We start from the raw sequence: 134,591 nt of genomic DNA on the forward strand, positions 1-134,591 counted from the left end.
ATGAAACACTCCGGACCCTGATGCCGAAATATTATCAACCACAGTTTTAGCTATTAGAATTTCTAGTCAAATGATTGCGACCATGATGAGGCAGGCTGGTTCCATGACTCATGCCTACATTTTTTGCCGCGCAATAATTTATATCATACCAAGTGAACCAAAATAAAGTTCAATAATTATAATTAAGGTAATCAAAGGTCTAAGTCAATGATCATAATTGACGTAAACCAAATAGGAATTAGTCCAAAGTAGGTATTATCAAAAAAAATGTCCAAAATAGGTTTCTTTGGTTGGAACTACACTAATTAAATAGAACCACAGTATCATCAGATGTCATAAAATGGCAGTTTAGCCTTTGATAGCTCTTGCATATCACAGAGTCAGTCATTGCTCGTAAAAGTGGGACCTGGCTCTCCTCCAATCGGGGGTTCACCTATGAAATGATCCAAACACCCCTTGTTTTGCTGGGCTGGATCCTCTAGCTCTCGCCATGACTGGAGGAGAGCCGAATTGATAAAAGTACGTGGCACTTTTTCTTTTCTGAAGTTTACATAAAAGTGGAATTTAAGTTCAACTCAGGTGGGTTGTTTTGGATTGGTTGGCAAGCGATGGTCCCAACTCCTATACATAAATATATATACCTTATTACCAACTACCAATAGCAACCTTCTCTTATAAGAATGTGATTCATCAAACACAAACTTGGTTAATTAAGTACATACATTAAGAAATTCATTAGGTACATGATGTTACAACAACAAAAAAAAAGTTTGTGATTCATTTCTCTTATAAAGAGTCAACGGAATAAAAATGGATTTCTTTGTTGATCATCTAGTGCTAATTTGTGATGGCTGCATTGATAGTGCTATTGGTCATGCTGGTTGGGTTGTCTGCTTCACTGATTCAAAATTTTGTTTTGTGTCTATGAGTTGTGGCTACGCAAGAGATGAGTTGACACAAAAAACAAGACCCATTCTACAAGCGTTGCAATTGTCGTTAGTAAAGGGATTCCAGAAAATAAGTATTTGGGTGGATAATGCCGAGGTTGTGAAGTGGATTTTGCTGGGAATGGAGGCTGGGTGGCCTTGGGATCTATTCCAAGTCTTACTATCTATATAATTTTTAACCCACAAGATGATTGTTGATGTAATCAGTAAAGATCCTAGTGCGGTTTATGTAGCTTGTGAAATTGCTTATAAAACTATTAAAACTAGGACTTTTACTATAGCGGATGCAAATGTTCATGAATTTATATGAGTTATATTATTATCATGTGTTCTTTGTGGGATGAGTTGGTTGCGGTAATCATATTAGAATTGATATTGGGACTATTTTTTTATATTTTTTTTTGTGGGTAGATTGGGACTAAATTTTTTACACTTTATATATACACTCCCTTCCTTTGCCACTGTCATAACTTTAGTCCCACATCTACTTGCAACTAAAGATTAAAAGAGACGGAAGTCTAAAAATAAGGATTCTTGGTTGTTTCAGTTATTTTTTGGTTGGAAAGCAGTGGTTTAATCATACAAAATTGAATACATTATAGATCGATTGGTATGATTCCCATTAATAACATTGCATATTGCGTATTTAGTATGAGACCGATTATAGATCAATAAGGCAATAACTGACCAACCAATTATAAGTATGTCAATGTCCAGCGCTTATGACGACCGATTAGTTGAACGGTATGGTCATGGTCATGGGGACCGAATAGTTGACACTCCTATTTAAAGATATCAATTTTAATCCCCAATGTCACAATCTCCCTAAATCTTGGTATGAGATCACATCTCATATCAAGAGTTCAATCCAATGTAGATGATTTCAAGATCACACAAAGAGTTTATTTTATTATTATTTTAGAAGAGGGCTGAAGGGAAAGGGGTTCTCCACCCAGTCGACATGCGCCAGTGTTGGCCAATAATTGCACAAGAGAGTATACACAAGGGCGAGAGTTTTAGCATTCATGTGGGCGGGGCGGATATTTTGTCTCTTTTTGTGTTTGGGTGTAGACTTCACGTTGCTAGGCAAGATTCTTTTTTTCTAAAATAAAATAGGAAGAAAGAATGCCATCCGGTCGTGCAGCACGGCGTGTGCTTGTGTCCAAACAAAGTCACTTGTGAAATGACTTATACATCCCTAGTCCATTTCACCTTTCCAAGGGGTATACTGGTCATTTTGCACACCATTGTATCTGGCGTAGGTACACGTTGCGCTGCGTGACCGGGTGGTGTTCCTTTTCCCAATAAAATTAGGAGAAAAGTTCTATGGGAGAGTACAGAAGCCATGCCCAAATACAATGAGGAGTGAAATGACTACCCTACCCCATGAAAAGCGAAAATCCCACCCCCAGATGCCACAACGTGCTCTCATTGGTTGTTGCGCTCCCCCAAAAAACGCTCCCCATAAAATAAAGGAAAATTTTCATCGACACCCCCTCTGTTGGACCGTGGAATTAATGCTACCCCACTAAGGGCCAATATATCAATTTGGGCCAAAAAAACAAACGGGGTTAACTGTGTGTAATAAAAATGATTAAACTACCCTCTACACTAAAATATTAAAAAACAAATGATAAAATAGAAAAGCGGTTGGGGTTTTCAAGGGTGTCTTTTGGACCATTGGATCTAAACACATAAATCTTAAGTGTTGATTTGGAATAAAACATAAATTTGGGAATCCACTCTTCCTCTCGAAATCTCATTCCCTCCCTGACCTGCATTTCGCTCCGGCAGCTTTCGTCCCCGACTCCATTCCCCCGTCGTATTTAGTATTTACCCTCCAATAAATCAGTAGCCATTTGTTTGTCTGAATATAAATAAAAAAATTCTACGAAGGCAGTCATGGCTGCCATTAAGGGACAGGGAGACTGGCAATGGTGGTCGCCGGGGTGAGGTCGTCCTCCCTCCTGTGACCTGTGATCGCTTTAATAAAAAAACAAAACCTGCAGAGGCAGCCAAGGCTGCCATTAACGGACAGCAGGGTGATTAGTTAAAGGCCAGCGACAGAGATGGTCGCCGGAGTGAAGTTACTCTCTCTGCGGTAACCTATAACTGTTTAGATTTAAAAATAAAATAAAATTCTGGGCAGCCGGGCTGCCATAACCGTGATGCTCTCATGGGCCAGCCCCAGCCGGGCTTCCCCTTTACCAGTGTTGTTGCGGTCGCCGGCCTCTCCGGTAACCTGCAGATTCAAAAAAAAAAAAAAATTCTGCAAGTCACAGGGTGGGTGAGATAACCGAATGAGGAAGAATGGGTATTTTTTTGGATTGTTTTTCTGGCAAATGGACACCCACCGAAGTTTCATTGTTTTTTGCCGTGGTTTTTGAAAACCGGAGCACCGTCGAGTGAAGCCGCAGTTGGCGGCGATTTAACTCCAAAGCATCCAGGCACAAGTGTTGATTCCCATTTTTCCGTTTCTTCCATGTTAATTCAAACCCTAAACGATTTTAAGATGAACGTTGAAAAAAAAAATAGAGAAATCAGAAGAGAGCAGGGGGTTTCAAAACCCTTCTTCTTAGTTCGATTCGATTTCTTCTTCCTACGATCAAAGGCGAGCATGAGTCCTTGGGAAGATCCATTTGAATATTTTTTTTCCTAAATCTGAATCCATTTGCAGGTTTGGGAAGATGAGTTGCAGGTTTTGGGGAAGATAGAGGGCATTTTGGTCAGATGATTTGGTTCAGTTGTTTTAAGAGGAGGGGCAAAATAGTCTTTTAAAAAATCTAATCTGCTGACATCACTAATTAACAGTTAAAGAACTTTTTCCGTTAATTTTTTGGTTCACATTGACATATTGGTCCTTAGTGGGTTGGCATTAATTCCACGGTCCAATGAAAATTTCCCTAAAATAAAAAGATACAACCAGTGTAACGTGATCAGTGATCACACGATGGTACGTATAGTATACATGTACACACACACATCAAGCAAATATCGTACGTGAAGAGTAATGTACGGAGAGAGGATCCGGACCCTATAAAATGGCCCAACTCTCACTGGAATACCTGAAAAGCACCGAGAGTCATAAGAGAGACAGAATGGTAGGACCGCAACGACCACTTTTCGTGCTGTTTGGGTCTTCCATCGTTCAGTTGAGCTACAGTGATGATGGCTGGGGCGCTACGCTTGCTGACATCTATTCTCGTAAAGTATACACACACTCTCTCTCTCTCTCCCACCCAGAATAAAAGAAAATGCTCCCTCCCTCTCTCTCTCTCTCTCAATCTTCAAAGCTGATGATCGACGGGATCTATGGCACCGCTATTTTGTTGCTTCATTTCTGTTTTTCTATGTCGAAATCATGATGTAAAAGACCAGGGGAGACACAGTTCACATCTTTTTTCGTTGTTGTGTTAAGCTATTATCTTTGAATGGTTCTCTTTTTAAAGCTAAGAATTTTTTGGATTTTTTTTTAATGGTTGATCGCTTATGACATTTGAGAACTCTTTGCTTTGGTTTGTAGTGGGTGGGTTCCACAGTCCGCACTACTTCCCACAATACATGGCCTTCTTAGAAAATTGCCAACTCTTTTGAAATTTGAAGTGCGCACCACAACCCCCTCCCCCCTCCTCCCAAAAAAAAATCTTCTGGGCGGGGAGGGAGGGTGATTCTTGGAATGAGGTAGTCAAGGCTCTCAGTTGAATCATGATAAGGTTAGGAGGATAAATTTTGAATGAAATATGGGTTTTCTGTTAACTGTTGTGATGTTTACTTACTAAAATTTCAGGAGGAAGAATGCTGTTCTGTTCACCGAGCGCCTGATTGAGTCTAGTCATGTTGGGTTGTTCATATTAGTAACATGTTGAAAACCCATCATTTTGATAGTGAACTTGTGTAGATTAATTGATTGACAGTAGTTTGTCTCTTTTTGCCATCATGTTGATATCCTCTGATGTTTTCAACTTTGATTGTTTGAATAGAAAACCCATATCCAGCAGGAGCTTTCCTACCACCATTGGACCTTACACTAATATATTGACGGTATTCTAACCCATGTTAGGTTAAAGGTAGAGGTTTTTTGACGTGTTCTGTTTGGGTTTTCTTTTGAGTGGAGGATGTTTAGAGATGTAAGATAGGGATTTCTCTCTAGAAGGTTTCTATGCTTGTTTTGTTCTCTGGCGGTTTGCATGATAGTAAACACAAATTAGGTATAAAACAGCATCAATCCCCTAATACAGAATTCAACTCCTCTCCAAAGGCATAGATGTCTGGGAATGATGTTGAACACTGATTTAGGCTAAGCTAAACCCCTTTCAATGTTTCAGATTGAAGGAAAGCCAAGCACTCATGCTGTGCTGTTAATCTGGCTTCTAATCTTAAGAAGGGTCATCTTGACTCTCCCAGCATATGCTGGAGACATGTTTGCACGTAGCATTTGATTTGAACATCTTATTATCTTTGGTATCAAAATAAGCTTGCTTTGCTGTCTCTTTTTGCACTGTTCTTGTTCTTGGAGGTGGCCTGAAATGAGCACTTATTTGCTATATAGTGGGGTATTTGGTTGACGCTTCAAAATCTCATTGAGTTGAACAATTAACATCAGATTCAAATCCTCCTGAAGATGTTGGGTCTTAGACACCTTGAAATCAAAGCAGTGTCTATTTTGTTGAGTTTTCTTTTTAGTTTTGTGGAAGATGGGTGCAATTGGCTGCCTGTAATTATCTGATCCCTCCTTAGTGTTGATCACGTTACTGATTCCATTGCAACTTATTTGTCTATTCGTTTCGTCTATATCTTTGACTCTTCTGATTTTGTATTTTGTTTATCTCTTTTACCTTTACTGAATTTTCAGCGTTCTTCATGTTTACACCCATTCCTTACTTAACTTATTGCCATAGAATCTCTATTAGTCAACTCAACCAAGTCTTGCCTCAGGATATTTAGGTTCAGCTACTCAAATCCTATCCCTTGATTCCAATCTATATAGCACCATATCTTCTATTAGAGCATAGGCCATCAGGCCTTCTCACATTATCTTGACCAACAATCTTTCTAGTCTTCCCTCTGTCCTTTTAGAGCCTTCAACTTGCATTCTATTGCTCTCATTGACTCAGTTTTTAGTTTTTGATATCAAACCATCTCAGTTTACTCTCTCAGATTGTTACCTAGTTGATGCTACTAGGCTACAGCAAAATGCATTTTTTTCTAATTTTATCCTTTCTGGTCTTGCAACTCATCGGCCTCTAAATCATCATTTCAGCGTGACTCATTCTTTGGACTTGTTTATTGATATTCTGTTCTAAAAATTATTACTAATTTGCTGTCTTTCTTAGATCATTCACTTAATTTTCATCATTTCTTACATTATCCTCAAACTCATGCCTTCTCCCCACCATTTTTTCCCACCAGTCAACATTCCTTCCTCATTGTAAATTTGCGTACCTTACTCAAATTAAACCCTTTTTACAGTTTCTATTATTTCACTTCTCTATGGATCCTAATAGGACAAGTTGTCTCATAACATACCACATATAAGCTCTAATGTCATATTATTCTTCATACAAATATCCTTATATTTTCATAATCCTATCTGTTACATTGACTTGTTAAAACTTCATCTATAATTTCCTTCTGCAAACTATTGTTTGTAGCATATTTTCATTTCCAACCCTCAGTTAGCTCACAACCAAAGAACAGCAAAGTGTGAACTGGTCAAGAGAATTACGTGGGAAAATACTTAAATGGAATGCATATAAGATGAAGAATGAATTAAGTAGCGCTGTGGTGTCAATTTGAACCTGTTCCTTTAGCAATGCTTAAAATTTAATTCCATGTAAGTGGGAAGAACATATCACATCAACGATTGACAGAATACTACCTTCATCATTGAAGCATAATAAACACAAGCACCTACTTCTTCTTTCCTACAATTGTATTTACGTTTAAAAGTGACGTGCTTTTACTTGTGCTGTGGTATAGGCAGACATATTGTTGCGAGGATATAGTGGTTGGAATTCGAGGCGTGCTCTCCAAGTTGTCAATCAAGTGTTTCCAAAGGTGTGTATGTATGTATAGTATGTCTTCTATGTATTTTATTATTTGGAGCAAACATTCATCTCTATCTCAAAGTTCACCAATGATGATGTATTGGGAATGTTTTGCTGCTAATACGATCATTTGAGAGTAATCTGGAAATAGACTTATTCTGAACAAATTAGCCCACCGATTTCTTTTAGTGGACTTATTTTACATATGAGATAGGCTTTACATGCACTTCATGTCAGTTGAAATGATTCAAAATGAGTTAAACATAGAACTTGGAGTATGTTTGCTAATATACTTACAACCAAACTTGTAATTTAAATCAACCCATGTTACTGATTATCATCAGCTATGGTGGTTGATGAGGAATGATAAGGTTTGTCTGCCTCAATAGCCTGCCATGAGTTGTATGCAAAGTGAAAATGGGTGTGATTGATGACAAAAAGATGTTGTAGCCCATTGAGTCTTCAGGAAGCTCCAACCACTTTGCTTCTATGGCAACCATTACTGTCAACCGGCTGGAGGCTGATTGCTGGTGGAAAATCTGGAATCTCAAACATGCTGAACATGCTAGGGTTTCACCCTCAAATCTCGAAGATCAACACTTTATAAATAGAAGATAGGATATAGGAAATACCCTTATTTGGTGGCAGTGCATTTGATTCTTATATTTACTATTTCTAATATGTATTTTGAGAATTTATATATATATATACATATAAACGTCTGAACCTATTTCGGATATCAACTGTTTTTTACATTTCCATTTTTTTAAAATGAAGATCATACCAAACAACCCATTTTGGAATTAAAAGCCATTATGGTTCAAAAAATAAAAAATGAAAAAGCAATAGCAAACGTTTCCTAAGTAGGCTTATCACCAGTTCAACATGCATGCTATAGTTTGATAATCCTCTCCTACACAAAAGTAAGAAGTATTGGATACACTCTTTAATTAACAAAATCTGTCTGAAGTTACTGAGGACTGATATCAATCTCTGAAATTTGGTAATAATCTTTTGTCTTATCCTATTTATATGGTGGTGCAAAATAAAACCAGTTTCTTTCACTTGACTTGATTCTGCAGCATATGGACCTGGCATTCTGACTCAGGCTTTCAGGTAGTTTTTTTTTACTAATTGCTTTGTTGTTGTCTTTGTTGTAGGATGCTTCTGTACAGCCTTCATTGGTGATAGTTTACTTTGGGGGAAATGATTCAGTGGGCCCTCACTCATCTGGCTTGGGACCGCATGTACCACTTCCAGAATATATTGAAAACATGAGAAAGATTGCAATTCATCTTAAGGTATGTTTTTTGCATTATAGCAATGTAGCCTGGTCGCACCTTTTCAAGTCTGATGGACTCACAAGGCAGTGTTATGGAAAGTCCATTAGGGGCTTAGTGACAGGGAGATTCTAGTATTATTCTCATAAAGAATTAACGTGTTTGGTAATTTTCTTATTAAATGTCTGGTCTTCTTCTCCACGCCACTTCTTTTTCTTCACCTGGATACCCAAGGATGCTTGTAACCATTTATTCTGATTTTGTCTGCACTAGTTCTGTTTCTGGACAGTCCTTAAGTTTGATCTAGAATAGAGCTTTTCTCCTTCCTGAATAAGGTTTTTATTTCCTTTCTGATAACCAGAGCCTCTCAGAGAAAACACGCATTATTTTTCTTAGTTGTCCTCCTGTCAATGAGGAGATGATCCATGAAAGCAATTCAAGGTATATTGATTCCCATTTTGCATTTCTTGTTTCATAGTCTTTCAAGAGCATTAATTTAAGTCCTTCCCTTTTCTGTTTGATCTGAAACCAGGTACAGTGGTGGTATATTTTGCCATCTAGATCGGACTAATGAAGCCTGCCAAAGATACTCAGAAGCTTGTTTAGAGCTTTGTAGGGAGATTGATGTGAAGGCTATTGATCTATGGTCTGCAATTCAAAAAAGGGATGATTGGATGACTACTTCCTTTACGTAAGTTTCTTGTCTTTATTTATACTAGAGCCTATATTCTATCTAACCAGTGGGTGGTTCATGTTTTATGAGCACCTACACATTGAAGATGATCTACTATCATATCATAATCAAGGTTAAATACATAGAAGATGGGAGTCCATCACCAAATCCTTCTTATGTGGTCTTACATTGCCAAAAATAGACTTTGATTTTGTACCATGTGCCTTGGTTAGATTTATCTGATGGGAGGTCTAGGCTGAATCCTGTGGTGAGTATAACCCACCAAAACATATACCTCTAAGCTACTCAGCTACTAAACCATTCATAAACCTTATGTTTACCTTAGATTTCCTATTGAACCTCTATTTTCAAAGCAATCATAATTGGAAAGCTTGTGCCATTGTGATAGAGTTCATTCTCTTTGTTGTTTCAAACCATTTATTGGTAGTCTATCCCTCATCTCCTGTTTCCTACTCTGCACATTGTTTTAAATAGGTTTTTCTTCTAATTCTTGATGCAGTTCAAAAATAAACAAAAAATAAGGAACCAGGTATAAGATAACAAGGGTAAGAGAGGACCACTTAACTCTGGGGTCTCTTGGGGAATCACTCACATTAGTGTGGGACTCGCTCACTACTAAAGGTTACATTGGAATCAAACTCTTCTTCTTTCAAACCAAAAGATATATATATATATATATATGCATTATAGGGAAAGAAAAGAAGAGTCGTTGAAATAGAGCTATTTGGAGGAGAGAAAGTGGAGTCGTGACTCGTGAGTAATAAATGCTCATGACATCATGTTGGCACCATCATTCTCCCCTGCTTGAAATAACTCATCCTCAAGTTTGAAGAGGTTATCTTCGTCCAAATGTCATGATCAAGCATCTTCAACTAATCCTTTACCTCTCAGCATTGTGCTCAAGAATCAGAACTTGCTTACACTGAGAAACAGAATTTGCTTTGATACCAAGTTGATGCAGCTCAAAAATAAACGAGAAATTACAGAGTAGTTCTCCAAAAATAAGGAACCAAGTACATGATAACAAGGGTCATAAAGGACCACTTAACTCAAGAGTCTCTTAGGGACTCATTCACCCAGGTGTGGGACTCATTGGAATCAAACTCTTCATCTTTCATATATAGGGAAAGGGAAAAAGATCCGTTGTAAAATAACCATTGCTCATGACTCCACTTTTCTCTCCCTCTCCAATGGCTATTTCCCAAGGGCTCTTCTAATGGCTCTATTCCAGGATATATATATTTTTATATGTGTGTGTGTGTGTGTGCGTGTGTGTATCTTTTGTCTTGTAAGATGAAGAGTTTGTTTCCAATGTAAAATCTTGTGGTGAGAGAATCCCACACTCTTGGGTGAGTGATTACCATTTGAGTTTGAGGTCCTCTTGTGGTGAGAGTCCCCAAGCAACCCCAAAGTTAAGTGGTCCTCTCTAACCCTCGAGTTAAGTGGTCTTCTTTGTCCGAGACTATGTCTTGGCTTCTATTGGGTCAGCGTCGAGGGAGAGTACACCAACTAGAAAGAATATCCTTAGAGGATGGCAGATGTTAGTATACTAAAAAGAATGCCCTTTTGAGCACCTTTATTACATACCTATACCCAGAAGAGAGTAGAGCCTCGGCTCAGCAACGGCCTTAGACAACCAAGCAACTCCATAGTGCCAAAAGGCACCCTTTGTGTTTTTGGAGAGCCGTTGTGCCCTTGTAATCTTGTGCTTGGTTCTTTGTTTTTGCAATGAAACTCTTCTTTATTTTCTAGTTCATTTTTGAGGTGCATCTATTCTTCCCCAGATGTATGCATTAGGACTTCTATTATTATATTCTGTAATGTCTATCTTTTCTACAGTGAAGACTCTTGAGCTTTCTCGTAAGTAGTTGGTTACGGATGTTCAATTCATAGAGTAAACAGATTTCTGTCGGTAGCTGCATAAAAAATTTGTCAATTAACATTCAAGTACACCATCACAGCAGCATTTTACTGAGAACAAAGTGGTTTGTGGATTAATGCTAAAACTAAGACGGGCAGTTTCATATTGTTGGTTTTCTTTCTATGGAGGCTCTTCAGTATTAGTTGTGAAAAGATGTGGCGAGTGTAGTTTTCAGTATAGCCAACTACTTGCAAACAAGGAGACATTAACAAAAAATTCAGTTCTGGATTGTTTTGCATAGACATTTCTATTAGTTAACAATATTCATATTATCAAAGAAAACCAAGGGGTAGGAAGGTGGTGTCAACCAAGTCTTTGGGACCATAAAACCAATAGTTGTCAAGGCACTGCCTAGGCGTCAAGGCGGATTGTTGGGGGTCTAGGCAGTTGTCGCCTTAGTGGTATTGAGCGCCTTGGCCCTTATTTATGCCAAATATCATTTAATTAACTGAAAGACTTAAGATATTATTCATAAGTAAGCAAATACCCTCTTATTTGAATCTAATAAAAATAGTAAAAAAATCAAATTCCAAAAGAATAAAAAGTTGACCCCCCCCCTCAGTTCAAGAACAAAAACTAGATTAATATTTTCATTGAGAGCGAATTTGGCAGCATTCGCACACACCAAATAAGGTTTGACCGGAACATAACTCCTTCAATATAAATCAGATTTAAGCAATCTTGGATTTGTTGGAAAGCTGGTTTTGTGATCTACTTAAGACAAAAAATCTCATGTAAAATTAAAATCATTTGACTATTCAAACTTCTTAGAGAACAAGAACATTTCTCTAAATCGAGAGCAGTTTAATTACTTATAGATAACATCATATTTTCTAAGAACAATATAAACCAAATGTGAAACTAGGTATACCATGACAATGACCAATTCCAAGAACAGTATAAACCAACTGTATGTTTTGATTGTTTCAAACTTCCAATAGCTTGCTTCTTCAGTTCTGTTGTCTTCTAGTTCTATATTGATTTTTGATGACTTGATGTGGCTTGATATTAATTTTTGATGACTTGATGTGACTTAATGTTGATTTGTAATGTCTTGACGTGGCTTAATGTTGATTTTTTATGACTTGATGTGGCTTAATGTTGATTTGTAATGTCTTGACGTGGCTTAATGTTGATTTTTTATGACTTGATGTGGCTTAATGTTGGTCTTTGATGATATAAAGTATATATTATAACATACTAAATAATGTTAGAAAAAAAGGGTAATAAAAATAACACTTGGGCACCTAGGCGGGCGCCTTGTCGCCTAAGCGCTTAGGCACGCCTTGGGTCACCTTGCTGCCTTGACAACTATGATAAAACCATCTACTGTAAAGTGGATTTCTAGCCATGGATTTAAGCATCTGTCTCGGAAGGGTATATTGATCCAATCTATGAAGGATAAGCTGATCCAGCTGGCCAAATGAAATAAAGAAGAAGAAAATCAGAGTCATTGACCTAAAAATGGTGAAAATTTTAACATTGTATGTAAATGTTGGAAAAAAAAATATGGTACAGTACTTTACAAAGTTATAGACAGATATACAATTATACAATAACACCATATCACAGAAAAAATCTGCAAGCCATACATAATTGTGGTGGATCGATCCAAAACAGAATATATATAGTTTTCCCACTGGTGGTAACCGTGCTTGCAGGTAGGCCAAGCTCTAACTCTTCTATCTAGTTCCCTTTCGCTGAGATAACTTGGGCTTGTTTGAAGGTTTAGTCAGCCTGGAAAATTGACCAGTAGGAAAGACACCCACATATAGCATGCGAGTATAGGAATAACTCTCAATTTCAAGTGCTCTGTGGCAGGTTGTTTGGACCCTTAGTTTTCCCAGGAAAATAGTGAAAACAAGGTGGCAATGAGCTAGGAAGTTTCTACACTTGAATTGGATGAATTACAGAGTTGAAGACACTGATCAGTGTACTAGATAGACTTAGTCAAGATTAGTTGAGCTGGACTCACTAGTGAATGTGGGGTATATGGTGATAATTAAATATGATTTCACTCAATGACAACATGAGGCCCTTAAAGGATCGCTAATAATCTACTGCATTTGGAAGCACATTTACTTGGAAATCTAAAAAGATGGAATTGTGATGCTGGGATGTTGGGTTGAAATGGATGACATTTTAGTTGGTAAGTTAGCCCCATGGTTAGAAAATCATGATGTTGATTAAGGATGTAGGAGATATCCTAGCTGGGACCATTATGCCAAGTTCCAATGGAGTTTGAATCATGGAGATCATATGCTTATTTTTCCATACAAATATGTTATTGGAATCAGCTCTTCAGGAAATTGACCAATTTTGTTGTAATGATTCCATTCAAATTAAAAAGATCTCTTTTTAGTTTTTTAGTTTCTGTTTTTTTTTTTTTTTTTTTTTTTTTGGGGTTGGGGGGTGTTTGTGGTTGGATCAAGCCACATATGCTGGATGATTTGTCAGGTTACTAGTGCATTCTCTTTTTTTTTATAGGTTACTATTGCATTCTCTAGTCGAATGTTTTGGAACCTTCATTGCGAAGGTTTATTCATCGTAAAGATGTCACAAACACTACCTTAATTCAGATTAACGTTTCTTTGTGGTCTGAAAATATTTTCCATTTGCCTCGTGTCTTTTTCAGAGATGGTATTCATCTTTCTTCTGAAGGAAGCAAAATAGTGGTGGAAGAGATATTAAAGGTCCTCAAGGAAGCCGAATGGGAACCATGTTTACACTGGAAGTCTTTGCCAACTGAATTTTCTGAGGATTCCCCATGTGATCCCGTTGCATCCGATGGCAAGAATACTATAAACCTCTCAGAACTGACTTTTCATACGAAGATTCAATGGGATTAAATCCAGGAAAGATATTTGCTTTTGTCTACAGGATGGTGGTGATTGTGCAGAGTGAAAACGGAAGAAAGGAAAAAAAAAGTTGTAATGTTCTGTTCTACCATTTAAGGCATACATCAAGAGGAAGTGTACCTTGGATTAGGGGATTACATTTAAAATTTATACACAAATCAAATCCATCCATAGACAGAAAAAAGCAAACGATGGCTCCCTTAAGTTATTGATCTGTTTTATTACCTCCTTTCTCTAAGTAGTGCACATTTGTTGGGTGCACTATTTTGTGATGACTCAAATCTAAATTTATATTCAAGTTACATGTATCTGTGATGCTTAGTTTAATAAGAAATTGACAGCTAAGAATAAATCAGGTCAGGTTGTGTTGCTAACTGAACAAGTATGCAACTCCTCACAATTGAAACCTTGATTGCAAATTTGCAACTGCACCTGAAAATTCACCCCCACCAATTTCATAGTAATTTACAAGTCACCTGTTGTTCTAGATGAAGACGAAATACAAACCCAGTTATATTTACCACACCACATAAGCAGAAAAAATTGCTAATTCTACCCAACCTCCGTATTGGATGGGAAGATCCTTACTGCAATTATAGCTATTTTACAAGTACAATTATACATACATAAGAACTTCAGATTAATTCACCATGACATGAATGATGTCCTGACCCCATGGAAATGCATGATGCCCTGGTGTCGTGTAAATTAACAAAAATTATAGAATCGGACTGAGTCTGATCTTAGTAGCCCCACACCATATTTCAAAACTTTTTCTAGATTTCCTAGGAAATGCAATACAATACATATCTCATGTGTACATATACATGAACAAACTGATCCGCTACTCACCAAAAAAGAATATTGCTCCTGAAGTCTAAATTACAGCAGTGAAAGTCAGTCCAACCCCAAGCCCGACATCCCTATCTAAAAGTACATATCACCATCACAAGCACTATTTCAATTTATAAAAATCAACCATGAAATAAAAATAAATAGAAAAAAGAGGATGAGAGAAGGAATAAATGCAGCACTGAGATAACCCCAGATGCTACCAGAAACAGTGGCACCAGCAGTAGAACTCGCCATGCTACTTAGAACTGCAAATATAGAATTGAACGTGAACAGGTCCAAGTCTTTGATAGTACCATATTGAAACAAAGTCAGGCCGTACACATCCAACTCCGAAAACCACTTCAAGATGGATTATGGATTTTGAGAATGTAGGAGTCACTCAGCCCAATGTTCTTCCAACCACTACTTAATTGGAAAGCTGGAATTTGCCAGTTGGTTTTCTCTTTCTCCAACCCTGAAAAGATTCCAAGATAATGAGTAGGTCCTAATTCCTGTTGGGCAGAGGATCTGAGGAGTATATACTTACAAAGGCAGCATAATATACAAATGTGAGGCCTGCTAGGACAATAAACGCTATTTGAAATACATTATACCTGTAAAACAAGGGGGGATTGAGGGGGAAGGTAACGTTAAATCCACTCATAAAAGCATAAATATCAAAGAGTCGAAACACAGGTCAGTTGTAACTGACTTGTACAGATATTTAATTCCACGCAGAGATTGCAATGTGTGACCAAAAATTTCTTGAGCAGCAGTTGCTTGGGCATAGTAACCAAAAGCCGTAGCACAGAACTGAATCACACTGCAATAGGAAAACGATAACAATGACATCAAAATTTGAACATGAGGCAAACCGCTAGAAACCTTCATACAATGGAAATTTATGAATAATCAAGCCATTGGCATATTGAGGGAAAACTGAAAAACATTTTCAAACAAACCCAAAAAGCAATAGAAAGGGGATTTATTGATGGTGTGGTTGCATCCAAACCCATCATATAAAATAGTCACTAATTGGGCCCTGATTTGTGAGTTCCCAAAGTTACCATATAAGTGGTAATGTAGCTCCAGTACCCCGGATCTCAGTCAAAGTTGTTCTCTTGACATAAATCCATACAAGGTAGCTCATGTCAACACAACTCAAACACAGGTTACAGCGGTACACAGTGCTGGAACCCACTATGGCATTAATCTTTTGGGCTTTCCAGCTGTATATTTCCTTTTAGAAACTTCAGTCCATGTTTTCTTTTTCTTCTTTCTTTCCAGCTCCTGTATATTTCCTTTTAGAAACTTCGGTCCATGTTTTCCATTTCTTCTCTCAGATTTGGTTACAACAGTTTGCTTCACAGACAAGTCCTAATCCAATTAAACAGGGCAATTTATTGTTTAGATTTCAATACCCAAATGAAGTTTTAGGATGCCAAACAAGAAGGCAGACCTGATGGAGCAAAGGAGAATGAGTCCCACATTGAACAGAAACGAATTCATTAGAGTAGCACCCCACCTGGAAGAAAGGGTCAAAGTGAGGATAATAAATAACTAAATATGTCAACTAGTGACAGCAATAAAATATCTGGAGAATGATTGAGAAAGGATTCCTTACTTCATGGGGTGAATAGTTATGAAAACTAATCTCAGACCAAGCATCATTGCCCCAGCAATAACTGCCACTAGAAGGTAGAAGCAGAAGAAGGCAAATGCAGCAGTACCTAGAAGGCCTGGTCAAGTGGCAAAAATCTATGTCAGACCAAGAATTCTCACTAAGGAATAGCCTGCCAGGTGAGGATGCAAAGGTTTCCTCACAACTTACCCCAGACATTGTCCAGCTTGATGAAAACCTCATTAAGGAAAGGGGAAAGAGGTGGATCAATCAAGAGATAGATAACAATATGTGCCACCCAAGCTACTGATACAATCAACCTGGAAAGCAACAAGTACATATTGGCCAAGGTTATACCAAACTTGAACAGTACTTCACCAGAAAACATAGATAAAATTAAATCAGCAGTGAAGAGGTGGAAGCAAAAAAAGTTTGAAAAATTTATGACTTTAGTTCAATAAAATTAAAAAAAATCAATCCTTGACCACCATTAGCTAAATAACTTGTTATCAGCGACCATGAAGATGGAAAATGAAACAAAGACCACTACTGCAGTGAGTGCATGATCCCAAGCCCCTGGTTTAACTTCCAAATAAAAAATGAGAATTTAAACATAAACTGGCACATATTATAGACACCTCATTGCTATCACCTATTACTGCCACCACAATATTCATCTAAGTTTAGGCTTCATATTGTTGAGATAAGGCTACGTTACCCACTAGGGGTAACCTAGTCCTAGTTGGCTTTCCTTTCTTATTTTAGTTTGATTAGTTTTTAATTGTTTTTTCCCTGTTTTTCTCCCCTATACGATTCCTATTTGGGATTCCTAGTTATAGTGGGAATTCCTAGTAGGAATAGGATTGGGGGGAATTCCTATCTTTGCTGTAATTTGTTTTTATTATAAATAAGAGGCTGGGATGATCGATCAGATCATCTAAGCATTAATGCCAAGGCTGTTTACATGGTATCAAAGCCTAATCTGATCTAGGAACAGCTACTCTCGATTTCTGGTTCTCTCCTCTCTTATTTCTCAGTTTTTTCTTTTTTCTTCCTCTCCACCACTCTCGGCCTCTTTCTCTCCATCAGGGCAGCAACTATGAGGTGATAGAATGCAAATTTAGTTGCTGCCCTCAATGTCACCTCATTGAAGATCAAAGAACAGAGGTGTGACCTATTTCTGCCGGCAAGTTCTTTCCATCCTTGGAGATCGAACTATTTTTCAACTAGAGTTTGATTTCTGCACTTATGGAGTTTGGTTCCTGCTATTATTGGTCTGCACCAGTCCTTGTTTGAAGACTGCAGCATTGGTTTAGATCCAATTCTGCATTTTTTTCTGCATCTTTTTCCTGCAATTAGATTTTATTCCTAAATTTGTCAAAAATTTAGGGCTTTTTATTGGCTTATTAGAAAGAGCTAATTTTTGGCAGATATCTTCCCTGCTATTAGAGGGAAACTCGACATCAGTTTCAGCCCATTCTGCAGGCTGAAAATTCTGCAACTTCAAAACCCATTATTCACACTCGAATCAGGTTTTTTTAAGATCTGATTTTTACTACTGCTTGGCTGAATCATGGGTGACTCGGAGATGACTACTACTACTTCTGGAGGAGATCAAACAAGGTCTGATTTTCTCCCTTATGCTGCTGTCATCAAGCTTGATGGTACAAACTACTTAATTTGGGCCAGATCATTATCCCTAACAGTGGCTGGAAGGACTCACTGGCTATCTTACTGGCACCACCAAACAACCTACTGAAGAAGGGGCTGCTCGTACTAAATGGGCTGCCAATGATGCAATGGTACTGTCCTTTATTCTAAACTCTATGACCACTGACCTCTCTAGTCAGTATCTTCTCCTTGACACTGCTACACAAATATGGACAGTTGTCAAGGGCACTTATGGTCGTTCAGGTAGTGGTGCTCAGGTTTATGAAATTAGGAAGACACTCCAAAACACTACTCAGAAGGAGATGTCTGTCACCAAATACTATGCTACCCTCAAGTGTTTATGGCAACAATTGGATCACTATGCTCGGTTTCAGTCTACTATGCTCGATATTACGCCTACCACACCTATGTAGACCAATTCCGTGTCTATGATTTCCTGGCTGGCCTCAATGATGACTATGACCCTATTCGGGTGCAAGTCCTTGGACGGGTTCCTTTCCCTACTCTAGAGGAGACATTTTCTTATGTTCACAGTGAAGAGACACGCAGGGCTGCCATGATGATTACTCCCAAAGTTGAGAGATCAGCCTTCCAGATCTGGTTCCACTCCTGTTGCTTCACGACAGTGTTGCTACTTCTACTACTACTACCAAAGAGCCTGTTAAGTGTGAGCATTGTCACAAACCATATCACACTAAGGCTCAGTGTTAGAAATTACATGGGAAGCCAGCTGATTTTGAGGCTAAACGTGGTCGTGCTAAGTCTAAAAACAAAGCCAATCACACTGAAAGTGTAGCTCCAACTCCCACTGCTGACATCGGGTTCTCCCAGGAAGAACTCCAGGCTCTACGTCGTATACTGAACACATCTGCTGCCTCTACTACGTCTGCTGCCAATTCAGGTTCCTTCTTTGCCCGTACAGGTATTTCCTTTGCTGGTCATTGTGCATCAGTAGCATCCACTCCATGGATCATAGACTCTGGTGCTATTGATCACATGACAGGTTCTTCCAGTCTTTTTAATACACATTCTCCTGCTTCTGGTAAGGATAAAGTTAAAATTGTTGATTGGTCCCTCTCCTCCATCTCAGGGAAAGGATACATTGGTTGTTCTCCTTCTCTTACACTGTCATCTGTGTTGCATATTCCCAAATTTACAACTAACCTTCTTTCCATTAGCAGTATCACTAAATCTCTGAATTGTAAAGTGACTTTTTTTCCCACTCACTGTGTCTTTCAAGAACTGGACTCGGGGCAGACGATTGGATTGGGTAAAGTGCATGGTGGATTGTACCTACTTGATGGCGATCCTAAACATACTCAGACTTTACCTTCGGCATCTTTCTCCTCTGACTTACATAAATGGCACTCTAGACTAGGCCATCCCCCCTTAGGTACTTTACCCAATTTATTTCCTGCATTAGTTAAAGACTGTAATAAGGAAGACTTTTGTTGTGAGCCTTGTGTCTTGGCTAAACAGACACGTTCAACTTACCCTAATTCTAATAAAAGATCCTTTTCCTTAATCCTTATTCCATATTGTTCATACTGATGTGTGGGGGCCTAGTAGGAAAGCTTCCCTGACTGGCCATCGGTGGTATGTCATTTTTATTGACTGCTATTCTAGGTTCACTTGGGTATACCTTATGCACACAAAAAGTGAAGTTTTTTTATGTTTTCAGCACTTTCATCAAATGATTAAGACCCAATTTAAAGCCACTCTTCAAATTTTAAGGAATGACAATGGAAAAGAGTATATGGAAGGTCAGTTCCAAAAATACCTAGCTGCACATGGAATCCTCCATCAAACCAGTTGTGTCGATACTCCAGCCCAAAATGGTGTGGCTGAGAGAAAAATCCGCCACCTCCAAGGGCTCTTATGTTTGCTCGCAATGTCCCTTCCCTTTATTGGGGGGATGTTATCCTTACTGCAGCCTATTTAATTAATAGGTTGCCCAGTCGGGTTCTTCTTTCGCAAGCCCCTATTGAGCTATTACTTGGCTCTTTTTCCTTTATAATCCCACCCAAAGTTTTTGGCTGCGTTTGTTATGCCAGGGATACAAGGTCCCCTGGTAAACTTAACCCATGTAGCCTCCACTGCATTTTCTTGGGATACTCTGCTACCCAAAAAGGGTACAAATGTTACTACCCTCCATCCCACAGGACTTTTGTCAGCATGGATGTTGTCTTTCATGAAAATGTTTCATTTATGTGTCCCCACCTCTTCAGGGGGAGAGTGTTAGTAAAGATGTGCTGACTATTGACTCTCCACCTCCACTTCAGTCTGTTTACCATGAGTCTGAACCAGTTCGGCCTGCCCCTGGTACTCCCCCTGAGTCAAGGGGAGAGGTTCCTATACAGGGGGAGACCATTTCTATTCAGGGGGAGCAAACTACCCCGGTCCAGACTCCTGTCCAGAGGACTATTAGTGAATTTCAGAGGAGGATTGATGCCAGTAATATGAAGACCTATGCAAGGAAACATAAGCAGGTCCAATCAACTGTTGCTCCAGTACCCATCCAAGTGCCGAACCCGGATCCAGAGCCTGCCTTTCCACCTGGTAATGTTCCTGATTTACCTATTTCTCTTAGCAAAGGTGTCAGATCTTGCACTCAGCATCCGATATCTCATGTTGTTTCTTATGATTCCCTTTCCCCATCCTTTCGTGCCTTTGTTTCCTCTCTTTCTTCTGTTCGTATTCCTAACAATTGGCAGGAAACTTTATCAGACGGAAAGTGGAAGGCAGCTATGATGGAAGAAATGGAAGCCCTGAAAAAAAATAACACATGGGAGCTTGTGGTTCTTCCACCTGGGAAGAAAACCGTTGGATGCAAATGGGTGTTTGTGGTGAAACAGAAGGTAGATGGCACTGTGGATAGGTATAAGGCACGATTCGTGGCCAAAGGGTTTACTCAGACATACGGCATTGATTACTAGGAAACTTTTGCACCTGTTGCCAAGTTAAATACTGTTCATGTGTTATTATCTTGTGCAGTCAACCTTGGATGGGATTTGCAGCAGCTAGATGTAAAAAATGTCTTCCTAAATGGAACATTGGATGAGGAGGTGTATATGGACATTCCACCAGGATTCTCTTGTGACAGAAACCAAGGAAAAGTATGTAAATTGAAGCGTGCACTTTATGGGCTGAAGCAGTCACCTCGAGCATGGTTTGGGCGGTTCCACAAGGCCATGATTTCTGTGCGCTATAAGCAGAGTAATGCTGATCACACACTCTTTATAAAGAGGGTTGGTGAAAAACTCATTGTTCTTATAGTCTATGTTGATGATATAGTGGTTATTGGCAATGATGGTGATGAGATCAGACGGTTGAAGACCTTCCTTGGACAAGAATTTGAGATTAAGGATCTAGGGAAACTACGATACTTTCTTTGGATTGAAGTAGCCAAATCTTCTAAAGGCATTTTTCTCTCCCAGAGGAAATATGTCCTAGATTTATTGGTTGAGACCGGGTTGCTTGGCTGTCATCCTTCAGATACTCCTATGGACCCTACTGTTCGACTCAAGGAGAAAGAGGGTGAGCCTGTTGATAAAGGCCGGTACCAAAGACTTGTAGGGAAGCTAATTTATCTTTCACACACTCGTCCTGACATTGTTGTCGCCGTGAGTACTGTGAGCCAGTTTATGCATGATCCCTACACTTCACATATGGAGACTGTTCTTCGTATCTTGCACTATTTGAAGTCATCTCCTGGAAAAGGAATTCTTTTGTCTACGCATGGTCATCTACGGATTGAAGCATACACTGATGCTGATTGGGCTGGTTCTGCAATCGCAAGTCTATTTCTGGGTATTGCTCCTTTGTAGGTGAAAATCTTATCACGGGGCGTAGTAAGAAGCAAAATGTTGTTGCTCGTTCTAGTGCTGAAGCTGAGTTTCGAGCTATGGCACAGGGGATTTGTGAGTTACTCTGGCTTAAAGGGCTGCTACAAGATGTTGGTGTTCCTATTCGTCTTCCTATGATGTTGTACTGTGACAATAAGGCTGCAATCAGCATCGCACACAACCCAATACAGCATAATCATACCAAGCATGTTGAGGTGGATAGGCATTTCATCAAAGAGAAGTTAGAAGAAGGGTTGATTTGCAGTCCCTTTGTGACGTCTACTGATCAACTTGCAGATATCTTCACTAAGGGATTGTTTGGGAAGCTGTTTCATCCCAATCTAGTCAAGTTGGGCATGATCAACATCTTTGCTCCAACTTGAGGGGGAGTGTTGAGATAAGGCTACGTTACCCACTAGGGGTAACCTAGTCCTAGTTGGCTTTCTTTTCTTATTTTAGTTCGATTAGTTTTTAATTATTTTTTCCCTGTTTTTCTCCCCTATACGATTCCTATTTGGGATTCCTAGTTATAGTGGGAATTCCTAGTAGGAATAGGATTGGGGGGAATTCATATCTTTGCTGTAATTTGTTTTTATTATAAATAAGAGGCTGGGATGATCGATCAGATCATCTAAGCATTAATTCCAAGGCTGTTTACACATATGAAACTCAGAACCCTTCAAAATAAAAAACATTGCCTTTTGTGCAGGAGGAAATCCAAACAGCCAGCCATAAAGATACACAGCCAATGAGATGAAACATGTTTAGGAGCTCTCTCTCTCTCTCTCTCTCTCTCTGCATTTCTGTTCTGTGATTTTCTAGGTAGAAACTGAATACACGGCATTAAGTATCTCGGGTTAGATTGGACCGAAGAGAAGGAAATTTTGGGGTGAAAGGAAAATTTATTTAGTGGGGAAGAAGACGATACAATAGAGAAAAGACATCTGAACCAAGGTGTTCTCTTTGGTTTCTCCCCACCCCCCCCCCCCTCTGTAATTTTGCTTTTTTTCCCTTCGATTGTGAGTTGTGACGAAGGGATTTAGAAGAAGCTAACCAGCAATATGGGATTAGCATCCAAGACTACAGTCAGGTTTTGAAATCGGGATTAGCATAAAAAAATTCTCTTGCGCTAAAGTGAAATTTCTTGTGCCTTTCATTAGGTATTCTAATTTCAGAGGCTGCCCTTTTGAGCGAACAATTGCTCAGCAAGTACACTGTTTGTGTTTGCAGTTTGTTCATGTTTTCCTTTGAGTTTTGATAGGCTAATTCACACGCTTGCATCAATCTCTAGTTGCAGCAAGGTTGTGCAACAATAATAATGCATTGGAGAATGGATGCCTTTACTAACAGAGAGAGAGTCTCATTTGGAGTATGAATGTTGGTTGGGAGCAATAGAGTACCTTAAATGAGTTGTATAACATGTGTTGTGACATGAATAAGCTCTATAATCTGTTTCCTGATGGGCTTGGAATAGATAGTCATAGTTGTATTCAATTCTAATATGGTTTCCAATTGTTTGCCTTCTGATGACTCTGTCAATGGATCTTATCTTCTGATCAATTTTCTTCAATTTCTCTCCCTCTCTGTGAGGTAAATACTCGGACAAGAAGCATTAGATTGCAATTTAATCTCTCCTTCACTAATTGAGTATGGTTCTGCCAGTACTCTTCAAATTTGATGCTTCTAGTTCACTGGTAACAGAGAGTTATTGCTAGAACTTTACCCCTTCTATTGTTTTCACTGAAATCATGTGGAACCAAACTCTCTGCTAATTCTGCAAATCATATGTGGTAATTCTTAGTTCTTGTGGTTTTGCTAAAAGTGAATTGCATTTTTAGGAGTACGATTTGCTTGGTAGTGAATGGTGTTCAACTAAAATTGTGGTGGATAAGTTGGGCTTGCTGTTAAGGTTATATCAGAGTTTATAGTGCTATTAAAATGAGTGATTAAGCAACGTGTTTGCATTTGCTTTCAGAACATTGGGCAGATGTAATGGTGTTTTTCTTTTGATTTCGAAGCCTTATAAGGGACTCTGTTTTGCCGTTAATTACATAATTCATACCCCCAATAGTGATCAATATTCAAATATTCCATGCACTGTTTAAACTAGTATTTTTTTATGGTACAAGGTTTGGAAGAAATGGCTACCAGGTCACACCCGACAATGAGAATGCAAAGTGATCACAATTGGTAGTTCACTCCCAGCAAACCAAGATTTCACCACTGCATTCTGATCTCTCAAGTTTTACACTTTTCTACTCTACAGGAACTGAAGAGCAAATATAGATACCACTACCATCTTGCAGATTACAATAGCACTCGATAAATTACCTACCAAAGCGCCCACTATTTCTTTATCTAAAACACAACAGAGGATATCAAGCACGGAGACCTTCCAAAAAGTCACCCATGACCATAGTTAATTAAAGTACATACACGCATAATACCAAAATGAAAATTTGAAAAATATCCCATGTCCTAATCCAAAGGCACAGAAAAACACTTGTATTCTACACGAAAACATCTAAAACAATAGATTTTTAATTTCATACACAGCTCATATATTTATACATTTCTATTAGGAAAAAAGTTTCCAGACTGCAGAGTCCACAATGGAACCAATGGAGTGCACCCTAGTTGTGCCACAACCCACGGGTGATATGTCTTCAGCCAAGTGTCAAATCTTAGACTCAAATATAACAATATATCTTTGCATGTTTTTACATGCACCCTATTAGTAGTCCAAGTATTGGCATGTACCCTCTCAGTACCAGACTACCAGTGATCCTGGAGTTTCAACACTTACTTTGCCACTTGGGCAACTCTGTTTGGGCTGAAACTTCACGAGTGAGAAGGGAACCTTACGGGTCTAACTGTCCAGAAAATCTCAGCTCCGTCCACTCAGTCTGTGCCACCAGGCCGAAAATTGAACTTGTCCAGAGATATCCTCTGGAACCAGGAAAATAATTTGTTATACATGTGCTGAATTACAACTGTACTTTACCACTTAAAAGAAATACCTGAACAAGCCCCACACTTCATTTTTTCCATCCCAAAAAAGTATTAACTATACCCTAGACTATGCAAAGAAACTGCATAAAAATAGCTAGAAATTTAACCAGGAAACAGGTGCCTGTCCCAGCTACATAACCAATAAGAAGTAGAACATAAACTTTTCTCTTTCGTCTATCCCTTTCTTGAAGTAAAAAATGGAAATAGTAGCTGAATAACCGTAAATTGTTTGCCCTTTAGTCCCAGTGGTACTAATAGAGTTTCATAAACAAAATATCGAACAGATAGGGAAGCAATGAAGTGAATGAACACAAAATCATTTTGAGAATCAAATTTCAAGTCATCAACATAGTAACAGAATCACATTTGTGGGCAGACCACTCACCCTAGAACTCCCAATACAAATTTTGCCAGGTAGCCCATAACGGTGAAAACCCAAGTAGTCTCTGCCTGGATAAAAGCAGGCAGTAAAATGAGATGCAGAAGAAATACTAACATAACAACATAGTCAGGTTAAAATATACAATATAGTCCTGACCTGCTCTCCTTGAGGATACATCTCATCTAAAGCTTTGACATCTTCTTCCAAAAGAAGCAACTCCTGCAAGGATAAGCAAGCATGGAATGAACTCTATAATCAAGAATACAAGGAACGCATGCCTCCACTTAAATTACTGATCCTCCAATTAAAATAAATATGTTCCAAGAAGCAGACCACTCAAACCAGGGAAGTAAAATTCACAAAGACCATCCGCTGACTAAACCAGAAACCAGGGAAACAGGATGAGAACAATGAGGATTATGAAGGATATTGTAGGAAGCACATGAGAGAGATGATTGAAATATGACATAAGTAACAAAGAGTAAATGGACAATATACATGTTCACATAATATTCAGGTACAGAAAACATGATGAAATCAAATTTAAATATTATCTAACAGGCTAACACAAAGGTAAATACCTTTTCAACCGCCTTCACATTTTTACGCCATTTCCTCCCTTTAGAACCACTTCTCTCTTCTTGATGAAGTGCATCAGCAGCTTTTTTCAATTCTCTAGCTTTTTTCCCCAGTTCAGTTGCTTCCTGCAGGATATTAATGCCACCGCCACAATAAGTACTCAATATCAACAAATATCCAAAAACAATTTCAGGGGAGCATGTAATTTCAAAGGATGCAATAAGCACCTTGATATACTGTGAACGAGTAATAACAGCCTTTGGACGCCGAATAAATGAAAATATAAGCCCCAAAGGTAGGCAAGCAATACCAACACCACCAAATAACTGCAATGAAGATTTTTATCAGTAATAGAGACTCTTCTAAGAGCCCAAACTCTATCTAAATTCGTCAAACAAAAAAACAAAAAAAAAAAGAAGAAAAGCAAAATCCCAGTAGGCCCCAATTAATAATAAATGAAATATGTATTTCAGATATTCCATAAGAAAAAAAAAAGGCAGAAAGATCCCCTAGTCAACAAACAACTAACATAACATCCATGTACATAACTTCAAAGATCAAACTGTTGGTGTTATTAGAAGGGGAAGTACAGTACACTTCCCCAACAGCGGGTTTTATATGAGGGAAAAAAAAAAAACCGCCGCTGTTGGGGAGAAGTGTACATCACTTCCCCTGCTAATTATACCGACACAAACAAGTTTCTACTGCGGCCCAAGGGGGTGAGAACCCTTCAAACATGACTCTAAAGACTGCAGATCCATATTTCCAAATGATAGAGAGGATGGAATGTACTTATGGAACCAATCTATACATGCATCTAACTTCCAAGGTGCAACAGAATTATACAAGACATGAAGCCTCGCTGTGATAAATTAAGTTCAGAAACATACAGAGAAAAGAACTGATCCAACAATGGTGGTGAGGGCAACAACGTATTCTGGAAAAGTAGTACGCATAGTCCAAGTTTTCTCTGACGAAGCACTAGCTGCGTATGCAGAGCACTGGGGGAAAAAAATAGGGGTTAGAACTTAGAGATCTTCAACATGTACAAGAACAATGCTAGACCACCAACTCAAACCTCCCATTCGCTCCCCACCCACCAAAAGCAAATAGTAAGCAGGAGAGAAACGCAATATGATAGAAATCATTTTTTTCTGCTTTTGTTTACCATCACCAATTAAACATTATCAACAGGCACAATCAGTGGTACACCCTCACAATATCGAAGTCAAAATGGAACTCATAATCAGAATGAAAATAGAACAAATGCAAAAGAACAGGGACCTGATGAAAGGATGCACCACCAATACATGGTTGGCTACTAGAAAAATCCCACGAAGTTGGGAAATCAGCTGTGGGTGAAGAAATATGTCTAACAGTGAAGTCCACCTTTCCAACTAGACCTATGCCATCGAACAGGGGAAAAAATGTCAGGTAAGTACAGAAAAAACTAAATGGAAACTCTAACATAAGATGTGCTACAAGAAACAATGTCCAATCAATTTGATAGGTTATAAAGTTACAATGACGCAAGAGTCCAAGTATTCAAGCCAGTGCTAATACCGAGACTCATAAATCTCGATTTACAGTATGATCTGTATTTATCAGCTGTTAGCCCCTACATTGAGCTTACCAGCAAGGGAGTATTACATAAACATTGGCTTGAGTAGTTGAGTTGATCGCATTGCTTTTAATTAAAACTTGGGGAGGTGGATCATATGTTCCATTTTTCTATTTTCTTATTGAATATATAGTTTTCGGGCCTAATCCAGTTGCCTATGTCAATTGAGTAGTTTGAGCTGGAGGACTGATTTTAAATGTCTAGTAAGGGTAAAAAGGAATATTTAAAAGTATTGTTGTTGTCTTTTCAACTCATAATGATTCTTTATATGTTGTTCCATACTTACATATTTGTTAATTAGGTTATTATTATTTTAAAAAAAATTATAAAAATTAGTTTTGGAGTATCGAACCAGCAAGAGTTGCCCTTTAGGATGTCACAGAGTGTGAGGGATCCCCACTCCCAGTAGACAGTAATGATGATTTTATCGACGTACTTGAGCAGAATCCTGCAATTTTCAAACCTCAGACTAGTGGGCAGCGAAAGCTGAAGCAAGCATGGTCTGATTGGAGGGGTAAGGTGGGAGGATGCAATCTCGCAGTTGTTCTTTTACCACTGTATCCCATTCCCAACACATGCCATTGAGTAATCCAGCTAACAGAACATGCTAGACATTGTAGATTAAAAGGGGAGTCCCTAAAGACATTTACGGATAATGTGGTCAAACAAGGAAGTTGGGATTTTGAGGGAGACACCAACGCGATGTGGAACGAGATGATGACTTGTATTAAGAGGGTTGCCAAAGATGTCCTAGGGGAAGCGAAGGGTAGAAGTCAGGATCATAGGGAGACTTGGTGGTGGAACATTGAGGTCCAAGCAGCCATTAAGAACAAGAAGTTCGTGTTAAGACATGGCAAAGGACTAAAGGAACCGAGGATAAAAAGAGGTATTATGATGCCAACGAAGCTAGGAAAATTGTGGGGATAGCTAGGGCGAAGAAGTATGAGGATCTTTATACCAACCTAAACACTAAAGAAGGGGAAAAGGCTATATATAAGATAGTTAAGATGAGAGAAAGGAAGAGTAGAGACTTCGATCAGATGAGGTGCATCAAGAGTGATGATGGAAGAGTGTTGGTAAGGGATAAGGACATCGTGAAGAGATGGGATGAGTATATTTGTGACCTACTAATTAGAGATAGATCGAGTAAAAATGAGCCAAACGATTACTTTAATCAACAAGGCACCACACGTCATAGATATATAAGAAAGGTTAGTGTAGCGGAAGTTAAAGAAGCCTTGAAAAAAACGAAAGCAGGCAAGACTCTAGGTCTAGATGAGATTCCGATAGAAGTGTGGAAAACCCTTAGAGGTTGTGGGGTTTATTGGTTAACAAATCTGTTTAACAGGATTATGAACACAAGGAAGATGCCAGATGAATGGAGGAGAAGTATTGTAGTCCCGATCTACAAAAATAAAGGTGATATCCAAAGCTGCAATAACTATAGATGCATAAAGCTTATAAGTCACACTACGAAACTTTGGGAGAAGGTAATTAAAGCTCATTTGAGAAGAGAGACCACCAATTTGGCTTTATGTCAGGTAGATCCACGACGGAAGCTATCTACTTATTGAGGAGGCTCATGGAAAGATATAGAGATAGCAAGAAGGATCTCCATATGGTCTTTATTGACTATTTGACCTAGAAAATTCCTATGACCAAGTCCCTAGAGATTTAATCTGGCATGTTCTAGTGAAGAGAGGGGTTTGGAGTAAATATGTGGATGTGGTGACTAGTGTAAGATCTGTGGGAGGTCAAGGCAAGGAATTCCCAATTACAATTGGGCTGCATCAGGGATCAACCTTAAGCCCTTATCTTTTTGCACTTATCATGGACGACTTAACCAAGAGCATTCAAGACGAGGTCCCGTGGTGTATGCTCTTCGCCGATGATATCGTTTTAGTAGATGAGACAAAAGCAGGGATTAATGCTAAGTTAGAGCTATGAAGATCAACCTTTGAAACAAGAGGTTTTAAAATTAGAAGAATGAAGACGGAGTATATGATGTGAAATTTTAATCACACTATGATGGATACAGACATTATACGAATTGAGGAAAGAGAGATACCGTAAAGTAACTATTTTCGATATTTGGGATCAATCATCAATAAAGAAGGTGACATAGAAGACGATGTTTCACAACGAATTAAAGTGGGATGGATGAAGTAGAGAGGTGCATTTAAAGTGCTATGTGACCGACGCATTCCTCTAAAACTTAAAGGAAAGTTCTATAGGACAGTTGTACGACCGACTCTAATGTATGGGACAGAATGTTGGGCAGTTAAGAAGTGTCATATCGAAAAGCTATGTGTGGCAAAGACGAGGATGTTAAGATGGATGTGTGGAAAAACAAGGAAGGATAAAGTAAGGAACGATCGTATCAGAGCTGACTTGGGAGTTGCTCCGATCAATGACAAGCTCTAAGAGAGTCGTTTGAGGTGCTATGGTCATCTTCAACGGAGGCCTGCCGCCCCAGTAAGGAGGAGTGATATGATTCCGATTGAAGGAGCTAAAAGAGCGAAGGGCAAGCCTAAAATGACCATAGGAGAAGTTGTGAGGAAGGATGGAGTAGCCTTGTGCCAAGGGTAGGATCGAGCAGGACCAAGAAGGAAGAAGAACACTCATTCACAAGATTCAAACTCGCAAGCTCCTCTAAAACTCTCTAATGGAGGTCAAACTCAATATTATTCAAAATCTGTCTTTCCTTATTACAGTAGATCCTTTTATAGGCCCAAAGCCCAATCTCAATCCCTAAGCCTAAGATTGAGTTTTACTAGAATAAGAACATACTAAATAAAAACATAGCATGTTAGGTAAAAACTAATTAAGGATAGGATTAGAAGGCAATCAACTGTACATCAGCCAACCAATCCTTGATTGCAATCAACACCAAATCAGCCAATCAATCCTTGATTCCAATCAATACCAAATCAGCCAATCAAGCCTTGATTGCAATCAACACCAAACCAGCCAATCAAGCCTTGATTGCAATCAATACCAAATCAGCCAAGCAAGGATCCTTGATTGCAGTCAGAATTTAATTAGCCATTTGCTCTTATTCTCTCAGATCTTCTAAGGATCTTTGGGTGGTTGAGCTGGACTTCCACGTCCTCCACTGCTGCCTCTATGCCTGCATCAAAGGACCGGCATATTCTAGGTCTTGTACCATGTATGACCTCGGATAGAGCCCTATTGGAGGGCAAGGATCCATGTAGCAGACCCTATCTAGCTGAGATTCTCCTGACTTGTTGGGTTGTGCCTCTTTCCTCTTACTTTATCTGTCACTTTTATCCTTCACTTTTCTTTTATTTCCCACCATTCATTTGTCACTGTCCATTGTCCATTTTTCACTTCTCATCTCATTTCCCAACCCTCCTTTTCCATCTTTTTTTTTTTTTTGTGATCTAGACCCCAGTTTTACCTACTTTGTTTGTTGGATCTATGTAGTCGACCCCATTAAGTTGGGATAAAGCTAAGTTTGTTGTTATTGTTTTTATAGTGCTAAATCATGTGTTACATAGGCAATCTTTAACATTTTAAGTGTGTTTTTCAACAATCTAAAGGTTCCATTGTGTTTATGGATGCTTAATTAGCGTCTCTGTCACGTTTCAACCCAAAAGATGGCCATTTAACCACCAAAATAGTTAAACGAAACCATCCCTTGAAACCTGCAAGATTTCGGCCAGGTTTCGGTCGAAATCCAAAATAATTCGGTTTTGATTCCGGTTCCAAAACTGACTTCTTAAACCTTTGGAGAAGCGATGAGAAAAGACATGCATGGCATAGGACTAAAAACAAGTATGATTTTGAATATAGCTGATTGTAGAAAAAAGATCCATGTAGCTGACCCCATTTAGTTAAAATAAGCTTGAGTTGAGTTGAGTTGAATTGAGGTGAATAATGTGTCAGTTTTGATGGTAGTGGAATTCAGGGTTTTAGTTCACAGTATCTGTACCAGTATCGGTCACCGCTGATACCAATACGATACCGATAAGTATCGGACTGTATCGGTCCAAATCAGCCGAAAATTCAAAAAAGCACCACATCTTTTACCAATACCAACGATACACATATCAGTATGTCACAGCCGATACGGCTGATCCCCTATTGATACCTTAACCCATGGTGGAAGTAAGTCAGACAATTGACATCTAATTCAACTTTGCACACGCATTCGGAACCATTGTCAACAATGTAGTTAAAAGGAGCTGATATACCAGTTCAAATTTCCCTTTACAGTCTCATCATCTTTTCTATACTTCCCCATAACTGGATTTTCTTTGTTACCATCAAATGAAACTAGCAGCCTTTGCGTTTCTGTCACTGTCAGTGTTTCCACAGGTCTTCAACTCAATGTTCCAAATGTTGTTAAGGTTGTCAACTACCCAGATCCAAGGTTTGCTAAACAGTATATGCACAAGAAGAGGGCTAATCCATGTACCCATCAGTCCAGCAGCCCAGCCAGTCCATCGAGCCAATGAGCCCAGCCTGGCCAGCCAGCATAGGCCCAAGTCTTTATAGGCCAGGTTTGGGGCCCATTACCATGGAACTAAATCTTGGTCGAAACTTCAAGATATATCGGTTTCGCAAGAAACCGAGACGAGATGTCATGCAACTTTAAATCCCATGTTTCGACCCAACTCGACTAGTTTTGACCAAATTAAACAAGTTTCAACCTAAACACCTATATGGCTATATAAGTGTCACTTATCCACATCGAAACTTGAGGAAACCTGGCTGGAAACTAGGACAAGCACTTATTTATGCCAAATATCATTTAAGTTCATTTACTTAAGATATCATTCATAAATAAGCAAATACCCCCTATTTCAATCCAATAAAAATTAGTTAAAAAATCAAATTCCAAAAGGATAAAAAGTCAACCCCCAGTTCAAGAACAAAAACTGGATTTTCAGCGGTAGATGCAATTTTCAACTTTCTAATGCTTGGGTTTTTCTAAAATTTAAGTTTCATAAATCTTAATATGGTAAAACATTGCTAAAAACCAAAAGTGCGATAAAATATTCATTTGTTTTGATGCCCAAAAAAACATTTTCATTCAGAGCAATTCTAAACAAGATTGTGCACACCAAATTAAGTTTGACCGGAACATAACTCCTTCAATATAGCTTTCCAACAAATCCAAGATTGCTTAAAGATTTCCCTCTCCATACAAGGGAGGATCTAGCTGTTGTTTATTGCAAGTATCAATTAAAGAAGGGGCCCCCAACAAACCCACACGATTTAGGCAAAGAATTATTCCATCGCTTGTTCTGTGTTCTTATGTGATGCAAAAATTCTAACAGAAACAGAAAACCCTAGTGGGAGACTAGTGGTGGTGGTGTGAAGCTAGCGAGGCTTGGGTGAGAGGCTCTTGCCATATCCTTTCTTTTGATTAGTTTTCTATTTAAAATACCAGTTCTGCGCATCCAACTAACTGCAGTGATCTTTGATCGGATTTTATTAAAGTTAGAAGACTGTTGATGATATATCCTGCTGTGTTACGTGCTTCCATTCCAGCTGTGTTTTCTGGTTTCAAGAAACAAACCTATGATTTCCTATTTTTGTCCTTTCTGGCCAGCGGCAGCAAGGTACTGTCATACCAACATCTGTCCATCAGATTGGGGTGAATGTTTGAAGTCTTTTGCTGACAGATCTACCTGCCCTTAGACTGAAGTATTGAAGTCTTCTGCCTTGCAGATTGGTGAATACTGCTGGTTTCTAAATCTGATTTTTAAGTTACTATTTTGATGTGCTCCTGATCTGAATAATTTAGCCATTGGATTGAATTGATTTTTATGCATGATGTTCTACCCATTGAATGGTGAATTAGTTTATATTCTTATGCTATTCTGTTGCATGGATGTCAAGTTACAACAATGTTTCTAATTCTCAAACTAGTTGCTATTTCTTTCTTCTGTCAATAACTTTAAATCCAGCCGTTGGATCTTCACCAAACTTTGAGGGTCGAAGTTCTAATAGTTACCTATACATTGTTGGAGTTTGGGGTTGATCAGGATTCTAGTATGGGAGATATTATAAATTTTGTGCTGCTGTCAGTGTGCTCCTACGATTCTGTTGTGGGCGGGATTTGAAACCTAACCAGTGCTGGGTCTCAATCCATCAGTACTATTCCTTAATGACACTGTCCCATGTCTTGGGTAGTACTTGATTTCAAAATGTTGATTAGTCATTGATCAAACAACATGACACACTAACAGTGTAGTTTGGACTGTTTGGGCGGTTAATCAGCCCCCAGGCAGAAAATTTCATAAAATGTTAACAAACTAAAAAATAAACAAGAGTTTTGTATGCTTGACTTCCATCCTAATGCAAGAAGGATTCCTTATGTTCAAAAACAACTATTATTATCACAAATAATAATATAATATTAGTTTTATTTCCTCTAGGGGTAATACAAACATTTTGTTGTGCTCAGTTGAAACACCGTTCAGTCCATCAACAGCGAGAGCTGTATGGTTCTTGAAGTGCCAAAGCTCACTACGGAGCTTGTTAAAATAATCAAAGTAATCTCTATAGGTACAATTTTAGAATAGCAGATCATTAACCTACCTTTTTTAAGTCAAGTTTGTCAGACCTCTAGGATTGATGATGTCCACTCTCGCGTGCTAACAAACATTTATAGCTTCCTTATGCATGTTCTGAATGTTTTGCTCTACTGGGAAAACTGTCTTTGTGTTTAACACAACATGACATGACAATAGTCATAATATCACAAATTACTGAAATTGATTTTGTTATCTTTTGAAAACTGTCTTGAGATTATTCGTACATTGACCCAGACTGGAACTAACTCGTTCTCTTCATATCCCCAATATAACTTCAAACATCATTGTTAGCCTCCAAACCAGCAGCTTTTTTTTCCCCCATTGTCCTAAACAAAGTTAGATTTTTTTAAGCGTTTCAGATGAAAAGTTAGTTTAAACACATGGAAACAATGAGAAAGTAAAAGAAATGAAGGCATCCAACTAACCGTATAAAATGCCAAGCGTTAGACCGCAAACAATGGCCGTCGTCACTACCCACATCAATGCACTTTTTATTCGTTTCCCTATGCTCCTGCACACCCACCACCATCACCGCCACCACCACCACCAACAACAACAACAACAACAATCCATCGTCACTATGTTCCCGGCGCTGAACAAGAAGGCTGAAAATATAAGCCAATGTCAAGAAACCTAAAAATTCTATAAATACCAACTTGTCCTGGTCGCCTTCGTAGTAGAACATTGCAAAGGGGATAATGAAGAAGACGAGGACGGCATCAACGATGTAAACAATAATCCACAGTGTCTTCATTGGCAATGTGAGATTACAGGCCCCATTGTAGATCGCGTGTTGACATGCCGCATGGTTAGCGACATCGGCTGGAAGCATGAGTATAGAAATGGCGGCAATGGAGAGCCCCACAACAACGACGAACTTGGGGAAATAAGCTTGATTTTTATCGTCAGGATGCTGGTAGTTGACGAGAAGATAGACATTGAAGATGAAAACAAGAACACAGACCACTATAGCGACGATGACTAGAGCAATATTAAAATCCCCCATCTTTCAAAGTTTTCCAATCGATCAGATCGATAAAAAAAAACAGCTCGACCGATAGATCGAGAGACGAGGGATTTGAAGTTCTTGTTGCCTTTCAGTGCGGAAGAAATCGAAAGAGAATCATCATCATCTGATTCCTCTTTTTCTTCTCTTTTTCTTTTTTCAGAATTTGAATACCAGAAGACAGAAAGAAAGGATACGGGTGAACTTTCGAGTGTTTTGCCATTAGTTCAATTACGGATTTGTCCTCATGTACTACCAAATGACTGCTACACTCATATGCGATGAGGAGTTCGGTATGGGTAGTTTACGTAATTGGGGTATTCACCTAACCGTGTTTCCGACAACCTGTAACCACGGCGATCTAGTGATTTCAGGGATTCAAAATACGGAACCGGTCCCGGCCGATTCCGATGTTGGCTCGATCGGGATCGGTATATTCTAGACATCCAGGGTTTTTTCATACAAGTATCTAATGAGCTAAAATCGGGATCGACGTCGTTGCGTAGATTGATTCCAATACAGATCGAACAATCCGGCCAATCAGATCCCTATTTTTGTAAACGTGAATGATGTGAACATCGGATTGAGAATTAGTTGAACAAGTAGAGGGAAAAAGAACGTTGCCTGATAGTGCCCCCTACGCCCTCCCAGATGAGGCAATGAAATGACCACCACGCCTCTCCCCTTGGATGCATGTGTGCATACTCCCATTTGCCCCGCATTGCAAGGCCACTCAGTCTCGCAACAAATCCCTTCCTAATAAAACATAATTTTCATTATTTAGAGTTGATGAGGGAAAGAGAAAGACAAGATAACACAATAATTTAGAGTGGTTCGGACCAAATTATCCTACATCCACTACCTTAATCATGTGCCATTGGTTTTTCCACTAAATGATTATTTTTCCAGATAAGAATCAAGCATTTACACAAACTCAATTATTCTTTCAAGTTAAGCACCCGACCCACCCTAGTCCAGGATTTCAACCAGGCCACATAGGCCAACCACGAAGGCTTGCTTTACAACAAATATGACTTCTTTATTCCAGCTTGGAACTGCAAACCACTTGAGCACACTTTTGATCGTTACAAGAGGATTTTGCTATTTTTTTTTTCTCTTTACATGTTGAAGCACGGGGTTGTAACCCTTTTCTGAAGTTGATGTAGCTTATTAAGCACAGTCATACACAGCAACATCTTTTCAAGATGATGTTCACAGTGAAGCATAGCTCTTCTCAAAATGATCACGATTTTAGCTCTAGATCTTCTTGTTATATTCTTGTTGATAGATTCATATCAAATGACTTCATCCTTCTATAAGCAAACAAACTAACCGTTAAAGTCAAGCTCAGCTTTTCCATTGAACATTTGAATTTCACTTTCATTTTCAAGAGAAACTAACCAATGAAGAATCATTTGAATTCAAAATAGTTGGAAGCATTAATCCATTTTAGTCTTTAATATTTAATATAAGATTTTCAAGAAAAAATAGTTGTTGGAGCTCATCAACATCTGTGAAAATGTTTAAGAATAGCACTCAAGTGGTTAGACTAGAGACCGGATCGTGTCCTTGTACAAGTACCGTCCAAGGCCCTCCCTAGGCATGCGCCAAGATGTGTGCGGCACAGCTCAGTCGTTGGATGCCCCCTGGCAGCACCCTAGGTGCTGGTCTCCTTGGAGACGATCCTGATCCTCCTTGTTGTCTGCTCTCTGTCTCCAACGATGATGTTGTGCTTGACAGTGTTGAAGGAGTTGATGGCGATGTTGCCGTTGAAGACGATTGAAATCCTCACCAACGAAGATGATGATGATGTAGTGCTTAACAACTGAGGAATTTAATCATAGCTTCGTCCCCAAACTAAACCCCGATCTTTATCTCCTCTAGTTTTCTGCCCGGCCCAGTTCCCCAGTTCTTCTAACAAGGGGGGGTGGAATGACCACCCTACCCCTATTCGAACACTCTGCCTGGGTGGGGTCCACCACCCCCTATTAGAGGAACTGGGGTACTGGGCCAGGTAGGGAACTGGAGGAGATAATTTTCTGACCCCCTCCCGTTACCCAAACGTGTGCAACCGACTCCATGGTGCCAAATAGAACCTCCCCGAACCCCTCCACCTCCCTGGCCTCGAACTTTTCCATGAAACAATGTGTCTAGTATCGCCCTCTCCACCGTCAGCTTCAACTCTCCCATAGTTGCGTATGGCTGAAGCACCACCGCCTAACCGGGTGGTAATGGCCAAGTCAAGAACGAGTCCATCTCGATCGGACTGAGAATCACTTTGCATTCGAACCTCAATAACTCATCCGCTCGAAATTGCAGTGCCACTCCTTCACAAAATGCTTGGAGTCCAAGACAACCTAAGTCGCCAACCTCTCCAGCTCCGTCTCAGGATAGCCTTCCAACACCATCTGAGACACATCTAGTGTCTCAAGAAGCCAGATGGAGCTGCGGTAGAGCATCTTCTTCATCTGCAGCGGCGGCATCATTTCAGATGGGTTCTCAAGGGCTTGCTGGAGAAGAAAATGAGACCAAACTCCTCTTGATTTGGAAATGGACGAAGCCATTTGTAGTCCATTTGAAGAGAGTAGAGGGAGCTTCCTACAGGGAACGCCATGAACAAGATGAATGAAAGCTCGAGAGCATACTTGAAAATTCGGACCATACAAACATGCCATACTCACAAACTTGTAAAGCTAAAACCCCAAAACCTTTTGGCCATTGCGCATTCTATTGATTCCAACAGGTTTGGTTCAGGGGGTTGAAGCGGAAAAACCTGGGGTCAAGGAATTTTCACTCTCAAGAAGCCAGATGAAGCAGGAGGTAGGGAGCGGAATTACTAGGGAGGATGGGACATGGTTGTCAGCCTTTGGATTACGACCGAATGAAACTCGACATTTTTACCTGAAAAAAAAAATAAAACTTGACATCTGAGCAAGACCACTATGGCCCTCTCGTCCACAAAATTACAGCTCGTCTAACATTTCACATGGCAGACCTAAGTCTCACCTTGAGAAATCCACAAAAATGGAGTATTCCTCTATTCATTCAAGAACTGCTGAAGTGTCGAAGTGATTCATACACAACCATATATTTCTCCCCAAAATAAAATGGTTATATGCTCTGAAGTTTTGGTCTCTAAAACTCATTTTGTAATGTTACATGACTACATGGCATAAAATTTGCGGTTAATAAAGGATTTATAGCAAAATCGTACAGCAAGAAAACATAAAAAGCCATTATATATAGATATTCAAGATGAGCGGTAATCACAACGGAAGCTCGCCACTGTCTACAATAACAACTTTGGTTTTGGGTGTGCCACTCTGTCTCCCCTCAGCTTCAATTTTGTACACCACATCCATCCCAGAAACCACCTTACCAAACACAACATGTCTGCCATCCAACCTGTTACAAATTTCAATTAACGTTTGAGATTAAAAAAAAAATGCAAAAAATCTTCAGGATTGCTGAAAAGACAGAACCCACCAGTGAAATTCAAATGGGCCACAACCATTTAATCACTTTAGAAGTTCAGAGTCACAAGGTAAGACACATAATCCTCCGAATAAAGGGGTGTGAGTGACACTTCATGAATCTGAAATATTTCCCCATATCTTGTTATATTTTGCCAATTTTTGTGAAATTACCACTTTCATTTAAACAGAAACATGTCACCAATTTCACTCAGGTGAAACCTTTGTGCTCGTGGGCAATACAGTGTGCATGTAGTGGCACATCATAGGATCTATCTATCGTGTTAACAATGATAACAGTAGTTTAAACACCTAATCCTTGGACTTTTGAGAAGTCGAGCAAAAAATAAAAGAGGGGGGGGGTATTAGCACTTTAAAACCATCCAAGTAATGCAGAAATTGAATCTTTAAAATCACCTAGTGAAGTAATTTGAGTGGAAACAATATTATAGGTCGATCAAGTCACAATGGATCCTACACAACATTTTTCACCTTTCAACTTTCATTTTTCTTTTTATTTTCTATCTTTCATTTGTCATTTTTCATTTCTCATCTCATTCCCCATCCCTTTTTTTCCATATCTTCATTCCCCTTTTTCTTTTTTTTAATTTAGACCTCAGTCTTCCCTACTTTGTTTTGTTTGGATCCATGTAGCCAACCCCTTTAAGTTGGGATAAGGCTGAGTTTGTTGTTGTTGTAATTATCTGAGCTGTACTTCAGACAGATGAAACACAGTGGAAACAGCACTGCCGGTGTTGGTCTACACCTCAGTTATACATGGGTTTGCAATCAATCAATTACTTTCACAAAACTTAGCACAGGAAAATATGCTTTGTTCGTTAATTTTGTTGATTTGAAACTCAACAAATAGCGAACACTAGTGTGAAGGTCTTGGTAAAATTCAAGAGCGAACCACATACCAGGAGATCCCACATCAACTTTATTTTCAAGGATATTTGAGAACTATTAAACCCCTTGCCCACATATCCTCAGCTAACCGGCCCAACCTTGAACTGGGAATTTGCAATTCGCAACCCTAGCCCACTGCAGCCCGAACAGATCATCCCAGAGAAGTAAGGATTTGGAATAGTAACCCACAAATTTTACCATCGCAATGCAGAAGCACATCATTTGCATTTGCAGTGTTATACTCCATGCAACTACAGTATACTTGCAGGTAATCAAGCTCAGTCTGAACTCAACCTGAACACAGCCCAGCCCAACCTTAGACTGTGATTTCTCAACTCTAGCCCAGTCCACGGGCTGAAAATTCCAGCCCAAGCCCCAGGAAAAATTGGGCAAGTTGGATGCAATTTGTGTGTGGTAGGATTTTTATCTATTACACCCCCACCTATTACATGTACCCAGTATGCATGTCATAAGATAGAGAATAATAATTAAAATAAAAAACTCAGGGTTCAGAAATGGCAAAGCTGCGATGGTGACAATTTGAGATTGGATAAGGAAATAAATCCCAAATAATAGAAGCATTTACTTACCAGTTAGTTGTGACTGTAGTGATGAAGAACTGTGAACCATTGGTATCTTGACCAGCATTTGCCATTGAAAGAAGCCCTGTGCCCAACCAACCATATTCTTTCAGTCACTTTTAGGAATAAACATCCACATTTATGTGCTATTTATTAGGGGGGGGGGGGGGGAGGAATTAGAAGTTGGCTACTCATGTTCCAAGTTTACCTGGTCCAGTGTGCTTCAGTTTGAAGTTCTCGTCAGCAAACTTTTCTCCATAGATTGACTCTCCACCTCTCCCATCTCCAAGGGTAAAATCACCCCCCTGAAGCATAAAGTTGGGAATAATCCTGTGGAATGTGCTCCCTTTGTAGTGAAGAGGTTTCCCACTCTTCCCAATACCATTCTCCCCTGCAACAACAAGAAAAAAAAATTAAGACAGGCTAAGGAGGTAAGGGTGATAGTCTGAGGGATGTACAATCAGTCAATCAATATGACAGAATCTATTATGCAACTTCTGCTCTACATCCCCTCCCTATCAACCAAAATTCAATCTTATGCTTACTCCTATTGAAAGAGAAAAAGAATTACCACCTCAAACTAAAAGATCTACGGCTAGCCATTTAGAAGGATCTAACTATGCTCTCTCTCTTTCTCTGACACACACACACACACGGAGGATTAAGGGATACCTGTGCAAAGCGCTCGAAAATTCTCTGCCCAGTATAGAAAGAATAATTAAAAAATTAGTTTCATTTCACACATTATATTGTAATAATAAGAAACTTAAAAGGATGTACTGTGTAATCAATTGTTCTCATATTTCACTTCAATATACATGATCACACAACTATACCTGTGGTTTTAGGAACTGTTTTCCCAAAGAGGCCCATGACAATACGACCTGAAACCAGAAAGACCATGATGGCATCCTATCAACAACCAATTCACCGAGCACATTTAACCAAATAGGGAAAGAGATTGAACATATTACTTGAAAACATATTAATGCCAACCAAATAAAGCACAATAGGAAAGCAACAATAAACAAGATGCACATAAGCAAAACAGTATCCCAAGAAAAAGCATCAAGGTGAAAAGATTTTAAAATGTATATCAAATGGCCCCATCAGCTGCACAGAAGGAGAATAGTGCTGCTGATGAATTTAAACACTCCGAATTTGTATCATCTATCCATCCAAAAGGATAAGGTTTTGATTGTTGATAGGTTCGCAATTTAAAATTTTTCTTGATTGTTCCGGAGGAAAGTTATTGCATACTGCACTCACAATCGCAATGAGAATTAAAACAGATTGCAGTCCAAATCGTGTGAAAGAATCCGGAAAAAAAATACAGATTAAAAGATTACCATTCAATTCACAAATCTTCAAAGTGGTCACGCATAATTTCATGAATCTGCAGAATAGACCAATACCACAAAAACCACCACTGCCCCAAAAGGATAGCAACACCATCCCAAATTCTCAAGTCTACACATGGGGGGAAGGACAAATGGAGAGGACCCTTCAGTAGCACAGACCATTTTCACAAACTTCACTAATAACGTAGCTAAGGAAAACACAAAGCCGACTGTGTATTCTGGGAACATGCTAGATCATGTTAAACGTATTACAAACCGTTCCTAAAGATCTGTTAACTACATATGATGGCTCCTGTTATCAACAAAAGAAAAACATACCAGCAGGTTTTCCATCGATCTCAACATCAAAGTATACATTGTGAGTAATTTCCTTCAAGCTTTCATCGTTTGCCTTCTTTGCCTGAAAAGTATAACAACAGTTAATGAACTTCTCTAAGGGAGAATACATTGCCTTTAGAGTTCAAGCTCCTACACCTGGTATAGCCAATCCAATAATGAAATTAACTGATAGAAAATAAATCCATTACAGCAGCTTAGTGGAAGCTAGTGAAAATGTCTGTCCAGGCCAAACCAGTCATGGTGCACTACATAGGGAAACAAAACAATGGCCAAAGTAGGAACAGGAACACCAGATTATCACCGTCTACATAGGAGTGTTTCCCAAGATTAAGCAGGAACAGATCATCAACCATGACAAAGTGTGGAGGACAGAAGAAAACGTGAAATCGATGGGACTTAAAATTCGATCAAAGAGTTACTAGAAAGAGAAGCAAAAGCGAGCCCGTAGACAACCATTTCCTCACCTCATCGAGCTCGCTATCGATCTCATTTCGATCGGACGGAACTCCAGCATCGCCTAATCGCCTCTGGGAAGAAAATCAATCCCAATAAAGAGGGAAAAAAAACAAAAGAAAACAAAAAAAGAACAATCTTGCAGAGGAAAGTGGGAGAAAGAATCAATTTTGTACACGGAACTACTCTTTCAAATTCCAACAGGAAGAGCTGTGAGGGTTCTTCGTGCGGGAGAGATGAATGGGGACTCTGTTAAGTCACAGATCTGCTGAAAGTTGAAACCTAATTACCTAACATGTGATAGAGCAGAAAAGAAGAAAGTAGAGAAGGGAATGGAAGGGGAGGAGGAGAACCTGAATTACAGCTAAAGCTCCGAAAAAGACCAGAGCCCATAGAAGCAAAATGGAGATCGACCGAGTAATGGTTGCCATCTTCTTCTCCTGTAGACTACTCTTACTCTATTTCCTCGCTTAAGAAGACGGACATTTCCCAACTATTTTAGGAATTGGTTTTTGGGTAATTTACACATACCCCCTGAGGTTTGACGAAAGGATATTTTTACCCTTCAGGTTTGGAAAATTCTACGTACCCCCCTGAGGTTTGCAAATGGTAACAGATAGGTCCATTCCGTCAGTTCATGACTAACATTGTTAAAAAGTAGACTTGAACTGACGAAATTGCCCTTACAAAAAAAAAAAAAAAAACACCTGCAACTCATCTTCCCCAATCGATTTTGGGGAAGGGAAGATGAGTTGCAGATATGGAACAATTAACAGAGTTTGATTTCGAACTCAGAAATCAAAGGTGAAAACCACGTTTACCTGAACTAGGACGACAACCTGCAAGGTTGTTCGCTGGGAAGAAGATCTGTGGAGCGGATACAATTGAGGATAAGCTTGATGGATGCTGTGGAGCTCCAAAAATTAAAGGCGGAAACCGGCCACTGAGGGGCAGAACTAGGGCGCCGGCCTTTCAAGGTTTTTCGATGGGAAGAGGAACCGTGTAGCAGCTACACTTGAGAATTACCCCCAATAGAATTTCTCCAATTAACTGAGTTCGATTTCGAACAATCAAGATGGGAGCCCCGGCAGGTCGAGATCCATTTCTTTCTCATTTTCCATTCTTTCTCTTTAACCCCTGTTGGAAGCCATCGCCCCTAGTTCTCTTTTCCTCCCAAGACCCAGATGAAGGAATGCCCTAATGCTTCAAGACCCAATTTAATCTCACCCAATTGAGCTGTAGGAAAGCAAGGGGCCACCGCTTAGGTTTGGGAAATTGAAGTTTGATTAGCAAAAGTCCTTGTAGAAACCCTAGGATTTTAGATACTGAAATCGATCCCACTGAGAACACGAGCTTCGATTCCTAATTGGACATGAGTTACAGGTATCCCCATTGATTGCTCCATCCATGGGTTCTAATGGAACATCTCTGGTGAGAAGAACAAAATATGAATTTTGTCAGTTTTAACAGAGAAGCAGAAGGAGGAAGAAGGAGGCCCCAAATAACTGAACTCTGCGATGCTCTGTTTTCTAAAAATTTTTGGCAGTTTTTTTATAGTGAAATTAATTCCAAAATTTGCCCAACAGATCAATCCCATATTATAGGGTTTGGAAGATCAATCAGCAAGGGTTCCTCAACATCAATATGGCCCTGATCCAAGAATTTGTTGCATAGTAATTTATACTTTCTTAACTGGTTGGCGGTCCTCACTTTTTTGGCATTTTTCTGGCAGAATCGATTCTGTCCTATTCTAAAGATCTAACCATCAGATATTCCTGCTCTTCTAGGGCAGAATCGGTTTTGAAACCTGCAACTCATCTTCCCCAATCGATTTGGGGAAGGGAAGATGAGTTGCAGGGAGGCCTTGGTGGTGTAAGTTCAAGACTAGTTTGAAAGTTCTTAAGTGGTTTTCTTTTAGAATAGATGACATACCAGAGAAGGGCTGATCTCTCGAAAGTGGGGCAAGAAGGGTTTGCTAAGATTGATGAAATCTACGACTGCAAGCGAAGGCTTTGCTCACCCCTCCCTCCAACCCTCATGCTTCTTCTTCTTCTTCAATAATCCAACCAATAAGCAGTAGTGAAACTGCAGTGGCTTCCTCTCTTTCTAGTTTCTCCCCGTGTATAGTTGTATGTACCTACAACTCATTTTCCCAATAGATGGAGAAGATGAGTTGCAGGTGATTTTTTTTTCTTTTTTTATAAGGGTAATTCCGTCAGTTCAAGTCTATTTTTTAACAGTGTTAGCCATGAACTGACGGAATGAACTTATCTGTTACCATTTGCAAACCTCAGGGGGGTACGTAAAATTTTTCAAACCTGGGGAGTAAAAATATCCTTTCGTCAAACCTCAGGGGGGTATGTGTAAATTTCCCTTGGTTTTTCTACACTTACATTAAAGGCTATGTTTGGATGTCAAGAAAAAAAAAAAAAATTTTGAATTTTAGGTTTTCTTTGGTATGCTTCTTATTTTTTTATTTTTATCTATTTAACAAAAATCATTTGTGAAAATCAATTTTTGTCAAAACATAAAAATCATTTGGTAACCACTACTTGTAAACAAAGAAATATGTTGGGTATACCTATGTACATAATAGTTTTCTGAAGTAGGTGGGTGGAGAGATGCCACTTTTGCCCATCTTTCTTCCCAAAGCATAAACTCACAACCGAGTTGTTGGGTATAAATCTCTTTGAATTTTTCTTTTTTTTTTTTGGAATTTTGGGTTTAGATCACCCATCCATATGCGATTTAATCCCCTAAGAGTCAAATCCGAAAATCTTTTCTTTGAATGACTCTCTCACGGTTTCTTCTTCTTAGTTTTCAAATCAGACGCATCTTGCAAGATAGAGATTCAACAACAGATCAAGTCATTGAGACTTTCCTTTTCTGTAGCTTCCAAAACCCTACTTCCCTGTACCAACCACACCACCGAAACCTCTTTAAAACCCATTATTTAGTAGGTAGAAGCCAATGACATTTCACCATGGCCTACTTCAAGTTCCTGAAGTTCAACATTAGAAAAATGGTCTTCACTCACGGTTTCCTTCAAGCTTTTTTTTTTTTTTGTAAGTAAAAACAATAGAGACTAAAAAATTTCGAGTACAATAGGCAATCAAACCTTGTTTTCCTCATAAATTTGTGGGTCCTCCATCCATTGCTATAAATCTATTGAGCATTGGTTATATTCATTCCAGAAAAAGAAATAACATAAAACCCCCAAACCATCCAGAGATAGAGAGACTTACGCAAATGGTGCAGGGTTGAAAGGAGGAGAAGAGAATAGAATAGGAGTGAGAGATGAGGGACAAGAGAGAGGAGGCGGACTGTGAATGTTTAGGGTTGGAACGAAAAGAAAAGATGAGTGAGAGATGGACGAGAGAGAGAAGGGTTTTGGGATGTAATCATGTAATCTTATAAAATCTATGGGCATTTACAATTTTGTCCTCAAAACATATCTATTGCAACCACGTGCATGTTACCTCAGCAAAAACAGTAGCGAAAAACAGTTTTTAGCCAAAAATCATAAATGACTTTCAACTTCTTTTTTGTTTTTTCAATCATTTTAAAATAGAAACAGACTTCATAAACGATACCAAACGCAATTAAAAACATTTTTTAAGATAAAAATAAAAAACAAAAACTATACCAAGACACCCTTATGAGAGGATATGATCATCTGTTTGCTTATTGGTGCAAGGGGTTGCCAAGAGAGCGCATGCCCCCAGGAGGTCAAGGAATCAACTCTCCAGTTTCACATTTGTGCATAGCACACCCCTCTACTCTATTGCGATGTAGCATAGATGTAAGATTTGAGCCAACCCTTACACATCATGTATGTGCATAGAAAAGAATTTGGTATAAATTTCACATGTGTTACTGCCTGTACTATAAGTACACCAAAAAATTGATGTCCATCGGACTACATATTGCTGTGTTAGATTTGTGGTGACGCATCGTGAACAAAAGAGATGCTCAACATGGAATCCACTACATTTGATTAGGAAATATTAATTAGAGAAAATGTCAATGATCAATTGGAATCTAGATCCAGTTGCACTTTTATAAATTGTTTGCTATATTATTTTCATATTATCGAATATATTACTATATTATTTAAACAATGTTTGATCGTGTTTTTTTGTGTTTGGTTATGATCACAGGATCTCTAATAAGGATATGTACAATGAATTAGGGTTTGACAGTATTAAATTATGTGCCTTATAGTTCATTGTGATATATTGTTTAATGAAAGGTCCTAATCAAATGTGGGCCATGAAAGGTTACCACAAGGGTTAGTCAAGCCTCTATCCAACAACTACTTAATTAAATTTGAGGTTTCTTCTATTAATCACTAGGTAACGGTGATCCTTTAAGGGTAATATCTTATAACCCAAAGGAATCAACCAACCCCAAAAGTTCTAAAGAGATAGGGCCATTGAGGTTTGGCACATTCCCCCCAAACTTCGCAAAAGTATGCAAAATTTGGTTAAAATCTCTGATAATAAGAAAAGGAAAAAGAATTTTGTTGGCCTACGCTAGCACTCCCATGAGTCTATCTCTCTCTTCCCCACATGAAAAGACATATCTGTCCCTTGGTTTGAGGAGGAGAGAGATAGACACATGGGAGTGCTGGCATAAACTACACAACCGGATTGAAAGCTGCTTCCCAAAGCACACTCATAGAAGAAGAAAAATGACAAGTTCTTTCCAAAAAGGAATCTTATCGGAGGAAGGAACATAGATTCCAACCAAACATCAAACATTGCCATTCCTTAAATCAATCATGGTAAGAACAATACAGTGGCTACCAACTTGAACAAAAATTAATTCAATTTCAAACTTGATCAAACACCAAGGCTATAGTTTCTAGTAGAAAAACAAAATCAGGTTTAATTAACAATATTAATGACATGGTATTAAGGGTGTCAATTGGGACGGTTCCCGGTACTTGGGACGGGATGGTACCGATACCGGTACCAAAAGTGTCAATCCCAGTACCATCCCATTTACTTAACCGGATCAAACCTAAATCCCAGTCCCGATTACTAGCGGGACAGGACGGTACCGGTTCCTAAACGGTTATAGGCACTGTAGAAAAAGGAAGAAGTTTAATTGTTCCTAATGGAAAAATCCGATTGTGTTTTCCTCTTTGATTTCCCAAACAAAACCTTATTATCACACATGTTACTGTCACATGGTACTACTGAGTGGAAAAAAGAAAAACCTGGTGCATGAAGTTGCTTGCAGGAAGAGAGAGTAGCACTGAACCAGGATTTTGAGAGGCGAGACTTCAAGAGCTGCGGCTGTCCCGTCCCTAATGCATCATAAATATAATTCTTATACCCTATTTTTTCTCCCAAAAAAAAAAAAGATCTTATATATATATATATATATATATATATTTTTAAACGGTACTAGTATGTCCGGTACCATTCCGGTACCTTATTGGTATTTCGGTACTAGTACCGTTGGAAATCCCATCCCAGAACCGTCCCGTCCCATTTATCATTCGGTACCAAAATCAGATACTAGTACTGTCCCATTTACTAATGGGACGGTACAATACCGGACTTTAGCGGGACGGTATTGGGACGGTTCCCGGTTCCGGTCCCAAATTGGCATCCTTACATGGTATAGGGGTGAATTTAAGATTGGTCCGATTCAATTGAAAATACAAAGGAATCGCTGTTCCGATTCAAGGCATTCGTGTCGGCCGTTTCATTCACGGATGCGATTCTCGAATTTTGAAACCCTGATTCTGTGAGAGAGAGATAGCGAGAGAGGTGCTGCAAAGTGTTGCTACACAGAACAGACGCAGTGGGCCAATAAACCATCGAGAAAAGGCCAATAAACCGTCGAGAAAAGACCAACTACCATTCCGAAGATGAAGAAGGGAGCCATGACTGCTTGGTACTGAGGAAGAAGAAGGGAGTCGAGAGTCGTGAATCGTGACTGCTTGGTGTACCTTACCCTGTCTCAATCCGCCAGAACCTTGCTCTTCAATGGCTACGCCACTTCAACTCCCAAATTCCCCTGGTGACCCAGGGTTTTGGTACCCCTTGTTTCATCTGCTCTGCTTAACCTCTTATATTTCTCTCTTTCCCGATTCTCGTTCTCCTCCTCGGTCATCTTTCTATCTGGGTTTTTCAGGATGGAAGAACAAGATGTTGCTCTACCTGTATCTTATTCTTCTTCTTCTATCCATGTCGACGACGATCCTTCTGGTTCTGCTCCCTCATCATCATCTTCTTCTTTGTCTGAGCCCGTGCAGGAAGAAGAGAATCATACCGGTCAAGAGCAGTCGCCGGAGCTGCAGCAGCAGCGGACTAGTGTTTCTTATCGAGTGAACATCTCAATATCCGACGTGGCATCGGCCGAAATGGGGGACGATGCTTGGTCCTTCCTAGTGGTGCTCCTCAGTTTCTGGTTCTTCTGTACGCCTCTCTCTCTCTCTGTTTCTTGGTTGTTTGGTTTCTTTTTTAAATATTTAATCTCTAATTTTTCTTGACCTTTTCTTTTTATGGGTTAATTGATTGTTCAATGGACTTAATATTGGGTTTGGAATTGGTTTGTATATTTATTTCCAATGTTCATCACCAGCAGCATCCATGACTGTGATTATGGGCTTTTACGGTTCTATGAATCTCCAATTCGGCCCAAGTTACTCCCGACTTGTGCAAGTTAACTCCATCTTTGTGCAGGATATCAAGGTGATTTGCTGCTTCTTCTTGTTCTTACATACTTGTTTTTGTTGTTGTTGTTCCAATTTTTGCCATGCTCTGTTGCAGGTGCGAGAAGTGGTTGATCAAAAATCTGGGCCAATCCTGTATGGGTTTTACAAACCTCCCCCTCTCGATGTCGAGACTACTTGGTCCGAAACTCGTAACATTTCTATTCCACCAAACGACCACAAGGCAAGACTTCTCCTTCTACTCTTCCATCTCTCTCTCTCTTGGTGTGCATAAACAGTAACAGGGAAAACTCCAAGACCTCATTACTGCAGTACAAAACATCAACCAAGCTACCGGCTTTGATTCCTTAACTCCTTACTGCTTCATATTCACATAAACTGTTTCTTGCTGAGTTTTAACTCTGAACTTAAGCTTTGAAATGCTCTAATCTGAAGTGAAAGTAATGTCTTCTTCCACTGCAGGAGTGGATATATTATCTGAATGAAGGGTCTGAAATTAATATTTCATACAGTGTGAAATCTCAAAGCTCCTCCCCCTTATCCCTTGTAATTGCTAAAGGTAAGTGTCAAGCAAATCTTGTCGTTTATTTTTCTGTTCTCTGCATAAACACATTATTTGGTTTTTCTGGGGAACTTTCTTCTGTTCTCTGTAATATATTTTTTGTGCAAAAGAAGCTACAAATTGGGGAATACACAATGAGACACAATGACTGGTCCATAGCTAGTACAGAAATTGTTGTTGTTTCTTTTTTTTTTATTTTTTAAATCTTGGTTGGAAGACATTACTTGGATATGTGTATTTCTACTGAGTAAGTGTCTGAGAGGACAAAGGAATATTGGCACTTCACCTTTTGGTGTATATTTTTGGAACTTCCATAATCTTCTCTGCAGAAAAAGTCCTCTCTACTAGTATGGTGTAGGATACTTGTCTCCTCCTATGGAATCATGCACATTCCCTTGCTTGGACTTCCAAAATTTTTGTTACATTCATTTAGTGGTTACCGTGTCCTCTATTACTTCAAAATCAACTTTACTGATGAACAACAAGCTTTTTCAAAGATGAAAGAGCATGAGAAAGGCATTGCATGAACCAAAAGTAAACTTTACTTGGGAAAAGGAAAGATGGAAAACAACTGCAAATAGGAATGGTCCAACAGAATAAAGCTAATACAGCACTAATTTTGGTTAATTCATCATCCAATGAGTTTGATAGATCTTGATTTCCAATGGAACAAGATCTTCATAGAAGAATAGAGGGATCTAGACTCCTTAAAAGATGAACAGGTCTCTATAGTACTCTATTTCCCAAGGAAATATGGCCAGTGACACAAGGAGTTATCCTAAACTTGTATTGGTCCATTTAATAGCAAAACACAAGCTGATGCAGGATAAAAGGGCCTCAACTTCTGTTGTAACGGCATCAGCCAATCATACGAGCCCCAAGAATACCTGAATACCCAAGGACTACCAGTCAAAATTATGTTTTTTTGGAGCAGGGGGGAAAGTGAGTCCATATGCTGATCTTCATGGGGAATGAGGAAGTGATCTAGTCTGGCAAGATTAGAGGGTACTTCTGGTCCAGCACCAAGTTTTGCCACATGGAAGGGTGATGTGGAAATTTTTACCGTATGAATATCTAGACAATGATATAGATTGGCTACATGTTAAATTTTAGACTCATATTCATCCTTATACCCTCCCATGTATTGGTGATTCCCTTGTATTTTTAGTTGTCCATTTCTTTTAGAGAAAAGTTTCATTTTATCTCTAAGTTTTCAAAGTTTTATTTTGTTAGTTGGCCAACTCTATTTTGGCTGAAACTTGACATGTGAACAAGGGACATTGGGGTCTACATGTCCACAAAATTTTAGCTCTCTCTCTCTCTCTCTCTGTATATATATATATATGTGTGTGTGTGTGTGTGTGATCATATGCCACGCCCAAGAAGGGGGGTGAATTGGGTGACAGCAAATTCTTCTTTTGATTGAAGAACTTTAACATAATGTTAGTGCAAGACAAGTAATAGAGATTATAATGCAAGTAATATAAAATGAGTGCAAAGAGAGATAAAGATAGAGACAGTGACACCAACGATTTAGAGTGGTTTGGATCTTTCTCGATCCTACGTCCACTACCTTGATCTCCTTAATCAAGGAGTTCCACTATCCACGATCCCTTTCAATCGGCAGGAATCAAGCCTTATACCTCTCAATCACAGTCCATCGGATTGAGCAACCTGAACACAATCCGTTGGCGCAAGGATTTCTACCTAGCTCACTGTTCTTTGGTCCTAGGATTTCCTCCATAAAAGTATACAAGGTACAACAGAGCTTCTACAAGCTTGAACACAGCGACAATGACTTCTTCTTTCAAGCATGAAAGTGTACCAATACAAACACTTTTTGAATCACACAAGATAAGCTTAGAGCCCTTACCTCAAGATGATATTTTCATTTAGATTGTTGTGATTTTGTATGATTAAATTCTAATTAACTTAGCCTATTATATAGGCAAACAACTAGTCGTGAATTAGCTGTTAGAGTCAATCTTGTTTTTCTCAACAAGTTTGAATAAATTAATTCCATACGGTTTCACCTTGTAACAAACTTCTATTTCCAAGAAATCTGGCTGTTGGAAGTGCTAACCATCAATGAAGATGTTTAGTATTCCCACATAACTTGTTAGAGTCCATTAGGTGCTTTAAATGATCAATTGCATTCAATGCAAGCATTATTGTGGAGTATTAATTACTCTGCGCATGGTCATTTGCACGACCATTAGGGAAGTCCATGAAACAGGGGACTCATGGACGAAGCTACTGTTAAGCACAGATTCATCTTGCGGCCGCATATCTTTTAAGCGCGGTCGTCCATCAGTTATGACTTATTTCCTTTTTGAAAGAGCTACTATTCAGGAAGCCAGAGTCTTTCAGTCCATCTTGGAAGCCTACTGTGCTTGTACTGGGCAGTCTCTCAATATTAATCAAACTCGGGCCCAGTTCAGTCCGGATGTGCCCTCCTCTCTCAAAAGACACGAGAGGTTTTAGATCATTCCCACTTCTAGATTGGACACTTATTTGGGTATTCCATTTTTGGCTGGTAAACTGAGCAAATCCCATTGCCAGGATCTCTTCCACCGAGTCAACTCCAAGTTGAGTGGATGGAAAGCCAAGTATCTCAGTTCCGCAGGCAAGCACACTTTGATTCAGTCCACCTTATCAGCCATGCCGCAAGATTTCATGTCTTTTTTCCAATTTTCTCATTAAGCTCGGATGTCAGTCACTAACTCACGGTCATCTTTGGACGGTAAACTTAGACATTTTCTAAGTCAAACCTCCTAGTTTCTTAGGTTTATCCATTTAGGTCTTTTAGGTGACTTTTACTTGGGCTTTTCTATCTTGTGATCATTTTACAATAGGATTACAAAGATACAATAATAAAACTAAAAATTCAAATCCTATTTCTTGAAAGATTCTTCAACTTGATGTAACTTTAAGTTCTTGATCTTCTCATCATAGAAGTTCGTTCTTGACTACAAAAGTCTGTCAGCAATAGTTCTTCTCAACTCAACATGCCACTTCTTCTGTTAGTGATTCCACCTCAATGGTTTGGGTTCAATCATTTTCATATCACATAAACATGTTAGAACACCAAAACATACATCACATAAGGTTTTCATCATTGAAACACATGATCATATATAGAACCTTGTAGGTTCAACAACATATATATATAATGGTAAAATTTTGCTGCAACAAAAGTTTCTGAAAACAAAGTTGTAACCTTGCTTTTTTGCCGTTCTAGTATAACACACTTCTTCTTTCAGTGAGGGTAAAATCTTGCCATTTCACATGTGTACTTGAAAAGTGTGCAAGACAATGACTGCTCTTTAGAGTGAGATGATGGTAAGTCGCTTTCAAACTAGTTTGAAGATCCTTTTTTACCCCCAACTTAAAGAAATTTTGTGAATAAGACAAAGGGTAATCATAATCAAAAGAAGGCTACAACTTTGCAGTTCACCACTTTTGTTACAACAAGATGCACCCTTTTAAAATCTAGTTTTGAGATATAAAATAGAACTTCAGATACATGAGTATATGGATTTATCTTCAAACAGTTCATTGGAACAATGCCAGAAGGAATCTGGAACGACTTGCTATGAAGGCCTTCAGATGGAATCTGGAACGACTTGCTATGAAGACCTTTAGAGGTGGGTCTAGTAAATTGTGGGGCATGGAAGGGGTGATGTGGCAACATCTACTGTTGGATAGATAGGGCATGATCTGGATTCCCATATATCAAATTTTAGAGCCAGATTCCTTTTCCTAGTGGATTTTAAAGCTTTATTTTAACGTAGCAAACTTCGTTTGGACTGACACATGAGTAGGAGACCTTGGGCCCCACCTGATCTGTCACTTGTTAGATGACAAGGCTGTTCAAAATGGTCTTCCTAGGTGGCCATCTACGATAGTCGTTGATTTGTAATATTTAACACAAGTGCTAGCCAAAAAAAAAAAAAAAATGTAGTCGTAATACTAGTAGTAGTTGTAGCACAAGCGCACCTCCTAGCTTTTCCGAGTTCCTTAATTTCTAAGAACTATTGTCCTCCTCCTTGCCTATACTCGGTGCAGGCTGGTGTTTGGTATTAGAATCCACTTCCTTCCATTCTCTGTACGACTGTACCTAAATTCTGATTAAGATAATGGTAGCTTTCTGTTAGCAGAACAATTAGAATGCAATTCTTGAATGATCAGAATAGATCAAACAAGCTCTCTATAATGAAGGAAAAATTACAAAAGGACAGAATTGCCCTACTCTAGCCAACTCTTACAAGGAGAGTCAGCAGTACATAATTAAAGCACCCAAAGGACCATAATGCCCCCACGGTATTCTGGTGTACATAATCCAACACTCCCCCTCAAGTTGGAGCTCATATGTCAGACATGGTCCAACTTGACCAGAATAGGATGAAACACTTTCCCTGATAATCCCTTGGTGAAAATATCAGCTAGCTGATCTGCAGACTTCACAAAAGGAACACAAATCACACCACCTTCCAGCTTCTCTTTGATGGAATGATTGTCAACCTCAACATGTTTAGTGTGATCATGCTGTACTGAATTATGTGCAATGCTAATAGCAGCATTATTGTCACAGTACAATCTCATAGGAAGATTAACAGGAATACCAAGATCTTGTAGTAGACCCTTGAGCCATAACAACTCACAAATACCTTGTGCCATAGCACGAAATTCTGCTTGAGCATTAGAACAATGATGCAGATTCATCACCAAATAGGGTTTGTTTCATTGGGAATAAGTCTAGGGTTGGGTTACATACATGTTGGGCTTTTGATCCTATGGGTTTCTAATGTAATAGGCCACTTTTATGGGCCTAAAATATGGGTAAATAGGTTGCATACGGGATTAGCCCAATACTTAGTTTATTTTTATGTTTTTTAATTGAACCGGTTCAAATTGGTTACATCCAATTGGTTCAATTTAAGTGATCATGTGACTTGGTTAAGTGGTCATGTGACAACTTAAGTGGTCATGTGATGTAAGTTGGGCTGGATTAGGACTCTATAAGTCCAGCCATGTTTTGAGTCTATTTCTTTTAGTATTTTAGTTTTCTAGTTGGTTTAAGTTACCTAATAGGTTAGGGATAGGGTTAGGCCATTCCTTTTTAGTGTCTAAGTCTATTTTTGAGTCTTCTATATAAGTTTGTAAGGGAGGCCAGCATTACATACGAATTTGATTAATAAAAATTAGCTTTATGCTTGCTGCCTTTGCTCCATCGTGAGTGTGCCTTGTGAGTAATACCAAGGTTGAAGGGATTGGTGGATCTCCAATTGACTCCTTGCATTGTGAAGACCGGGAGGGCTGCTACTTATCTCCTTGCATCGTGAAGATCGGGAGACCCCATTGTTCATCTTCAAAGCTGCTGCCATTGAAGACCTGCAACAAGTAAGAAATTCTGCAACTATTCTTCTTCCTTCTAGAAAGTCATGTACAAGGTGATTTTTGAGATCTACCAAACCAGCCATCCGATTGAACTCAGATTTTCACCATACCTCTATTAACCCTAATTTTGGGAAGTGATTCAAATTTGACCTAATTCCTGTGGCCTGATTTGAATATATTCTCATATTTCCCATTCTGCCCCTACCTCCATTATAGCATAGTTTCAGACCTTCAACCATACTCGATTCTGATTTCATGACATGATAATTCTGAAATTAGTAACCAAATCATATCTCTAAACCCTAGAATCCCCTTCTCCTACCTCCATGGCTCCATTAGGAATTGTCTCAAATAACCTTATCTTGCTGCCCAACTCACCTAACCTACTTCCATTCACTCAAACATCATAAAACCTATACCATTAGACTTCCCTACACCTGCCCATCATTACTATATAAGACAACCCTAACCTAAACCTAACTTTAACCCTAATTTTGACCTAAAACTCAAGTTTCACCCATTTGGATGACCTGTTCAGATTAGATCCTGGTTGAACTGGCTCCTAGTAGGTCTCCTACCTATCTAGGACTACATTAAACAATCAACCATATTCTGCTTCTTGCTGAGCCAAGTGACGAGATTACCACCAACAAAAGTGCAGTACCCAAAGATAGACTTGCGGTCAGGAGAACCAGCCCAATCAGCATCGGTATAGGCTTCTATCCATAGGTGATTATGAGGAGACAACAGAATGCCCTTTTCAGGGGCTGACTTCAAGTAATGAAGGATATGACGAACAACCTCCATATGAGAAGAGTGGGGATCATGTGTAACGACCCAGACCCAGATACAGGTAAAGGTACAACCCTCACGAGCATTGATCAACGATCGATAAAAATTCACAATATCATTCATAAAACAAACTCATCAAATTCAAGTCTCAACAAAAATAATAAAATCATAAATCTTAAATCCCAAAATGTACCTACTGGTGGCAATCTAAGATATATCCTTAATTTAAACTTCAAATCACTCTATCAGAGTATACATAAAGTAGCTCCCTACTACATCCATCTACTGAAATAAAACAAATTAAAAGAAAACTTGAGTTGCCCTCGAACTCCGCTGCAACCAGTACGTCCATTTTATTCCTCGGTGATGTCAAAATTAATGAGATGAGTTCAACAGCCCAATGAGGTAGAAAATAGTAGAGTACAACATAACAAAACCAAACAACCACACATTCTCGACAATTAAATCAAACACCTTTTAAATTTTCTCAAAATTTCGATAAAACACTTGCTTGATAACTCAACACACATAATAGAACTCTGTCATTTAAAATCCCCCTTTTTTATCATTTAGCCGGCACTGAGGGAAACAGGCTGCCACCGCCCATAATGTGAGAGGAACACGACCCCCTTACAAATTACAGTTACTTACGATCACTTACAGTTGCCACCCACTCTGTGACTAATTATACACCACTGACAATTCATTTGTGCATAGTGGGTATGCTATGACTCTCCACTGACACGGGGCAGTCTATTAACCCTCAAACTCTTACATCACTTACCACTCTTTAACAAACACTTACATCACGTACCACTTTTAACACCCACTTTTTTAAAACACTCTTTTTAACAATTATACCTTTAAAATTACACCAAGTGAAAAAAACCACTTTCACAATGTTATCACACATAGATTTCATCATCAATAGAATTTACTTACACAAGCACAAGGCACACTTTATCATTACTAAATCACCATACATCAACAAATACAATTAAATTACTATAATTCAGCATATATATCATCATTGACAAACATTCCATATGAAACACAAGTCATACATACTATACACATCCACACACGTGGTGTACACTCACTATATCCAATTACCTTAGTTTGCAAATGTGTTATCCCCACCCTCTGAGTTTCCAATTTCCAGTTTCCGAAAGGTCACTATCTGCAATTATAAGGTGTTCCTTATTAATCACCTTAATTCACAAATCAAACCAGTACCTTACTACCTCAAGAGTCAACATAAGGTCCACAAATCAAAATAGGTTGAAACCTTGGTCAAAAATTACACTAGGTAGTACTCACATACCCCCAAACTTTGTTTATAAACTTTGGACAGAAATAAGGTGATTGAGGAAGAACTCAAATCTGACATAGTAGACAAAAAATAAAAAATAGGGAAGTTTCTCAATCATAACAGCAAGCAACCTCAGAATGGGCCCAAATCAGAATTGATTTTCACCCCTAGTAGGCCAACAAAACCCCAAAACCTCATCCTAATCTGACCTACATTGGGTCCTGCAATTTGGGTCCCAAGTATAGTCCCTAAACTCTAAAACAGAATAGGTTTTCAACGTAGGAAAAAAAAAAGAATTTTAACCTTAAAACAGAAAGGTTTTCAATGTAGGGAAAAACCAGAATTTTAACTTTAAAACAGTATAGATTTAAATGCAGCAAAAATCAGAATTCAACCTTAAAATAGTGTAGGTTTTCAATGCAGCAAAAATGTCAGAATTTAATTTTAAAGCAGTATCGGTTTCAATGCAGCAAAAATCAGAATTTAATTTTAAAACAGTATATGTTTTGATGCAGCCAAAAAATCAAAATTGAACTCTAAAGCAGAGTAGGCTTTTGATGCAATGAAAATCAGAATTTATCTCTAAAACAGAGTAGGCTTTTGATGCAAAGAAAATCAGGATTTAATCCAAGTTTCTTTCCCATCAGATGCATTAGGTAAAAAAAAAAAAAAAAAACTGCGTATTTCACTTACCTGTCTTGGCAATGGAAAAAGTAAAACAGCAGCAGCTGTTCCTTGATGGCAGTTCTTCCCTCTCCCTTCTCCTTCCACGATTTCTTCTTCTACTTCTTCCCCCTTTCTCTTCTTACGATTCTCTCCTCTCTCGATCTCTTTCTTTTTCTTTCTCTCGGTAGTTCCTTCCCTCTCTCAATCCCTTTCTCTTTATGTCTTTGTCTCTCACTCTTTCCCTATCTCTCTCGGGTTTCTCTCTCTCCCTCTCTTTCTTGCGGGATTCTCTCATTCTCTCGCACACGATATTTCTGCCCCCCCTTTTTATTTATTTATTTTTATCCCACTCTCCTATTTTATCTCTACCCTCTAATCTTTCCACGATTCTGAAGTTTCCTCCCTTCTCACGTTTTGTTTGGAAGGGTGGGGTTCACCAGCGTAAAGCTGGAATAAAATAAAAGAAATTTAACTATATTGTGCATCCGCCCCTAAGACTTGAACCCAAGACCTCATAATTAATTAAAGTCTCAACTACTAAGCTAGACACTCACTTTTTATTTTTTTTTGGTTAGAAGATCATTTATATTACCAGAAAAAAAAGAAATTACAGAAGCCCGAAGAAAAAACGAGCCAGCTCAAACCAAAAAAAGCTCAAACCGGAATTTCCCACCTTCGGCCAAGCCATTAGCAGGAAGAAAATCCAAGAGCCGAAAGACAGAAACTGCAGAAAAAAAGGAGCCCAAAGAAAAAAAATCAAGGATAAAACAACCGAAACCTCGGCCTATCTTGCGCATCCATAGACAGGCCATCCTGAACCAAAAGAGGAAAAGAAACCATCGCGACGAAACTTGCAGAGAAGCCGCTGACTTTGCTAAAAAATCTACAACTGGGTTAGCTTCCCAGTAACAGTGGGAGATTTTCCACTCAATCGACTGTAGAAAAGGTTGTAGCACACTCCAACGTTGCCAAGCAAACCAAGGAATTTTATTCCAAGAGACAAGCAAGAAAACAGCTGCTGAATCACATTCAATCCAGATTTTAGGTAGGCTTTGTTCCCTAGCAAATTCCAGACCCAACACTAAAGCCTGGATTTTTGCTTCAAAATTTGTTGCCACTCCCAAAAAATCCCTAAAGGAAAAAATCACCTGAGCTTCCCTCTCTTTCCGCTGCTTGCTGCCTTAGTTGCTTATCTTCAAGATTATCAGTCAGAGATTCATCACTGGACAGCAATAGAAGATTGGTGAAAGCGGCTTTTTTTGGAAGACATTCCAATCCCGGTTTGTTGATCAATTCTGCCCAGGTTTTGAAGATCTATTTTTCAAGTTCTTGAAGGTTTATTTGGGAGCTGCATTCATCTGTTAAGCTGGACTCTGCTGCAACTTTGTTTCTTCCCATTTTGTTCAAGTTGGGCATTAGTGCCTTGTATGTGCCAACTTGAGGGGGAGTGTTAGCATTGTTATGGAGTTTTTTCTTATTAGTTCAAGCTGGATCCTCCTTTACTTATATGTATAATCCAGCTTGAGGGGGAGTGTTGGAATATGTAATCCAGAATACCGTGGGGGTATTCTGGTCCTTTTTGGGTTTGCTTAGTTGTTAAGTTATTAGGATTAGATTGCTGCTCTTATTGAGTCAGCTAGTTAGGGGTAATTATGTCTATTTCAGTCCCTTTGTAACTTTCTCCTCTATTATAAATAAAGGGGCTTACCTATCAATGAATCTAAGCCATTCTATTCTCTAATTCTATTTTTCTAACCCACGGTTTTCCTAACAGGACCTATATCTGTATTTGGATCCTGAATTTTACTTGTCAATAGCACAGTAATAATATCGCATTATGGGGTCAGCGCACTTGTGTACTTCCAGCAGTTCAACCCTTTTGTCTCTGTTCAACTAGATTGCTTTAGTATTTTAGAGGCCTCCTTTTTTCTTTTTCAATAACTATGTCCCATGTATATTCTATTGATTGCAGCCTTTCTCTTAACATTAATGTGAACATGCAGGTAAAGAAAACCTAGTTGAATGGATTGAGGATCCGTCATATCCTAATACGACCTTGTCATGGAACATAATTCATGGTAAGATATAAATGTAGAAATTTGAATTCCCTGACCCCATGCCCTTTCTGTTTCATGGTAAAGCTGTATTAATGTTGCCAAAATAACTTGTCAGGAAATGGTATGATCCAACAGAAGATTTTCAAGTCTTCTGATTACTATGTTGCAGTTGGAAACTTGAATTCTGAGGAGGCAGAGGTAATTGCGAAATATTTACTCAACGGTGTGGTTTTTTTGTTTGTTGGATCACTTTAGGTGCTTTTTAACAAGCATGCTGCTTGTTGCTTCAGTGAAATAAAAACCATGTATAACTAAATGAGACCCATGGACATGTAATTTCAACATTGTAAGCTTTGGAAACGTAGAAATGTATGTAAAGTGGGTACTAAACTTGTAGTCACATTAATTATTAATTGCAGATATAATATAACTCTCTCAACTTTACTAAGCCTTACCCAACTAAAAGGGGTCAGCTATCCGGATCATGGTTTGAGGAGTCGGTATCGAATCGTCTGGATCGGCCAATTTGTATTAGTATTGTTGCAGACCCATACCGATTCCTGACTGATCCCGTATTAGTGGATCAGTATGGACAAGGGTAAAAATGTAAATTAAAAAAAGAAAAGAAAATAGGGGTAAACCTGATCGATCCAGACCGATCTGGATCCGTATCGGTCTCGATTACTAAAACCCTGATCCAGATCTTGTTTTGCTATTACACTCAATTCAAAATTGCAAATAGAATGGTTAAATTGTAGTATGCCAGAATAATTTTGTATCATAATTCTCTCATGTGGAGCAACTTTATTGAGAACTTAAAAGACGCAAACTGTTACTTGGTGTGATGGTAAAAAAATTCAGGCTGCAGCATATGGAGAAATGTGTTCGAGTCCGAGGGCAGCCACTTTGTGCAAAAGCTCTGAAGGTTAGGACCAGCTCTGGTCCTCCCTGGACCATGTAATAGCGGTAGTTGTACAGAAGTATGAAATAAAAAATTAAAAGAAAAATGAAGAATATGCATAGAGAGTGTCATTTGAAGTGCCTTTTTATCATTCAGCTGTTGGTAGTATCAGTTTTTGTCTGATACTTCTGTCGATTGGAATTTGGGAAGGTTTTAGAGAAAAGTTGAGTACAAGGCACACCAACAAAAGCTACAATGAGCCAATGCCAAAAATCCCCATATACAACTATTGCGAAGGGCCAAAGCCAAAAACCCTTATATGGGACTAAAGTCGGTTGGTTAGGGACCCAAATACAAAATGTGTCTATTACACCCGGGGGTGCCAAGTCATTGGCTAGAGGGTTAGCTGACCTCATTATCCAAGAATAGAGATGTTCCCTTGGGAACTCAAAGGTTAGCAATTTGGGAAGGTATTATGCATTCTATGGCATTGTCAGCCTTACATCAAAGTTTTTAGTTTTAGCTATTAAAAGTTATATTTTGACACTTTGATTCATGGAATCAAGTATTGTATTGGTCTGTATCATCTGATACCTATTGGTAGTGGGAGGCACTGATATGATACTGACCCAATAGGCCAATACAACTCAACTCAACCAACTAAATGGGGTCGGCTTCATGGTCCTCTTTCTCTAATCAGCTCTATTCAAAGGCATACTTGCTACTAGTACTAAGTCATGTATGTTTTTCCTCACCACTTCTAGAGTCATTTTAGGTTTACCTCTGCCTCTTTTAGCTCCTTCAATCTGAATCAAATCACCCCTCCGTGGCATTCAAAGGCTTTTGTTGCAAATGTCCATGCCACCTCAAACAACTTTCTCACAACTTATCCTGTATCGGAGCCTACTCTTACATTAGCTCTAATTTGTTCATTCCTTATTTTATCTTTTATAGTTTTACCACTCATCCATCTCAACATCTTCATTTAGCTACATGCCTACATTAAGTCTGTTATACTTTATATATTGTTTCTTCATTGGTCAACATTCAGCTCTATCCATTATTTTTTGTCGTATAACTGTCCTATAAAATTTTCCTTTGAGTATTAAAGGAATACGTCGTTCATGCAACACTCCGGACACACCCCTCCACTTCATCCACCCTTTTCTAATTCTTTGTGCAATATCATCTTCTATTTCTCTTTCTTTATTTATGAGTAAACCTAGGTACCTAAAAAATCCACTTCACGGTATCGATGTATCTCTGTTTTTGTTCTACTTATCTTAAACCTTTTGATTTCAAAGTTGATCTCCATATTTCCAACTTTGCATTTATACCTACTTTTGTTTCGTCCACCAAAACAATATCGTCAGCGAAAAGCATACATCAAGGTATCTGATCTTGAATGTCTCTAGTCAGCTCGTCTATACTTAGCGCAAACAAATATGGGCTTAAAGCTGATCCTTGATGAATTCCATTTGTAATTGGGAATTCACTAGCCTGTCTCCCATGGTTCTTACACTGGTCACTACCCCATTATACTTGTCTTTAACCATGGCCACATATTTACGTGAAACACATTTCTTCTCTAATACTTGCCAAATTAACTATCTTGGGATTCTATCGTAAGTTTTTTTTAAGTCAATAAAGACCATATGTAGATCATTCTTACATTTGCTAAATCTTTCCATTAATCTCCTAAGCAATAAATAGCTTCTGTGATTGATCTTCCTGGCATACAACCAAATTGGTTACTGAAATATTAGTTTCTTATTTCATGCGGGTTTCAATTACTCTCTCCCATAATTTCATTATATGTCTCATAAGTTTTATTCCTCTATAGGTATTCCAGCTTTGAATATTAATTTTCTGTTTATAAATTGGAACCACAATTCTTCTCCTCCACGATACTGACCCAATACGATACTTAAAAATAAAAAATATTGTATCTTACCTGTATAGACTGATATGGGTCAATACAGAATCGATACACCTTGATACGTCTCCTTTAAACCTGCAAAACAGAAACAGTGAGTGAAAACCCAGAGCAACTGGAGGCCTGGGAAACTTGTTTTTCTCTTCCATTCAAGTTGGGGAACCTTATCTAGCATAAAGCGACCTAATCTTCACCATTTCAACAAGTTTTGAGGATTTACATTTGCTTAAATCTAGGAGCAAAATAGATTTGGGCAAAAAACGGTAAAGTTGCAGATCTCTCTCTCTCTCTCTCTCTCTCTTTTGGTTATGCATCACTAATTTAAATAAAAACAACTCAAATCCTTGCATCAAATTGAATTTTAGTTGCAAGGATATGAGTTTTAATTTGTGATTTTTCTCTGAAACTGAATTGAGATTTTTTTTAAAAAAAATTTGTGACTTTCTTTTGCAAAAGCTAATATTATGCTTTGATTGATTTATATATGATCATCCTCTTTGATTTGCAGTAATTTTCTATTTTTTTACAATAAATTTTTTGAGTAAGAGAACGATACCTGGTCGTGTGTGTTGTGTGGCCCTTGCACCCAGACACAGGGTTGCATGAAATGACTGTTGTGCCCCCAGGGATTTTTCCATGGGGGTGCGACGGTCATTTTGTGTGGCCCTGTGTCTGGGTGCAGGAGTCGTGTGACGCACACGACTAGGTAGCGTTCTTTCTCCCAATGTGTTATTTGTTTTGAAATTTGTCTATTTTTGACTCGTAGTACTTTGCTCTTTTTATATATGATATATCTTATATATTGTATAATAAGGTGTTTAATGCTTCAAAACTGTATTTTGCATGTATCCTAAGCATTTCCATGCAGTTTTTTGCACTTTTTGACCATTTCCATGGGTATCCTTAGCATATCTTGACTGTCTCCGATACAATACTATGTGTCTCTTAAAATCATCCTCCTGATATGCTGACTGATACTGATACGTTACATCTTGCCCGGATTCCCTATAGGCATGGTATTGAGTCAGGTTAAACCTGGCTTTCAATTAACCCTAACCTTGCCCAATTGACCCCTGACCCAAACTTGAACCCAGCCAAACCCCATGAATAGGGTGGCACAAGCAAGAGATTATTTGGAGAAATGATAAAACAGAGGAGTAGAGATAAAGGCTATAGATCCTCAAGACCCTTAATGAATTCATGTTTTGACATGGCCCAAAGTTGTCACTTGTTCTCAAAAGAGAATCTGAACCAACGAAAAATTCAATTAGGCCTCACCATATGTCCATATGAGACACAACAGTTCACTTATTTAACCCATTTATTGCCTTCCTAAACTCCTAAATTTCCATTGATCCGTGAAAGGAGTGGGATTGTGGTCCTGCTCTTTCCTGATTCAGGTGGCCCCACTTAGATGTAAGATCATCGCACTCAGGGAATTGAAAGGCATGATTCTAAATTCTCACCTCACCTCATCAACTTTCCTAGATCCTAATTTCCTCTTAACATTTTTGTTCAACCCTATGTCACATCTTGTCTTGTTTCAAGAGTTATTCGGTTTTCCCTATTTCTAGTTATTCCTGAACCCTAGATCGTTAGCTGAATCATTGTACCATCCTAATTGCAAACTGTAGGGCTTAACATACTACATCAGTTAAAGATTTCCAAATTAAGATACAAGGTTAAACAACCCATCGATCTTGGGGTCTAATAGACTGGAATTATGGAGTAGAACGACTCATTTATGAGAGGCCTGGATCATGATTTTGATGATGATGATGATGATGATGCCCATCCAACTTTCTGGCTTACTTCCAACTACATTTCACCCACCAAATGTGTCATTTTCAATTTGCTTCTGTTTAGTTGCTTTAGTTTTATTTTATTGTTGTCTAGGTGCATTACTACTATTCCATTCATTCCATGCATTAACTGTTTACAATATTTACTGATGCTGAGCTCTGCATTAAACAGATGCAGTTGAACCTCAGAGTACAAGCTGTCCTATACAATACAACGGAGGCATATTACAAGTGCTCTGTTTCTCGCAATCTTTGTAGTTTGAACCTTTTCCTTCTGGGTACAAATGTTGCTGTTTTAACTTCTCCTGATCCCGGACAGGTAACACTCATGTTTGTTTTTGTCAATTTATTTTGTTAACACACTTTGCTCTGTAAATATTGAGTTCGTTCTAATCAGTGTGCTTGAGATTCTAAACATTAGAAATCTCAAAACTTAGGTCCCCTTCCTGCAGTTCCCAAATGGCTGGGAGCATATTCTTCACACCTTGACCAGACATAAAACTAGAAAAGGATCAATCTCGGACTGTTCATTTTTTGACAGGTGGGTGAAACTGGTTAATATGATGAGTTACATTCAGTGGGGCTATAAGCAAGTATACACCTGGATAAGGTAAGATTACCTACACCACTGTGTTAGAATGCTTTGTCGCAGGAGTGCGCTTATAGGTTGCGGGCATGTTTCTTTTCTTTGCTCTTTTTATTCGGATACATTTCGCATGGTGCTAGAACCTTGTTCAGAGATGTTTTTGCTGGTATTGACCAAATTTGGATGCTTGAGTAGAATTTGGAGCATTCCAAAAACTTGGACAAGTTAAGGGTAAAAAGTATTTAGAAGAAGAAAAAGGTAGAGTCGAGCTGTTAGCCAGTCCACACTGATCCACGAGAAAGCTGGATTTGACAAGGGAGTGTTTCTAAGGTTTACTTCTTTTGCTGTCTGGTTGGGATTCAGTTTTATGGTTAGGAGTTGGGACATGTCTTGCTGATTATGATGATGAGATTCATGATAAAGCCAATGTATGTCTGCTCTTAAGCCTCTCATGTATCAGCATCCCTACCTCCCATAATGCCACGACTTGTGAAGTTACTGGGATGTCATTAATAGGATGAACAGCCAAAGAGCAAGCAAAATAAACATCGTCAACTCCTTTGAGTGCCTGAAAAAGTAAACGTACTCATAGCTGATAGTTTATTGTTTGATGGATGTAAAGTAGTAGCTGAGAGCTTATTGTTCGATGGATGTAAAGTAGAGTAGCAGAACATGATTCCTTTCGCTCAACTCAACTCAGCCTCTAAATAGGGTCGGGTACATGGATCTTCTTTTTCCAAACTACTCTATTAAAAGCCATACTTATTAATTTATTACTAGTCCTAAGCTATCTGTGTCTTGCCTCATCATTGCTCTTAGAGTCATTTTAGGCCTATCCTTTGATGGGATTCTAAGTCATCTAAGACACTGGTTCAGAGCACCAGGTAAATTCCAGAATCGCAGGATAAGGAAACAAACCAGATTTGAGCGCGGCAAATATTAGCAAGCAGACTAGCCTGATCTATATGATATTCTGGTCAAAAGTCAGATTTGGCAAGCAGATTATAATAGTAAGATTTGAAAACATTCTAAGGGCTGGATTCAGAATTATCAGGGTTTCCAATTTGGAGTACTAATGATCCACAGAATTCAGTTCTGAAAAGTCGGACTTCTAGACAGAAGTTGCAGCAGGCAATAATTAAGTCTGAACTCAGAACTGGCAGCAAGACATTACTCTAAAACTAGAATTTAGAAATTAAATTCAGAAATCAAGGTTTTGTCTAGAATTTAAGTAGGAAACTGAAATTCAATGAAAAGTTCAGATATTGAAACCAGCAACAAACTAGAACTTAAATCAACAACCCAAGACAGTAAACTGAATATGAGAAGACTAGAATAGCATTCAGCAGAAAAGAAACTAGTTAAGAATAAACTGAAACAGAAAACTGAAGAGAAAAGTATGTGCAGGACATAAGAATTTCAAATCTGGAATTTTAATCAGAAGAAAAAAAAAAGGATAAAAATAAGCACTGACCTAATAAATCGATAGAGATAAAGTACAGAAAATGAAAGATTAGGAATCCACCAGATTACCTGCTGAATCCACAGCAGAGGAACACCCGGAATCCACTTAGCCACACCTGAAATCCACAGATGCTTAGGGTCTCAAATCCAGATTTTGAGCTGAAAAGCTTCTTCTTCCATTAAACAAATTGTGGGAGAATGTTTAGCCTTGCAAATATTCGTAAAAATCTGTAAAGGTGGAAAAAATAAGAAGCAAAATATGATTGGGAAACAGCTCTCCAATCAGCTAGCCTAAGAGTGGTCCCTATCAGACACAAAACACTATTAATAATAAAAAGAAACAGAACCCAGATAGAAAAGGGAACCTTCTCCTAGCTGCAGGTTGTGATTGGGTGTCCCAATCTATCTAAACTGTTACGAATTTTTGTAATAAGGGTACTTCGGGTACTTTAGTCTTGTATTGTGTTTTCTCCTTTCTACCTCCCTAGGCTTACCTTAGGTTAGCATGCGGTTATGTACGCAATTTCCAATGACATAAGCAAGTAAGTGAATATGGGGGGAGAAATAGATTCTCTCCCCAAGGCATTGTACGTATCATCTCTCTTCTTGCTCTCTTCCTCTCCTCTCCTCTTCTTACCTCCTATCTCTTCATCTCTTCTCTCTTTTTGATCCTTGCTTTACTTCCAACGTTAACAACTCAACATACTAACCCACTAAGGCTGGACTTAGGGGTTTCAACCGGTCGGTCCTGGTCAGTCTCGGTCAGGCCTGATTAAGGCCAAGACATCTGAGACCTAATACCGAAACCAACCAGTTACGTAATCTGTCCTTAAAACCAAACCGAGACCGATTAATAATCAGTCAGTTGGTTTCTGTCTTTAATTACTTTTGACCAATCGGTATTATCCGAACGGTTTGGTTTGTTTTGTTTTGGTTCATTTAATTTATAAAAACCCAAAAGAAAAAATCAAGCAAAAAAATATCAAGTAGGTACTTATGCACTTACCTCCTCCCCTTTACGACTGATTAACGTGGGACTAAGCGTCGTGGTGTACTGGTGTATATGTGTTTTATCACTGAAACGGTAGGAAAAGCACAGAACCCCTATTTTCAGCGTTATCCATTTTCAAGAAACTGCACAATCAAACTCTATTTCTCTGTCCTTTGGAGCCTTATCAATTGCTTGATATTTTTCTGTAAGAGCTCAAAGCACTCTGTTGAGCAAGGTGTTGTTATTGTTGTCAACACCCTCAGTTGATCCATACCCTCACCAAGTCTTGGCAGTTTATGGATGCAATGTTTAAAGCAGGATAAGTTGCAGATTGCAGGTTTCATATCAGGGCAGTGACTTGTTTGCCTTATATCTTCACATCGGTTCATCTGGTCCTCAAATGGTAAACATGAAAAAAGGCGTACCCAGTGCACGAGGCTCCCGCTACTGCAGGGTCTGGGGAGGGGCATATGTTAGCAGCCTTACCCCCACTTTTGATGGAGAGGTTGTTTCCTTGTTCGAACCTATGACCACCAGGTTGCCATAGAGTAACCTTACCGTTATGCTGAGGCCTGCCCTCTCTTGAGTGGTAAACATGACATTTGTTGTAAATCAAGTTAGCTTTCATATGGAACTTGAATTAGGTGGATCCGATATCTGAGTTGGAAGTTATGACTCGGACTACAGATGGTCTGTGAGTCTCAAGACTCTGTTTTTGCACATCCAGCAGCTTTAAGCCTGATTTTGGACCTCTTGTACTCATTCTCGGCTGAAACTCAAAACATGAAAGTTGTAGCCCTTTAAGTTAGCTTTAATTTTTCTCAAGAATCCTATCATGGAACACAAAGAATTTGATCTGGGTGATGCTTCCCAGATCGGAAGAGAAATATGATAATTTTTGTGTATGTTGCTCGCTAGCCGGTCGAAGTCTGGTCAATTGGATTAGGTCTGGGCGATGCTTCCCGAATGCAATGAATTTGATCCATAGGCAAGGGGGTCGACTGACAACAAACTGAAAACTTCATTTCGTGTTTTAAAGTGGTTCCTGCTGTATGTTCGATATATGACCAATGGTTCCACGAAATACATGTTCTCAAAGGTTTTTGGGCTATCAAGAGTAGTGTGGAGTGGCTAGTAAGAATATAAAAGAACCCTTGAAGTCCAAGAACCCCTAGAACCAAAAGAGCTTTGAAAAGAAGAAAATCAATCAACCTTCACTGCTCAACATTCTTCATCAAAATCACCAAAAAATCAGACCTAGTTCTTCATATAATCACGAACTAGTCCCTAGACAAACATCAAAAACAGCATAGGGTGCTGCACCCCTTCAAACAAAAGCCTGAAAGATCTACAAACCAATCAAGTTGTTGAAGAAGATTTCAGCCACTGTAAAACCTCGAGCGAAAGAGAACGACTGATCCTTGGAAGCGTAAACCGGTCCCTATTGATCCAGCTCTGATACCATGTAATAAAATAAGGAGAAAGAAGAAGAGAGGAAGGAGAAGAGAATTGCTGCAACAGGTTGGGAGTCACCGCCGTAAGAGTGACAGCCCCCAAACGTTCACTATTATTAATTAAAACAATAGGGTAAAGGCCAAAAGACCAAAACACCCCCAAGATGGAAATCGTGAATTAGTAATAGCGCTAATTCACGATTTCCCTCCCCCTTACAACGATAACATCTAACACCATCCATCAAGCCTACAAGTATCATCTTGAGCGGGATTCTTTAAGCATCATTGTGAGAGCTTTTAAGGGTAGAGAAGACCAAGAAGGAAAGAAGGTTAAAAGCAAGCCTAGGGTTTTGAGGAAAGTCTCAAACAGTGCTCAAGCTTTCTTAAAGCTTTGATTGAAGCTTCAATGGTCAAAAAGAAAAGAGGACAAGTGTGTGTGAAGAAGGATAGCTATCTTCTTTAGAGGTACCTCACATGTTTTTCACTTTTTCTAGAACATGTATGCTCGACTGAAGGTAAGGTGTTTGATAAAATACCTCAATCACTGTTGTGCTTTAATTGGGAGCATTTTAATATGTCATATTGATTGTACTTTTGCTAGCTATCAAGCGGGTGCATATAGGGGGGTTGGTGCTCCTAGCCGTGGGTGCTGCTAAAACTTGTATTGTGCAATATGCTTCTGCTAGATTTGAATTGTAGTCCAAATAGCTATTTGCACCGTTGACATAACCATATTGGTGAACAATGTTACATCTTGTCTTGTAGATTGTTGCTTGTGTGTTTGTGTGATTAACTTGCTGACTAGTACCACTTGACCAGTTCATCCCTAAAGGTAAGAAATTTTTGAGAGCCACTGATTCAACCCCTCTTAGTGATGCGGTTAGTTCAGCATACTTAAATCTATGAGAAAAGGTGGGAAGAAGTATTGCTAGAATTTCATGAGGATATTTATAGAAGAAACTGAAATCAGGGTTTTGTAGAATCTGTGAAAAGTTCAGATTTTGAAACCAGCAACAAACTAAATGAGCAACTAGTTAAGAGCAAATAGAAACACATATAAAGAGAAACATAACCCAAATAGAAAAGGGAACCTTCTCCCGACTGCAGGCTGTGAGTAGGTGTCCTAATCTATCTTAACAACTCAACATGCTGACACACTAATGCTGGACTTATAAAGTCCTATTCTAGCCACGCTATTACATTATAATAATAAGATAAGAAGATGGAGCTAACCCACGATTTGGAGATACTTAAAGTGAACCAAAACTTGATCTATGGGTCACATTTGGACCAAAAACTGAACCAAACTGACCCAACCCAAAAACCGCAGGGCATCTTTCTCTTCTTTCTATAGTTGGAAATCTGCATCACCCCTTTCTCTTTAGTTCCTCCAATCTGAATCATATCACCCCTCCTTATTGGAGCATTCAAAGGCCTCCGTTGCACATGTCCATACCACCTCAAACGAATTCCTCTCTCTACTTATCATGTATCAGTGCTACTCCTAAATTAGTTCTAATTTGTCCATTCCTTTAGGACCCGTTTGTTTGGCAGGGTTTTGATGGGGTGGGAAAGTTGTTGAATTTTTCCCAGAAGCATGGTATTTGGGTTTTTTGGTTGTATGGGTTAGGAAGTTGAGTAGACAACCACAGATAAGTCAGACTTCAATGTCGCCTTACGTGGCTGACTGTTTCTCCCACCCCACCCCCTCACAACTTTGCAGAATTTACAGGGAGAGTTGCAACGGTAACACACTATTCTCTTTCTTCTTCCTTCCCTCTCTCTCTGTGGTTTTGCAGCAAAGAAGGTGCGAATCCAACCTCAAAATCAGACTCATGCACTCTGCTTCATCTGTTATTCAAAGTGGGTTGAAGCTTCAAAATCAGACTTACTCTCTTCTTCTTTTACTGCTGCAGAAGATGGATCTCCTCCATTGGGTTGTTGTTGAGTAGTTGACCCTTTTGCTTTTCCCTTTTTCTGTTGTTCTTCCTCCGCCCCTTCTCTGCCAGCTTTTCTGTCTGGTTAGGGCACCTTGTGAAGTTGAAAATCCGGTGGATAGTCGGGCAGAGGGAAGAGAAAGGCAATGGCAGGGATTGCTTGCTAATCCTCATCTATGGCTTTGATTTGATCTAAAAAGGGCAAAAGATGGGGAGAGATTCCCTCACCATCAACAGCCCAGCTGTTCCTCCGACGAGGGCACCTTATTGAAGTTGAAAATCTACTGGAATAGTCGGGCAGAGGGAAGACAAAGGCAATGACACGGATTGCTTCCTAATCCTCATCTATGGCATTGATTTGACCTAAAAAGAGCGAAAGATGGGGAGACATTTCCTCACCATCAATAGCCCAACAAAAGAACAGATCTATTCATTACCTATCCAACTTGCACAGTTGGTGGATATGAACTGGTTCCTGTCTTCATTAGCTCAACCATTATGCTAGATTCTAATCCATACCCAGTCGTATTTTCTCTGTCTTCACTGTTCAGTACCTATGCTCAGATAAAACCACTCTTGTTCCGCGATAATAATTCACATGTAACCACTCTTCCTCTTTCTTCATTATAAGAAAGGCTCAATGGATGAGAAGTGCAGATTTTGCAGACAAATTTCGGCAACTAATGAAGTGGTGCAGAAACTATTTGAGAGAGAGAGAGAGAGCTGCAGCCTCTCACATACACACACATTGTTGCTGTCGAAGCAGAGCTCGATGCCTATTGTTGCTGGAAACGTATTGTGCTGCTGAAGCAGACCTTGTTCGTTGTGGCTGTGGCTGGAGCTCTCGCTCTCTCTTCACTCTCCCTTCTCTCAGATTCCTATAAAAATCTATCCAAACGATTTAGGGGTGGGAATGAATAGTAATTATTCCGCATTTCACTGTTCTGGTTGCTCACCCCAGTAGCATGTGGGACCGACATGTCACACAATCCCACCCCATACTCCCCTCTAAACAAACGGGGCCTTAGCTAATCCCAAATAATATTACATTGGGTTGGTTCCATCTGGTAGATTTCCATGGTATGACCTATCTACTGGTGGTTTCCGATCCTTTTTAGGTCTCTGTCAGATGAATAGGAAACCTTCTACCCTTCTGTTCTAAATATTCTTCATAGGAAGATGGTACATAGAACACATTGTTGTCTGTGAATGAGCTCTAAATGATTAGATTATACCAGAGGGACTCCTGTCAATGTTCAATATAGTGTTCTCTATGGGTGTTATATGGATTTAAATCCAACAGTTTACATATTGTTGCACCTAAGAATATGCTTTGGGGAATCCGGATCACTTCACTTCACTTCATATCCTTGTCATAGATATTTTCATTGATATGCTTAACTTCTTTTGGTCACTTAGGCTACTGATGAGAACTGGTGCACCAAGCTGTCATATGGACCAAGATGGATCACATATTTTGTTGGCTCAGGTGTTTTCTCTAGTCTTTTATTTTCATTGTTCTCTTCTTTCCTGTTTTATTTTTGGGCAAGGCAGAAGTTTCCAGTCCTCATGATTCCCAAACTGTGGGGTAAGCTAGGAGCCTTCCAACTCTTTTCTATTTCCATCTAATTATGAAGCATATAAACATCCCTTCATATTTTACTGTTCTTGCGTATAGGTGGAATGACTATACTCATCTTATTGGCCTATAAGATCTGTAACAAGTTCCTATCCACTGCTGAAGAGGGAACTCAATTTCAAGCAGGGGATGTGCGATCTGAGAGAGCCCCATTGCTTTCACAGAAAGATGAGCTTTCAAGTTTGGGTTCTTCTTATGAATCTGTATCACATGATGAGGACGACGACCTTGAAGAGTGGCTTGTAGCAAGTTCCCTGGACTCCAAACCTCTAAAAGATGGGGACAACAGCAATAATCCACGTCGTTTTTGTGCAATTTGCTTTGATTCACCAAGGGATTGCTTCTTCCTTCCATGTGGCCATTGCGCAGCATGTTTCACATGCGGAACAAGGTGATTACAGTATAATGGACTCTTATCCTCATTCCTTTTGGAAGTTAATAGGTCAAGGATAAATAATATCTGATTAATAACCTTGCAGGATTGCAGAGGAAGCTGGCATGTGTCCCATTTGTCGCAGGAAAATGAAGAAGGTGAGGAAGATATTCACAATCTAACAGGTGTACATAGTTGCAGCTTTCTAATAATGACTTCCAACAATCGTTTGGTTACTTGGGAAAACCCGATCTTTCATTTCGTGTATATACTTGATGAACTTTCATTCGGAAGGTGATGACAATCAGTGGCTTTGATTGAAGATTCATTGGTCTTGTATCTGTGGGTTTCTCTCTCCTTTCTGATGAGTCGGTATGGTATTGAAGAAAGCATGCTCTGATTCAATATGGTCTACTTCAAAAGGGGAAGGGTTGAGCCAAAGAATTTTCACAGTTGGGCTGCCACCCATCTATTGTTGCAACTTGATTTAGGAATTTGATTTCATGCATTGAGCTGGCGATTGTTTATACTAAACTGTACCAGTAATGTATTTCACTTGTTTTCCCATAGTCTGGAATTCCATTCAATTCATGTTTGGTTGTGCAAGTTTAGACGCAACCCAGAATTCTCTGTGGGTTTTGGATAGATCACATTTCGACAAGTACTCCATAATTAAAAAGTTTACTTCTGTAGTCTGTACAGTTTCTTCTCATATAAATGGAATGGGGCTCTTAGCTTAGATGCAACTTTGTATTTTTAGACCCTCTCTATATCAATTTGCAATGACAAATCTCATTCTCGTAGCAATTTTATTTTCAAGATAAAAGGTTTTCTACCTGGGTTGTGTGGGAAACCATACCACATATTTAGGATAAAGGTGTGTTCTACACGGCTTGTGTGGGAAACCATGCCACAAGGACAAACTTTTCATCATGTGGATTGATGATCTGATCATTTCGAGCATTGAATTGATAAAAATTCTTTAGATACTGCATGTGAAATTCGGCGGGCTATCTTAATCATATAACACAAATTGTATCAGTTTTTTGCTTGATTTTTCAATGTCTCCTGTTCTTTAGACAATACCTTTCAAACAATTTTTGAAATGTTAGATTAAGCATACGATTTTTGAAATGTTAGATTAGATATGTGAATGGATGGATTGATATGAAAAATATTCGATAACCGGCGGAGAGCTCGAGTCAATTGGAAGATCTTTGGTCTAGCGGTCTAGCCCTCTATGGTTGATCTTCCCCACTAAACTCTCATTATTTCTATTATCAATTTCCACATGATTTATACCAACTGTTTCACCTATTCTGTCATTTCTTGCTCTCTCTGTCTCAAATTCTTTATCATTCAAATCCCAATCAGCATGTTTATCTTCTCTTCTATGGTGATTGGAAATTTTAGCATCAACTTCTTCTCTTCTAAGTATTCGTCACATTTATTTATTTACTCTCAAATTAGGATTTAGATTTTTTATTCTTGAAAAAGATTAATAAGATCATGAACTACAACTATGTACTTTAATTGATTTTGGGGTGGGGGTAGTCTTTTATCAATATTTGGAAGAACATTATTAGATTTTCCATCATTCATTGAAACTTGAATAAAGAGTATGAAAGAATATCAAAGTAGAGATTGAAGATGCAAAAAAAATTATGCAATAAAGTATCTTTGTTTTTTATCGCGTAAGGTGACATTGATGGGGATTTCATATTTATATATTTTTTTTATAAATATTTTTCCTTCAAAGATCTTATACATCAAATTTGTGGAGGGTGTTTTATTTTTTTTTAAAGATGGGGAGTGGAATATTTTTCTAATCTAAATAGGGGAGGTAAGTTAGCATCCAGTTGAGGTTGAACAAAATTTGAAATCCACTCTTTAATATTTTTTCCCAAATTTGTTTATTAGAATATGGAGGGTGAAAGGGTTTATTAGATATTTATTGACCTTCAAAGAAGAGTTTTGATATATCATCATCAAATCATCAACTGATTTTTTACCCAATTTGACATTCACTTTGTTCTTTAGTCATACAAGTTATTTAAAATACGGGAAAAAGAACGTTACTCGGTCGTGTGGTTAGCATGATTCCTGTGTCTAAAACACAAATCAATGCCTTTGTGTGCGAAAAGATCATTCAGCCTCCAGTAAAATCGAAAATTGCATCCAAATCAATGCCTCTGTGTGCACTTTTATTGGCTATCGTGCTAGTGCAGGGGTTACATGGTTGGTTGGTTGGCCTTCTCTTGCCCTTAAAATATTCAACTTTGTTTGAAAAATAGGGGTTACTAAAAAAGGAAAAGGAGGGGCTCAAACATCATAAGTCATTTAGTTGAGATAGGCCACTCGACAGGAAACCTATAAATGTGGACAACCCAAAAACATTTTGAAAAAGAATTTTAGAAGAAAGAACGCTAACTGGTGTTGTGCCTCGGTGTATACCTGCACCCAGACACAGCCCAACACGAAAAAACAGGCGCACTTCTGATCCTTTCCGCCTTTCCAGGGGGTTCGCTGGGCTGTGTCTACCGGTTTGTGTTCTTTTTCCCAAGAATTTTATTAGGGGGAGTTGAAGATTCTTGTACATAAGCCTTCAACCCAAGCCCGAATAGATGATGGATATTAATGTAATCGACTTGTGCCTAAGGTCTACAACTCACTTTGAAGATGGGTTACTCAAGCCCGAGGACTTGTGGATTTGGCTCCTTTGTAATGTGACAGGGAGTGTAGCACACATCCAAAGGCCCACAGTGCTTGGGCATGCAACCCAACACCTCGTCTGTGTGTTGGGCTGCGTGCCCAAACACTGTAGGCCGTCGGATGGTGCGCTATACTCCCTGTCGCATTATAGAGGACCCAAATCCGGGGACTTATGGACTCAAACCTCGTGGACCAAAAGTACAATTCAATTGGATCAAGTCTTTACCACCACCTAGATTGGGCCTAGGACCCATAAATTAGCCCAAATTTAGGTCAAAATCAGAAAATAGGTAATTCTTAGGATCTCGATGTTTCTTAAAACATCAATCTCCCTAAGTCTCTATTTGGTTGCAAGGGAAATTAAAGGGAAGGGAAGTGAAAATTTAAAACCTAAATAAGTAAGTATTTGTAATCATTACCCTACTTAATTATGTTACTAACTCCAAAACATTCCATATTTTTGTTATTAAATTCCATTTTACTTTGCATCCAATTCCTTTTGGATTGAAATGTAAAAATAAAAATTACATCAACAAAGTATAATTATTAAATAGGAGAAGAAAGTTAAGTACTTTATATAATCATGTTAGGTAATAGTAATAAAAGTTTCATTGTTTGATTGAAATATAGTTGTGTTAATTATTGGCCTTGATAGCCATTGGATTGGGCTGGGCCTACAATAAGAACATGGGTTGTTTACATTTGGGCCAGAAGTTTGTAGTGCCTTAGAGTAAAAGGGTAGGGAACCATGCTATGGAGTAACATAAGACAGGAGAAGGATAGGGATCTTCAAGAACTACCATGTTAATATTAAATCCTAATAGGTTAATGAGGTAGGGAATATGGTTTTCTATACAACCGTGCTTATGAATGCAAACAAAAGAAGAATATTGATAGAACATTACATGTAAATTTAGGTGGATGGGGAGAGGGGTGGAATTTAGCTGCTCCACTAGTAGCAGGAATGTTCCTGCTATAAGGTTGGGAGCCAAGGAAATGGGATCTTAAGGGGTATTTTAAAAAAATACTAAAACCTAGGAAGGTATTTATGAACCCAAAGGGGAAGTGAATTATTCCATTTCCTTAGCTGTTAGCCTTGTAGCGGAAACATTCCCAACACAGATCTTCTACGGTGCGGTGCCCTGTCCTGCTTGTGCTGTGCAGATACAGGGTTGCACCTAATGACCGCCTTACCCCTGCTCGGACAAGACGCTTGGGCAGGGGTAAGGCAATCAATGTGCACCACCTTGTGTTTACGCAGCACGACAGAACAGGCAGCCCGTGCTATAGAAGATCGAGATCCAAACATTCTTGCTACAAGTGTACTAGCAAAAAATTTTCCGGGAGAGTGGATCCACGTACATTTAATAATAGGTACAATCATCCAATCAAATTAAATGGAATAAAAGAGAAGAAATTCCAAAAGTTGGCATATGGTCGCTCTTCCAACTTATGGGCACCACCTGCAAAATTCTGTCTCCTATTGCTTTATCACACAATCCCCATCTCCCGTCTCCCGCAGCCCTTTCCCCCTCACCTCCTTGTGGCCCCACCTCTGTGACCCTCCGTCACCTTTGCCCTCTGCAACCATCCCTCCCAGGCCCACCCCTTGATTTTCTCAAGCTCTATTTGCAAAGGACTGAATCAGTTAAGGGTCTCAGCATAAAAACAAGATGGGCTGGAGAGAGAGAGAAGTGGTGGTGGAGACATTCTGAGAAGGGGGAGAAAGGAGAGGTGATGGTGGATGGGAGAGCCAGAGTCCAAGAAGGAGAGGGAGAGGGGAAGAGAGGAGAAGGAGAGTTGTGGCGGCAATGGCAGGCAGGTGCATGATGGAGTGACAACATTAATAAATGGTACTGAGATGTCTTCAATCTCATTCGACGGTCAATAAAATGCTGATATGTAAGATTCCATTATGTCCCACTGGTGTGTATTTCATTTTTTCTTAAAAAAAATTTGAAAAAAAGAACTCTATCTAGGAACTTGACCCCTATTCGAAGACATAAGATGAGGCGAATGAGCACCTCGCACCCTTGAAAGGCAGATATCCCACCCCCTATTGATGTTTCCACGTTCACTCCCCCTTGATTGAATTGGGGTCGTGTCAATGACCGACCCCTTGCTTTAGTGGCTGGAGACGTACATCACAATGTATCACAAAGGTCTCGGGTTCGGTACCATACGGCACTTAACAAACTACCCCTTGATTGAATTGGGCTTAAAATGACCCCATCGATTTTTCTCCCAACATGAGGACACTCAAGATCCTAAGGTCCTCTATTTACATGTCAAGTTAGTTACAATCCAATTTATGATTGGCCTTGTGGTAAAACAAACCATTAAAATGTTCAAAAGTATTGATTCCTTAAGAAAGGAATATGATTCGATGTAGAGAGAGAAAGCGGGAGGAGGGGAGAGATGCAGAGAGAGAGAGAGAGAGGGTAGGTAGAGATGTAGACAATGGGGGAAGGTGGTAGAGAGATATAGAGGGCAACAAGGAGACGGTAGATGCAGAGGGTAGGGGAGACAAAAACCATGGATGTAGGGTGTGCACAAGAGAGAGGGACGTAGAGGAGGACATGCGACAGAGCTCATGGTCGTGGGTTGCACTAGGTGGAACAACAGTAGATTGAACGGTTGAAATGCTTCTCGTCTTTTGCAAAGATCAATAATGTGCTTGCATGGAAGATTCCATTACACTTCATTGGTGTGTACATCATTTTTCGTAATAAATGCCTTTGTTCTATAACAAGATTGACCCCTCTTCGTCCATAATGAAGGGAGGGCTAGCTAAAAGATGTTTCTCCAAATGCATGAAACTAATTTCATCACTCACAAATAGTTGTCAAACCTTACCTACTAACTCCATTAAATTTTAATTAATCATACTTTAGGGAATGAAAGCTCATCATTAGATTATATTTACACCAACCCTGGGGCTTTGGCGGACGATTGACGTGGAAGTTGGGTTGTTTGTCACGCCTCTCACTTTTATTCTCCAAAGAATCCAGATAAACAAATAAAATCCAACACATATACTTAAGAAAGTGTCACTTTAACATTGTGATGGCGATGGAAGAGCTTGGTCATACTTGGCAACAAGTCACACATTTTCTTAATTTGAATAGAAAAAAGGAGGGAGTGGGTAATGAGAGGCACTTTTCAGGCTTTCATGTCCTGATTGAGACCTCGTGATATTCTTTTTTTTTATTTTATGAAAATGTAATCACACAAACCACACACCAATCCCAAAAGATGACCTCCTAATGTTCTTATATATATTTCTAGTAGTATTATTTGAAATGAGTAACATAGCTTACTTTCTTTTAAATTTAAATGAAGGTAGGATGTCTTCATCCATCACTTTTTGTGGTTGGATGAGATTCTTTAAACAGTACCAAGGGCATTTTGAATCTTCACATGGTAGGTAAAACTAATTATGAGATCGTTGATGAGATTCTCTTTTTTATTCACTTGTGAAGAGAAACTTTATCCTAAGAAGATTGTGAATATGCAACTATATGAAATAATGTACATTCTTAGTTTAAGTTGGATTTAGTTAGTGAAATGGGTTTGCATGGTTAGTAATAACAGGAACGACAAAAAAAAAAAACAAAAAAAAAACACACACGGATGGTACAAGTTTTAAACAGTAAAAAAATTGCAAATGGATAGTCAAAGAAAATATATATAAAAAAAAAAACATAGAATGGTAACAAATGGAAAACGAACATTACGCATTTTAAATATGTATATTCCAAAAAAACGGAACCAAAAAAACGATACTATTTTTATATAAATTGAGTATTTTTTTTTATATTTGAAATACATGCTTCTAATGTTCAACAACCCATTGTATGTTCCAAGACATGTCATCTAATATCAATTCCTAATTTATACACCATAATGCCCAAAGTCTTGTTGAGCAATGTGGCTTGGCTATGGTATTCCTCGTTGTTGTCAACACAGTCAACACACTCATGGAGTGATGCATGTTCAGTTGGAGTTGGGAATAATCGATTTAAAAACCATTTTCAGTAGATGCATCAGTTTTTTAGCTCAATTTCGAAATCCGTGCATTGGCTTTAAGTTGAAAGTGATATAATGATAAATCTAGCCCTTAATGCCATCTTTATGTCGATGAAAGAATTATGTTGATCGATGTTCGGGAGAGAGAGATATGGTCAATTAAGTGATTCAATTCAACTACAAGCAATTCTGATAAAAAGGGGCTGGTTGCCGTTTTCTACTATATGTTTGAGAAACAAACGAAAATACGTGTTTTTGCTAAATAGGGGTTTGAGCTCTTATATCACATGAATCCAGTTGGTAAGAAATTATGATTAGTGTAAAACTGATATTTCATATTGGGAATTATGAATTTTTTATCCTCACCTTCTCAGGTTTTTTCTTTTGGTAGAGCTCACTTTCTGAGGTTAAGAAAGTATTTAACCTTACCCTGTTTATCCTTACCCATATGGGTACAAGATTACAAGTAAGTAGTCCCACTTATCGAAAAAAAACAGAAGTAAGTAATCCCATTAAGCATTGGTTTTTCAACCATTTTCCAAATAAATAATTAAAATATTATTATCACATGTATTATATTGTATCATTCACTTACAAAATCTAATAAATAAACCAAAAAAAAGGGAATAGGATTCGTGCACAGGAGATTCCCCCCCCCCCCCACATCAATCCTATCTTAGAGGAGGAATCTCTCATGCACGAGTCCCATCGAGCCTGTCTCATATCATAATTTAATTTTGGTCCCATCCAATTTGCAACATGGCATAAAAATAATGAGTTATAGGATCCACACTAATACTCTCTCATCTCAGACACAATGTGGTTTCCTGCTGGTCGAATTTGTCTCCCGCCCTCTCATTGGTGCGGCTTTCCACTCTAGCGTCATTGCTAACATCTACTTTTTGTTTAATTGATCAAGATACCATTTCCTTTTTATTTTTTAAATTAGAAAGTTTTCAAAATTTTATATACTTATAGTAAAATAATATTCTTCTATGCTTTTTCTTTTAATTTTTAAGAATATTACTTTCCTTTGAAACAAAAGAAGTTGACAAGAAGTAAATAATTTAAGGGAAAAAGAATGCTAAGCCTAGTCACGTGGTCCTTGCGCCTAGGCACAGTACCCTGAAATAACCGCACTACCTCTTTCACAATGAAAAATCTTCCTAATCGATATCCCTGCGTGTACTTCCATTGGCTCCAATGTTGGTGCAAGAGCCATGCGATCGGACAATGTTCTTCTTCCCATAAGTCAGAGGTGGTGAGGTTGATCAATCTATATCAAGAATCCAAGAGGGGCCATCCTTTAGTTATTGTTGTAAACAAAAAGGAGTTGAAAAGAAGAAAATAATTATTTCAAAAGTGGTGAGGTTGATCAATCTATAGCAAGAATTTAGGAGGGCATTCTTATACCATACTTGAAAACAAAAGAGGTTGAAAAGAAGAAAATAATTCAAAGGTGCTGAGGTTGATCCATCTTTATCAAGAATCCAGGAGGACATTCCTTTTACAGCTGAATTGAGGGATCGGTGAGTACACTCGGATTGGTCCCAGCTGTTCTCGCGTTAATGCGGCTGATTCGGTTAATCCGATCCTAATCTCTGAATTTATGCACATCATCCTTCCATATGGCACAATTAGGTGGACCATGCATAGAACCCTTTGCCTTATTTGAGTCAATTCATTAACGGACCCAAGTGAGATGAGAACTAGAAGAAAACATGGGAATAGTCTAGTTTCTTAGGCCTCGTTTTTTAGAGGACACTTAGGTGGGGTGAGAGAATTGGCGTGGAAAAATACTGATGTGGCACTTTAAATGTCACTCAAATCTTGTTTGATTTTCCTAGGGTGGTGAACTTACTAAAATAGAGAACATCATTAATTGCTTTGTCTGCTGATATGGTACTTCAAAATCCCACCCCTAGCCTATTCATAGTCTCCGCAACACTTCCATCCCAATAAATATCCCCGCCAACATGTAGGTCCCATCTTCTCAACTATCTCACCTCACCTCCCGCTCTAAACGAATGGGCCTTAATGAAGCATGATTCCCCCCCCCCCCCGCGGTGTTTGGGTAACAACTTGATTTGAAAGCTGCCTAGAAAAAAGGTTGATTTGATTTGGAATAAGAAGGTTTTTTAATAGTTTGATTTCCCTAATTAATTACTCTTTTACTAAGGATAATTACATTCGAATGGTTTAAAAGCTTTCTTATCTTTTCCCCTTTTCTTTTTCTTTTGCTATTTCAGATACTTCAGCTCTTTAAAAATGGAAGGGTCTCCTCGTTCTCCATTCAACGGCTTTATGCATAGTCGTGAATCACGCATAACTGTGCATATAACCTTTTGTCTTGAAAATAATTAAAACTATATTAAAGAGAAATATTGAACAAGTAGTTGTAACTTGTAAGGATACTAAATCTTAAAAAAAGATACTAATTATCCTTAAATAACACTAAGCATAGATATGTTCTTATTTCCTATAGACATGAAGTCATGAAGATTCCCTCGAGGTTGACTTGTAGTCATCTAGCTGAATTCATAAGAGGCCATAGGCCCTTTTTTTTTTTTAAATCTATGTTACGGTAAGGTTTTAAAACATTGAAGGTAGGTGTGGATGTCAAGAAAAGAAATTTTAAATTTGAGGAGAGATAAGACACATAAAATAATCATTGTATTATCATGATTTTTATTTTATTATTTTTTTTTTTTTTTCAGGTTTCCGAATATAACCTGAATATGAGGCAAGTTTTTTTTTTTTTTTTTGGTAAAAAAATATGAGGCAAGTTCATTGGAAAGACAAACAAAGATACCATTTTTTTAAAAAATAAATTATAGAGATACCATAATGATTGAGGTTTTCCACATTTTCAATCCCTTGATCGAGGGGTTCAATACTTGGGGTTGAGAGGGAATTAGGAAACAATGGGAGGATATTATCGACCCTATACAATATGAGAATAATAATGACTCTAGATAAGTGAGTACAGATCAAGTAGGGCCATCATTAGGTCAACCCAGTCGGTTTTGTTAACACCAGTCCACATCAATTTAAGGCCTACCATTGTTTCCGCCTCTTTAGATGATTGGGCCTCATAGACTGAGGCATGGATATGTTTTTATTCGGTCGATCGATTATTAATTCATAATCAGGCTTTAAACGAACTAATTGACTAATTGGACTTTAAAAGGTCCTCAAACGTGCCACAAACAATCCTTAAAAATGAGGTATAAGTAGGCTATATGAGTTTAAAGGGACAAATCAAGACACCAGAACCGCTTGATTATTAATCGAATTCAAGATACAACAGTATAAAACATTTTCCTATCGTCTAACTTTGGACTCCATGGATTAAGGTATCATATCGAATCAACCAGATTGTATTGGTATCGATCAAAACCAATCCTGGATTGGATGTAGGTATCGAATCAAGGGTAAAATAATAAAAATAAACTCAATTTTTGATGAAAAATAGAGATACAATTGATCGATCCAGATCGATATTGGATGAGCATACAAAAAAGATTTTTGTATAGATAGACATAGACCTTGTGGAAATAATCTCTCCTTATCGTAATCGGTGGACCTAAACAAAAAGTTGATCTTTCATAATTACGAATCCAGTAAAATTGATTTCAAGAAATCTGACTCAAAATCAGATTCTAGAATCAGAATCGATACCAACAGATTTATCCAACCAAACGCTTCTTAAAAAAAGTCCATTAAAAACTACCGACCGTCCTTCTCGGAACGTATATTCTTTACCCTTTGACCACGAATGGACTTGCTGACCGCTGACGTAAGAAAATTTTTTTAATTCACTATTTTTTAACCGTGGCGGGAGCTGGACGATCCAGCCCCGTTAAACGAAAGGAAAAACAAGGTTGAGATGGTCATTTCATATGTGGGGCCCAGATGAGACCCACATGAAAAAGGACCATCCCACCCTTATTTTTGCTGTCGTTTACCGAGACTGTACGGTCCAGCTCCCGCCACGGATGGACAGAATCCTTTTCCAACTTGTCCAGCTGAAGCGTTCAATTTTTTCCGTATTTATTCCCCTATTATCCTTACCAAATCCCAAATCTCGCAACCCCAACTCCTTCTCTCTCTCATTTTCGGATTCGTCTCCCTCAATTAGGGTTTCTGAGGTATCATTTGTTTTCCATCTCTGTCTCTCTGAGAAGCTCCGTTCTTTCTCAACAAGTCCTCAGAAATGGCCGGAACCGCTGTGGTAACAGTGTACGGCAATGGAGCCATCACAGAGGCCAAGAAATCCCCTTTCTCTGTCAAGGTCGGCCTTGCCCAGATGCTCCGAGGCGGAGTAATCATGGACGTGGTGAACGCCGAGCAAGCCCGCATCGCCGAAGAGGCAGGGGCCTGTGCGGTCATGGCCCTGGAGCGTGTCCCTGCTGACATCCGAGCGCAGGGAGGCGTCGCCCGGATGAGCGACCCAGGTCTCATCAAGGAGATCAAGCAGGCCGTTACCATCCCCGTCATGGCCAAGGCTCGCATTGGGCACTTCGTTGAAGCCCAGATCCTCGAAGCCATTGGCATCGATTACGTCGACGAGAGCGAAGTCCTCACCGTCGCCGACGAAGATAATCACATCAATAAGCATAACTTCAGGATTCCCTTTGTCTGCGGATGTCGTAACCTCGGCGAAGCCCTACGTAGGATTCGCGAAGGCGCAGCCATGATTCGCACCAAGGGAGAGGCTGGTACAGGCAACATTATTGAAGCCGTGAGACATGTAAGGTCGGTGATGGGTGACATCAGGATCTTACGTAACATGGATGACGACGAGGTCTTCGCCTTCGCCAAGAAGATTTCTGCTCCCTACGATCTGGTGATGCAAACTAAGCAGTTGGGTAGGCTCCCTGTGGTCCACTTCGCCGCAGGTGGGGTAGCTACGCCGGCCGATGCTGCTCTGATGATGCAATTGGGTTGCGATGGTGTATTTGTTGGCTCTGGTGTATTCAAGAGTGGTGACCCGGCTCGCCGTGCTCGGGCGATTGTTCAGGCTGTGACCCATTACAGTGACCCTGATGTTCTTGCCGAGGTGAGCTGTGGATTGGGTGAGGCCATGGTTGGACTGAATCTCAAGGATGCGAAGGTTGAGAGGTTCGCCGAACGGTCGGAGTAGGCGTTGGAGGAGGATAAAATGTTTGGTTCGATTGGCTTGGAGTTGAGCTATGGACGTGTTGATCTTCAAGATATTTCTTTCCTTCGTCTGCTGTCCTGGTACCTTTGGGAACTATTGGTGGGGATTTACTTTTGGTTTTTTGCCCTTTTCGCATACAGTAGTGAGGTTATTAGATTGATTGCTATAAGATTGATTTGTTCCATGTTACTGAAGAATATTTATTGATTAGAAGTTAATTTCCTGTTTTGATTTGATAATCATAAATGGATGATTCAATTATAGAGAAATTTTTTTTATTGTAATTCCTTAATTATAATCTGAATCTTGGAGAATGGTGTATGGATGTGATAGAATAGAGTGGCTGGGTCTAATGGTAAACTTTTTCTCCCCCACCCCTCCCCCTTGGGTTACTCTATGTTTGAGGTTCTTTGATGTTAATCAATATATTTTCTATAAATTTAAATTTTATATGGCAGTTTCCAAAAGAGAGAGCAACCAAGTGAATTAGTTTTTACTCAGTGAAGAATTCAATTGTGTGAACAATATAGCATTCTCATTCTTTTTCTCATAGCACAAACTATGGTCCACTGGAGGATGAAACAGAGCATTGGGCAGCTATAGGACCTTGCTCTCATGGAGAGTAAGTTGTAGCATCCACTCGGAACAATCTATAAGGTTGATTGTGAGTGAATTGGTTGATATATTGTCCAAAGAGGGCATTTCCTCTGGAGCTGAGCAGGATGGGTGATCACTGACACAATTTCTATTCTTTGGGTATAGAAACAATACAATCCACCATCAATTGAAATGTTGTTCCCTCATCTTACTGATTTTATTGGTTGTGACTTTGAAAGCCGTCTTCATTTTTCTGATTACCAACCTGCCAGTCAGGCAATCTGCTTCTCTGTCCTGGCCAATGGAAGTCTCCAAAATGTGCAGAGCAGGAATGAAATGAGACTTCTCAAAATGCAAGATAACAGTCCTTGAGCTATTGTCGGTTGATTTTCTGAATACATTGCATTTATGTTTTCTGCCAAGGAGCTGGTCATTGTGTTTATTAGCCTTTTTCTATCATAATTCTCTATGCTTCACTTATTTCAGTCACTTTGAATATTATGTTTTATTTTTTTTTTTTCCTTTTTTGGGTCAGCTTGTTTTGATATTCTCAAGGGCCTTTCCTGTTTTCATGTGGCATGATTAGTGGTTAGTAGCTGAAAAAATCAATTCCCTTTCCTCTTTTCATAAACAAACTTAACAGTGGGATCATCGGGAAGCTTTTCCATTTACAGTGCTGGACAGTATTTCTTTCAGTTTTACTTTTGGTTTAAGAGTTAATTGCTAACTTGTTTATAGGTGGTAGCTTATTACTCTCTGAGCCTCTCTGTGTGAACCTGTTGAATTTAAAAAAAAAAAGGTGGTAGCTTACTGACCAATCCTTGTTCTAGGGTGTCACACTTGCTTTCATTCCCTGAATTCATTGCTTCTGAGAGGTGTGCTCTGCATTTACCATATCACAGATGATGACTCTGGGTTTAATTGTTTGTGAACTCCAAGTAGCTGTACCTCTGTAAGTAGGGTTAGGTGGATCCATACTAGGTCCAGTTAAAGTGACTTAATTCACCTTTTATTTAATGATGGAATTTTCTGTTTTTTTGGATCCATATCACACACCCACGATTTAGAGAGGAGTATGGATTATAATAAGTCGGCTAGGGGTATTTTTGACTCCTAGGCTGAATATGTTTTAGACTTTAGACCCTATTTAAATTAATGCAAATCATGGAGGAGCTCATTCCCCTTTTTTATGAAATTAAACCTGCTGTTAGCAAGGTGCTTCTTCTCTCTTGAGAGTTTTGCTTTGTGTTTGGTCAAAGCAATGTGGAATTGGTGTGTGATCCAATCGACACTTTGTGGTGCGAAGCCCGGGTGGTTCGAACAAGTTTTCTCCCAAGTATTCTGCTGCAAGGTTTGAACTTTCTTCAAGTTGCTGCTGCTGCCTCCCTTCTGAATTTTTTTCCTCTCAGGTTCGCTGCCCAGGTATGGTTGTCCGGTTCCTCTCATTATTTTGCTACTGTTGCATCTTCCACATGTGGAGCTCTCAGGCCTGAACTGCAAGGCACTGCAGAGGATTTTTTCCCCATCTTGGAGTGCCTGGTTCCTACCTTCGCAAGAAGTTGCAGAGCAATGGAAAATGCAGAAATGATAATTTGGGTACCTCTTGAGGGATCACTTCCGAAAAGGCTATTGCACCCAAAAAAAAAAGGTAGATAAAATCGTTTTCATCCATTCTAAGCACTGACAAACTTAAGTTTTTACTTGATTAAAGATGATCTCTAACTGTAGTTGGAAGAAATTATATTAGCAACCATGAAAGGAAATCACCAAGGACTTCGCTGAGGCTTGTGGATCAGGGTATTAGATTGTCTTACACTGCGTTTGGTTGCATAAATTTCTGGATGTCTGCCTTGATTCAGATGTAACATCCATAGATCAGAATATCTGTGGATGAACGAGTCTGATAGAATAACTGTTTGGTTACCCTGATTCTGAAACCTGAATCTACCAGAATAACTGTTTGGTTACCTTGATTCTAAAACCTGAATCTATCCAAAATGTGATAAAATGCAATATGAAATAAAATTAATTATACTAATTATTTTATTAAATATACTCACAATTAGAATAGAAGTATTTAACAAATTTAGTATTTTTAACTAGTGAATATCAATAACAAGAACTAAACCATTCTAAAATTACCTTAATTGACTATGTTTTGAATGGTTGAATAAAAGGGTCTTAGTGGATTTGAACCACTATCCCTTGGAACATGATTATGTCCAAGTGCTCTACCAACTTGAGCTAAAGACCCATCAAATAGAGTTTGATACTTACAATTTGACCATGGTGAATCTAATTTACAGCTAATTAGTATTATAAATAATGTTGGGTGCTTACATGGGTTAATAAGGTTTAATTAAAGTATGAGAGTGGGTTAGCTTTTGATTAAGTAGAGTTGAAGTGGGATGGTATAAAGGGGTAAATTAAATTTGAAGGTGGCTCAGTGTATTCAGCAAAACAAAAATGAATTTTGGAACTTAGGAGAGAAGAAGAATGGTCTTGCTGCTGTGTTCCTATAGAACTAAATGAAAATCTGTGAATTGGAATGCTGAATCAGTGAAAATTGAAGAATAAATGGAGCTGGAGACGGTATACTAGAGGGCAGGAGATCTCAATTGAAGAGAAGCAAAGGAGAATTGAAGAATAAGAAGAAAGGAAGGTAAAAGAGTTTCTTATTTAATTAGATGGTTAGATATTAAAGAGGAGAATAGGAAGTTGAATCACTTTCTTGTTTGATTGAAGGGACTACTCTATCAACTGGGTTCTTGAGGTGCTGCACTGTTGTTATTTGAAAGGAACTACAATCTGGACTTGCTGAAGCTTATGATTCCCAAGGGATTTATGTGTTAAAGAAAGATACTACTAGATTCAGCAAGAATTTCAGAAGAAAAGAAGAAAAAAGGAAGAAGAAGAGAAGCTGAATTCCTAGGAGTTGCTGTGTTCCAGCGAAATCAAATGAAAATCTATGATTTTGAATCAAGTCTCTCACTCAACCATACAGCAACAATGTACAAGGATGTATAAGGTTTTGGTTTCAGAATGTGTGTAATAGAAACAGGGGTTGGTGTATAGTTTATACAGCTCTGTTTATTTCTTCAATGAAAGTTCTTTTTTCTTCTCAATCTCATCCACCCACCCACACACATTTAACTTGGCCAAATCAAAGGGGGCACTCTTCAGCTGTCCAGCAACTATATGCCTATACCTACCTACCCATCCTTAGCCTTTCTCTCTGTTACATACCCATACCCTACATAGGCATGCCCAGCACTGTAACATCCCTTCAAGCTTCAAGAAGTGCCAAGTCTATAACTGCATCTAAACTTTACCAGGGTTCAGGTATTTTACATTAATTTTTAGTAGAGGAAAATGAAGATACTTTTATTTTATTCGTCAGGATTCAAGTGGCTTCATTTGGGGATCAATATTGGATTTCATACGATTAAGAGAATCCAGACCCAACCTTTGGCTTTAATCAAGAGTCAAATACAAGTTTAGATACAAATTGATACTTTAAATCCATTTTACGGTAGATATAGCAAGACACTAGGAAGAAGATGGTTGCAGCACATGGAATCTATATAAAACCAAGGATGCTGGCAATAACATGTTGAGATTAAGAATAAATAAATTGAATAAAAAAAAAATTCATGAGAGTTCTCTGAGTTTCATCTAATGACCCCCAAGCATGAGGTACCGAAAACCATTACAATGAGCATGTATAATCAACATAAAATCCAACATTAACTACCGAAAAACATTACAATCCGCAAAACCACAAAATACTCAACATAAAATTCAGAAAATCATTAAGAATAGATGAAATTTGTGAGATTTATGAAATCTAGGGTTCAACCATGAGAGAAGAATGAAGGGGAAAATGGATTTTTTGTGTAGATTTCGAGCCAATAATGGCAACAAAACTCAAAACCTTCTGCTCATCGTTGAACCCTAAAAATTTTGAGGACCAAGGAACAGGGTTAGGGAGAAGACGGGCGAAGAGACAATGAGGACCAAGGTTTCGAAGCAATACTTGGAGAGTTTAGCAAGTTGATCAAGTAGCAGAGAGTTCAAAAAGTCGATTGAGTAGCAGAGATTTGTCTGGGCTTTGAGTTGCAGATGACTTGAAAATATGCACCAAGAGCTTGTGAAGGGTTTGCAGAGGAGTTGAGACGCAGGGTTTGAGCTCCAACGATGGTCTTCCATTGAAGAAGATCTTCCCAGAGAGAGCGAGAGAGAGAGACGGACATAGAGAGATAGAGAGAGTGAGAGCGAGAGAGAGGAAGGAAGTACCTGCTCAGGTCTTGCTTGCAGATCTTCGAACGATTGCTCTTCAGGTCTCACTTGCAGAGATCTTCGAACGGTAGATTTTTAGGTCTCAAGAACAATCGATTTTTTCCTCGATAATTTCTACATCTTCAGATACATGACCTTTTATACCCTGCCCCTTTAAGTTGTGCATCTTTGGATTTCACCTATTGAGGTGGAATCTCAAGATTCCAATTTTTACACTAAAACGATGCATCTCAAGATTTCGTGTGTCTCCGGATGCAAATCCATTTTCCCAACCAAACAAGAAAAAAAATTTGAGATTCATACATCTGCGGATGTAACACCTACGGATTTACGCAACCAAACACACTCTTATGTAGCGGGTGCAACTTGGTTGGGCTGGGCTGGGTTGGGTTTTTGCAAATCCAGGCCCAGCGTGGGGTAACTCACGGCTCAATCCATACTTAGCCTTTTCGGGCTCATGTTGGGCCAAGCGTGGCCCTGTTTATATATATGTTAAAGGACCGAGTTTTTCTTCGGCCATTGTGAATGGGAATCCATTTGCCACGGGATGAAGGATGGGTGCGAGTGGGTATGGAGGTGAACATAAAAAAAACCCTATAGGGGTTTTGTGACACTAGGATGGTGGTTGAACTTTCACTGGGCAGTAAAGAAAAACTTTGGCCTATATTAAATGTAAATTATGATTTTTAATCCATGGTCCTGATCTTGTATGTCTATACATACGTATAGGGATGTAAATGGATCGGATGTGATCGGATCCGTATATTCCCTAGCCGAATGTAGATATCTCTAATCGGATATGGATTGAATTTGGGTTTTTGACTATCTGTTTATATCTCTGCCTTGTGTAACCCGGACCTTCCTCCCCTAGCGGATAATCCATATCTCTTAGATCATGATTCTCTTTTTGTTATGGGAAAGGAGTTCGTGCATCGTAGATTTCATGCATCATTCATTCAATAGGGGGGTGTGGGGGCTTTATGGTCAATTTGAATGGGCATAATGCCCATCTAACAATAATTAATGCAGGTCGTGTATAAAAACTTCTGCCTTTTGTTATATTCTAGATCCTGTGAATTTTTTTTTCGGATGGATTTTTATCGGAGTATTTGGATTTTTTTTCCCCGGATATCTCTAAACGAATATGGATGTCCCTAAATGGTTACGAATGTTGATCGGATTCGGATATAGTTGAACTGGGCTTAACCCAAGGCCACAACCCAAGCCCGGCCCAACTTGACACGTGCCTGGAAATTTCTATCTTAGCCCAATCTGTGGGCTAAAGAGCCTAGCCTAGGCCCTGAACTTTCATGTGGGTTCAGGTTTGCGGAGCCAAACTTGCACCATTAGACTTAGGTGTACTGACTGTTTACACCTTATTTTCGGTCTATTTCGGTCAATAGACAAATAGACCGAAATCCATTTATGTCAAGACTGACTTGTTCGTAAGTGACCGGAAAACAGCTTGATCAGGATGAAAAGCGATAAGTAGTCGGATCGAAACGGCCGATTCGGTCGAACGGTCAATGACCGAATACGGTCAAAAAAGCGGTCAATGATCGATAAACGATCAGCGACTGACGAACGGTAAGTGGTTGCAATCAACTCTCAAAGAAGTAGGTAGTTGTGAAACAACTAGTATGCCATGAAATGGGTTCCTTTGAATTTGTAAAAAAAGTGGGAAGGTGGTGTAGGAGGTTATGAACAATTATGTAACCACCTAAAGAGTTCAAATTCAAAATGAGAAATGGAAGTTGTTGGAACTACCCACAACTCAAGATTCTACAAGTTTAGTCTATATATAAGATTTTCATCTTTTACTTAGAGGGGGATCAACATTTGGAAGAGGTATCATGTTCTACACATCAGCAGGCTATTTGACATCATATTGACATCTGTAGGTCAGAAACGAAGATATCATGTTATAGCATCAGTAGGCCAAGGCAACCATGTGATCTACCAACATCTGTAGGTCAGGGGCATCATGTTATCAACATCAGTAGGTTTGAAACACTGGGCATCATGTTCAATATCAGCAGGTCATTAGCACCATGTTATCAACATCAACAGGCCAGGAATGGAATGTTGATCTACCATTTTCTTTTGTTTTTTTTTTTTTTTTTTTCTTTTTCTTTCCTAAATCAATATCAATATCTTTCTATCTTCCTCTTCTTGACATTGCAATCTTTGCATTTGTTTTGAAAAGTCCTTGGATTACCAAGGCATTGGTAGAACCCACTCTTTGATTCAATTCACTTTATGGAATAGTTTCCTCATCCAACAACGGTCTCCAGACCGAAGAAATTTGGGGGAAACATTTTGGCACACCCGGTGGGACACCAGCCAGAATTGAATCTTATTGCCAAGAAGAAGAATTGCCGATGAAGGGGATCCAATCCCGAATCAGGCACTAAAAGGTGCTCAACTGGGGGCAAATCCCATTGTAAAAACGATCAGATTGAAAACGGTTAGTTCGATCAGAAACGGTCAATGACCGAAAACGAGAGTCTTATGCAACCAAAAATGGACTTTATAGCATCGTTCACAGTGGTTGCAGGGGGCATTGTTTACACCCTATTTTCGATCTATTTCGGTCAATAGACAAATAGACCGAAATCTATTTATGTCAAGATTGACTTGTTCGTAAGTGTCCGAAAAATGGTCGCGTGATCAAAAAGCCGAAGGGCTGACCGAAACGGCCGGGCTGGTAAAAACGGTCGAAAACGATCAATGACCGATAAACGATCAGTGACTGACGAACAGTTTGTGACCGGCGAACAGTCAGCAAAATGGTTGCAACCAACTCTCAAAGAAGTGGGTAGTTGTGAAACTACCTAGTATGCCATGAAATGGGTTCCTTTGAATTTGAAAAAAAAGTGGGAAGGTGGTGTAGGAGGTTATGAACAGTTATGTAACCACCAAAAGAGTTCAAATTCAAATTTAAAATGAGAAATGGAAGTTGCTGGAACTACCCGCAACTCAAGATTCTGCAAGTTTAGTCTATATATAAGATTTTCATCTTTTACTTAGAGGGGGATCAACATTTGGAAGAGGCATCATGTTCTACACATCAGCAGGCTACTTGACATCATATTGACATCTGTAGCCCAAAAACGAAGACATCATGTTATAGCATCAGTAGGCAAAGGCAACCATGTGATCTACCAACATCTGTAGGCCAAGGGCATCATGTTATCAATATCAATAGGTTTGAAACACTGGGCATCATGTTCAATATCAGCAGGTCATTAGCACCATGTTATCAACATCAGCAGGTCAGGAATGGAATGTTGATCTACCATTTTCTTTCCTAAATCAATATCAATATCTTTCTATCTTCCTCTTCTTGGCATTGCAATCTTTGCATTTGTTTTGAAAAGTCATTGAATTACCAAGGCATTGGTAGTACCTACTCTTTGATTCAATTCACTTTATGGAATAGTTTTCTCATCCAACAACGGTCTCTAGACCAAGAAATTTGGGGGAAACACTGACCTAGTTGATTCACAATTGCATGGGACCAATTCAAAAGGAAATCTAGGTAATACTTCTTCCCCAAAAAATCTTCGCAAGGTTCCCTTTGTGTTCATTATTTTTGCAATATTTCGTCTCTAAGAGAGAGAGAGAGAGCGATTTTTATATGGGGATGGCAACCGGGTGGGTCTCAGGTTATATGCTGAACCTGAACCGGCCTGATTACCTCATGCTGTGTATGCATGTCTAAATGGATAGGGTAGGTATGTAAGTGCCCGATCCATTTATAAATGGGCCACTTTTGGGAGCCTTGTTGAATAGAAAACAAGGGAAAAAGAACATTATCTAGTCGTGGGGCCTGCGTGGCTCTTGCGTCTAGACACAGAAGCACCCGAAAGTATTATACTGCTCCCATGGAAGGACAAAAATTCCGTCCAAGGCATTGCTTGCGTGTGCGTTCCCTGTCACCAGAGCACGTGTGCAGGCTCTAGAGGCCCAGGCAACGATCTCTTTAATATAAAACAAATATGGGATTTTCTTATTGCTAGTTGACATTCCTTAAGGTGTCAAATAATTTATAATTATTTTTTTATCTTTTTAGAGTAATAAACAATTTTTTTTTTCAATGAGGGTAAATAATCTCACTTCATATGTGTACTCGAAAAAATATGAAAACTGTATATGAGAACTTTCAAGATATTCTTCAAAATACTGTTTATCTTTAACAAAAATAACTTGTAAATATTAAAACAAGGGGCAACACAAAATTTTAAATACACATTATAAAGGTCTCATTTAGATGGATGGGGCTCTTCTCCAGTGCACCCCCTAGTTGAAAGATGTTTGGCATGGCACTAGAGTTCAATACGTGACCAAGGTACCTTTCGAACGGTGAAGATAGATGGGCATATCTGAGCATGGTGCACATGTGATGGAAAAAAGGATTTCCAGCTCAGTGTGATGGATTTGAGCGTGTTACTAAATTCACACTCGAATTCAATTCAAGGAATTTTTCAATGCTTTATTACTAATTTATTAACTGTCCGTTTGAGTGGACATGAGACATTGTGGTCTACTCATCCACAAAAAATAGCTCCATTGAATATGCCATATAGTAGTCATGGTTCGTAATATCGGATCGGATAAGTCAAAATCGGTTGGATTGGATCGGTATTAGTTTAGATCAATCTCGATTAATAATCGATCCTGCCTGGTATTAGTGGATCACTCCTTGGATCAATCTACCTGGTCAAATCACCCAATTTTTTGACTGAATATTTAGTGGGATTTGATCGGGTTTTATATTTTTTCTTACTTTTTAAATGAGTTAATATTTTTTTACCAATACCAAAGCCAATCTTGCATAACCCAATTTTTTTTTGCTACTTTTGAGTGATCCTCTATAATTCCCTAAAAGTGTTGTGCGGTGCAGTTTGGGTTTGAGAACTTGACTCAGGAAAGATGCTAAATCCAATGATACCGAGTTCAATTGACCCAGTTTTTTTTTTTCCCTTCTCATGCTTAGAATCGTTGGATTTAACAACTTCCACATATCAAGCTCTCAACCCCAAATTGCATTACACTTTTAGGGAATTGGACATGATTTTTTTGCTGATCTGTCAGATTACGAACTATATTTTTTTTGGGTGAAAGATTACGAACTATGCTGGGCACCCATATTCCTATGGTTCTACACTTTTATTTATCCTTCAATCACTTTGATAATGACAACAATCAATGGTACTTTGACAAAAAAATTTATGTTTCCTAAACCTTGACTAAGTACACGTACCCCTTAGAATGCACCCAATATTCCTCGTACCCCCTCTAAGCAGTTCAATATTCCGCGTACCACCCCTCAATATTCCATGTACCACCCCTGCTTTACACCCCAAATGCCACATAGGTCCAATCCGTTAAATACCACTGCTAGATGACAATTTTTTGACCGTTTTACCCTTTACTTCAATTTCTTAAATCTATAAAGACTTAAATACCCTCACTTATTTGTTGCCTTAAACTAATTGAAAATGACCAATTTAACCTTTGTTTTATTTTCATAAATGAAAAGACCTAATTGCCCTCATTTATATATTAACTTAACCTAATTTAAAAAGACTATTTTACCCCTAAATAATTTGTTCCTAAAAACCCCAAAATGCCCCCTTCTTCCCCAAATCATCATCTTCTTTTACATATCCACCACCACCATGCTTCGATTTTCCCAACCGTAAAGCTTTGTACACTTCGGTGATGAAGAGGAAAATCTCCTCCACCTCCACCTAGAGACGGTTCTCTTCGTGGAGAAAACCCTTTTCTAACCCACATAAGAAAGTTAAAGAAAGTCTGCAAATGTAGGGATGTTTAAGGTAGAAATTCAAACCCTAACCATCTCAGCAAGAAGCAGTGTCATGAGGGAAAATGAGAAGGACATGAAAACGTTACGAAGAAAGAAAGCTTAACCTGCTATGCATATAGATTTTGCTTTTTCAAAGCGAATAGTGAAGTTGATTAGCAGAAATAGAATACAGAAATCAAATAAATAAGCGAACACTGGTGCGAAAAAATCAATAAAACCGATTCTCATAGACAGCAAACTGCGCGAGAGAGAGAGAGAGAGAGAGAGAGAGAGAAATCCGTACCTAATGGTAACTGTGGATGCAAGAAATCCGACCAATTTGTTTGCTCGACGTGAATTGTCTGCCCGACGTCAAGGGTTATCGTTCTCCTCTCTCTCTTGCGTTTTCTTCTCAAGTTGTACCTGAGAGGAGTAAGAGGGTTTTGGAAGATGGACGCTTTTCAAAAATTTCGGATTTGGACTAGGGTTTGGATTGAAGGGCCTCGAAGGCATTTTTTGTTTTGATCACATAAGCAAAAGGTGAAGGAAGAAAATTCTTAGTGGTAGTGGTGGTGGAGGTGGAGGAGATTTTCCTCCCCATCACCGAAGTGTACAAAGCTTTACGGTTGGGAAAATCGAAGCATGGTGATGGTGGTGGTGGTGGGTATGTAAAAGAAGATGATGATTTGGGGAAGATGAGAGCATTTTGGGGTTTTTAGGAACAAATTATTTAGGGGCAAAATAATCTTTTCAAATTAGGTTAAGGTAATATATAAGTGAGGGCAATTAAGTCTTTTCATTTATGAAAATAAAACAAATGTTAAATTGGTCATTTTCAATTAGTTTAGGGCAACAAATAAGTGATGGTATTTAAGTCTTTTCAGATTTAAGGAATTGAAGCAAAGGGTAAAACGGTCAAAAAATTGTCATCTAACGGTGGTATTTAACGGATTGGACCTATGTGGCATTTGGGGTGTAAAGTAGGGGTGGTACCTGGAATATTGAGGGGTGATACGCAGAATATTGAACCACTTAGGGGGGTACGAGGAATATTGGGTGCATTCTAGGGGGGTACATGTACTTTACCCATGTTTTAAAGTGTGGCTCTTTGTAAAGAGAATCTCGAATCATGTATGAGAATTTGCCAATAGTTTAAACAACATCCATCAACTCTATATGGTGAGATAGCATGACCTTAGAAAGCGAAGCTGGATCAGGTTCTTGTACGAAAAGTTCTGACATACCCATATCGGTGGATCAATATGAACAGGACTAAAAATGTAACAATATATATATATATATATTCCCCCAAAGGAAACAAAGGTAAATCTGTTCGATTCGAACCAATCTCGATTAATATCGACTGACATCAATACCAATACTGACAACTGAAACCCAGACGAGAACCATTCCTGGCGTACAAGAATGGTTTCATATGAGAACCTGAACCATTTTCTTAAAAAGCCAAAGAGGCCAATGGCATGTGTCTGTAAAATGGTGAGATGGTAAGATATTTCAGTGAAAATACATAAGAGAAAGACCCTACAATATTCTAGCAAAAGTAGTCGATGCAACTTCATCATCACAATGACTTTAGGAAGTTTTCGACATTAAATTCCGAATAATTAATAAAAATATGAATTTTTTTTCAAAATCTCAAAAAATAATTGTTATAGTATGGGCAAAATAAATTCAACATTCAAAATTATACTTTCAAATCTCTAAATGAACATTTTCACAAAATCCAGTCAGAAATATAGGATATGGGGGGAGCTTATTTCATTTATAAAGGATGTCCTATACAAAAACGGATGGTTCATTCCTAATTTCTGATTAGATCTTGTAGATATATAATTTATTACTTTTGAAATCAATAAGCCCGTCTAGCTCAGTTGGTAGAGCGCAAGGCTCTTAACCTTGTGGTCGTGGGTTCGAGCCCCACGGTGGGCGTTCTTATGTTGAGATGGCCGAGTTGGTCTAAGGCGCCAGATTAAGGTTCTGGTCCGAAAGGGCGTGGGTTCAAATCCCACTCTCAACATTAATTATATTTTGTTTTTTTTTTAATTAATTTTGTTGCTTATATTTACAATACCCCTAAAATCTTAATAATTCTCGCATTGTTAAGATGGCGAGATTGATTAGCAACCATAGTTCCAAATTTCACTAAAGTATTTTGGTTAATTTCAACAAAAATTGGGATGAAATGTTAATTGACTTATAAGGAGTACTAGATTTCGGCCAAATTTCGAACGTTGCTCATATATGTATATATTAGTAAGATTTCAAGAAAATTTGATTAATTTCCTAAAATTTTAATTTATGTTGAGATGGCCGAGTTGGTCTAAGGCGCCAGATTAAGGTTCTGGTCTGAAAGGGCGTGGGTTCAAATCCCACTCTCAACATTGAATTTTGTTTTTTACTTTTTTATATTTAGAATATATCTATTTCTACAAACAATTTATTTTTGGGGGAATTTCTTAGATCTACTAGATTAAAAAAGAATTACAAGATAAGTATATTTTAAATTTATTTTACATTTACAAATTTGGATTTTGAAAACATTTACCTAATCCTCAGATTAATTAGTGTTCGTCCCGCCCAACAAGAAAATATAATTAAACTTACTAAAATACCCTTTGACATCACCTTTTTCCTAAAAAAAGGGCTAATGATAATTAATGCTTAAAAATTTAACCGTTTGCACAACTCTCATTGAGTTCCCGGCTGGCAAAGTGGAAGATGCTTCATTGTATCTCATTATCCCTCTTCCACTGGTTAATCACCTTCATGAGTCCTTTGACTCCCTGTTTTAATCCTCTAGTGGTTATCACAGGCAGACCCAGTGAGTATTTGCTCTTTCTCTGCCCCTAGTGTAGTTGTTTCCCCCCCCCCCCCCTTCCGTGTAGAGGTTTGCTTGCTTAGAGGGGGAAATTCCGGCATCAACAGGATAACGGCATCCAGAAAACTCCATTAATGGCAGCATAACTAGTCAAATATCAATAGTTTGACAATGAAGCACTCTTGACAGCGCCTCCCTCTCTTTGTATTTTGCAACACGAGTCTGTTCCCTCTCTCTCTCTCCTCCCCCACTCTGCTTCCCCCGCTCTCTTCTGTTGTACAATTTCATCAACAGTAGCTTTTGATTTCTTACATAGCTATTATTATTATTTTTTTTTTTTGGGAAATCCCTTTGATTAAGCTGGGATTTTAGTCAATGTCGCTAAGGCAACAAGCCTTTCTGGAAGAAGAGTTGATTTCCACGATATTAGAATCCCTTGAAAATAGAAATTTTGGTGATCTCAAGATCTGACCTGGAACCAGCATTCCCCTAGGTTGTCCGTCCAAGTGTAAATCCTAAGTTTCTTGGTTCAAATGTGTCTTTTCTTCATGTATTTCATTTTAATCTGCCGAATTGGTTTTTGATAGAATTCTCGAGTGTGATCATGCTTCGTAGAATATAATGAGTCGGAGTGGGATTGTTCACCTGACTCGCAGTTTAAGGTGGAATTCTTTCCGTTGCAAATACAGAGCTCTGCAAGTGAAACCGCATGGTAGCTGGACAGAACGCTTGTACGCCACCTGGCACCGAGTACATCATGCGTATCCCATAACCACCATGACCAGACATCGCAAGGGTGCATGGTTATAGGTGCTGATATACCTCTCGCACTCAAACTTTGGTGAGGTTTATCACAGGGAAGGCCTCGAATGGGAGCAATGGGGAGGGGAAGCCCGAGACAGAGAAGAAGTGGAAAAAAAGAAAGCTAAAACAAGGGTAGACAAAGACACGGAGAGAGAGAGAAGAGGGAGAGCCAATACTTACTGGTTTTTCTGTGATAACCGGTAAAGAAACAAAATGATGTTAGAGGGTATTTTAGGAAGTTTAGTTATATTTTTTTGTTAAACGGGAAAAGAACTAATTAATTTGGGGATTAGGTAAATCTTTTCAAAATTTAAATTTGTAGATGTAAAACAAATTTAAATTATACTTATCTTGTAATTTTTTTTTTTAATCTCGTAGATCTAAGAAATTTCCCCTTTATTTTTTCAATAAAATTTGTACAAGCATTTAGAACCTTAGTATATTACTGAACATGCTGACATTTTCATACCCCCAAAATCCTAATTAATAATGCTCGCATTGTTAAGATGGGGAGGTAGAAGGTAGTAGCAACAATGCTTCTAAAATTTACTGAATATTTTGGTTAATTTCAACAAAAATCAGGATGAAACGTTAATTGACTTATAAAAATTACCAGATTTCGGCCAAATCTAGAACATCGCCCCTATATATAAGCAAGGTTTCAAGAAATTGCAACTCATTTCGTAGAAATTTTGATTCATTTTATCAAAATTTCAAAAATTTCACCCTTCCTTTTCGCTTGAGAGCTCCAGAACTACAAGAAAACCTCAATGTTTTGACTAAAATTCTTTACTTATTGGAATGAAATATTAGTTGACTTATAAAGAATACCAAATTTCGGCCAAATTTCAAACAACGCCCATATATTTATGCAAGATTTCAATAAAAATTGTGACTCATTTCATAGAAAATTTGATTCATTTTATCAAAATTAAAAAATTTCCACCCTCCTTTTTGCTTGAGGGCTCCAGAACTACTAGAAAACCTCAATGTTTTGATAAAATTCTATATGTTGCAGCTGATTAAGGCTTTTTTTGTTTCGACATAGATTTTACATGTTGACAAATTTTCCATTATTTATTTTCAAGAGAAAAAATATGATGTAAAAAATTATTATAAGATTTTTTAATATTTGTTTACATGGTAAAATCAGGGGGAGATTTTCATGCACAATCGATGGGAGGGGTGGAGATTGCAAAAAATAACTACATAAGATATCATTATAAATATTATTCAAATTTCTTGCGATGAAAATAAGAATGAGAGTAAAATTAAGATTATAGGGAAGTTGCAAAGTTAAAAGCATTGTTACAACCTATTATACCACCAACAATTAATTCACACTCTCCAAGATAAGAGGGGCATCACCCTCGTCATAGGATTATTATAGATCTTTAAAAAAAAAAAAAGATTATTGGGAAGTTACAAAGTTATGTTTAAAGTTGGATTCTATCAATGTGAGGTTCTGAAAGGGATGATCTTTTCCATGAGTTATCTTAGGGTGATGTGCCGTAATTGAAGGATATGGTTTGTTGGCAAGTTGGTAATGGGTGTAAGATTTGAATTTGGTGAGATCCATGGATTTCGTTGTTAGAGAATTTAAAATTCCAATTTCTATGTGGCCAAATCCTTTGTTTAATAATGTTAATGAGATAATTGTGAATGGGCCATGGAATATGAATGTTCTCCAATATGTTTTTCCTATTGATGTAGTAAATGTCATATGTCATATTCCTCTTAGCACTCATAATCTTTGTGATGCTTGGATCTGTCCCTTTAGTAAGTTGGGTAATTTAAATACTAATATTGCAGTTCGATTGTTATTGCATCAGTCTTTAAGTAGTGATTGCCTTGTTAGAAGTAGGAGGTTTTTGGAATTTTGTTTGGCATTTGAATATTTACCTTAATTTTCACATGTTTTTGTGGAAAGTTCTTGTTGATGCTATTTCTACCTAAGTGTCCACTTCATACTTTGTTTTTATCAATTGATCTTTGTTACAGTCTATGTAATAAGGAAGTCACAAGTATTTGACATTTTTTTTTTGTCCTGTGAGGTTTCCAAGAGAATCTTTGCAGCAGGACCATTGGGATAGAGGACGGAATTCTTTTCATCGCCTTCAATCTTTGATTTGGTTGATTCGCTTATAGTTGATCCTATAAATTTGATCCTTACCCCCCCCCCCCCCAAAAAAAATAAAAAATAAAAAAAAATCCTATAAATTTGATAAATATAAAAACAATGTGTTGTTTCTACCGTAGCATTGCCTTCTATTTCATATGGCTGCTTCGAAATGCTGTTCTTTTTAGGAATGAAAAGCCTAACCTTGTTCGCATTGTTCAACTAATTTATAAGTGAACCCATGAGTTAAATGTTTTCTCCCTTCCTAAAGAAAGCATAGTTCCCCAAGTTTCTGATGTCCTTTTATCCTTAGAAGATTACCAAAGATCGTCTGAAGGGATAGAGTCCTTGTCTATTTGTGATGGTAACTTTGAGCCAGGTTCAGGTATGGTCGGATGGTCTTCCGTCCTAATTCTTGATTCTCAATTTTGTATGGTTACAATGAATAATGGCTTTGTAGAGCCACCCCAAGAATCAGGGCTTCATGGAATGCTTCAAGGGTTACAATGAGCTAAGGAGCATGGGTGGACATCGTTAACAGCATGGATGGACTGTGAGCAGGTAGTAACGTGGCTTATCCAGGGAACAACACCAAGGTGGCCTTGGGAGTTGTTCAATCTTCTTCTAGATATTTCTTATTCAATGAGATCCGTTCAGTATGTGAATACTGTAAAGAAAAACAAGGATATTATATCCATTGCTCATAAATGGGCATATAATTGTGGTTGTAGACAATATATGTAAGTTTCTATTTTAATCGTATATTATGTTTTTATAAAAAAAATCATTTTAGTTACAAACCGATTTTTCAATTATTTAATTGCATTTGATAAGACCTATGTCTTGTATGCGTGAGACAACCTAGCCACTTTCCACTCCTTAGTTGTCTAGTCTTTGTAATTCGAACACCTTGTGTTGCTCACGTTTGAATAAATAAATTCATTTTCTACTTTAAAAAAAAAAGATTAGACCTAATACATGGGAGTCATATCTTTACTTTTTATTTTATGTAAATTCGATAATGGCGTAACCACATGGTCTTTTATGCATTTGACAATATAAAATTTCTAATTCAACCACTCTAATGATTTATTGGTTTCAAGTAAATAGTTGACCACATTGTTGGGGGAGGGCGATATTTTAGACGGCTCAAATCTACCACATGAAAAATTAGATAAAGAACCAAATTTTGTAGGCAAGTAGAACTCAAGGCCCTTTGTTGATAGTTGAGTTTTAGTTTAAGCAAAATTTGTCAAGTGATAAAATAAATGAAAAAATAAAATTTTCAAATCACATTGCTCTTGCTCCTAAACAGAAGAGCATGTGAAATTATCATACCACCATCCTGCAAAATAAAAAAAAAATCTCATCCATACTGTCCCTATACGTGTTCTCATTGGCCCCAGGTTGATGCAAGGACCACATGATCAAGGACCTATATCTCCCGAGATTTGTTGATCGGTACGATTGGGCAGTTCCTCTCATAGGAGGCTGAAATGACTATTCCACCCCCTGATTGAACACACTGCCTAAGTGCGATCCATCCCCCTTTTATTAGAGGCACTAGGGAACCATACCGAATAGAAGAACCACAGGTGATAAAAATTCCGTGAGACCAAGCATCAATCTCTTAACCTAAAATAATATATGTAAAAGAATTGGATTATAAAGATCGTTCATAAGAACAATTATAGGATATTTAAAGAAGTCGGTCGTGTAAAAGACATTTTAGATGGTTCGCATTCTTGATTCTTCCACAATCACAAAGAGGGTAGTGAAAAAGACACCCAACCAACCCGCGATCAACACACGCATTATAATAATAATAATTAAAAAAACAAAGTCGGTATACGGCTCGGTCCCACTGCGATAACTGACCAAACACTACTCCCCCCCCCCCCCCCCATTCGTCTCAATCTCTTCATTCAATTAAAGAAAGCTCTTAGTTCTGATTTTTTATCTTTGCTACGTAGGAACTTTCATGTGATTGGTTATATAAATAAACAAACAAAAACGTGCCAAACGTTCCATTTTATAGGTCCCAATTCTACGGTTGAGATCCATTCGTACATTGTGCCTCACCATATCCCACTCTATGTCTCTTTCTTAGCATATCTTTACCCAGAGACCACTGGGCAGATATCCCATATTTTCTTGTCCTAACGAGCAACGACTTCTTTACCCAAAAAAAGAATCGTCATTCTTTATTGATGCAGTTAAGTTATCGTGTGCTTCAGCAAATTGATTTTTTTTTGTCAAAATCATACAAAATCTGCTTGATCGGACGATTTATCTTGCTACTGACCCACAACATTCTCAGAAGATCAGTTTCCAATCATTTGATCAACTATGTAATCTGTTTCGGTGAAACACCATAGTATTACCCTGCATGCGGGAAAACGCTACCTTATGAACGACAAATAAAGCATTATTAGTCAGATGGATATGCTAACTCAGACGAAGATAGCGACTCAGAAGGATAGAAAATTAAAGCGACACCATTATTAATTGATTGCAGAGGAGAGCCGAGAAGCTGAGAGCAAATAGTTTTTGGTGTTTTTTCGTTTCTCTTTCGTTTGGAGAAACGGAAAAACATTTAAAAACTGCTTGAATAACGAAGTGTTTTTTTGAGTATTTTTGAAAACGTAAATCAAAATTTTTGCTTCTTATGATTCTCGAACGGATCCTCCGCGATTGATCAATTTATTGAAAAGATAGGAAGTGGAAGAGTAACAGAGAGATCGAAAGCGCGAAGAGTAGAATCGAAGCGATCTGTTACATTTTTCTTATTTATTAGTTTGAAATTTGAAGCAGTAGAATCAAAGGAGTTGAATTTGTTATTTTTGAAGAGTTTTGGAAAGGAATAGAGGGATATAGAGATCATTAGAGGAAAATGGGGACTTATAAGATGTTTTTCTGCTTTACGAGGAAGTTCACGATCGGCGAGTCTCAGCTTCCGGCTGACGTGAAAGACGCCTTCAATAGTTACACCGAACGGGGGAATTTCATGACAGCCGAGCTGCTACGTCGTTTCTTGGTTGAGGTTCAGGGCGAGGCCGATGCGACAATCGCCGATGCGGAGCATATTATTCATCAAGTTATTCAACAACGACACCATATTACTAGATACGCGAGGCATACGCTCAATATAGATGATTTCTTCGATTTCATCTTTTCTGTTGATCTCAATGCCCCCCTTAAAAATGAGGTATTGCTCTTTTTTTTTTTTTTCTTCCTTTTTTCCATTTTTTTTCTCTTTCATTGTTTTCTGGGATTGTTTGTTTTATCTCATTCCTCACTTCTTATGTGAAAAGCTCTTTAGTTATTAGACCATTGTAGTCATCTCAGAATAATTCATGTCAACAATAAAATAAGATTTGGAAAAGTTTCTCTTTTAGCAGATCGATTGGTAGATCTGCTAATCTGTTTCTGACGTAATGTGGGCATTGTGAGCTCTATGGACCCTTTTTATCAACTGAGGTTTTGGTTCTTCATAAGGAAATGTTAATAATCCCACAAATGCCAGTTAGCCCATTTAATTATCCTACGCTTTTGGTTCCGGGATTTTCCTCTTCCTATTATCTTTTTTTTATTTATTTTTCCTTTCGGGTAATGTTTTAATGTGTGTTAGTAATAACTGAGAGATTTGTTTGAACTGCGTGTAGTATGGAGCATTGTTGTTTTACTCTTGATGAAAATCTATCATTTCAGGTTCATCAAGATATGACTGCTCCATTGTCCCATTATTTCATATATACAGGCCACAATTCTTATCTGACTGGAAACCAACTTAGTAGTGATTGCAGCGACGTCCCAATCATAGCGGCACTGAAGAGAGGTGTGAGAGTGATTGAGCTGGATATATGGCCAAATTCTTCAAAAGATGATGTGCATGTTCTTCATGGAAGGTATTGAATTATGTCCAAAGGAATCTAAATAGAAAAAGAACAATGGTTCTCTTCTAAATTTGTTCCTTTTGTGTGGTTCTGGAATTATTTCCTCATAAGTTTATGCTTTACATATAGAAGCCCAAGAAAGAGGGTGGACCTTGGTGCAACGGTTAGGTTGCTCCACAGGTTCGAGTCTCTGGAAACAGTCTCTCTGTAAAGCAGGGGTAAGGCTGCGTACATTATGACCCTCCCCAGACCCAGTAGTGGCGGGAGCCTCGTGCACTGGGTACGCCCATATAGAAGCCCAAGAAACTTCCTTCTCCTTTGCTGTCATGGCTTTCCACAAAGTGGGGTCAGCATGATTACTAAAGCCCTACTGTTTCTTTTTATCTAAAGGAGCCAAATACTTGCAGCAGGCATGAGCTGAAACTCCTTAACTCTTCTTTGCGAAACTCTGACCCTTCCAGTTCCAAAGAAGAGCTTAGAGAGACCTATCATGATCTAACATCTATTTCTTCTAATAAGGTTGTCCAAACTTAAAAAGTCAATGAGCAATGTTTCAGAAGATAAACATCTTCTACAGTCCTAAATAAACCCCTTGAAATAAATTGTTTAATGGTAGAATACTATCTTTAACTGCTGTCCCAAGAAAAACTGGATTTTGGTGGAAAAACATTTCATCCAAATGGATTCTGATAGGCACTAGGAAACCCTAGGCATTCTTAAGCACTGAACATTGACTTGACTGAGAAAACTATTGGATAGTCCCAAAGTGTCCTTCCTAGCATGGGTGATTCTGCCTTCCAGATTTTCAGCAACTGAATCATCTGATTTAATCTCCCAATCGTTACAATTATGACAAAGCAAAGGGAGCCAGGTCCTATGTAGCGCATCTTCCTGAACATATTAAACAACAGGCGCTTCTTTGTTTAGGGGTATCTCAAAGATTTGAGGAAAGCAAATTCCAGAGGTATATCAAGACATCACTTGTTCTTCCAGAATTGCATTTTGCCTTGATCTCCCACCTCCACTACACTAACTTGTTTCAAGGCATTGTTAGCTGCTATGGTGCCTTTCTATAAACTAGTAATAAATGACTCCTGACGTCTCATGTTTCCGAAACATTAAAGCTTCCACACTTCGTTTCCATGACAATTCTCCAGATTATTGGGCTCTGTACAAAATGCCATGATTGTTTTGACAAGAGGATAGTATTAAGAGTGATATCTCTGTGTAAACCAATCCCTCCTTTCTCCTTAGCAGTGCGGAATTCTTCCAAAGATGGAACCTTTGATTCCCTTTCTAAATTGCAATCAAGAGAGAAAGGACATGGATAGGTATGTTGGCTAGTGTTGCTTTGATCAAAGTTATCTTGTCCCCTTTTGGACGGGTACCGTCTTTTCCATGCTGTTATCTTCTTTTTTATTCTCTTGATGATCAAGCCCAATATGCATTTCTTTTGTTGTGTTGCTTTAAAGAAACTCTGAAATACACTCATAAATGATAGGGAAAAGAGAGCCTCCCTTACGTTGGTGTCTCTTGGCTAGTAGGGCATCCCCACCTCAAGTAGAAGGCTATAATAGAAATTAACTTTGGCTAGGAAACCACTTCAACCGCCACCTCCAATCACAACTCAAATATCTGAGTTGACTGTGCGATGGCTCACAGATTGCTTAGTGTTGAACTATCCAGCCCAAAAGCTTAAGCTATTAAGTGGAGAAGCCCAAGTGGTATATGAAGTTGGCCTAGGGCCCACAGTCAATGTGCGATGTTGGTGCCTCATCATCTAGAGTGTGAAAACATTGAGCAATAGGATGTTTAGATGGAAAGCAGACTTTGTGTTTGTGTCCCTGTATGGGAACGAGAATTTGGTGTTGGGTTGTGCAAGGGAAGAAGGGGTGGGTCTTCATAGTCATCAATTGGAGGTTCAGAATGGTGGAGAGGAGCTGGTTGGGTAAGGGAGGATGGAGAGGAAAGAGCGGGTAAGGTGGCAGAAGGAGGGGGTGGTGTGGTTTTCTAGTGTAAACCCAAAGAGGTGGAGAGGATGGGGCCAGTTGTGGTGGAGGATAAGATGGGGCAGGCTGTGGTAAAGTGGAGGGTGGGGCTGATGGTGGACAACAGATAGATGGAACACTGTAGCAAAAGGAAAGAGGGTTTCATTGTACACAACATGATGACTTCAAAAAAATCTGCCCAGTTTAAGGGTTGAAACAATTATACACTTTGTGTTGAGAGCCATACCAAGGAATTCACAGGTTGAGATCGGTTTTCCAACTTCTTGTGATTATGGGGTCGTAGAAATGGGTACCCATGACCCCCAAAAGCCCTTAAAGCAGTATAATCAGGTTTTCTTTTAAAATTTTTTACATAGGGAGTGACATTGCCTGGAACTTTGGTGGGAAGGCAGTTGGTTGCATACATTTTATCATCCATAGAATGAATGTGAGGCAAAGGTTCTTGATTTTGGGAACTTAAAAGCCTTCAAACAGTTATACTCCATTAACAGTTATATGGATCGGTATTCAGAAAGCTGCTGCTTTCCACCTCCGCTTGGAAGAAATTTGGTGCTCATGTCGAGATATTCTCTCTTTTGTCCCTCAGCCTACCTAACAACCATGGCCGCTCATTTTGATCCCCCTAATTTTAAACATTTTGGACTCTGGTCAAATCTGTAATTTTGTGCATATGCCCAGGAATAGCTCTATTTTTTGTGGGCTAGCTAGGTAATTAGGTCTTCTATGCTACAATCTGAAGGTGTCCTACCCCCCACTGGGGTTAAAACAATTGTGAATTTTTGTTGATATTAATATTAGTAGTTTTGTTTTCATCAAAATTTTTTTTTTTCTTTTTCTTAGAGCCTCTATGACTAAGATGAAGAGGAAGGGGGACAATGGATAATTTTGCGTAGGCCCCTTCAGCTCTTGAAAAACTTTCCAGAACTCCATCAGCAAGGATAGAAAAACCAGCTGATGAGTAACGTATCTGCATTTTTCTTTCCTTCACTTGGGCCCTAATTCTCATACTCCTCATCATACACTGGAGGAAGTGCCAATTGACATGATTGTAAGCCTTCTATTATTAATGTACATATAACTCCAGGAATCCCCTCTTCTTGGCCTATACTCTCTGAGTTCATTTGTAATAAGAAAATCATCAGCTCCTTGGCAAGGAGACCTCCCTCCCCCCCAACACAACCCTCTGCTATGAATAAATGCTTCCAGGAGGGTCATGTACTATCATTGAAGCTGATAAATGATAGTCCTTCCATTTTCATCTATCTTCGGGATTGGAGAGATGATCATGATCATGCTCCAGAAGTCAGAGTACTCATCTTTGAAGAACTCTTTAAAGACATTCACCAGACCTTTACAATGTCTGCAACTTTGAATCACACGTGGCCCATTTTACAGAGGCAGAGTATACTCTTCAACATGGTGCTGTATTTTTATATTTTCATAATATCAAGCAACATAATCATCATATGATTGATCAGAAGAATATTTGTGTATGTAGCCCACACACTGCCTTGTGGTTAAGTTTTGTCATCTGAAGTCCTAAACATGGCTTGTTTTAGCTGGTTTATCTGTTAGCAGACCTGAATTAGAGAATAATTACAAGTACATGGACAGAATTGTCCCTAACACATAACCGACTCTATAATAGAGTCAATTCAAAGCATAAAATATAGATAATGACTAGAATAACTCCACGGTATTCTGTCCCATATATTCTAACATTGTCAATCAAATACTGTTAAGAATTGGACTCTGCAATCACCGCAGTTTCTTCCTGAATATTTTTGCCATTATTTCTGGATAAAAGGAAAGTTTGTAAAAGTGTTGAGAATAATCCCATCGGCACTGAGCCTCTGAAGGGCACCCCATAATTTACTTGGTAATGTATGAAGCATTGGTTTTTGTGGTGATTGCAAAAGTATACAGAAGCTTCTGTTGGTTGTTTTTTTTCAAGTCTGTTCCTTAGTTTTGTTGAGCAGTCTGGATTACTCATTAACTGCAGGACCCTGACTACTCCTGTGTCACTCATCCAATGCTTGAGCTCCATTAAAGAGCATGCCTTTTCTACATCACCATACCCTGTCATTATTACACTTGAAGACCACCTTACTCCAGATCTTCAGGCTAAAGTAGCTGAGGTGAGGGTTCATTTTTCTTTGTGAGTTTTAATTAAATCCTTGCATTTGAACAGCTTTCTCTTGACTGCAAATTTATTTGTCGTCTAGATGGTCACCCAGACATTTGGTGAAATGCTGTTCTTCCCTGAGTCAGAGTGTTTGGTGGGATTCCCCTCACCTGAAACACTAAAACATCGGATTATTCTTTCAACCAAGCCACCAAAAGAATACCTCGATTCTAAGGGTTTCCAGGACAGAGGTAGCAACTTACAAGATGTAAAAGATTTGCCAGATGAAGAAGACTCAGTGGGAAAAAAAGGCTCAGACCCGATGGCTGAATCTGAATCTGCTGATGATAAGGTGTGCAGGCACAGAAAATCTATCTTACATTACTTTTTACTTTATTTTCATGTAATAACTGCTGACACTTTTGGCCGTCATTCTCCGAATTTTGCACTTATTGACTAGCAGAGTGACTGTAATTCTCAAGATGATGAAGGTACGGATGACAGTTATCGTTATTCACGCCAGTTTGGAGTACCTCAATACAAGCATCTAATTACCATTCCTGCTGGGAAACCTAAGGGGGGCTTGAAACTGGCACTAAAAGTGGATCCTGATAAAGTTAGACGTCTTAGTTTGAGTGAACAAGCACTTGAAAAGGCTACACTATCTCATGGGACTGAGATTGTAAGGTATTTCTTATACTTCTTGTGTGGCTTCTTACTTGCCAAAAGTTATGATTCTTTTGTGCAATTTTATGTTTCTCCAACTCAATTTGTTCATAATGCTTGGCATTTATATTTATAGGTTCACTCAAGAAAATATTCTGAGGGTATACCCAAAGGGTACACGTGTTACCTCATCAAATTACAAGCCACTAATAGGATGGATGCATGGAGCTCAAATGGTCGCATTTAATATGCAGGTTAGAATCTAATTCTAGTATCCAAATTGAAACATATGCTTTTCATTGCGTTTTCATTTAGTTCAGGTTTGATGCTAACTGTACTTTATTTCGTCCAAATATGGATAAGTTATGCTGCATTTCATTGGAAATGGAGTTGAAAACTGGTCTCATGAGTTCCAATTTGCAGTTAGTGTTTCTAGTTGAATTTAAGTTGAAAATTACGAATTCATCTGTTAAAAGATCGTTTTTTTGTGGCTATTGAGTTGTTGAGATTGAAACTAGATAGATATGATGTTAATTATTCTATGATTATGGGAACTGATGGTACTGAAAAGTTCATTGGGGCTTCTTGATGTCCAAGCTTGTATTAGGAACTTTGGCATTTTAAAGATCTAATTTGTTAATTTTCTTTTAGAAGCTTACTCTTTTCTTTTTTCTACTGTGTTTCATATCGAAATAAAGCCAATGCTCCTCTCCCTACAACGGACATGTGGGGAGAGATCATAGAGGCTATGAAGGCGTACTGGAGGTTATGGTTTTGGGGAGAGGAATGAGGAGGGAATCTCAGTGTTAGATTTTGTTGTGGCTTCTGATTTATCCATTGTGAACACTTTGAAAAGCCTGACCACTCAACATAGATTGGTGGTCATGGATATGTGCCTCATTACACAGAATCGTAAGATAGGGGAGCCGACTTACCCTAAGATAATGTGGTGGAGCTTAAAAAGAGACTCCTTGAATTCATTTACTAACAAAGTTGTCAAACAAGGAAAATGGGACTTTGAGGGAGACATTAATACGATGAGGATTGAAATGACAACTTGTATTAAGAAGGTTTCTAAAGAGGTCCTAGGTGAATCAAAAGGAAACAGTGATGCCCCTAGGGAGACTTGGTTGTGGGATGATGAGGTTCAAGCAACCATTAAGTCTAAGAAAGCTAATTATAAGACATGGCAAAGAACTAAGGAGGTAGAGGATCAAAACAAGGTATAAAAAGGTATAAATTTGCCAGAAATGAAGTTAAAAAGATTGTGAGAAAAACAAGGGCGAAGAAATATGAAGTTCTTTATAACAATCTGAACACAAAGGGGAAAAAGCTATCTATAAGATAACTAGAATGAGAAAGAAGAGTAGAGATTTCGACCATGTTAGATGTATTAAAAATGAAGATGGTAAAATACTAATAAGAAATGAGGACATTAAGGAGAGATGGAAAGAGTATTTCCTTAGCCTACTGAATGAAAAACATTCCAAGTAATAGTGCCCCAGAAGACTGCATGACTCATCGTGACACCAAATGTCGTAGATATATACGCAAAATTAGGATGTCTGAATTAAAAGACGCTTTAAGAAAGATGAAAGTAGGCAAGGCACCAGGCCCAGATGGGGTCCCAATAGAAGTGTAGAAGAGCGTATGAATCTATGGTTTATCTTGGCTAATTAAGTTGTTTAATAAATTAAGAGCACAAGGAAAATGCCAGATGTATGGAGGAGAAGCATTGTGATCCCGGCTTACAAAAAGAAATGTGATATTTAGAGCTGCATTAACTGTAGAGGCATAAAACTAATGAGTCATATTATGAAGTTATGGGAGAGAGTTATTGAAACCCACTTGAGAAAAGAAACTACTATTTCGGAGAACCAATTTGGTTTTATACCAGGAAAATCCACGAAGAAAGTTTTTTTCTCACTTAGGAGGTTCATGGAAAGATTTAGAGAGAGCAAGAAGGATCTCCATATGGTTTTTATTGACCTAGAAAAAGCATACAATAGAGTTCCTAGAGAGTTAATCTGGCATATACTAAAGAAGAGATGGGTTTCAAGTAAATACATGGACATAATTACAGATATGTATGATGGTGTAGTCACTAGCATAAGAACTGTGGGGGGTCAATGTAGTGAATTCCCAATTACAATTGGGTTACATTAAGGATCAGTCTTAAGCCCTTATTTGTTTGCGTTTTTCATGGATGATTTAATCAAAGACATTCAAGATGAGGTTCCTAAGTTTATGCTTTTTGTTGATGATATTGTTTTGGTGGATAAGACAAAAGCATGGATTAATGCCCAAGTTGGAGTTATGGGGATCAACCTTGGAATCAAAAGGTTTTAAGATAAGTAGAACAAAGACAGAGTATATGGTGTATAACTTTAGTCACACTACAATGGTTAATGAGGTGGTGAAAATTGATGAGGGGGAGAGATTCCACAAAGTGATTATTTTAGGTATTTGGGCTCACTCATAAATAAAGAAAGTGATATAGAGGATGATGTTGCTCATAGAATTAAAATAGGATGGATGAAATGGAGGGAAGCGTTCGGAGTGTTGTGTAATCGGCGTATTCCTTTAAAGCGTAAAGGAAAATTTTATAGGACTGCCATATGACCGATTATGATGTATGGTACGGAATGTTGGGCAGTTAAAAATTGTTAAATAGATAAACTAAGTGTAGTGGAGATGAGGATGTTGAGATGGATGTGTGACAAAATTAGGAAGGATAAAGTAAGGAATGACCATATTAGAGCTGATTTGGGAGTAGCTCCGATACATGATAAGCTACGAGAAAATTGTTTGAGGTGGAATGACCATGTGCAACGGAGTCCTTGGGATGCTCCAGTACGGAGGAGTGATTTGATTCAGATTGAAGGAACTAAAAGAGCCAGGGGAGGCCTAATAACCATAGGAGAAGTGGTGAGGAAAGAGATGCATAGGTTAGACCTTGTATCATGTGTAACTTCGAATAGAGCTGACTGGAGAGCAAGGATCCATGTAGCTGACCCCAATTAGTTGGGATCAGGCTATGTTGTTGTTGTTGTTGTTGTTTCTGTTTCCAGGTAACAACAACACAGCCTTATCGGCTTATCCCAACATAAAAAGAAAATCTATATTATATTTTGGGTATTTTTTTTCCTAAATTAGATTTTACTCGAAAATTTTCCTTTTACGAGGTTTTACCTGGAAAGAAATGGAGCTCATAAGACATTAATGATTAAGCTGGTAAATCTTGTACGGGTTTGTTATTTTTTCAAGGCATTGATGGAAACTACAATTCAAGGCTGGCCATGGATGATTTATTTGAGGTTTTACTCTTAAACTGAACCAAACATGTTACAAGTCTCCCACAGTAATAAGTCAAAAGGTCTTTTGGTGGCCCACCTTGGTAAGCATACGGGTCACTTTGTTTTCTGTTTCCACATGTGGAAAAGTGATTTGGTAATTCTCACTGTTATAGATAGGATGCTTGGATTGGGCATGCGTCAAATTTCAGAGCCAAAAACCCAATTAGTTACAACTCCGATGTACATAATAATACTATTAGTTGTCATTGTTGGTGCTTTGATCAATTGTTGAACCACCCAAAACGTTATTCCTTCACCTATGTGCTGTTCTAGCTAGCTGTGGTTGCCTATGGTTTATACCACTCTGCATGATGACATGCCATCTTTTGAACCAGTCTGTACTCTCTCTCTCTCTCTCAATTCCATGGTGTAATTCTGCTTTCGCAAAAGAGATTTTCCTTTCATTGAAGTTAATTGTGCTACACTTCTATTTTATTTTTATCTTTTATGATTATGTGCCAAGGCCAACATATGAGGTTTCCTGTGACACAGGGACATGGAAAATCACTCTGGTTGATGCATGGTATGTTCAGATCCAATGGAGGGTGTGGTTATGTTAAAAAACCTGATTTTCTGACAAGATTTGACCCTCATATTGACATATTTGATCCTAAAGCAACACTGCCAGTCAAGAAAACTTTGAAGGTGAGTTAATTGTTTTGTGGTACTATTAATTTCACTCGTTGAATAGTCTATGGTTGGAGGATCTCTAATATCACTGAACAGGTTAGAGTCTACCTGGGGGATGGATGGCGTTTGGATTTCAGTCGTACACATTTCGATGCATACTCCCCTCCAGACTTCTACACAAGGGTAAGGGCTATTAATTTCAAAACAAACTGTATATTATAATTATTTCTCTGGTTAGTACCAGGATTGTTTCGTTTTGTTTAATTGGATATTATAAACAATAGCATAACTTAATGTTTTTTTTTTTTGTGGGTGAATAGCATAACTTAATGTTAGTCTCTGAATAGATTGGTAAGGCCCCACAGTAAGGTAGTAGAATGATTTGTTGTCTGCTCCTAAAGAGTTGTAATAGAGTCAAGATACTGCTCAAGTTCATATTCCAAATAAATAACCTTCGACCATTTTTTTTTTGGGGGGGGGGGGGGGTTAAGCAAGCCATGGCTGACCTCAAACCTGGCAGGCTGGGAGAAAGTCAACTCATCGACAGTCTAAAGTCTTCATTGTAATTAGGGACCAGAAAGGGGAGTAGGGGACTAGAGTAGTTGATTGTAATTGTATATTAATAAACACAATGCAGAGTGAATATTTAGCTGGATGTGGTTCCTTCTCTTGGGGACTCTGGTCAGCCAATTCTATAGCCTGAGGAGTTGGTTTGGAGGGGAGTGTGAATAGCCAATTATTTTAATTTTAGACTTTACCCTTGTAGATATTTTCTTTGTGCTTTGGTTAATGTAGTAGTAGTAGTTGTTGTTGTTGTGTGCTATGCGCCATACATTATTTGCCGCGTAATCACTTTGCAATGAAGTGCCCCTGTTATCTATCCAAAAAATTGGAAAAAAAGGAGAAATGTAACTGGACTTGGACATCATATGCATGGATATGCCTGTATCCTGTCTGCTTACAACCCTTACTGATCTTGATATAGTTTGCGAGTAATATTGCTGTGGAGGCTTTATGACTCACCATGTATCTTGTGATGACTGATGAGAGTATTGGGATCTATTGTTGGGTGGTTTAACTATAGGAGACTAATTGGAACAAATAGAGGCAAAATGTTTTCTTTTTCTCCCCCCCCCCCCCCCTTCATTTGTTTGAATGGTCACAAAAAATTCAGAGTTTCAAAATCTCTAATATCTAATATTGATGAAGTAGTTAAAGATCTTCAATTCCTGCTGATTTTTTACACGTCTTGATTCTAATGAGCTTGTGACATTTGGCGAGTTTTTGGGCCGTTTGTGTATGGTGCTGTTTAGGCTAGACTTATGTTCACCCATAGTTTTGTTCATTGATAAATATGCTCATGAAATGGTGGTTGGATGATGAGTTTCATCTATATCTGCCTCATAATTTATGAAGTACTCAAATTTTGTGTCGATAGCCCAAACCTGCTCTAGTTCATATGTTTAGTTTCAGCCTAAATGGATTCACTAACGAGTAGATGAAACATTGGAAAATTATTGAAAAAGCAACTCAACCCAGCCTTATCCCAACTAAATGCGGTCGAAAATCATTGAAAAAGCAATGTTTGGAAAACCGTGGGACAATTGAATCTGGTTGAGATGCCAATAAAATCTTAGAAATGACAAATCTTTTGGCCACAATATTCAGCCAAGGGTCCAGAATCCAGAAAGGCCTATGATCAATTTCCATCTAACTTAAGCCCACTAGTACTCAAAGCTGGCTTTCCAATATGGGCAGAGTTTACATTGACTTGATGGGTGGAAATATGAGATGATGACATTATGGTACTTCTGGATTTCATTGACCAATGTACTGATCTTCAACAAATCATAGGTTTTATTTTCAGCAAGTTTTTGTAGAGTTTGAATATAACCAATGAGAATCGTACAAACCAACTGAACTCTATGTTTGGCAGGTCGGCATTGCAGGAGTTCCTGCAGATTCCAAGATGGAGAAAACCAAGGTAATAGATGATGAATGGAATCCTGCTTGGAAAGAAGAATTTACTTTCCCACTGACAGTTCCAGAACTGGCTTTGCTTCGAATTGAAGTATACGAGCATGACAAGCACGAGAAGGATGACTTTGCTGGACAGACATGTTTGCCTGTTTCAGAGTTGAGGACAGGGATCCGTGCAGTCCCACTATTTGACCGCAAGGGTGAGAAGTTCAAGTCTGTAAAGCTTCTTATGAGGTTTGAATTTGTTTGAGACTCGTTATTTTTCTTCCTGTTGTGTATAGTTTGGTTGTGCTTCCTATGTATTGTACTTTTCTTCGTATATATGTTTGTCTTGTGTCGTCTTGGTACTGGAATTCTTCTTGTAATTTAAGTTCTGATAGTCTGGAAGTTGATGCAAACTATAAAATGAAAATTGGAAAAAAAAAATAAAATGAGTGAGCTTTCCAATGTAAATGGTCGCAATGCGTGCATATAAATTGCATTGCAGGACTTTGTTCAACGTTACAGTCCATTCAGGGGCAGCAAATCTCAACCGTTTAACATTTTTTATTTCAATTAATTAACTGAGACCAACGGTTACCAGAATGCCTTCTCTCGTGCTACCCTCTGCAAATCTATGAAATTCAGACCCAAGTAATTTTGTTGTAGTTTATCAGATCTTCTTGCTAAACCGAGATGGCCAAATTTCTGTTTTTGTTGACTGTGAATGACCCCCTGCAATTCTGATTTTCCCTTTTCATCTTCTTCTACTATTGTTTCTTCTTCTCACGGTTTCTCCTCTTTTCCCTCTTGCAATTCTGATTTGCTCCTGGATTCTCTTTCTTCCTTTCCCCTCCCCCCCAATATCTGGGTGAATCTCTCTTTTTCAGATTCTTCTCCCTTTCAATCTCTCTTCCCCTCTTATCTTTCTTCTCCTATCTAAGTTCTCTTATCTTGTTCCCTTCCCTGTTCTTGAAACCCCAAGCCAGAACTCCAAAATAGCCGGATCGAATTTCTCAAAGGAAAACTCTCAACTCCAAACGAATGTTGTGAGATCTTCAACAAGACGAATCAAGCATCGGAATCCATCGCTAACAATCTAATTGATGTTTTTTGATGATTTCTTTTACGCCTATGCTCTCAAATCACGTTGAAATGGTAGAAGATGATTTTTCTTCGATTTTCTTCTACACTAGGGATCCAGAGATGCGCTTTCGGTCATTTAACGAGAATATATATATAATTTCAAAAGATACCTTTCAGACCAATGAGAAAGAAGCAAGAAAACACAAACCCAAAAATTCACCTCGGGGCTACTGCCCCCGAACCCCACACCTATGGCGAGGATATACCCTGATAACCAATCGAATACTGCCTCCACAACCATTTACTGATGACCACTACCACCACTGCCAAATCTTTGTTGCCAACAATGATAACACTTCTAAGAGCAGTAACAATGACTTTCGTCCATCTTCCATTTTATGATGGTCAAATTGACATTGGCTTAAGAGTGTAAAGTGTCCGTAGGTAAACCGATGAAGACGACCAGACTGAGTGACCAAAGAGACGATACATAAGTCGTGAAGCTCTCACCGTAGTAGCCGGAACCGGTGATTAAATGAAAATTCAATCGACAGTGCAGATCAATTACATATAGGATCTATGGTTCTAATCGAAGAACGTGAAAATTAGGTGGCAGCCACCCTATTTTTTTATTGGTTGAATAAATACCAAATCGGAAGTGGGAAAGTAATAAAATAATTCTTAACCTCATAAAGTTGTGAGATCATACTTAACCAATGATTGTTTTATGAGTAAAATAATGTTACCTGGTTCCGTGCGGTGTGTGGCTCATGTACATAGATAGAAGGTCGTGCAAAATGACTGCCGCTCGCCATGGAAAGACGAAAATCTCTTATGATATGGCGGTCATTTTGCACGGCTCTGTGTCAATGCAGAATTGGACACAACCTCATTTGTAAGCAACTTATGGTTTGTCTGACACCCTCACATTACATATTTTGAATAATCTTAGGACTTCTCAACATTATTAACTTTGGCGAAACTCAATAATAATATCCATGCATTTATTTGGAAAAAAATCTAATGAAAAATGAGAGGACACATGTTCTTCACTACTGTATATCTAAGCAAGGATTTGTTCGAGTATGATTTTCTTTTTAAGAGGGATAAGCACACCGCCCGTGTGTGATAAGTTAACAGGTGACACTAATGAGGGTGCGGGCAAAGGGGTCATTTCAAAAGGGGGAAGAGAGATGGACATAGTGGGCTACGCAGCTGAATATGGAATTCAATCCCAATAAGGGGGAAAAAATGTTGTCTAGTCGAGTTCCCTTACACCTAAACACAAGGGGATGCGAATTGCGAAATAACCACCTACCCCTCTTGTTGGATGCCCCTGTGTGCCTCCTCATGGTCATTTCAAAAGGGGGAAGAGAGATGGACATAGTGGGCTACGCAGCTGAATATGGAATTCAATCCCAATAAGGGGGAAAAAATGTTGTCTAGTCGAGTTCCCTTACACCTAAACACAAGGGGATGCGAATTGCGAAATAACCACCTACCCCTCTTGTTGGATGCCCCTGTGTGCCTCCTCATTAGCCTCCGCGCTGGTGTAGGGACCACACGACCGGGCTGCAAACCCTTCCCCTTAAAATAAATGAAAAAAGCTAAAACAATGTCTTTGAAAAGTGGAATCGAGATTGAATCGGCTAGTGCCAATTTGCATGCGAATCAATCAGAATCAGCAAGCAATGGCTCAAATCAGAGTAGAGTCGGCATGAATCAATCATATTCTATTGATCCGATTTCAACTTTTGAAACTATGGGCCAACATTAAAAATAAAAATATTACCAACTCTAAAATAAGTTGCAGAAGCCAACTAGTTTCTCTCCAGATCTGAATGCTCGAGTGCAATTAGCATTTTCTTACTCTATTTTTATTTTAGGGAAAAAGTATTATGCATTAAAACGAGAAAAGCTTGTAGATGTCAGAGTACAAGATTCCTTTAACTACAGAGTGGAATTTGCACTGCAAGTCAAACCCCTATGATCATTGATCAGAAAACCAATACCTCCTTTCTGAATCTCTTTCATCCTTGTTGCATAAGAGTTCAGCTTAAGCACATGTAACGGGGGAGGAAGCCAATCATCCCAAACATAAATAAGTGTTCAAGAGTCATCAGGAGAACTTCTAATTTTCGGAGCTTGAGTTTGGAGACATTCTATGTGAGCTTGTTGAGCCGCCACAATAATCTCAGATAGAGTCCATTTATTGTTGGGAAATTGTAAATCATTCTTTGCCCTCCACATGTACCGTGCAATAAAACCACAGAGACTGGAATATTCATTACTAATCCATTTTCTTTTACGGTTGAAATGATCTCATCCTTAGATCTATGCCTAAATTGTAATATCCCCTGTTGAATGCACTCGATGAGATAAAGTGTTGTTGAACCAAACCGCTTGTGCGAAAGGGCAATTCAAAAGAATGTGAGCTGGATTTTCCCCACCTTCACCACAATGTTGACGCATGAGATCAACAGGTACACTTCACTGAACTAAACCTTCCCCTATGGCCAAACCGTCTACATAGTTCTTTATCTTTGGTAATGTAGGACACCTCCATATTCTCTTCGACACCTCTTCCACACTGGTGTCGAAGTACTACTCTAAGAACTAAGGCGGGATAAAGCTAGATAAGAATCCTCTCTCATTCTTTGTTGGTTGCATTGTAAATGGTAAGCTGACTTAATTGAAAAATGCTCATCTTTCGTCGCACCCATACCTTGCAATTATCACAAGGAAATAATGCTAAAGGAATTTGAAGAATGGCTTCGGCTTCAGTGGGGTGAAATAAATTGCCAATAAAATCTACTTTCCGGCTACGTGCATCCTCATGTATCTACTCCAAACCGAAGTTATCGAGTTTGTGGGCTGCCGAGTAAGCTGAATTTGAAGTTTGGTAAGGTGGGAATCCAATTGTCCTCCTAGATATGTATCCGATCTCCCCTAGCTCCCAACCTTTCAGAACAAACCTGCTTTGAGTATCTTCCATTCTTCTACTATATTGTATCATGCCCACGATGGCTGGGATCCTTGAGCTACCATCATAAAATCCCTTGTAGGAAAATTCACTGATTTTATGAATGTAGCCCAAGTTGAATCAGGTTCATGAAACAAGCACCAAGCTACCTTTGCCAACATGGCCTGATTATACAATCTTAGTTCCCGAGCCCTCCCACCTCCCCGGGTGGATATCCTTAGAATTGCACATCTTCTTCCATGATACGCAATGGATCTTATTCGGATTATTCTTATCCCCCAGATAAAGCGAGCCGCTTCTTTACTAATTCGATTATGATATGATGTTAGCAATTTAAAATGTGCATATGCATAATTTGACATGGAAAGTATAACAGATTTGAGAAGTACTTTTTTATCTGCCTAAAAAAAATATTGTTGCGTCCATCTTTGAAGTCTTTTAGAAGCTCTCTAATTGATGTCCTGGAAAAATTCAACCTTACTAACCCCAAACTTTGTAGGCAATCTCAATATTTCCAAGGGCCATCCATATAATTAGGGCCTTATTCTAAAATTTAAAGACTTGAAACATGACTGTGTATTTTGGTAAAGAATATGGAGAACTTCTAGAGATTTATTGCATGTCCACTTGCCTTACAGTAAGTATTGAGACAGTCCTTTAAATAACAAATTTCCTATAAATGGGCTTCAAAGAACATCAAGCAATCATATGTGAAGAGTAAGTGGATGATAGTTGGGGCCTTAATTCTAAAATTTAATTCAAATAATAAGGCTCGTTGATTCTGCCCGAGCTAGAAGACTATAGAGGCCATCTGGCCATGTAAATGAATAAAGTTGGAGACAACGAATCTCCTTGACAGATGCCTCCAAAAGAAATTATAGAACATCTTTCAGCACCATTAATAAAAATAAAAAAAAGGGTATACCGCACTAATCTTTTACAAGCCATCACTAGCTTTGTGAATTTGGTGCAAAAGCCCAATTGAAGAAGAAATTTCTCAAGAAATCCCCACTTCATCTGATCATATGCTTGATTAATTCATATCTATCTTGAGCCCCATAAATCTCTTTTTCCCCTTCTTCCTTTTACCTGATGTAGTAGAACAATTCATGGGTCGTGAACACATTATGGGAGATGATCCTCTCAGAATTGAAAACTGATTGTGTCGGTGAAATAACATGGGGAAGCATCAACTTCAATCTCAGTATTAAAATATTTGTAACCACCTTCGATGCTATTCCACATAAATTGATAGGGCAGAGATGCCATTATACGCATTTTCATTGGTTACCCTACCGATGTAGGGTTACACGACTAGTTAGCATTCTCTTGCCCATTAACATGGTAGATCACTATTGAGGATATTTTTGCATCAATGAATAGATTGGTTTCTAAAACATAAAGCGTGATTATTTTTTGAACGCGACTGGAGAGAGTGAGAGGATTTTTTTTTTTTTGGGTAGATAGAGAGAGAGGATTCAACGATATGATAAGGTGGGCTAACTCGCAACCAATCAGCATTTGAACACTTTTAATGCAGAGTGCCACGAGGTCCACGTGTAAATGCCATCCAATTTATACAATGCTTCCCTTTGCAAAGTGTTTCGTTATCGTGATTCGTAAGTAAGGGTTGTGATTGGTTGATGTAACCTTTACTATCGCTGGAGTAGACAATGGAAACTGTGGGCATCCATTGTTGATCCTCCCTGTCCGTTTACTCACCGTTGATGTCATTGTTGATGACGTTACTTGACATTAATGATGCAAGCGTCACTGGGCCCCACTTTCTGCTGAAAGAGTGTTACTATTTTTTTGGATAAATCTAGATGCCACTATTGGCCGGTGAAGAAGAAACAAGAGAGGTGGGTCCGTGGTCCTACCCACCCGATACCCGAGAACCTAGACCCGACCTCCTCTACTTATCTTCCTTTCTGCAACTGCTGCAGCTGCAACACTTCATCTCAGGTGCTCTGCCTGCTGTTACTACTCTCTCTCCTTCTCTCTTCTGTTGTCTATGGAAGATGTCGAAGCAAACATATAGAATCTGCCTCTGCTTCCGGCGTGGATTCCGGCTCAAAGTAGCCGAAGCTCCGCCGGAGATCAAGTCCCTCTTCGAACGGTACTCTGAGAATGGAATTATGATTGTTGATCACCTGCATAGATTCCTCATGGAAGTTCAGGGAGAAGATAAGGCCACCAAGGAGAACGCTCAAGCCATTATCGATACCATGAAAGAATTCATGCACCTCAATATCTTCCACCGTAAGGGACTCAATCTCGAAGCCTTCTTCCGCTTTCTCTTTGGTGATCTTAATCCTCCTCAATCGCCTTCCCTTGGGGTACTTTTACTCTCTCTCTCTCTAACTTATTTGATTAGTTTACGGTGGATATATATCACCTTTTCAATTCTTACTTCTCATCAGATCCTAGTAGCTGTTCTACTTTTAGACTTTTAGTTCAATCCGTGATCCTATGTAATTTTATTGTTAAACTGTTTTTCCTACTTTCTCTTGCTATTTTAGCTCTAGTTGATGAACGGTTACCATGTTTACGATGTATTTGTACAATTTTTATTTTTTCCCGCCTTTTTTTGCTTCAATTCTAGACGAGTGTCTATTCGTGTATGGACAGAAAGGCCTGAATATGTTGTTTCTATGTTTCTAGGTAATCTGAAGCATAGTAATGTTAAGTTTTTGTGAAAACAAATTCTAACTGTGTTTTATAATTAGTGCCACTCGAACAGATCCACACACACACACACACACAAATGGCCGAATTCAGATCCAAATTCTAACTGCTTTTAGGAAATTTCCTATAGGTGGCTAAATATGCACAAATAACATCTAGGCTATCAGATCCTTCCTGAAAATTAAAAACTTGTAACTTAACTGAACAAGAAAATTAAGAGAAATATCTCCTTGGAACTGTCATATGTGGGATGTAGTCAACATGGGCTAGAAATCAAGGTTCTAAAACTCGGGTTTCGACTAGGTTTCGACCAGCCAGAAAATGAGTTCGTCGCGGTTTCGACCATATCTCGGTCGAAACTTGGGACTTTCTCCAGACTAACTCGAATCTTGGTTTCGAGGCCCAGGAGTTGTTTTTTTGCCCTGATTCTTGTTGTGCTGCCTATTTTTGACATTTTAAACTCAATCCATGCATTAGTTTCACATAGAGAACACTAAAAATATTACTTATGGTTTTGATCCAAGTTTGATACTGTATATTGTTCTTAGACATGGTATCAAATAAGGTTTGACCAGAACATAACTCCTTCAATATAAATGAGATTTATCTTGGATTTGTTAGAAAGCTTTGTTTTGATAGCTTTCCAATAAGTCCAAGATTGCTTAAATCTGATTTATATTGAAGGAGTTATCTACTGATCAAACTTAATTTGGTGTGCGCGAATGTTGTCAAAATCGCTCTGAATGAAAATATTTTTTTGGACATCAAAACAAATGAATATTTTACTGCACTTTTGGTTTTTAGCAATGTTTTACCATATTAAGATTTATGAAATTTTTAGATTTTAGAAAAGCCCCAGCATTAGAAAGTTGAAAATTACACCTACCGTCGAAAATCCTGTTTTTGTGCTTGAATTGGGGGATTGACTTTTTTTCTTTTTGGAATTTGATTTTTAAACTATTTTTATTGGATTCAAATAGGGGGGTATTTGCTTATTTATGAATAATATCTCAAGTAAATGTAACTAAGTGTCTGTCCTAGTTTCGAGTCAAATTTCCCCTAGTTTCGATGGGCATATGTGTCGAAACCATCGAAATATGGTTGAAACCATCGAAACCTGATCGAATTCAGGGATTTTATAAAATCCCTCTTCAACTCGTCTCGGAAACCTGGGAAACCGAGTTAACTCGGTGGTTTCGACAGGTTTCGGTCGAGTTTTTATTCCATGCTAGAAATCACTCTGCCCTGTCCTAAATAAATTCAGCTCTTTTCCTTGCTTAATATTCTGTGTGTCAGAATTCAAACTCTTGTTACTGTAATCAGTTTCACTAGTCAATAACTATTATGTCCTACACATTTGGAACTTGTGATTCTAAGGATCAACATAAACACTTAGTCATGCTTATAGTAGGTTACACAATTATGTCATTGTTACAATCACGAAGAATTTAGCATCTTGTAATTCCATATATTGAATAAATTCTTTAGAATGTCACTGAAAATTTTCATACACAGTTATACCTTATGGAAAAAGAGTGTAGCTTCTCCTTCTCCAGTTGGAAATCATCACAAATTGCTCAAACCATGCATAACCTCAATGCACTAAATTATTGTATTGAGCTTCTCTCTTGTTATTTATATGCTAAACGTGGATTTACTAGTTAAAATAAATGGCTTCATCAAGGGGAACCTCTGCCTTTTTGTTACTGACAGTATTCTGTTCCAGGTGCACCATGATATGACGGCTCCATTATCTCATTATTTTATATATACAGGGCATAATTCCTACGTAACTGGGAATCAATTTAGCAGCAATTCTAGTGATGTCCCTATTATGAAGGCACTGCATAGAGGTGTAAGGGTAATTGAGCTGGATATTTGGCCCAACTCTACAAAAGATGGTGTTGATGTTCGTCATGGAAGGTATGGATTCGATGTGCAGGCCAATCCCTCTCTGAGTTACTCTTCTGAATCAAAGCTTTGAATTCAATGGGATGGTTTTCCTTTCTATTTCAGCAAATAAATCTTCCTTTTACACTCTCATGCTTCACAGTTACTACCTTTTCTATTCCTTAAACCAGGTGTCTGCATTTTGAAACAAGTTATCTAAGCATTTCTATCCCTTAAACCACTGGCCTCTGCATTTTGAAACAAGTCATCTAAGCCAGCTATTCATAACAAAGAAGACTCCTCTTTTGTAAAGATACCATTTTCTCATGTATTTTCAACACCTACTACCTCGTAGTTGAGCCTCCAGAAGAAGACTTAGATATAAAATAAGAAAAGCTTCCCAGAAACAACACGATGAAAACAAGCACATCTCAAAAGAATCATCACTTCTTATGTCTGAAAGATCTTAAAATATCCATAGATCATCTCACTTATTTGCTTATTATTGTAGAAGTCTTTTAGACAAAGCTATTTTAATTGTCAAGGTTTATGAACCTTTTGGAAACAGACTCTCCGTGAAGCGAGGGTAAGCCTGCGTAGATTATGACCCTCCCAGACACCACAGTGGTGTGAGCCTTGTGCACTGGGTACGCCCTTTTTAAGCTTTATGCACCTTCAACTCTGACTGGTCTATACCCCATTCGGAAGTCAGTTAGTATACAGCCAACCAGAATTTTGAAAAGGTGTTTTTCTTTTGGTGTCGATGCTGGACTCAAACAAGTTAATTCATGGTTGCAAGGGAAGTCTGTTTGATATACAAAACTGCTCAGCAACATTCGGACAGGTGGCTGCTTGCCCCTATTTTTTCTCCTGTATCAAGCGTTATGTCAAACAACATAGCACATTTTTTTTCCGGATGATGCATTAAATTGGTCAATGGTTTGAGAATTTTCTCCATGCTATTCTTATTAGTTACTGAATGGTTTATCTCTTCTAAATTCAGTTTGACAATCTCTGTATCTTCTACCAAACTACTGTGTACTATCATTTTAAAGTATTTTATACTGTTTTCTCTTTGTTTCTATATAAAAACAGTTTTATGCATGTAGGACTCTAACAACTCCTGTAGAACTCATCAAATGTCTGATGTCTATCAAGGAGCATGCATTTTCTGCATCTTCACATCCAGTTGTATTAACTCTAGAAGATCACCTTACTCCAGATCTTCAGGCAAAAGTAGCTGAGGTAAAAAGTTGTTTTTATCTGTGGATCATGGTCACATTATGGTTTTCAGTCACTATCATATGGCTGAAAATAAATTTCTTTGTAGATGGTCACAGAAACATTTGGAGATTTGCTGTATACCTCTGGGCCAGAAGGCTTAAAGGAATTCCCTTCACCAGCGTCACTGATGAAGCAACTCATTATTTCTACTAAACCACCAAAAAAACACCTTGAAACTAAGATTGTGAAGGAAAAAGAAAATGAATCGCAGAAGGGGAAGGATTCAGCTGATGAAGACGCTTGGGGGAAGGAAGTTCCAGACCTGAAACCTGCACTTGAAACTAAGATTGTGAAGGAAAAAGAAAATGAATCGCAGAAGGGAAAGGATTCAGCTAAAGATGCTTGGGGGAAGGAAGTTCCAGACCTGGAACCTGCACTTGAAGCTTCTGATAAGGTATTTGGAGAAACAGAGTTTGTTTTACTGCTACGCTGATTTAGTTAATAGGCTTTAAATCCATGATGTCCATTTACCATTTGGCAGCAGGATGAAACAGAAGAGGGAGAAGACCATCTGGATGAAGAAGATCTTGATGATGAAGATTCCAAGACACAGCAGATTGCAGCACCTGAGTATAAGCGTATAATTGCTATTCATGCTGGGAAAGTGAAGGGTGGACTTAGTGACTGGCTAAGGGTGGATCCGAATGAAGTTAGACGTCTTAGCTTGAGTGAACAAGAATTTGAAAAGGCAATCAAAACTCATGGAGCTGAGATCATCAGGTAAAATTTCTGCAAGGCTGATTTTCAGTTAGATCTTGTCCGCATGCTCATGTTCCTGCCTGTTTGAAATTTCCTAATAACTCATGCAACTGGGATTGTTAGGTAAGTTTTTGCCAGATCACTTTTCAGTTATATCTCTTGTCTGCATATTCATGTTCTTGGCTGTTTAGAATGAAACTGCATACTCATAGTAAAGACACCTCAGTTGTGGAGCTTGTCCAAGGATATTATGAGACACCTAACAAATTTCCAATGTTCTACCAGCAGCACAATTGGCTGGTGTTGTGTAGGTCCAAGGATCCCAAAAATTAACCGTTGAACCAATTACTTCTGATTGTTATGTCCAATATATTCTTTTTTATTGTTAGGGAATGCCACTGCTAATGGTTGTGAAAAGGGTTCATCAGAATCATGGTTACCATCATCTGATCTGGTGCATGTTTGGCCTTGGATATCCTCCAGGTCGATGCTATTATCTCCTTGCGTGTGCAATGTGCTATTATGCTGTAGCCACCTTATGGTCTGCCCTTACAAGTTTTCTAGAGTGGGTCTTGATCTTGTTTGATTTTCATTGCAAATCATGTGTCAACTGATATAAGTGCAGTTTTCATGTTTATGTAACTTAAGTATTGCAGTGACTGGCCTGTTCTAGGTTCACTCAGCGGAATTTGCTTAGAATATTCCCAAAGATTTTACGTGTTGATTCATCAAATTACAATCCACTAATTGGGTGGATGTATGGGGCTCAAATGGTCGCTTTTAATATGCAGGTTAGATTTTCTTAAAAATATTTTTTATTTTATTTTTGACATGCTATGCTATTGGATATTGGTATGCACGCTCCTAAATTTCATTCCTGGCTAGTCTCTTGAGATTATGTTATATATTGGGATACGACTAGATGTACAAAGAGTTTCATGTGGTATTGCATAATGCAATTTCCTGTTTGTCAGTTGTTATAGCCTACAAGTTCTTTTGCTTTTGTCTGATTAATTTTCAACATGATACCTGGTTAATTTAAATGTGATGGAATTCCATTAGCAACATCTCTTTTCGCACTTAATGATCACATCTCAAGATTCATTACAGCCAATGATCAGTTTCATTGTATCTTGGACATTGCAATTACAAAAAAGAATGCACACTTGGTGTTTTCAGAAGTTTCTTGAGGTTGGGAAACATCTAATCAAGGTTCGAAAGTTCGATCGAATGTGACAAAATTTGCAAAATATTCTCCATTTTCCTGGGCCTCAAAACGAAATTACACGGGAACTACAAAGAATACAATATTCTGTTGAAATAAGCTAAATGAAATTATTGAAATTTTGGTCGAAGTTATTGAAATGTTACATTTCTTCATATAAAATGCCGAATTTCGAGTCAAATTTGCTAGAATGCTTCAAATTTGTTCAAAACTTACAAATCTTGGAGGTTCAAACCTCTTCCAAATCCATTAAGCTCCCAAGACAAGATTGAGAGGAGATTCAAGGATATCTGCACAGGTTTAGGTTGAAACTTCAAGAAAGAGGCAAGTCTGTAAACTTTATCTTCTTGGTTCAATTCATTTGCAAGATTTGACCAATGTTTGAAGGCTTACATGAGATTCACATCATGCTATGAAAATTTGTTGGAGTTCTGCAAGACTGAAGCATCTTAAAAATTTAGTTTAAACTGGCTTTGTTTGGCCTATGTAATTTTATGTTGACCACATTAGGCTTTGTTGCTCATGAAATGCATGGACAGTACGCATTAGTATCCATGACTTACTTGATGTCAATATTGTAAGTATTATATTAGAAAAAAGAGCATCCTGATGGTTGCAATAGCGCAACTTAACCGTTGCGCCAAGGCTTGTGCAATTCAATATTCTAATTGTGTGCACTATAAATTATATAGGTGAAAGGACACAATACCTGTGCTACATACTAGAAAAAATAGGGTGCAAAACAAAACTACCACTTTTGCTTTATTTTTCCTCACACATCTAATCATTCATACATGTGTTATTATGCTTAAATAAGCATCCCCTAAAGTTTTATTGCAAAAATCCAGGTATTTCACTCATTTTCCAAAATTTTACCATTTTTCAACCAGATTTCAGCCATTTTGAGGTAGTACTTTGATTTTAGCAGGGTTCAAAGTGACCTATCCTGTCAAAATCTCAAACCTTGCATCCAATGGGACAGCATATGCAGTCAAGTTGCACAAGGAAATGCTGTTGCAAGACCTATCATGATTGTGTATAGGGGTGTCAATTGGTCCGGTTCTGGCTATCGCCCTGGTTCCTTAACGGTTCTAGGCCTAAGGGGTCAGGACCAGAACCGGACCAATAAGCTAATCGGTTCCAAACTTAAGATCCAGGACAATTAACTAATGGGTTTGCTGGTTCAGGTTCCTAAACGGTTCCAAGCAGTCCAATCAAAATTTAAAAAAAAAAATTCTAACACATGCTACATATATTTAATAATATTATAATAAGACACTAATTTCAATCACTTGAGATATGATTCATTTTTTTTTTCTCAAATCACATAACTAGTCTATATTACCTCTAGTTTGGTATTAATTAATAAGTAGGAACACCACCACCCTCATAAGTTAGGATTATTTTAAGGTATGTTTTTAAGTTAGCATTCCTAGATGGACCTTAAAAATTTACAGCCAAATCTTTGGTAAACTAGTATATGAGACAAGTAGTACCAGCCAAAATTGAAAAACTAAAAAAATAAAAGGGTTTGACTTTAGCTCTCATGACCTTGAGCCTTAAGAATTAAGGTTAGGATGTGAATTTATTCCGGTTTTACCGGTTCCTAATTGGTAGATCTGGAACCGGACCAATAAGTTATTGGGTGGGACGATTCCGGTTCCTAGCGGGCCGGTTTTGGTTCGGTTACCGGTTCTGGTCCAAAATTGACACCCCTAATTGCATACTACATGTTTGGCATTTGGATTCTTGGGATAATAGGATTTCAGTGCAGTTGAATCATTGATTGTGATCAGTGTGAAAACTTTCCATATGAGAGCTAGTATGCAAATTAACAAAATCAAAGCTGCAACATCCCTCCCCACAAGGGAAATGGGAAGATAAACAAAGTGAACTGAGCTGCTTGAGGTATAATGTCTGTTACCTGGACACTTCAAAAAAGGATTTCCATGTGTGTATGCACTTAAATGTTGAGATCAAGTATGATGCTGTGACTCAAACTCAGGAAACTCCCTAAACAGTATGGTTGCTTTCACTCATGTACTATTCCAATTAGTCCTGCAGTACCCATTATAATGCCCAAGTGGTAGCACACAATCAACAATATCAAGTAACAACAACCTTCCCCCTTCCCCCACCCCCCCAAAAAAAAAAAAAAAAAAACAAGGAAATAGACAACAATCTCCTGGATTGAAATAAGAGAATCTTTGTCTATTCTGCATCCTTATCTTCCATTAGTTTCAGCCAGGATAAATGATTGGTTATAAATTTGCCTGTGCTTAAATGCCAATGTGTGAGTTTTCCATGATAGGGATATGGCAGGTCACTCTGGTTGATGCATGGAATGTTCAGAGCCAATGGAGGGTGTGGTTATGTGAAAAAACCAGATTTTCTATTAACAATTGATCCAAGTAACGAGGTCTTTGATCCTAAAGTTCGGTTGCCAACTAAGAAAACCTTGAAGGTGAGTGAAACCTGCTTGAGCTTTTGACTTCGGCCCCCTTAAGCTCTCCCGCTGAACTGACCTGATTTAAGGGTTATTGTTGCCAAACAGGTGAAAGTGTATATGGGAGAAGGATGGTATTTGGATTTTCATCACACACATTTTGATTTATATTCCCCTCCGGACTTCTATACCAGGGTAAGATTATGTAAAGTGGTTTTAGTTAGAAACTTAGATCTTTTGATGAATCTTGCACACTTCTATCAGCAGCATACCTGTTCTATTTTCTCTTCATGAAATCCCGACTATTATTTGAAATGTATTTTTCTTATAATGTAAACCCCCCGCCCCCCCAACTCCCATCCTTTAATCAATCCTAATTTATTTATGGTCTTATTCCCTGGGTCCTATAAAACAGGATTAGGTTTTCATAGTTGTCCTGTATTAGCCCCTGCTCTGACCCTTTTCTCTATCTTTCCCACAATGTTTTGACTTTGCGTTCTCATTAATGAAGAGAGTGCTTCTGTCATTTCAATTTAAGATGCTACTGGACCATATTTGTTGGTCACTGAGTTTCATTTTTATATATTTCTTGATTTATTTGTTATTTTTACATGATTCTGATCTTGCTTGCTGAGTTATTTGTTTGATTTCATCCATTAGTTTTAAGTGATTAGATTCTATGCTGGATCATTACATAGCAGAGAGATAGTACTTCTTTTCTTCCCAGGAGGGAGGTTAGGCATTATTAGTGGTAATTTAGAAAAGTGATTGACCTTTAAAACATGGCTTTGGGGTGGGTTTACTTAGTTTGTTGTCTTTACATGTACTCCTATTCATTGTTTGAGCTTGTGTATGTTATAAAGTACTATCATTGCCCTATGTCTTTGGCATCTCTGAAAAGACTGAAATCAAAGTGCTGTCACATGATTAGGCCTTGTTTATGAGTGTGAGTGCTCACTAAAAACATGTTTTACCTGTACAAGAAAAGGGTACATTATACCATTCTATGACGTTTTGGCAATTTGACGTGTCCGAGATTGGGTTTGAAAGAAATTCGAACCATTGTTTTATTGTATCATGGTAGCATTGATAGACATGTGGCAAATGATATGGATGCATCCACTATTTATTGGGTTTCAGCTGGGATATATTTTCTGCCCAAGATAACGTGAAATGAAGATCTTAATCGGTTACTTCATCACATTCTTTTTTGTTGTCAGAAAAAATCTGGTAAAGGTAAATGACTCTCAATATCTGATGATATGGATCACTCTTCTTGCCTAGAAAACAATATCACTTGTTATACCAATACAATGGTTGGTTCCCTCAAGCATATGTACTAATATTTATAAATTTTCACTCAAGTGAACTGCCATACTAGCTTCCTTTGTGAATATAAACATGGAAGATAATAGGTGGCTAATCATCTGCCTGCAGGTCGGAATTGCTGGGGTCCCAGCTGATACAAGAATGGAAAAGACAAGAATAATTCAGGATGAATGGACACCAATTTGGGACGAGGAATTCGAATTCCCGTTGACTGTTCCAGAGCTGGCTTTGCTTCGGATTGAAGTGCATGAGTATGACATGTCTGGGAAAGATGATTTTGGAGGCCAGACATGTTTGCCTGTGTCGGAATTGAGAACGGGGATCCGAGCAGTCCCACTCCATGACAGCATGGGAGAGAAGTACAAAAATGTAAAGCTTCTTATGCGTTTTGAGTTTGTTTGAGATCTCTCTCCGATGTTTTTAGTGGTTGGTGTCTCACTTGATAATCCCATGGCCATGTTATTGTTGTGTATATATTGTACATTCATCATAAAGGTCCCTGTTTGCACCAGTACTTAGAGGTATTGTGTTAATCAAAGAAGTATATTGTCAATAAATTGAACGGTTATAACTATTAATAGTTGGATATGTCAAATGCCTATGATAGATCATAATGGATTTATATTAGAGCCATTTTTTAATTCTTAAGATTTAATCCTATGTGGTGTGATCTTATTGGTCATTTGATTTCCTCCATGCCATACTCTATAAAAGTGGAGGGTAGTTGTTTTGGTTGCATTGACCCCTCTCAAGGCATTCAGCAAGGATATTCTTTGAGTCCTTATATCTTCATTACAGCTATGGAAGGCCTCTCGCACCTTCTTCAGGTTTATAGGGACCTAATTTTGTTTAGAGGCATTAAGGTTACCCCTGTAGAGCCGGAGATCTCTCATCTATGTTTTGCTGATGACCTGATTTTTTTTGTCGTGCAAATACTGATGATGTTTTAATTATTGTTATAAAGAAAAAAAAGTTTTAATTATTAAATTTTTTAAAAATCATTTCCTGATTTATCTAGCCAGGTAAAAAAAATTAGGGAAGTAGTTTTCTGTACGGGAGTGTGGCCTACGCCAGTACTCCCGTGTGTCTATCTCTCTCCTCCTTAAAACAAGGGGGCAGAGGTGTCTTTTCACATGGGGAGGAGAGAGATAGACTCATGGGAGTGCTGACGTAGGCCACACTCCTGGACAGAGTTCTTTTTCCCAAAAAAATTATAATAAACATGGGATCTGATTTAGTAAAAAATGTCTCTACTCAGGTTAGGAAGTCATTGTCTAGTTTGTTAGGTGTCAAAGAAATGTCAACAGGTGTTCTTTATCTAGGCACTAAACTTGTTCATCCTTAGTTTAAAGTGAGGGGCTTGAATGGTTTGGTTGGAAGAGTTGAACACAAATTGACTGCGTGGAAAGCCAGTCAATTTACTTATTATAGGTACCGTGGCCTCCGGATGCGGGTTTTTCCCCTTTGCAGACGGGATTCGTTGGTTCCCATGGCCCCTTGGCGATAAGGGTTATAGATGACATCGCATTTCGATGTATCAACATAAGGGATTGGGATCATGCTTCTTAAAGTAAAATAAATAGAGTTGCCACTTAGGATTTGGGTCTAGGACCCAATGAATGTAGCCCCATTCGGTGAAAAAGGTTACGTGATTCCATATGGTCTAGTCATAGATTCTGGATAAGTGGTCAGGTTACGAGCATAGGAAGGTGTTAGCATCCCATCTCGTCTAATTAAACTGGTGTTTCTACTAGATGCTAGATTTATAAGATTCTCCCGTAATAACATATCTTATACCAACATGCAATGGTAGATTATGATGCATCAAACATAAGAAAGAAATAATAAAAAACCATTTACTATGTACACTAAAGTAAATTACTTTAATAGTCTACATTGTATCCAAAGTAAAAGGAAACGTAGTGATAAACCCAGATTCACACGGACCAATTAGAAGCTGCCACGTGTCCCGACCCAAGAAGGTGGGCCGTCTCAGGACCGGTGGAGAACCAGATAGGCGCGAACCAGACGAAGACCAGGCACAAGCGTGGACTCCCCCTATGGGTGCGGACTCCTCACGAGCGCCGACCCCCCATGGGTGTAGACTCCCTTGGAAGCGGACTCCCTCAGGCGCGAACCCCTATGGGCGCGAACCCCCATGGGCGCGGATTGCCTATGGGCTCGGACTACGTAGGGGCATGGACCTCAGACAGGTGTGGATCCAAACGCGGGTACAAATCGGACCGCGGACATAGACCTTGATCTAAGACCAGGCCACTACCACGGCCATCAACAAGACATGCACCACCTCTAGGACTCTAAGCCACCGCCCACCAGTCACGTAGTCCCTGACAAACTCAACCACCATAGACCTTATCTGCCATACGCAAGCGTCTATCTACTAAGGACATCAACCCTATTGGGACACTACCTCCCTTAGGGAAACAACCAACCAAGGAAGAACCTTGCTACCCAGGGACTCTATCAACTACGAAGACTACTCGCCATCAACTAGGACTCTCCACAGCGCCACATTCCACTATAAAAGCAGAGGTACTCTAGCCCATCAGATCATCATGAGTTCTAGCTATTCATCTGTTTACTCAGAGAGATCTAACTTAGGCATCGGAGAGTCCTAGGCCGGAACCACATCGGTTCTCCCTTGTCACCCTGGTCCTTTTGCAGGTTACGGCACTCGAGGGACCACCGAACGATTTCTTGACGCAACACGTAAAGATGTATACCTGCAAACGAAATTAATCAAAGTAAAAAAATACAAAAGATACGAAATATAAGGTATCCCCATGGCTCAAGTGGAGACGGACGATCGGCTTGCCTCTCTCTTGTCGAACAGAGTAATGGCTAAGTAAAAAGGATTTCACTACTCAGACTTTGGACAAAGTAACGGCTGTAATGGGAGTTTCGCTACTTGGACTTTAGGCAAAATAATGGTTATATATGGGATTTCATTGATTGTACTTGGGCAGAGCAATGACTATATATGGGCTTAATATGCGTCAAAGACTGAGGAAAAACAAAACTTCGAACCAAAACAATCTTTAGGCATGGTAATCTAAGGATCTACCCATGTGAAGGATCATAAAAGTTAGCAAAATATGGTTAAAACGGATGTGGGGAGGTTCAAAAGAAGCAAAATGAGAGCAAAATGAGGGTGGAGGTTAAATGGTTAATCCTATTTATAGGGGTGATCCCCACTTCCGCGACATCAAAGTTGTTAAAAAAGCGCGACGCCGCGGTTATATTACCCCTCTAGAAGGAATTTGTATCACCTGTGGTTCCCTGCCCAGTACGGTTCCCTAGTGCCTCTAATAAAAGGGGGTGGACCCCACCCGGGCAGTGTGTTTGGTCAGGAGGTGGA

At 38.6% G+C, this 134,591-nt stretch overlaps 7 protein-coding genes and 3 non-coding genes across 16 annotated transcripts; 8 read left to right on the top strand and 2 right to left on the bottom strand.

The window, feature by feature from the left end:
* Positions 1-4,020: 4,020 nt before the first annotated feature.
* On the top strand, positions 4,021-13,897 carry LOC122649194 (GDSL esterase/lipase CPRD49-like). Its single transcript, XM_043842573.1, has 6 exons — positions 4,021-4,156; positions 6,927-7,004; positions 8,155-8,295; positions 8,636-8,718; positions 8,813-8,965; positions 13,525-13,897. The coding sequence occupies exons 1-6, from the start codon at positions 4,046-4,048 to the stop codon at positions 13,736-13,738; spliced, it is 780 nt and encodes a 259-aa protein (XP_043698508.1). The 5' UTR covers positions 4,021-4,045; the 3' UTR covers positions 13,739-13,897.
* Positions 13,898-14,509: 612 nt separating this feature from the next.
* Positions 14,510-35,068, bottom strand: LOC122647797 (LIMR family protein At5g01460). The gene is made up of 14 exons (XM_043841115.1): positions 34,538-35,068; positions 34,307-34,392; positions 26,976-27,094; positions 26,582-26,692; positions 25,919-26,017; positions 25,694-25,816; positions 25,269-25,331; positions 25,116-25,180; positions 16,413-16,522; positions 16,206-16,320; positions 16,041-16,106; positions 15,294-15,404; positions 15,129-15,195; positions 14,510-15,056 (listed from the first exon to the last, which is right to left on the bottom strand). Exons 1-14 carry the CDS (start codon positions 34,885-34,887, stop codon positions 15,009-15,011), a joined length of 1,533 nt encoding a protein of 510 aa, XP_043697050.1. The 5' UTR covers positions 34,888-35,068; the 3' UTR covers positions 14,510-15,008.
* A 3,080-nt stretch (positions 35,069-38,148) lies between these two features.
* On the bottom strand, positions 38,149-42,497 carry LOC122649394 (peptidyl-prolyl cis-trans isomerase CYP20-1-like). Of its 2 annotated transcripts, XM_043842597.1 has the most exons (8): positions 42,357-42,478; positions 42,015-42,077; positions 41,530-41,611; positions 40,687-40,734; positions 40,523-40,546; positions 40,059-40,241; positions 39,860-39,935; positions 38,149-38,292 (listed from the first exon to the last, which is right to left on the bottom strand). In XM_043842597.1, exons 1-8 carry the CDS (start codon positions 42,432-42,434, stop codon positions 38,154-38,156), a joined length of 693 nt encoding a protein of 230 aa, XP_043698532.1. In that variant the 5' UTR covers positions 42,435-42,478; the 3' UTR covers positions 38,149-38,153. The 2 variants fall into 2 exon arrangements, with proteins under 2 accessions (XP_043698532.1, XP_043698533.1); XM_043842598.1 differs by lacking the exon at positions 42,015-42,077 and having other exon boundaries at positions 42,357-42,497.
* A 5,386-nt stretch (positions 42,498-47,883) lies between these two features.
* Positions 47,884-73,265, top strand: LOC122671013 (E3 ubiquitin-protein ligase APD2). Of its 4 annotated transcripts, none has more exons than XM_043868118.1 (10): positions 47,884-48,437; positions 48,604-48,713; positions 48,792-48,917; positions 49,157-49,253; positions 59,430-59,504; positions 59,599-59,681; positions 64,295-64,441; positions 64,560-64,663; positions 71,974-72,043; positions 72,233-72,376. In XM_043868118.1, the coding sequence occupies exons 1-10, from the start codon at positions 48,155-48,157 to the stop codon at positions 72,239-72,241; spliced, it is 1,104 nt and encodes a 367-aa protein (XP_043724053.1). In that variant the 5' UTR covers positions 47,884-48,154; the 3' UTR covers positions 72,242-72,376. The 4 variants fall into 4 exon arrangements, with proteins under 4 accessions (XP_043724053.1, XP_043724047.1, XP_043724030.1 ...); XM_043868095.1 differs by lacking the exon at positions 64,560-64,663 and adding an exon at positions 72,673-73,265 and having other exon boundaries at positions 47,913-48,437; positions 72,233-72,584; XM_043868103.1 differs by lacking the exon at positions 64,560-64,663 and adding an exon at positions 72,673-73,265 and having other exon boundaries at positions 47,914-48,437; positions 48,607-48,713; positions 72,233-72,584.
* A 10,126-nt stretch (positions 73,266-83,391) lies between these two features.
* On the top strand, positions 83,392-84,751 carry LOC122670418 (probable pyridoxal 5'-phosphate synthase subunit PDX1). The gene has a single exon (XM_043867292.1). It carries the CDS (start codon positions 83,524-83,526, stop codon positions 84,451-84,453), a length of 930 nt encoding a protein of 309 aa, XP_043723227.1. The 5' UTR covers positions 83,392-83,523; the 3' UTR covers positions 84,454-84,751.
* A 12,305-nt stretch (positions 84,752-97,056) lies between these two features.
* On the top strand, positions 97,057-97,129 carry TRNAK-CUU. The gene has a single exon. It is a non-coding gene; the product is annotated as a tRNA-Lys (tRNA).
* A 7-nt stretch (positions 97,130-97,136) lies between these two features.
* Positions 97,137-97,217, top strand: TRNAL-AAG. The gene has a single exon. It is a non-coding gene; the product is annotated as a tRNA-Leu (tRNA).
* A 283-nt stretch (positions 97,218-97,500) lies between these two features.
* On the top strand, positions 97,501-97,581 carry TRNAL-AAG. Its single transcript has one exon. It is a non-coding gene; the product is annotated as a tRNA-Leu (tRNA).
* Positions 97,582-103,785: 6,204 nt separating this feature from the next.
* On the top strand, positions 103,786-115,881 carry LOC122648938 (phosphoinositide phospholipase C 6-like). The gene is made up of 9 exons (XM_043842261.1): positions 103,786-104,149; positions 104,653-104,849; positions 108,849-108,984; positions 109,072-109,323; positions 109,435-109,658; positions 109,774-109,891; positions 113,486-113,638; positions 113,720-113,806; positions 115,560-115,881. Exons 1-9 carry the CDS (start codon positions 103,835-103,837, stop codon positions 115,851-115,853), a joined length of 1,776 nt encoding a protein of 591 aa, XP_043698196.1. The 5' UTR covers positions 103,786-103,834; the 3' UTR covers positions 115,854-115,881.
* Positions 115,882-121,643: 5,762 nt separating this feature from the next.
* Positions 121,644-131,719, top strand: LOC122648937 (phosphoinositide phospholipase C 2-like). 3 transcript variants are annotated; one of them, XM_043842258.1, is made up of 10 exons: positions 121,644-121,990; positions 124,066-124,262; positions 125,339-125,474; positions 125,560-125,779; positions 125,882-125,907; positions 125,995-126,233; positions 126,886-127,003; positions 129,749-129,901; positions 129,992-130,078; positions 131,321-131,719. In XM_043842258.1, the coding sequence occupies exons 1-10, from the start codon at positions 121,673-121,675 to the stop codon at positions 131,612-131,614; spliced, it is 1,788 nt and encodes a 595-aa protein (XP_043698193.1). In that variant the 5' UTR covers positions 121,644-121,672; the 3' UTR covers positions 131,615-131,719. The 3 variants fall into 3 exon arrangements, with proteins under 3 accessions (XP_043698193.1, XP_043698194.1, XP_043698195.1); XM_043842259.1 differs by having other exon boundaries at positions 125,998-126,233; XM_043842260.1 differs by lacking the exon at positions 131,321-131,719 and having other exon boundaries at positions 129,985-130,078.
* Positions 131,720-134,591: the final 2,872 nt, after the last annotated feature.

This window comes from Telopea speciosissima, chromosome 1, assembly GCF_018873765.1.
Source record: "Telopea speciosissima isolate NSW1024214 ecotype Mountain lineage chromosome 1, Tspe_v1, whole genome shotgun sequence".
NCBI lineage: Eukaryota > Viridiplantae > Streptophyta > Magnoliopsida > Proteales > Proteaceae > Telopea > Telopea speciosissima.

Bases quoted from the DNA above. Each gene is read 5' to 3' on its own strand.
- LOC122649194 (XM_043842573.1), top strand. From the start codon at position 4,046: ATGGTAGGACCGCAACGACCACTTTTCGTGCTGTTTGGGTCTTCCATC. The intron at 4,157-6,926 runs GTATACACACAC...GCTGTGGTATAG, and splicing joins CTGACATCTATTCTCGTAAA to GCAGACATATTGTTGCGAGG. The intron at 7,005-8,154 runs GTGTGTATGTAT...TCTTTGTTGTAG, and splicing joins TCAATCAAGTGTTTCCAAAG to GATGCTTCTGTACAGCCTTC.
- LOC122647797 (XM_043841115.1), bottom strand. From the start codon at position 34,887: ATGGGGGATTTTAATATTGCTCTAGTCATCGTCGCTATAGTGGTCTGT. The intron at 25,332-25,693 runs GTATTTACCTTT...TTATCCTTGCAG, and splicing joins ATGTGAAGGCGGTTGAAAAG to GAGTTGCTTCTTTTGGAAGA. The intron at 25,181-25,268 runs GTCAGGACTATA...GCTTTTATCCAG, and splicing joins TGTATCCTCAAGGAGAGCAG to GCAGAGACTACTTGGGTTTT.
- LOC122649394 (XM_043842597.1), bottom strand. From the start codon at position 42,434: ATGGCAACCATTACTCGGTCGATCTCCATTTTGCTTCTATGGGCTCTG. The intron at 40,547-40,686 runs GTATAGTTGTGT...TATACTGGGCAG, and splicing joins AACAGTTCCTAAAACCACAG to AGAATTTTCGAGCGCTTTGC. The intron at 39,936-40,058 runs GTAAACTTGGAA...GGTTGGGCACAG, and splicing joins ACTGAAGCACACTGGACCAG to GGCTTCTTTCAATGGCAAAT.
- LOC122671013 (XM_043868095.1), top strand. From the start codon at position 48,155: ATGGAAGAACAAGATGTTGCTCTACCTGTATCTTATTCTTCTTCTTCT. The intron at 48,438-48,603 runs GTACGCCTCTCT...GTTCATCACCAG, and splicing joins CCTCAGTTTCTGGTTCTTCT to CAGCATCCATGACTGTGATT. The intron at 49,254-59,429 runs GTAAGTGTCAAG...GTGAACATGCAG, and splicing joins ATCCCTTGTAATTGCTAAAG to GTAAAGAAAACCTAGTTGAA.
- LOC122670418 (XM_043867292.1), top strand. From the start codon at position 83,524: ATGGCCGGAACCGCTGTGGTAACAGTGTACGGCAATGGAGCCATCACA.
- LOC122648938 (XM_043842261.1), top strand. From the start codon at position 103,835: ATGGGGACTTATAAGATGTTTTTCTGCTTTACGAGGAAGTTCACGATC. The intron at 104,850-108,848 runs GTATTGAATTAT...CATTAACTGCAG, and splicing joins GTGCATGTTCTTCATGGAAG to GACCCTGACTACTCCTGTGT. The intron at 108,985-109,071 runs GTGAGGGTTCAT...TTTGTCGTCTAG, and splicing joins TTCAGGCTAAAGTAGCTGAG to ATGGTCACCCAGACATTTGG.
- LOC122648937 (XM_043842258.1), top strand. From the start codon at position 121,673: ATGTCGAAGCAAACATATAGAATCTGCCTCTGCTTCCGGCGTGGATTC. The intron at 125,780-125,881 runs AACCTGCACTTG...TTCCAGACCTGG, and splicing joins GAAGGAAGTTCCAGACCTGA to AACCTGCACTTGAAGCTTCT. The intron at 129,902-129,991 runs GTGAGTGAAACC...GTTGCCAAACAG, and splicing joins CAACTAAGAAAACCTTGAAG to GTGAAAGTGTATATGGGAGA.